Source organism: Rhododendron vialii, chromosome 10a (genome assembly GCF_030253575.1).
Source record: "Rhododendron vialii isolate Sample 1 chromosome 10a, ASM3025357v1".
Lineage (NCBI taxonomy): Eukaryota > Viridiplantae > Streptophyta > Magnoliopsida > Ericales > Ericaceae > Rhododendron > Rhododendron vialii.
The window spans coordinates 31227369-31346603 of record NC_080566.1 but is presented as its reverse complement, the minus strand read 5'-3'; the positions used below and the strand labels follow the sequence as shown (position 1 = coordinate 31346603).

Here is a 119235-nt window from a genome sequence, read left to right as displayed (position 1 = left end):
CTCACCCTCCAATTAAGAAGGTAAACGTTATCCTCTTTTTCTATTGGGTTGGTGTTGTGAAGGAAATTGCACAGCATCATGCTATGCACCTCCGAGTCGTCGGATCGTGCATCCAACGGCTCGGATCTCATCTCGGCAATGAACGATTCTCGGCAACCAACGATTGAGAATCGTTCATTGCCGAGATGAGATCTGAGCTGTCGAATGCACGATCCGACGGCTCGGAGGTACACGGTATGGTGATGCGCACAACATTGCACAGCACCATCCCCCAATTCGTTGAAATTGTATGATTCCACCACAAAATGATATCATGCTCACCAAAAAGCGTATCGCAGGATACATCATTTTTGTGGTGGAATTCATACCATTTTAATCAATAGAAATAAGAGTAATACCAATAGAAATAAAGATAATATTTATCCTCTTTTATAAAAATTAAACAAAATTGCACTCGGAGCAAGGCCATGTTATACTCGACGTGTGTTGTGATTGATAAATATTGCAGGATCCATGAGTCATGACTCTCTTTTATTGTTGATAGAGATAGATAAGGGGACAAAATGACATAGACAAGGTGACAAAATGACGAGTTGTGTTCTCATTGATGTGAAGCATCGCTTCAAGAGAACTACTAGTCTATAGTTAAATTTGGGATGACCTTCCTTCGTTTTTTCGAGATATCCTTTCAAGTTCCAAAAATCATCTGTGGAATATTCACGAATGTTGAAAAAATTCTTACAAATATCGAATTGAGCTAATTTTTATAAAAATTCATAAAAAAAATATTTTAGGAATAACTCGCGTTTTGAATCATTTTTTTCGGGACCCAAAATCAGCCCTACAAAATCACTAATAAATCGTTAAGGACTTTTTCAGAATTCCTAGGGTCCTTACAAATGTTGAAAAAATTCTTGTGAATATCGAATTGAGCTAACTTTTTACAAAAAGCCATAAAAAATATTTTAATAATAACCTTCGGTTTCATGCGGTGATTGTACTCCGTAGCATTTTTTGTAGTAGATTTTATAATCCCACCTAAATTAGCACAGTTCTATGCTTATATGGATTAAATATCTATTACACATTGACCATGCATAGGGACTATTCTGTAAAGCATCTCCATTACTTGGTAAACCTATTGTCACGGTCATGGTCATTTTTTTATGTCACATTTTAAAAGGAGGTATGTTTTTGGAAAAAAAGGAACCTTACCACATTAGTGTGGATACTTTTGATTTCAGTGATTTTTAATTATCGGATGCCGGAAAACGACTGGTCTTTTTAAAATAACATTGATCTGATGACGCAGTATATATAGTTAAATGCATGCAAAATGACATTGTAAGATGTTAACGTACTTCAAAAATAATATTGATCGATAATGCAGTATAGTACTCAAATGCATGCAAAATGATATTATAATACGTCAAGTTTCAAAAAATACATATTAAAACATGCAGTATAGTCAAATACATGCAAAATGATATTGTAACACACAAATTTCAAACTAATGTTGATTGATGATGCAGTATAGTCAAATACATGCAAAATGATATTATAACACGTTAAATTTCAAAAAATAAAATAATAATCCATGATGCAGTATAGTCAAATACATGCAAAAATGATACTGGAACACGCCAAATTTCTAATCACATGATGAATGATATAGTTGCATGTGGATGCCGCGGGTGATCGGATTCTCATTTTTGTTGTTCTCGTCATAAAATTAAGGAAAATTTATAGAAATGGTCCTTCTAATTTCATTCGAGTCTCATTTTCGTCATCCAAGTATCAATTGCAACTCTTTTGACCTCCAAGTTTGGTTTTCGTACCAAGTTGGTCCAATTGATAATATTTGTCAGCCAAACTGGAAGAAAAAAATCAAATTGAGGGTAGACGTTATCAATTGGACCAACTTGGTACGAACTGCAATGTACAAACTGCGATCAATCTAATTTTTTCCGTCAAATTTGTCTGATAGAAGTTATTAATTGGACCGATTTAGTACGAAAACCAAACTTGAAGGTTAACAGAGTTGCAATTGATACTTGGAGGACGAAAATGAGATTCCGATGAAACTAGGAGGACCATTTCTATAAATTTCCCTAAAATTAACACTTGTGTTTTTTTTTTTTTTAATTTCCAAACACAAAATTACAACAACATACAATTTGTTGACAGCTTTTGAATTGTTTGGCTTACACAATTATACTACTCTCTATTTTTATTTTTTATTTTTTTTTTTTTTGGGGGGGGGGGGGGGGGGGCGGCTAAGTCACAATTATAGCAGGGGAAATGACGGCTCAATGTGTTTTTTGATAATTAATTTCTACTAAGGACATTTTCAGCATTAATACAAAATAGGCCGCATGTTTGTCTCATTGATTGAAACATATTTTCCCCATTTAAAATGCGGTTACTTGTTCTCTCTCCTCCTCCTCCTTCTTCTTGAATGTAAAATCTTAGAATCACACCTAGAGGTTGCCCCAGTGGTAAGAGCGAATGACTGACTTTGGGAGAACTCCCCTTCGTCAGTGGTTCGATTCCCCACCAGGTGCGTACCCTGATAGTAAGTGGGAGTCCGTGACTAATGTGGCCGCTCTAATTCCCCCCGAGGTTTGGGTTGCGCAGTCGGGTTCAATTGTGGCTCGGCCGTAGGGCTATTCCTCTATTATTAAAAAAAAAAAAACTTAGGAAACTTAATAATATGTTACTGGAAACTGATTTTCGCGCTCCACTTTTTACTGATGGCGCTCTAATTTTAACTTGAAGTTATTAATAATATCATGAACAAAATAGAGCACCATCAGTAAAAAGTGGAGTGCAAATGTCAATTTCCCATGTTACTTTATAATACCGAACAAAAGTGCATTGACTTAATTTTTCACTAGTCTTTCAAATTTTATGTTCTTTATGATCGAAGAACAAAAGTGTTCTTTAGCCAGAGTTCAAGTAATGGACCACAAGGCGCGAGCGCGAGCCCGAGTGCGTGCGGGGCAGGACCGGCCAAGACAATGACGGGCTTAAAGCGGCAATTTACCGTAGGCCTTTTCACATCAGTTAAATATCTATTTTGAAATACTTATTTTACTAGCGTTTTTCAGACGCAAAAAATTGAAAATGAGTAGATCTTTTTCAGATGCTACCAAAAATGTGTTCTTTTAAGAGAGAGGGACGGAGGAGGCTCCCATCCAGTTTTCACAACAATGATCGGAACCGTTTAATTTTTTGAGCTCATCGAGAATATCAATCACGTCGAAAATCAAGTTGATCGAATAACATTTGATATAATTTCGAAATGCATTAATCATGATTTTAAAAACTTGTGCAACACAGGCTTGTAACCTATTTGACACAATTATTCGAAGCTTTATGCATTTCGAAATCGTATCAAACGGTATCCGATCAACTTGATTTTTGACGTGGCCGATGTTCCCGACAAGATTTAAAAAATGAACGATTTCGATCATTATTATGAGCCTGAAAAAGGCCCTTAAATAGCCCAAACATGACGGAAAACTGGATCATGGGAACTGGATGAGAGGCTCTTCCCGAAAGAGAGTTCCTAAGCAATGAATTAGAAAAACCATTGCAGCACATGTACGTTGGCTTTTGTGACTCGTCTCCTTCAATTTGTGCTCCTTATTTGGGGCCTACCTTATTAATTGTAGAATTCTAAGGCTACAAATTATTGTTTCGGAATTGATTTTCATACTTTATTTTTAATTATATATATTCTTTTTTTGTCCTTATTTATGTGAATTACTTTTTTACCCTTTCAAAAGTTCATTTTTTCACACATTAAGGGGCAATAGAGTAAATTCACATCAAATAAAGACAAAAAATGAAGTGTATATAGTAAAAAAGGGAGTGTAGAAATCAATTCCCTTCCACACACACACATATACATATATATATAGTCCCCTTCAGGTAAACACGTCCTCATTTTAAATAAAATGCGGACGTCCCATTTTCTCATCTTTCTCGATCAAATTTCGATAATCCGAGCCGCTCAATGTATTCAGAACGTGAAAATTTGGGATCTTCTCAAATCTACGGCCTAAACCAATGCTTCATTGGCCTAATGGACGAGCCGGCCCTGGTGTTGTGCTAATTAATTAGATGGGTCCTGTCATGAAATTATGAGGGTAATCAAACGGTTCATTTTGTTCAATGCATTGAATTTGTCGTTCCTAACAAACTGCAATTGATCAAACACGTTTTTTTTCGAATTTCGTAGTTGGCGATCGATATTCTATCTTATCTTGGCCTGGATAACAAACTCGACGAGCCAAACAAAATGAACAGCTTTTGGATCACACTTATAGACTTTTGAAGAGCAAAGCACATGACATGGGCATAACTGGTGGCACAACAGGACCCCAGCTCCTCCTGATGTAATATACTCCAATTGATATTGAGATAATTAATTCACCATGACATTCTTGGTACCATAATACAATTCTTCCCGCGGCACAAAATGAATTGTACTTTTTTTTTTCAATATCAAATTCATTTTGGATATTGAATATAGCAAAGAAGAGTTGGGAATATTCGCATAAAGAATTTGCTTCGTGGGGTGTTAGGTGGTTGCGGAAAACATTGTTGGAGAATTTGTTTTTCGTAGTTTGGCACCTTGTGAACTACGTTGGGTGGCTAACTGGCTATAGAAATGAATTCATAATTGAATTGCTTGGTATTATGTGTCTCACTTTTTCACACCATTGATATTTGTCCTAATAAATCTCCCAGAGAAAACTAATCTCTCAAATTCAATATAACGCATAAAAGTAGTAATTGACAGCAGTGGCGGACCCAGAATTTTGACATAGCGGGGGCATCAATTTTTTTTGTAACCGTAATATACGAGTTACAATTAAGTACATTTACTCTAAAATAATTTTAGCATTCATGATAAATTAACAATTTTAAAGTATATATGTATTTTAATAATTAGCTACTCAGGCAAATTTGTGCACCTTGACTAAATGCATTAATACAACATTATCACATGTTCATCATCTATTTTTCTATTACTAACTATACTATTACAGTTTTGGGGCAAAAAGTATACAAATGCAATATGGGGGTAGACTCAAACCCATGAATAATATAAAAAACAAGATATGCACTACTATTTTCAGCATATGGGGAAAAAAAAACACACACACACATTACCTTTTTCTATTGGCTTTTGGGAAAAAAACACACACACACTTTCCTTTTGGAAAAAGGCAAAAAATACCTGCAGGAGAGCATGGGGGAAGTTTTGAATCCACCACTTCTTTTTTTTAAAGGAGAGAACTCTACTAGTGCACCAACCAACAAGTACTTACATACATTCAACATAAATAATATATATATATATATATATATACACACACAAAACCGCAAATATATATATATATATATATATATATATATATATATATATATATAAAGGGCGTGGGGGCACGTGACTCCACGTGCCTTATGGTGGGTCCGCCCCTGATTGACAGTGACTCAGTGAGAGTATACAAATGACAACACTAAATCACACTTTTTTTAAATAAGAAGAAATTCGGGGATAGAGGATTTGAAACCTCACTACGGTGGAAGTGATGGTGGTGGCCAATAGTGGTGGTGGTGATATCTAGCGCTATAAATGAGCTGAGCAGCTCAAGAGTTCTGCTCGGTTCGGCTCAGTAAAGATTCGGTTCGGCTCGGTTCGAAGGGTAAACAAGCCAAGTTCGAGCTCGATTTTGCAGCTCGTTTGATAAACGAGCCGAGCTTGAACCTAGCAGGGCTCGGGTCGAACAAGTTCGTTTTGGTTCGAAATATATAGGTTCGGCTCGGCTCGGGTCGAACATGCCAACATATAGGTTCGCGAACAGGTTCGTCTTGGCTCAAAATATATAGGTTTGGCTCGGCTCGGCTCGAACATGCCAATATTTGGTTTGACTCGACTCATTTAGCCAATTTTTAAATATTAAAGCCGAAAAGTTGACGAATTCGAGCTCGAATTCGAGCCGAGCCGGCTCGTTTATTCAAAACCAAATACTAACGAGCCGAACTCGAGTTTTGTACATGCTTGTCGAGCCGAGCTCGAGCCAGACAAATTCTAATCGAGCCGAGCTCGAATATGCCAATATTCGGTTTGGCTCAACTCATTTACACCCCTAGTGATATCTATAGTAGCAGTGGTGGTGGTAGAGTAGTGGAGAAGGTGGTGATGGTAGAGTGGTGGTGGTAGCAAGGCTGGCTCATAAGTTTTGGAGGCCGGAAGCGAATCTTTTGAATAAGGCATTCATATATTTTCCATAAAAAAATGGTCTACAGAGAGTCTCACTAAAAAAAAAACTATTACAAAAGATTTACCATTACAAAATAGAAGCATATAATTATCCCAAAAAAATGCAACTATTATAATACCTCAAAATCTATCATTTGAAAATTAGTCTTCTCGCATTTGTTGCTGCAAACGTACTAATTAAGTCTCCATAGTTAAGCTACTTCACCAATGACTCACTCAAGCGTGAAGCAAAGTTTTTTTTTTTTTCTTTCTTTTTTGGACCGGCTCATGCATTCTTTTGTCCCTTGAATTGACGTTTCTTTTTCTTTTCTTTTGTTTCGATTGTCGCAGTGATTCTAATGAGGAATTCCACTGTTTGGGCCTATTTGTGGCTCATAAATTTTAATTGAGCTTATTTTGTGTAAAGTAGGTTTAGTGAAAAAAAAAATTTGGACCATATATACATACATATATATATAGGGATCCTAGAACTTTGAGGCCCTCATTTTAAACATATTTTGGGGGCCCGAAGCCCGTGCTTCTCCCGCATATGCCATTAGCCGGCTCTGGGTGGTGGTGACGACAATGATAGTGGCGGCGGTGTGGAGGAGGAGAAAAGGCTTGAATGCAAATACTCATTAACTTTTTAGCCTCCATTTTAAGAGACACTTTTAAGCAATTTAAACCTGGGAAAGGATATCCACACAAATTGAAAATCTGTACAAGCAATTACAGATTCGATTTGGACTCATTTCGGGTTCTAAGAAAATCTTCTGAACCGCTCATTTTGTTTAAAATATTATTTCTAGGGTCCATGTAAAAAATCAATTCAATTAAATATCAATAAGGGCGTTTATGATACATCCAATTTTGTTTTAAAATTCAAGCTTGAATTCTGTGACAAAGTTGGATGTTTCATAAACACTCTTACCGTTATTCTATTGAGCTGATTTTTTATAGGGACCCCAAACATAATATTTTAAACAAAATGAACAGCTCGGATCATTTTCTTAGGACTCAAAATGGGCCCAAATCGAATCTGTATTTGAAGGTACAGATTTTCATTCTGTGTGAATAGCAAAGCTCTATAAACCTATAGGCTAAGTTTGGTTAAAGGATTTTTGGATTTTTTTTCGTTTTGTCCTTATTCAAAAAAATAAGAAATTCTTATTTCAAATAATTACTTATTTTAGTTAGTAGAATACATGCACCCTAAAAAGTTACGTATGTTTTTTTTTTTGTATCTATTTAAACTTTGTGCGCATTTGTTGATTTTGCGTCAATTATTTGTTGATTGCTGGTTCGTCTCAAATATATGAATCTAAAAAATTAAAAATTATGATCAAAACCTTATAAAAGTTTAGTAAAGACAAAAAAAAGTTCAAAAAGCATCCAAAAGACAGACTTTAAGGACTGTATTTGTTTTTATTTAATAAAAATTTAATTTGATTTATTTTTTTATTTTCCTTATTTATCTTATCGAATCAATAACTCATACTCCTACAAAGCTGACAAAAAGTAAGAAAATAATTAAAAACTGAGAATAATTCTCAAAGATTATTTGTTTCTCGCATATGTTTCTAGCAATGAATAAGTTATTGAAAAATGTCAAGTTGTTTTGGTAGATGGGTTTATGTGTAGAGTTACTGTAGGAAAAAAAGATTTTGATAACAAGTTTTGTGTTAGTAAAAACGAAATGTTAAAATACTCAAATTTTTTTATTAATGAAAATGAGATGATAAAATTCATTAAGTTTTTACTGTTTTTTTTAATAAAAACACAAAGAAAAAAAGAAGAAGAAGAAGCTAATCCCATCTCGAAAGGGGTCACAATCAAGCATGCTTCTAGAGGTACAGTATTGTCAAGGCTGCACGGTGTCTTTTCACTCGGACCGCTATGATCGGCTGAAATCTATGGGGTCAAGCTTCTAGTGGAGAGAAATTTTTGGGTGACCAATGGATATCACGTTACTTTATTCGTCAGCGATCACAGTCGTTTATATGTATTTTGGACGATTCAGATTTATTTTCTCTCTTTCTTTCGGTCCTTCACCCGACCACTCTCTCCTCTTTCTCTCTTCCTAAAATTTGAACCGTCCAAAATATATTTGAACGGCTAGAATCTCCGATAGATACCTCATGTGTGGTATCTGTCCGCACCCAAAAACTTATCCTTTTAGTGGGTCAACCATTATAGGCCTGGAGTCAAATAGGGTTTGCCATGTGCCACAATCAAGGCATGTGTTATCTATCTTTTGAGGATTTTACGGTTCAAAAAGAAAAGTCTTTTGAGGATTTTTTTAAATCTTGATAGATACCCTTCTTTTCGGATCGGATAAAGATATATAGCTCGGTTAGGATATACTAGGTGGATAAACCTTTTTCAACAAATAGTTTGGACAATATTTTGAGAAAATGAAGGTTCAGGACGTGTTTTGATAATTAATACTCGCAAAGTACATGCTGAGAACATTTGTTAATGCTGAAAATGTCTTTGGCGGGTATTAATTATCAAAACATGTCATTGACTGTCATTTTCTCCAATATTTTTGTTCGGTTTCGATTTTGAGTGAGATTTTTGAGAGTAATAAGTGGAGAGGGATAGATAGAGAAAACTAATTAAAGACCGTACCTAAGAGTTTTGAGACTTCAAAATGAACAAGGCCAGACCTGTACATTTTGGGCATGTTTAGTTTTGGGGGATTAATAATAAGGGGAGATTGAAATTGGTAATGAAGTAAAATTAATTATGAAAAAGGAGATGGATTTTTTCTCTATTTTTTTTTCCCAAAGGATTACAGTGCGAGATTGTTAACAAATAAAATATGTTTATTTTTCGAGGAGGATTGGATTAAGGGGTATTTCGGATTCTAAAAATATATATATTTTAAAAAAGAAGGTAATTTGAAGTTAAAAAAATTATGTGTTTACGCAAATAATTTTTCTACCAATATAGATCTTGTTTGATAGATCTCATTGAATTCTTTTATACGGTACAAGTTTATTTTCATTATATTTGAGTTTGAAAATTGAAAAAAAGAATTTTTAAAATAGGAAGGCTTCCTAGAATACCCCCTAAGATCAATGGTTTTCATTCTTACCCTTATATGGAAACACCTTTGGATGAAAGAGAAGGTGAGAGAACAAGGGTATTTTTGTCAATCTACAGATGAGATAGAGAATTGGGATTAACAATTCCACATCTACCATGAAATGGCCAATTTTGCAATGGGCAATCTCCCGTTTTGGAGGATTAACAATCCCATGGTACTAAATTAATAGTTCAAGACTATTTTGTGAAACCAAAGAAAGTGATTTTCAATTCTACCCTTATAAAAAAAAATGCTTCAATTCGTCGAGATAAAAAATGCTTGCTGTGAGGGTTGTGCACAGTACCGTGCTATATATCATTCGAGTCGTCCGTTCGGCAATCTAACGGTCAAAATCTCATATCTACCGTGTAACATCCGAACCGTTTATTGCCGAGATGATATTTGGGCAGTTAGATTGCCGAATGAACGGCTCGGATGGTGCACAGTATGGTACTTTGCACCACCACCATCCCCCGTTTCGAGTACATGGGGGTGGTCCCTGAATTTTACTTATCATGTAACCAAAGTACGAAAAGAAAACAACTGATCATTGAATGAATCACTGAATTTTTTCGCCATATTGATGGTAGAGTCTGTGCATATGGTGGATTGGTTCAACCCAAAGAGACCTCCATAAAAACACTGACATGAGACATGATCGAAATGTTCATAGTCCAATTTAGGTACCACCTTCCGACAAAGATTCCTCTGTTTGTTCATATATAAAACTAGAATGATCTCTCTTTGTCAATGCATAGTTTTACTGAATTCTCAGTAGTCGTAGGCCACACATATACTATATATATGTCACTCGTACAATTAGTCGGGGACAGTGGCGGAGCCAGGATTTTGACCTCGGGAGGCCGGCTTAATAGACATATATTTTTTATCTGAACGTATACTTATTAGTAGTATATAGCATAAGGTTTTTGTTTTCCAATACATTAAATTTGTACATTGAAATAATTCTAACTTAATGCAGTTAAAGAATATTTAAATCGTTTTATATTTTTCTTTAGGTTACTTAAACTGTCACGTGTTTATTTTTTATTTATGAAAGAAATTAAAAAAATGATAACGTAAAATAACCAGTTTTTTTTTTTATCAAATCAAACCACAATTATTAAGATTATAAGTGGCAACATACAAATAATTATCAATAATATTCAAAATCTGGCAGATACAAAAATTTAAAATTCAGACACTCGGTAAGCCCGAGGGGCGCAGTCGATCCCTCGGGCCCCAGCATAGCTCTAGCCTCCACCCCTGGTCGTGGAGACTTAAAAAAAGTGCGATACGAACATGAAGATATTTTCGACACCACATGACAGTACTCAAGAGCACCCGATATTTTTTCTTAAATTTCACCTACTTTGTGTGTGTGGGATCCACTGATGCATGGGAGTGTGTTTGTGTATTTTTATGCGCAAAGTTTGTGTGGTTATAGAATGATACGTACGTAGTTTAGAAGTTATCTACATCCAAGTCATCGATTCTTATTTCAGTGTGAATAGTATATATGGATTCTAGTGAATTCGAAAAGAATATCAGGACAAACATACACGTACAGCAAGCGTGCAGATGGATTTTGGGCTTGTCTTGGGTTCTAAAAAAGCAATCGAATCTGCTCATTTTGTTTAAAATGTTTAATTTAGGGTCCTCACAAAAGGTGAGCTCAATCGGATATCGGTAAGAGCGCTTACGAAACATCCAATTTGACTTTAAAATCCAGGCTAAAAATGATCGCTCAACCTTCTTCCCAAATGCCGACTACGAGAGAGTTAGACCAAGAAAGAAAATTTGAAGAGTTTTTTGACACTTGAAGTTCTCGATGAACTCTCCAGAAAGGGAACTGCCAAGAAGAAGCCTGGTCCAACCAACTTAGGTGTTTACACTAGTGATCTTAACATGGGGTGAAGTGGCCGGCCACAAGAATTGCTGGTAAGATGAATCGAAACTGAGACCTTAGGAATGGGCAAATTCCCAAGTCTCAGGCCAAGACCACTTGGCTATTCCCTTGGTTTCTCTAGTATATGTTAGGGAAAATGACGGCCAAAGACGTGTTTTGATAATTAATACCCGCTAAGGACATTTTCAGCATTAGCAAATGTTCTTAGCTTGTCCTTGGCAGGTATTAATTATCAAAACACGTCCTGGGCCGTCATTTTCCCTATGTGTTACATGTTGTTGCTAGCAATAAAAGAGAAAAGTTAAACGTAAAACTAGACTTTGTCTCGGGCTTTATTTGTTTGTTAGAATGATTTAAGGCTTGATTAATGATCTTGTGGTTTTTAAATAGAAGTCTTTGAAAAAAATTTTTATCTTCCGACCCGTTCATTTATTTTGTTGCTATTTTTTTCATTATTTTAGTGAAAACCAAATTATTTAGTTACAAATAAGTACCTCATCGACTACCTCTGGTGTAAAATCATTTTTTTTTCGCCCCTGCTGACCAGCCTCCCCAACTTCAATGACAATGTTTTTCAACTGTGGCTATACGAATGATTTGATCTCCAAATTTACTTTTGGATCTTTACACTTTTATTTTGGAGTCCAAATTTCTAAAAAATATGATGGATCCCTCCAAAATTCTTCTTAGTTAGTTCTGACCCGCCTGTAGCAACGCTTTAGTTTAGTTAAAGCACTAGAGCTCCAAAACACAAAATTAACTTCTGACCCTAATGATAGGCTAAAATCACCCACTAGAGATGCCCTAACATTGGAATTGGCTTCACTAAACTTGAGCCTAACCGTAGAGTGCAACTGTCGATTGTGAACTCTCCCTGGGAATGAAGTTGGTATTTTTCTTATACTCCCCTGCACATGGGCAGATTCGATTCCTGTAAGTACCCATTTCTCTTTTCAAGTCCCCTAGAATAGAGTAGATTAGAATTAACGAACGACAAAAAAATAAAGAAAGAATTCCTTTCCCTTCTCCTTAGATTACAGTAGAATAGAAGATGTATCATCAAAAAAAAAAAACTCTCCCCAGCCACCGCTCAACAAAATCCGAGTTATATTCATTTACTTGACTTGTCGAGAAGATCACCTAGTTCGAAATTTGGCTTATCGATTATCGGTACTTACACAATTAGATCACATTTTTTTCTCTTGAAACAATCGGATCGACCATCTACATCTCCATGACAAATGTCATCAATCGCGCATATACAGATTGATGCATTCACAGTGTGGCTCCATCATACTTTTACAACATTGACGCCATAAAATTTCAAGCAATAGGTATTTTCTGGCAAATTTTTCCGGCCAGGCACGTCGTATTTTTGTTCGGACTATTCATTGAGAGCGTAGGAAGAGAATTTTGAATATTCCTGAGCTTTATATTATGGGAGAGAGACATAGAATTAGGGTTGAAACGCAGCTATATATGGGGCATCTTCCAAGGGTTGAAGACAATCTTATGCAACGATCACTTGAGCAATCTGGAGATTTTTTAATCCCTCTCCGAAGCAGTACCGAATTTCATCAAGTCCGACCACGCTAGGGACCGCCGACCAAGGCTCCAACCTCTCGTTACCTTCCTTGCTCCCATCAAATAAGATTCGCTAGATCTGCTAGCTTGCCGTGGATATTGCTTTTGTCGGGGGCTCCGACCTATATATCTTAGTTATTATTTCTTTCCGTTGTACTCTCTCCGTCTCAAATTGTTTATTCGGTTCGCAAAACGATAACTTAAAAATAATACAATTTAAAAAAAAATTCAAATTTTTTTTCACAAATTAATAGAACTCATTGATATCTAGTAAGTCGTTAAAAAACTTTTGAATTTTTTTTGTAAAAATCGTATTATTTTTAAGACTCCGTTTTACAGATCGGATAAACATTTTGGGACGAAGGGAGTATCGAAAAGAAAACTTTTAGGCTCTGTTTGAAACTGAGGAAAAAGAAAGGAAAAGAAAGGAAAATTAAAAAAATTTCCCTTATATTGTTTGGTTGAAAGAGAAAGAGAGAAGAAAATAAAGATTTCAAGTTCAGTAAATAGTAAATTTTACCTCATATTTTCCTTCTTCCTTATTTTCTTTTCCTTTCTTTTCATTTCTATAAATTCCAAATAGAGCCTTAGAAATAGCTTTATAAGATCAACATACATATGATTTGTCACAAAATAGTCTTTTAGTTATGATCCGATTATAAAAGTATCACTGATCACATATTTCTACCGAGAATGTAATTAGTAATTTACTGTCCTTTCTCATACCAATATTTTCTCGAGCGCGACTTTACTTGGATGTGGCTGGGAACTCAATGGGCTTGTTCGTTTGGGGACTCAAAACCCCTGAGCACGGTCCTCAATAAAAATTTTCTTAACTATCTCTCTCCACTCATTACTTTTAAAAACTTCCCTCAAAATCCAAACTGAATAGGATCAATATGACCCCACACCCTATTTTTAGTGTAGAACATATTCCCACATCCCATTTGACATTCTTATCACATCTGGGCAAGACGGCATGAGAAACATTAATTAGTTGCTGGATTGAGAGGCACAAATCATTATCTATGAACAAAACCAAACCAAGTGTTAAGTCCCAATCAATTAGGGTCGACTACATGAATTCGTGTTTTCTATTATGCTTTGTCGAGGGTATGTGTTTCATAACACTACCCCGTAAGCCTAGATCCTTGCGCACTACTGCTTCTATGGTCAATTTCGATCAACCTCTTCCCTTAGTGCTTTCATCTACCATAACTACATCACTCCTCCTAAGTACAGTGTTGACAAGTTTACGGTAGACATGACCAAACCATTATCTATATATACCTATCATTAGAGCGAAAACGCGCTTTTCCATCGTCGTTCGCAGAATCCAAAATCAACTCCAACACGTTTTTCCATCAGCGTCAAGTGAGACCCGCCACATTTAGTTAGCATATATATATTCAACTATATGCCTCATTTCCTCATTAAATGAAGTAGATTAATTATGTGAGTTCCGCATCAACAAATTTTAAAAATTTAAAGTTTAAATGAGTATAACCATGCTGGGACCAACTGCATTTGCTTAACATATAAAATTTAACCTTTTTTTATTAGCAAAAAGATATTATTATATATATAAAGGGTACATCGAGGAAGGGAAAAAAAAAGGAGATGATCGGGCAAATTAAACACAAGCAAACATGACAGGCGGCCAGCCATGAAGCATGTGGAAGCCCAGACCAAACAATCCAAACAAGATGTTGAAAGAAAAGGAAACAAGAAAGAAACAAGAGAAAAGGAAACAGAATCACAAAGGATACATTAGACCACCACAAGAGATACTCCATACGAGAGGCTTCACTCAAAGCTAGCAAGACAGGGAGAGCCGAAGTAACATCAATCCATCGAAAGGCCTGGCGGAGATGCTAGTATGCCCAGGCCAGGACAAAGCAAGAAGGTCCACAACTATTATTTTTTTGATAATCGATATGATCAGGCCAGCTTGCGCGCACCTTGATCGATTAATTCCGGGATCCTGAAGCTTGAAGGTAATGACCGGACATAACTCCCAGTGACCCTCAGGTTTGAAATGTTTGGCCTCCGTGGGAATGAAACCTGTGCCACCATGGAGGAGCACTTATTGCTTTCTCACAATTACTTGGCCAAACCATTTAAGTCCATAGCAATTAATTTGTTGTAGCAGGCAGCATGAAAGAAAGAACCAACAATATTGATATAAAGTGCTTAATATTGTTATAACTATTCAAACTTTTTTTTAATCCGCAAATGATGAAAATTTTATTAAAACCGGGGAGAGGGAAGAGGGGATCCAACAAAAAGTTGGAATACACCGCTAACGGGCAAAGGCCCAAACTTTGTTGGACGATCGAGCAATAATACTGTTATGTGTGGACGATAAATCCTGCATAATTAATGATCGATATTAGATCCCGGGAATATCATTTGATGGTCACTGTAAAGAAACCAATGGAAGCAGCTAATTAATATTGATATTAATGAAGGTGATTGGATACATGGTAAATAATGACTTCGGAGTTGTGGAATCCAACGTTAAAATATAGATGTGAAAGTGAAATTTGTATGTAAAAGTATTACTACAAGCGACCAAGAGTATTAGTAAGGGAAATTAAAATTGTGTAACACTTATAACATTTGTTAATTTTCTGAGCAGTAAAAGTTTGATAAAAAAAAATGATGAAAGCCATCGATACTCATTGAGGTAATTGAGCTTGTTAATTAATCGACAAAAAGAGGGTAGTAAATTCTTTAACAAAATCATATATGCAATATTACCATCGAAATAATGTTCTTTAACAATATGCTGTGACGTATGGGTATCGAGCACGTGCAGAGCACGTGCCCCGCGCTAGTTATTTTTGAAATTCAAAAGTTGCTAATAGAAGATTTGCACCTATGCAAAAGAAGAAAAAAAAACAAGAGAGCTAAACACATTGAGTATTTCTTCTTCTTCTTTTTTTGGGTAATGAGAAAACGAGAAGAACATATCTCAATGCGGATTAAGTATTTATCTTGACGAAAGTTAACATTTATGATCAAAAGTTAAAAAAATACTACTAAAGACAGAAATTAATTAATTAAAAGAAAAGGAAACTGCAGTTTTGTATTCCTATTTTTGTCATTTTTAAATTTGTTAAAACTTCTGTTCATAATTTTATATTTTTCTAATTCATTTCGTGGGGACAAATGCTTAAATCTAAATATTCTGACCCAAAAAACAAAAATATTCCCTAACTGTGAAAACAAATCATTATCTCAAGGATAATTGATTTAGTCCAAAAACATTTTAATTCTTTCAAATCCAGTGTATTTGCTTAGTGACAGATAGAAAAAGGACTCACTACATGCAACAAAATCTTTCCATGTATGTCGTTCTTAGGCATCCACAATGGTATAATCAAAATAGGATAATCAAAAATTGACACATCAGCTTTTGATTATTCATTTAAGAAGTTGTTAAGCTTAACAATGTTAAAGTTCACAATGGTCACTTCTAGTCCATAACCAAAATAAGAAGTCCACTACAATTTCACACAATCTATCTCTCCCCCTCTGTTTCTCGTCATTCACTTCCCTCCATTATGTTTTTTTTTGGACAAAAATATATCGAACATATGGTGTTCTTCCTAGTGTTATTTATCAAAACAACACAAACTTTTTTTTCCTTCCTATTCTTGTAGCCTATATCACAAATCCACCACTCTCTTAATCTTTCAAAAAAAATCATATGTGTTCTTGAAATTGGAAAATAATGCAAGGTTCTTCCTTTTTTTTTTTTTTTTTGCAAGATTCTTCATTTACTAAACTATAAGGGGAGGAACAAAAAAGAATAACTTCTTTTTAGTTGAAAAATTTATTTATTTTGCTAAAAAGTAATTATTTCTCAAAATACTTGGGTAAAAGTAAAAAAAAAATATTTTTCCGATTTCTCTCGTCGAGATGAATCAATAACCCATAAAAGTTTGGCACAAAATTAACAAATGCGAAAAAAAATCAAATAAAGACAATTTTCATATTTAAATTAAGTTCATAAGAATGCAACCTAAAATAGAAACGGGAAAGAAGAGTGAAATACCGTAATTCGGCAACGATGGGTTAAATTGTAGATTATCGAGAAATATGAGCTTCACTTTTGGAAGAAAAGAAAGAGAAACAGTTTGTTGTTGAAGTGAAAAAGATATAGAGCAGGTGAAGAAGAGAAGAAGAAAATACAAGTTGAAATACGCGTGTATATAAATTTTGGAGCCAATTAACTTATATGGTGTGGAGTTCACAAATTTTGATTATTGAAAAAGGTTGCTAGTTTTGGTTATCCAAAGCCTAAAATTTGATTATTTCTAAGGATGTTGTTAAGTTTGATTATACCATTGTGAGACATTTTTTGCACCAATATTGTTAACTTTAACAACAATTGACTTTTGATTATACCACTGTGGATGGCCTTACCGTACCATTTCTCGATTTGATTTCAGAGACAAAAATAATTACGTACTTAAAATAACTAAAATAAGTACTTATATTTATTGAATTAAAGGTGATATTGTTGAAAAATGTATGCATTATAATTTGTGAAAATTTATATGCATCTCTATTAATTATTTTGATGATTAATTCAATGATATTTTTATTCGGCAAATACAAAATTATCGAAAAGTCGATTCCCGAATTAAATATTTTCGTGACCTTGAAATATAGCATAAAGTCTCTTGGATTCATGATTTATATTTACAAAGACGTTATTGAGCTCAATACATGCTTTAACGGTTTATTTAGATGAAATTGTGAGCCACAGGTTGACGAACTGAACAGAAAGCTGTGACAACCGGACGACCACCCGGATGACCACTCTATCAAACGGCTAGTTTCCAACGGCTAGTTTCAAACGGCTAGTTTCCAACGGCTAGTTTCCAACGGCTAGTTTCAAACGGCTAGTTCCAACGGCTAGTTTCCAACGGCTAGGAAGCATATGGATGGCTATATAAGGCATCAAGAACTCATTAATGAGTATATACACACACACAAGCTACAACATTCCATATTATTGCAAGAGCAAATTCTCAAAAGATCAAAGCCAAAAATTCTCATTGTTCTTCCACTTTCATATTATTCTTGAGAGAAAATTTGTACAAGTCGTGAGCGATAATTTTCATACCTTCTTCACATACTTGTATTTCCTAAGTGAGTGTTTGAGTCAAACACTTGAAAGCTTAGAAGACCAAATTCGGGTTGGAATTTGGGTGTTATTGTTTTTGAGAAGTTTTCGGAGAAAATTCTTGCGGTTGTGCTAGCTCCTCGGGAAAGCTAGAGGCATTCGGTTCTTGTAAGCACCCGCAAGACTTACAAGTTGTAATCTTTTAAAGATTAGTCTAACCTTCAAGTAATTGCTTGAGGAGAAGTGGAGTAGGGCCGGACCGTGGACAAATCCGGACCGAACCACTATAAACGGGTTCTATCTCTCTATCTCTCTATTTTGATTGCATACTTATTGTTTGCATATATTGTTAGAGATAAATTTTTATTGGTAATTATTACTAGCAATCCTATTCACCCCCCCTCTAGGTTGCATAATTTGGGTAACAATTGGTATCAGAGCCTCGGCTCTTGTTTGTAGATTTAACCATCTAAGAGTTAAGATCCATGGCAACCACTAGTAATGTTTCTTGTATCGAAGGTCAATCGTCCAATAGACCTCCCTTGTTCACCGGAGAAAATTACTCTCATTGGAAAAATAGAATGATGATCTTTATTCAATCCACGGATTATGATCTATGGAAAATTATCAAAAATGGTCCCATTATTCCTACTAAGAAAGTTGGAGAAGAGACTATGCCTAAACCAGATTATGAGTGGAGTCATTTGGAAAAGGCTTCAATAGAAAAGAACTATAGAGCTATGAACCTTCTTTTTTGTGCTATTACTCCCAATGAATATGATTGTGTTTCCGCATGTGAATCAGCTAAAGAAATATGGGATAAGTTAGAAATGTCACATGAAGGAGATAGTCAAGTTAAGGAGTCCAAAATTGATATTCTTGTGCATAGCTATGAGCTCTTCAAAATGAAACCGGATGAATCTATATCTCAAATGTTTGCTAGATTTGCTAGTATTACTAACGGTTTAAAAGCTCTTGGAAAGATTTACAGTCAATCCGAAATGACAAGGAAGGTGCTCCGTTCCATGCCAACCAATTGGGACACTACCACCTCCATCATCCTACAATCCAAAGATTTCTCAACATACACGATGGACAAGCTCATGGGATCTCTCATGACGGAGGAAATGCATCACAACCTCAAGGGTGAAAAAGAGAAGAAAGTTAAGGATCTTGCCTTCAGAAGTACAACAAGCAAATCAAAAAGCAAGGAGGATTCAAGCAACGAAAGTGAGGATGATGAAATGGCGCTCATCACAAAAACGTTCAAGAAACTCCTCAAAAATAGAGCATCTCACAAAGGCAGAGGATTTTCAAGAAAAGATGGAGGCAAAGAAGAAAATAGTAAAAAGGATCCAATCATTTGCTACGAGTGCAAGAAGCCCGGCCACATCAAAAGTGAATGTCCATATGCAAAAAAATATTCAAAGAAGGACAAAAAGAGAGCTATGATGGCCGCATGGGACAATAGTGACGATAGTAGCTCCGATGAGGACGATGAGCAACAAGAGGTCGCTAACTTGTGTTTCATGGCCATCGAAGAAAACGAGGTAGATCTCGACTCATCCTATTCCTTTGATGAATTGTTTATTGCCTATAAAGAGTTGAAAGTAGAATTTGAAAAAGTTGTTTCTAAAAACAAATTTCTTAAAAAGGTTGCTAAAGATCTCTCACTAGAAATGGATGATTTAATTGAAGAGAAAGATATTTTGGAGGAAGAAAATGAAAGTTTAAGAACCTCTTTGGCAAAAGAAAAAGAGTATTTGAAGGATACTTCCAAAAACGAATCTTTAGAAAAACAAATTGACGATTTAACTAATTCTCTTTCAAAACTCACTAATGGAAAAGAAAGTTTAGACATTCTTCTTGGAAAACAAATGGTTTCTTTTCACAAGGCCGGAATTGGTTATAATCCCACTCAACACAAAAATCTTTTTGGAAAAGATGTTCCTCCTTCTAACCATTCTAAATTGACATGTCATTATTGTGGTAAAATTGGTCATATTTCTCCTACTTGTCCTATGAAAGGATACTCATCTTCTAATGCAAAAAAGGTCTGGGTTCCTAAGAACCGTATCAATGCTAACCTTCAAGGACCCAAGATGATTTGGGTACCAAAAGTCAAGAAATGATGTGCTACTGTAGGTATGCTTCAAAAGTTCTCTCAAGGAAGGAAGTTGGTACCTTGATAGTGGATGTTCAAGACACATGACCGGTGACAAGAAGGCTTTCAATTCTCTTTCGCCTAAAGATGGTGGACATGTCACATTTGGAGACAACAACAAAGGCAAAATCATAGGAATCGGTGATATAGGTAATTCTCCTATTATTGAAGATGTTTTACTTGTTAGTGGTTTAAAACACAATCTTCTTAGCATAAGTCAATTATGTGATAGAGGAAATCGTGTTATCTTTGAAAAATCCAAATGTATCATTGAAAATGTCAAAAGCAACAAGACACTCTTCGTTGGACAAAGACTTGAAAATGTATATGTTTTTAATCTCAATGATTTAAGTAATTGTGATATAAAATGTTTTTCCGCTTTGAGTGAAAATAGTTGGCTTTGGCATAGGCGCCTAGGACATGCAAGTATGGATGCTATTTCAAAACTCTCTAGAAAAAATTTGGTAAAAGGTCTTCCTAAAATCAAATTTGAAAAAGATAGACTTTGTGGTCCTTGCCAACAAGGAAAACAAACCAAGGCTTCTTTTAAGTCCAAAAATGTTGTTTCAACTACTAGACCTTTGCAATTACTTCATATGGATTTGTTTGGACCAACTCGCTCTCCAAGTCTTTGTGGAAACTATTATTGTCTTGTTGTTGTTGATGATTTCTCTAGATATACATGGGTGATGTTCCTAGCTCATAAGAATGAGGCTTATCCTAATTTCACTAAACTTTGTAGAAGAGTTCAAAATGAAAAAGGAGTTGTTATTTCTAACATTCGTACGGATCATGGAAAAGAACTTGACAATTCTTTATATGAAAAGTTTTGTGATGAACATGGTATTGGTCATAACTTTTCTGTACCTCGTACTCCTCAACAAAATGGAGTAGTTGAGAGAAAGAATCGTACTTTGGAAGAAATGGCCCGCACTATGCTTTGTGAAAACTCTTTGCCAAAATATTTTTGGGCGGAAGCCGTTAATACCTCATGCTATATTTTGAATCGAGTTTTAATTAGGCCTATCCTCAAGAAAACTCCTTATGAGCTTTGGAATGGTAGAATACCCAACATTAATTACTTTCATGCCTTCGGTTGTAAATGTTATGTATTAAACAATGGAAAAGATAACTTGGGTAAATTTGATTCAAAATCGGATGAAGGCATCTTTATTGGTTACTCTCTTACTAGCAAAGCATATAGAATTTATAATAAGCGCACTAATCTTGTTGAAGAATCTATTCACGTTTCCTTTGATGAATCTAATCCTTGTGCTACTAAGGATGTTGTTGATAATGATGACTTAGAGATTACACATAAGATTCATGACTTGAAAATTCAAGAAAAAGTTGATGGTGATACTCAAGTAGAAAGCTCTCAAATCAAAGAAGATGAAGTTATTAATCAACCTCAAGATGCCATGGGAGACAACCAAGATCTTTCCAAGGATTGGAGATTCGTGCAAAACCATCCAAAGGACTTGATTCTTGGAGAAGTTTCGAAAGGGGTAACCACTCGCTCGTCTCATAGAAATTTTTGTGAAAATCAAGCTTTTGTTTCTCAAATTGAGCCTAAAAACTTTCCGGAAGCTCAAGATGATGAAAATTGGATTTTGGCCATGCAAGATGAGTTAAATCAATTTGAAAGGAATAAAGTTTGGGCATTAGTACCTAAGCCTCTTGATCACACTATTATAGGTACTAAATGGGTTTTTCGTAACAAGCTAGATGAATCCGGAAATATTGTTAGGAATAAAGCTAGACTTGTTGCTCAAGGTTATAATCAAGAAGAAGGTATTGATTTTGAAGAAACTTTTGCACCGGTAGCTAGATTAGAGGCTATTCGCATATTGCTTGCCTTTGCATCTTTCAAAAATTTCAAGCTTTATCAAATGGATGTGAAAAGTGCATTTTTGAATGGGTTCATAAATGAGGAAGTTTATGTCAAACAACCTCCCGGCTTTGAAGATCATGTATACCCCGATCATGTTTTTAAACTCTCAAAAGCTTTATATGGTTTGAAGCAAGCACCACGTGCATGGTATGATAGACTTAGTTCATTCTTGCTTGACAATGGCTTTACTCGTGGAAAAATTGATACTACTCTTTTCATTAAAGCCAAAGGTAAAGATATGCTCATTATTCAAATATATGTTGATGATATTGTCTTTGGTGCCACTAATGATAATATGTGCAAAGAGTTTGCTAAGTGTATGCAAGGTGAATTTGAAATGAGTATGATGGGGGAGCTTAACTTCTTCCTCGGACTTCAAATCAAGCAAACTAATGAGGGGATCATAATCAACCAAGCCAAGTATGCGAAAGAACTTATTAAGAAGTTTGGCATGGAAGGATCAAAGCCAACGAGCACACCAATGAGCACATCAACTAAGCTAGACAAAGATGAGAATGGTAAGGCCGTCAATGAAAAGATGTATCGAGGTATGATCGGCTCATTACTTTATCTCACTGCAAGTAGACCGGATATAATGTTTAGTGTTTGCATGTGTGCTAGATTTCAATCATGTCCTAAAGAATCGCATTTAAAAGCTATTAAACGTATCTTTAAATATGTTGGCGGTTCTCATGACTTAGGATTGTTTTATCCACGTGGAGTTGCATTTGATTTAATTGGTTATTCGGATGCGGATTTTGGAGGTTTCAAAGTTGATCGTAAAAGTACAAGTGGGACTTGCCAATTTCTAGGGCACTCTCTAGTGTCTTGGCATAGCAAGAAACAAAATTCCGTAGCTCTATCTACCGCCGAGGCGGAATATGTAGCGGCCGGAAGTTGTTGTGCCCAAATATTGTGGATCAAACAACAAATGGAGGATTTCAATTTGCAATATGATCATATTCCTATTAAATGTGATAATACTAGTGCAATTAGCTTAACCAAGAATCCAATTCAACATTCTCGAACAAAACATATTGAGATTAGACATCATTTTATAAGAGATCATGTTCAAAAAGGGGATATTGAACTTAACTTTATTAGTACCGACAAGCAATTGGCGGACATTTTCACAAAACCCCTTGGTGAAGAACAATTTTGTTTCATTCGACGAGAACTCGGCATGTCTAATCATTTATGAAAAAGTTGTGTTCTTGATGTCAAAAGTTTTTTTTTTTGGATTCAATGTTGAGTTGATTGAATTCGTAAATATCATACTTGATGGAGAGTACAAATGATCTTGATAAAGAAATCACCCTCCAAACATTTTATCATATGTTTCATTTTCCTGTGTTTGGTATGAAGAAAATCAGTTTTATGGTCTTTAATGTTACTCCTCTTAAACGATTTCTGGACTTAACCTGCATTTGTCAGTGTAGAGACCCGTATTTTATTTCCATAATTCTTTATGTTTTATTAAGGCATGAGTTGTGATATAAAATGGAGAATGAGTTCGGATGTCGAATGTGCTAGAATTTAGAAGTTCGGGATGCAAGTGTAATATGCATGGGTGTATAAGTGAAGGTGTGTGTAGGGGATAATTCTCCCCCACATATATTTCTTTTCTTTTCCGGGCAGACACACACACGTTTCTCTCTCTCTACTCCCTCGACCGACTCTCTCTCTTTCTCACCTCTCCTCCAAACTTCTCTCTTCGATTTCATCGCCTTAGAATGAGATTTCGGAAAAATCCCAAGTACTAAAGTTGTTCTACGCGACGAGATCTTCCTATTGATCGAAGAAGAATCATGATCGGAGCACTTTGAGGTTTCCTCCATGTTCGGGCTTGCTTCTAACCCTCGAGGTAGGGATCTCCTACCTTCTTTACATGTTTAAGTGTTGGTTAGATGTACAAGAATCAAGTTTGATCATTTATTTTGAGTCTTGAACAAATCTGTTATATGCTGATAATTTCGTGGGTTTTGGAAATCTGTCTTTTGGGAGCCCTCTGCTAGAAATCACTGGCATTTGTCATGATTAAGACCTCAAGGGGCGGGTCAGGGTCGTGACAGTCAGTCGGATGTCCAAGCGGATGTCCAACCGGACAACCGTGAGGTTGAGACTTATTCAAGCTTTTGCGTTGCTAACTCTGATTTATTAAGTCTGTTACACTTAGTTTGTATGAACTTCATGGCTTAGTGCTTAAATTGTCTCTTATATACTTCGCCGATATGAATTTCTTGTCTCTAAGCTTGCAGGGATAATCATTCTCGGTAATACCCCTCGCATTCTTTAAAAAGCTCTCTTTTAGGGGGAGCATGTATTAAGGGGACACAACAATAAACACCCGAACACAATTTTCTTCCCCTATTCTTGTTCTTTTCGGCGCCACCCCTATTCTTGTCCTATTCGGCGCCGCATCCCCTATTATCTCTCTTTCGGCGCAGCAATTCAATCAATTCGGCGCACCATTTCAATCAATTCGGCGCACCATTTCAAACAATTCGGCGCAGCATTTCAAACAATTCGGCAATCTCATACTCTATAAATTCAACAACACAATCTCTATCTCCTCATCTATCTATCTCTCCTTCTCTCTCGGCCTAAATCTCTCCAAATCTCTATCCTTCCAAATCGAGCAATGGCAAACATACCGCAAGGGTTACCGTTTGAGTTTTACGAAAGAGATGCCGAACGAGCAGAGTTCAGGTTGTTTATCCAAACCATTTGGATGCAACTCTTTATCTTCATTCTGCTGTGTGCGTTACTTACCATGAGAATACCACCATGGTTCGGATGGAATGTAAATGTGGATACTCTGTGGTATTGGATTGGCATTATAGCTGCCGTTGTAGCAGCCATTATTCGAGAATACGAAAATCAAGGACGCCAAGCTCTCAATGTACGAAGATAGAGTGCTACAGGGCAAGAGCGGCATGGTGCTGGAACCATGGCCCTATTGTTTTTCTCTTTTTAGTTTTTTTTTTATGATGTCACAGGGGGAGAAAAAGCCAAGTTTTAATTGATCTATCTTGCCATTTTGGGCAAATTTAAAAAATTGCTTGCTATGATCTGATGATTATTGCTATTACTCGTTGATCGTAGATAACTGCTTTGGTGCATGTATTAAGGGGGAGATTGGCATAACTCCTACTTGAATAAAAACTATCATTTTGTGTCATCATCAAAAAGGGGGAGATTGTTGAAAAATGTATGCATTATAATTTGTGAAAATTTATATGCATCTCTATTAATTATTTTGATGATTAATTCAATGATATTTTTATTCGGCAAATACAAAATTATCGAAAAGTCGATTCCCGAATTAAATATTTTCGTGACCTTGAAATATAGCATAAAGTCTCTTGGATTCATGATTTATATTTACAAAGACTTTATTGAGCTCAATACATGCTTTAACGGTTTATTTAGATGAAATTGTGAGCCACAGGTTGACGAACTGAACAGAAAGCTGTGACAACCGGACGACCACCCGGATGACCACTCTATCAAACGGCTAGTTTCCAACGGCTAGTTTCAAACGGCTAGTTTCCAACGGCTAGTTTCCAACGGCTAGTTTCCAACGGCTAGTTTCAAACGGCTAGTTCCAACGGCTAGTTTCCAACGGCTAGGAAGCATATGGATGGCTATATAAGGCATCAAGAACTCATTAATGAGTATATACACACACACAAGCTACAACATTCCATATTATTGCAAGAGCAAATTCTCAAAAGATCAAAGCCAAAAATTCTCATTGTTCTTCCACTTTCATATTATTCTTGAGAGAAAATTTGTACAAGTCGTGAGCGATAATTTTCATACCTTCTTCACATACTTGTATTTCCTAAGTGAGTGTTTGAGTCAAACACTTGAAAGCTTAGAAGACCAAATTCGGGTTGGAATTTGGGTGTTATTGTTTTTGAGAAGTTTTCGGAGAAAATTCTTGCGGTTGTGCTAGCTCCTCGGGAAAGCTAGAGGCATTCGGTTCTTGTAAGCACCCGCAAGACTTACAAGTTGTAATCTTTTAAAGATTAGTCTAACCTTCAAGTAATTGCTTGAGGAGAAGTGGAGTAGGGCCGGACCGTGGACAAATCCGGACCGAACCACTATAAACGGGTTCTATCTCTCTATCTCTCTATTTTGATTGCATACTTATTGTTTGCATATATTGTTAGAGATAAATTTTTATTGGTAATTATTACTAGCAATCCTATTCACCCCCCCTCTAGGTTGCATAATTTGGGTAACAGATATATATATATATATATATATATATATATATATATATATATTGCGATAGAATGACATGTCTCGTAAAGCGAAAAATAAGTATTTAAAAAATAAGAATCTTACCAAAACAAGGCCAAACTATATACGCATTCGTTAGCGTATTTAAAAAATAAAAACCTTACCAAAACGAAGCCAAACTATATACGCATTTGTTAGCGTATTTAAAAAATAAAAACCTTACCAAAACGAGGCCAAACTATACACGCATTCGTTAGCGTATTTTATACCGAGGTTAGGTGGTTGAAGTATAAATACTAAAAAAAATATTTTCAAACCCACCTAACTGGGAGCTGAACCAAAAGCAATTCTTTTTTTTTTTTAATTGGTTAAAACAATTGTAGAAAGAATCTTCATTTTAAATTGTTAATAATACAACTGTGGTAGTCCTATATCTCAAACGGACAGGGAGTGTGTGCTGTGCAGCTTCGTGTTGCACAGCGTGCTGCACGGCCTCTGGGGAGACTTTTTCGGCATCAATCCGACGATCGGAGACGTTCACCGCGTAGAGCTCGTCGAGTTCTACATGTGCACCTAAAATCAGCTCGATCAAATATCGTTAAAGGCCTCATCGGAACATATATAACTTGAAAAAAAATGAATCCTAATGGATACAAAACACTGGATCAAAACCACTAAATCTATTTTTTTCAAGTTATATATGTTCGGATGAGGCCTTTAAAGATATTTTATCGAGCTGATTTTTGATGCTCACGTAGAACCCGACGAGCTCTACGCGGTGAACGTCTCCGATCGTCGGACCGATGCCGAAAAAGCCTCGCCAGAGGCCGTGCAGCACGCTGTGCAGCACGAAGCTGCACAGCACACACCCCCTGTCCATCTCAAACATACTAATGTGATTAGTATAGTCTTTAGCTGAGGAAGGTTGAAGAATCTTGAAGAATTCAAAATGTTTTCTATCCACCTAACGGCGATCGAGCTACATGAATATATAAAATAGTCCTTCTTAATTAATTGGTTTAAACAATTAATTGACAAGAAAATGTTCCTTTTTAGTTGGTTAAAAAATAATAAGGTTGGCCTTAGAAGAGCCTTCTAGTTTAATTACACTATTGCTACGGACTTGAAAAAGAAACCTAAACTAAAATATCTACGAGAGCCACCTTGTTGCCAGCCACTTGTGCATAGATCGTCACCCATCGGCTCTAATACCACAAGTTGGGAGTCTGATTTGCCCGAGGTCTTTCCATGTTGGGGTAGGCTCAATTCCTTAATTAGGGAGCATCCACACCACACCACATCACATGGACCCAAGTTGGGTAGATCGTTATCCGTCGGCTCTGATACCACAAGTTGAGAGCTTGATTCACGTGAGGTCTTCCCGTGTGTGCGTAGGCTGAATTCGTTAATTAGGGAGTATCCACACCACATCTCAATATACATTGAATGATCTAAGTTGGGAGTTTAATTCGCCTGAGGTCTTCCCGAGTACGGGTAGGCTCAATTCGTAAATTAGGAAGTATCTACATCATATCGCATAGACCTAATATACATTATAGGCTCAATTCGTTAATTATGACCCGCCTTGTGAGTAGTAAGTCATACAATTGTATATTAAGGTCCAATTTTTTTCTTATTTATTCGATGTGAGACTCAATCTTTCACTCATATTCCAGCAATATGGAATTCGAAAAGGTAAATTAAACAGCTCACAAAATCACACGTGCCTTATGGTGGGTCCGCCCCTAATTGACAGCGACTCAGTGAGAGTATACAGACGACAACACTAAATCACACTTTTTTTAAATAAGAAGAAATTCAGGGATAGAGGATTTGAAACCTCACTACGGTGGGAGTGATGGTGGTGGCCAATAGTGGTGGTGGTGATATCTAACGCTGTAAATGAGCTGAGCAGCTCGCGAGTTCTGCTCGGTTCGGCTCGGTAAGGATTCGGTTCGGCTCGGTTCGAAGGGTAAACAAGCTAAGCTCGAGCTCGATTTTGCAGCTCGTTTGATAAATGAGCCGACCTTGAACCTAGCAGGGCTCGGGTCGAACAAGTTCGTTTTGGCTCGAAATATATAGGTTCGGCTTGGCTCGGGTCGAACATGCCAATATATAGGTTCGCGAACAAGTTCGTCTTGGCTCGAAATATACAGGCTCGGCTCAGCTCGGCTCGAACATGCCAATATTTGGTTCGACTCGGCTCATTTAGCCAATTTTTCAATATTAAGGCCGAAAAGTTGACGAATTCGAGCCGAGCCGGCTCGTTTATTCAAAACCGAATACTAATGAGCCGAACTCAAGTTTTGTACATGCTTGTCGAGCCGAGCTCGAGCCAGACAAATTCTGATTGAGCCGAGCTCGAATATGCCAATATTTGGTTCGGCTCAACTCGTTTACACCCCTAATGATATCTATAGTAGCAGTGGTGGTGGTAGAGTAGTGGAGAAGGTGGTGATGGTAGAGTGGTGGTGGTAGCAAGGCCGGCTCATAAGTTTTGGAGGCCGGAAGCGAATCTTTTGAATAAGGCCTCCATATATTTTTCATACAAAAGTGGTCTACAAAGAGTCTCACTAAAAAAAAAATCATTATAAAAGATTTACCATTACAAAATAGAAGCATATAATTATCCCAAAAAAATGCAACTATTACAATACCTCAAAATCTATCATTTGAAAATTAGTCTTATCGCATTTGTTGCTGCAAACGTACTAATTAAATCTCCATAGTTAAGCTCCTTCACCAATGACTCACTCAAGCGTGAAGCAAAGTTTCTTTTTTTCTTTCTTTTTTGGATCGGCTCGTGCATTCTTTTGTCCCATGAATTGACATTTCTTTTTCTTTTCTTTTGTTTCGATTGTCGCAGTGATTCTAATGAGGAATTCCACCGTTTGGGCCTATTTGCGGCTTCTAAATTTTAATTGAGCTTATTTTGTGTAAAGAAGGTTTAGTGAAAAAAAAAATTGGACCATATATACATACATATATATAGGAATCCTAGAACTTTGAGGCCCTCATTTTAAACATTTTTGGGGGCCCGAAGCCCGTGCTTCTCCTGCCTATGCCATTAGCCGGCTCTGGGTGGTGGTGACGACAATGATAGTGGCGGCAGTGTGGAGGAGGAGAAAAGGCTTGAATGCAAATACTCGTTAACTTTTTAACCTACATTTTAAGAGACATTTTTAAGCAATTTAAACCTGGGAAAGGATATCCACACAAATTGAAAATCTGTACAAGCAATTACAGGTTCGATTTGGACTCATTTCGGGTTGTAAGAAAATCTTTCGAACGAATTATTTTTTTAAAAATATTATTTCTAGGGTCCATGTAAAAAATCAATTCAATTGAATATCAATAAGGACGTTTATGATACATCCAATTTTGTTTTAAATTCAGGCTTGAATTTTGTGACAAAGTTGGATGTTTCATAAACACTCTTACCGTTATTCTATTAAGCTGATTTTTTTTATAGGGATCCCAAACATAATATTTTAAACAAAATGAGCAGCTCGGATCATTTTCTTAGGACCCAAAATGGGCCCAAATCGAATCTGTATTTGAAGGTACAGATTTTCATTCTGTGTGAATAGCAAAGCTCTATAAACCTATAGGCTAAGTTTGGCTAAAGGATTTTTGGATTTTTTTTCATTTTGTCCTTATTTCAAATAATTACTTATTTTAGTTAGTAGAACACATGCACCCTAAAAAGTTACGTATGGTTTTTTTTTTTTTTTTTGTATCTATTTAAACTTTGTGCGCGTTTGTTGATTTTGCGTCAATTATTTGTCGATTGCTTGTTTGTCTCAAGTATATGAATCTAAAAAATTAAAAATTATGATCAAAACCTTATAAAAGTTTAATAAAGACAAAAAAAAGTTCAAAAAGCATCCAAAAGACAGACTTTAAGGGCTGTATTTGTTTTTATTTAATAAAAATTTAATTTGATTTATTTTTTTATTTTTCTTATTTATCTTATCGAATCAATAACTCATACTCCTACAAAGCTGATAAAAAGTAAGAAAATAATTAAAAACTGAGAATAATTCTCAAAGATTATTTGTTTCTGGCAGTGAAAAATTGTAGATTTTTATTTGTGGCTGAGAAGTTGTTAAATGTTTTTAGTAATGAATAAGTTATTGAGAAATGTCAAGTTATTTTGGTAGATGGGTTTATGAGTAGAGTTACGGTAGGAAAAAAAGATTTTGATAACAAGTTTTTTGTTAGTAAAAACGAAATGTTAAAATACTCAAATTTTTTTATTAATAAAAACGAGATGATAAAATTCGTTAAGTTTTTACTGTTTTTTGTTAACGAAAACACAAAGAAAAAAAAAAAAAAGGGTAAATTTTACAAATGGTCCCTCTAATTTGCATGAATTCTTATTTTCGTCCCTCTAGTATCAATTGTGTTAATTTTAGTCCTATAATTTACATTCTGTCTCAATTTCGTCCCTCTCGCTTACGGCGTTAATGAAACAAACGGAATTGGAGGACAAAATTGTCATTTCTACTCATAGAGGGACTAAATTGAGATTTTATGCAAACTAGAGGGACTATTTCTACAATTTTATTTTTTACTTTTGTTTTTGCGAATAAATTCAAAATACATCATATGTAATACATTTCTCATTTCATTTTCTATTGAATAGTCAAAATATGTTGAAAATTTTAAAGTTTTTATTATATATATCACAAAAAATATAAGAAAATTCGAAAAGCAACCCTTATGTTAAATGTCTTGGTATTGTATTTTTTTCAATTGAATTTTCAATCTCGTTATTTTCTTTGTCAAATGATTAAAAAGAAAAAGTTGTTTAGTAGTATTTAGAAATCTTGTAATTGTATTTAATTTAGCAATAAAACACTATTGAATATTAAGAGGTCAAATACATTAAAACATGGGTATAAGTGTATTTATTTTGGGACTTAAAACTCATAAGATCACTCATATAACAAATAAACAAGTATTTTGAACATTTTTTTTATCGGGTGAAAAAAATAAGGAGATTATAAGAACATGATACAAAGACATTAGCTGAGGGGTTGATTTGTGCATTTTCTAATATTTTGTAATGTGTAATGAAATATAAATATAAATTTTTTCAGTATAGTTTGATTACCTTATAAAAAATTATTCAGTTATCAAATACATTACTTAAGGTCTTTTTTATTTTATTTGCAAAAAACGAAAGTAAAATGTAAAATTTTAGAAATAGTCCCTCTGATTTACATAAAATCTCAATTTAGTCCCTCTATGAAAGAAAATGACAATTTTGCCCTTCAATTCCGTTTGTTTCATTGACGACATCAAGGAGAGGGACGAAATTGAGACGAAATGAAAACTATAGGGTTAAAACTGATACAATTAATATTAGAGGGACGAAAATGAGAACTCATGCAAACTAGAGAGACCATTTGTAAAATTTGCCCAAAAAAAAAAGAAGCTAATCCCATCTCGAAAGGGGTCACAATCAAGCATGCTTCTAGAGGTACAGTATTGTCAAGGCTGCACGGTGTCTTTTCACTCGGACCGCTATGATCGGCTGATATCACGTGACTCTATTCGTCAGCGATCACAATCGTTTATATGTATTTTGGACGATTCAGATTTATTTTCTCTCTTTCTTTCGGCCCTTTACCCAACCACTCTCTTCTCTTTCTTTCTTCCTAAAATTTGGACCGTCCAAAATATATTTGAACGGCTAGAATCTGCGATAGATACCTCATGTGTGGTATCTGTCCGCACCCAAAAACTTATCCTTTTAGTGGGTCAACCATTATAGGCCTGGAGTCAAATAGGGTTTGCCATGTGCCACAATCAAGGCACGTGTTATCTATCTTTTGAGGATTTTACGGTTCAAAAAGAAAAATCTTTTGAGGATTTTTTAAAATCTAGATAGATACCCTTCTTTTCGGATCGGATAAAGATATATCGCTCGGTTAGGATATACTTGGTGGATAATATTTTGAGAAAATGAAGGTTCAGGACGGGTGTTTTGATAATTAATACTCGCCAAAGACATGCTGAGAACATTTGTTAATGTTGAAAATATTCTTGGCGGGTATTAATTATCAAAACATGTCATTGACTGTCATTTTCTCCAATATTTTTGTTCGATTTTGATTTTGAGTGAGATTTTTGATAGTAATAAGTGGAGAGGGATAGATAGAGAAAACTAATTGAAGACCGTACCTAAGAGTTTTGAGACTTCAAAACGAACAAGGCCAGACCTGTACATTTTGGGCATGTTTAGTTTTGGGGGATTAATAATAAGGGGAGATTGAAATTGGTAATGAAGTAAAATTAATTATGAAAAAGGAGATGGATTTTTTCTCTATTTTTTTTCCCCAAAGGATTACAATGCGAGATTGTTAACAAATAAAATATGTTTATTTTTCGAGGAGGATTGGATTAAGGGGGTATTTCGGATTCTAAAAAAAAATATTTTTTAAAAAGAAGGTAATTTCAAGTTAAAAAATTACATGTTTACGCAAATAATTTTTCTACCAATATAGATCTTGTTTGATAGATCTTATTGAGTTCTTTTATACGATTTATTTTCATTATACTTGAGTTTGAAAATTGAAAAAAAGAATTTTTAAAATAGGAAGGCTTCCTAGAATACCCCCTAAGATCAATGGTTTTCATTCTTACCCTTATATGGAAACACCTTTGGATGAAAGAGAAGGTGAGAGAACAAGGGTATTTTTGTCAATCTACAGATGAGATAGAGAATTGGGATTAACAATTCCACATCTACCATGAAATGGCCAATTTTGCAATGGGCAATCTCCCATTTTGGAGGATTAACAATTCCATGGTACTAAATTAATAGTTCAAGACTATTTTGTGAAACCAAAGAAAGTGATTTTCAATTCTACCCTTATAAAAAAAAATGCTTCGATTCGTCGAGATAAAAAATGCTTGCTGTGAGGGTTGTGCACAGTACCGTGCTATATATCATTCGAGTCGTCCGTTCGGCAATCTAACGGTCCAAATCTCATATCTATCGTGTAGCATCCGAACCGTTTTTTGCCGAGATGATATTTGGGCAGTTGATTGCCGAATGAACGGCTCGGATGGTGCATAGTATGGTACTTTGCACCACCACCATCCCCCGTTTCGAGTACATGGGGGTGGTCCCTGCATTTTACTTATCATGTAACCAAAGTACGAAAAGAAAACAACTGATCATTGAATGAATCACTGAATTTTTTCGCCATATTGATGGTAGAGTCTGTGCATATGGTGGATTGGTTCAACCCAAAGAGACCTCCATAAAAACACTGACATGAGACATGATCGAAATGTTCATAGTCCAATTTAGGTACCACCTTCCGACAAAGATTCCTCTGTTTGTTCATATATAAAACTAGAATGATCTCTCTTTGTCAATGCATAGTTTTACTGAATTCTCAGTAGTCGTAGGCCACACATATACTATATATATGTCACTCGTACAATTAGTCGGGGACAGTGGCGGAGCCAGGATTTTGACCTCGGGAGGCCGGCTTAATAGACATATATTTTTTATCTGAACGTATACTTATTAGTAGTATATAGCATAAGGTTTTTGTTTTCCAATACATTAAATTTGTACATTGAAATAATTCTAACTTAATGCAGTTAAAGAATATTTAAATCGTTTTATATTTTTCTTTAGGTTACTTAAACTGTCACGTGTTTATTTTTTATTTATGAAAGAAATTAAAAAAATGATAACGTAAAATAACCAGTTTTTTTTTTATCAAATCAAACCACAATTATTAAGATTATAAGTGGCAACATACAAATAATTATCAATAATATTCAAAATCTGGCAGATACAAAAATTTAAAATTTAAAATTTAGACGCTCGGGAAGCCCGAGGGGCGCGGTCGATCCCCCGGGCCCCAACATAGCTCCAGCCTCCACCCCTGGTCGTGGAGACTTAAAAAAAGTGCGATACGAACATGAAGATATTTTCGACACCACATGACGGTACTCAAGAGCACCCGATACTTTTTCTTAAATTTCACCTACTTTGTGTGTGTGGGATCCACTGATGCATGGGAGTGTGTTTGTGTAATTTTTATGCGCAAAGTTTGTGTGGTTATAGAATGATACGTAGTTTAGAAGTTATCTACATCCAAGTCATCGATTCTTATTTCAGTGTGAATAGTATATATGGATTCTAGTGAATTCGAAAAGAAAATCAGGACAAACATACACGTACAGCAGGCGTGCAGATGGATTTTGGGCTTGTCTTGGATTCTAAAAAAGCAATCGAATCTGCTCATTTTGTTTAAAATGTTTAATTTAGGGTCCTCACAAAAGGTGAGCTCAATCGGATATCGGTAAGAGCGCTTACGAAATATCCAATTTGACTTTAAAATCTAGGCTAAAAATGATCGCTCAACCTTCTTCCCAAATGCCGACTACGAGAGAGTTAGACCAAGAAAGAAAATTTGAAGAGTTTTTTGACACTTGAAGTTCTCGATGAACTCTCTAGAAAGGGAACTACCAAGAAGAAGCCTGGTCCAACCAACTTAGGTGTTTACACTAGTGATCTTAACATGGGGTGAAGTGGCCGGCCAGAAGAATTGCTGGTAAGATGAATCGAAACTGAGACCTGAGGAATGGGCAAATTTCCAAGTCTTAGGCCAAGACCACTTGACTATTCCCTTGGTTTCTCTAGTATATGTTAGGGAAAATGACGGCCAAAGACGTGTTTTGATAATTAATACCCGCTAAAGACATTTTCAGCATTAGCAAATGTTCTTAGCTTGTCCTTGGCAAGTATTAATTATCAAAACACGTCCTGGGCCGTCATTTTCCCTATGTGTTACATGTTGTTGCTAGCAATAAAAGAGAAAAGTTAAACGTAAAACTAGACTTTGTCTCAGGCTTTATTTGTTTGTTAGAATGATTTAAGGCTTGATTAACGATCTTGTGGTTTTTAAATAAAAGTCTTTGAAATTTTTTATCTTCCGAACCGTTCATTTATTTTGTTGCTATTTTTTTCATTATTTTAGTGAAAACCAAATTATTTAGTTATAGATAAGTACCTCATCGACTACCTCTGGTGTAAAATCATTTTTTTTTTTCGGAACCAAGGGTGGCACACCCCCATACTCCTTCGCCCCTGCTGACCAGCCTCCCCAACTTCAATGACAATGTTTTTCAACTGTGGCTATACGAATGATTTGATCTCCAAATTTGGCTTATCGATTATCGGTACTTACACAATTAGATCACATTTTTTTCTCTTGAAACAATCGGCCGATTTGCTGATCGACCATCTACGTCTCCATGACAAATGTCATCAATCGCGCATATACAGATTGATGCATTCACAGTGTGGCTCCATCATACTTTTACAACATTGACGCCATAAAATTTCAAGCACTAGGTATTTTCTGGCAAATTTTTCCGGCCAGGCACGTCGTATTTTTGTTCGGACTATTCATTGAGAGCGTAGGAAGAGAATTTTGAATATTCCTGAGCTTTATATTATGGGAGAGAGACATAGAATTAGGGTTGAAACGCAGCTATATATGGGGCATCTTCCAAGGGTTGAAGACAATCTTATGCAACGATCACTTGAGCAATCTGGAGATTTTTTAATCCCTCTCCGAAGCAGTACCGAATTTCATCAAGTCCGACCACGCTAGGGACCGCCGACCAAGACTCCAACCTCTCGTTACCTTCCTTGCTCCCATCAAATAAGATTCGCTAGATCTGCTAGCTTGCCGTGGATATTGCTTTTGTCGGGGGCTCCGACCTATATATCTTAGTTATTATTTCTTTCCGTTGTACTCTCTCCGTCTCAAATTGTTTATTCGGTTCGCAAAACGATAACTTAAAAATAATACAATTTAAAAAAAAATTTAAATTTTTTTTCACAAATTAATAGAACTCATTGATATCTAGTAAGTCGTTAAAAAACTTTTGAATTTTTTTTGTAAAAATCGTATTATTTTTAAGACTCCGTTTTACAGACTGGATAAACATTTTGGGACGAAGGGAGTATCGAAAAGAAAACTTTTAGGCTCTGTTTGAAACTGAGGAAAAAGAAAGGAAAAGAAAGGAAAATTAAAAAAATTTCCCTTATATTGTTTGGTTGAAAGAGAAAGAGAGAAGAAAATAAAGATTTCAAGTTCAGTAAATAATAAATTTTACCTCATATGTTCCTCTCATTTTCCTTCTTTCTTATTTTCTTTTCCTTTCTAAAAATTCCAAATAGAGCCTTAGAAATAGCTTCAACATACATATGATATTTGTCACAAAATAGTCTTTTAGTTATGATCCGATTATAAAAGTATCACTGATCACATATTTCTACCGAGAATGTAATTAGTAATTTACTGTCCTTTCTCATGCCAATATTTTCTCGAGCGCGACTTTACTTGGATGTGGCTGGGAACTCAATGGGCTTGTTCGTTTGGGGACTCAAAACCCCTGAGCACGGTCCTCAATAAAAATCTTCCTAACATCTTTCTCCACTCATTACTCTTAAAAACTTCCTTCAAAATCCAAACTGAATAGGATCAATATGTCCCCACACCCTATTTTTAGTGTAGAAAACATATTCCCACATCCCATTTGACATTCTTATCACATCGGGGCAAGACGGCATGAGAAACATTAATTAGTTGCTGGATTGAGAGGCACAAATCATTATCTATGAACAAAACCAAACCAATTGTTAAGTCCCAATCAATTAGGGTCGACTACATGAATTCGTGTTTTCTATTACGCTTTGTCGAGGGTATGTGTTTCATAATACTACCCAGTAAGCCTAGATCCTTGCGCACTACTGCTTCTATGGTCAATTTCGGTCAACCTCTTCCCTTAGTGCTTTCATCTACCATAACTACATCACTCCTCCTAAGTACTGTGTTGACAAGTTTACGGTAGACATGACCAAGCCATTATCTATATATACCAATCATTAAAGCGAAAACACGTTTTTCCATCGTCGTTTGCAGAATCCAAAATCAACTCCAACACGTTTTTCCATCACCGTCAAGTGAGACCCACCACATTTAGTTAGCATATATATATTCAACTATATGCCTCATTTCCTCATTAAATGAAGTAGATTAATTATGTGAGTTCCGCATCAACAAATTTTTAAAAATTTAAAGTTTAAATGAGTATAACCATGCTGGGACCAACTGCATTTGCTTAACATATAAAATTTAACCTTTTTTTATTAGCGAAAAGATATTATTATATATATAAAGGGTACATCGAGGAAGGAAAAAAAAAAAAAAAAAAAGCTGATCGAGCAAATTAAACACAAGCAAACATGACAGGCGGCCAGCCATGAAGCATGTGGAAGCCCAGACCAAACAATCCAAACAAGATGTTGAAAGAAAAGGAAACAAGAAAGAAACAAGAGAAAAGGAAACAGAATCACAAAGGATACATTAGACCACCACAAGAGATACTCCATACGAGAGGCTTCACTCAAAGCTAGCAAGACAGGGAGAGCCGAAGTAACATCAATCCATCGAAAGGCCTGGCGGAGACGCTAGTATGCCCAGGCCGGGACAAAGCAAGAAGGTCCACAACTATTATTTTTTTGATAATCGATATGATCAGGCCAGCTTGCGCGCACCTTGATCGATTAATTCCGGGATCCTGAAGCCTGAAGGTAATGACCGGACATAACTTCCAGTGACCCTCAGGTTTGAAATGTTTGGCCTCCGTTGGAATAAAACCTGTGACATCATGAAGGAGCACTTATTGCTTTCTCACAACCACTTGGCCAAACCCTTTAAGTCCATAGCAATTAATTTGTTGCAGCAGGCAGCATGAAAGAAAGAACCAACAATATTGATATAAAGTGCTTAATATTGTTATAACTATTCAAACTTTTTTTTAATCGGCAAAAGATGAAAATTTTATTAAAACCGGGGAGAGGGAAGAGGGGATCCAACAAAAAGTTGGAATACACCGCTAACGGGCAAAGGCCCAAACTTTGTCGGACGATCGAGCAATAATACTGATATGTGTGGACGTTAAATCCTGCATAATGATCGATATTAGATCCCGGGAATATCATTTGATGGTCACTGTAAAGAAACCAATGGAAGCAGCTAATTAATATTGATATTAATGAAGGTGATTGGATACATGGTAAATAATGACTTCGGAGTTGTGGAATCCAACGTTAAAATATAGATGTGAAAGTGAAATTTGTGTGTAAAAGTATTACTACAAGCGACCAACAGTATTAGTAAGGGAAATTAAAATTGTGCAACACTTATAACATTTGTTAATTTTCTGAGCAGTAAAAGTTTGATAAAAAAAATTGATGAAAGCCATCGATACTCATTGAGGAAATTGAGCTAATTAATCGACAAAATGAGGGTAGTAAATTCTTTAACAAAATCATATATGCAATATTACCATTGAAATAATGTTCTTTAACAATATGCTGTGACGTACGGGTATCGAGCACGTGCAAAGCACGTGCCCCGCGCTAGTTATTTTTGAAATTCAAAAGTTGCTAATAGAAGATTTGCACCTATGCAAAAGAAGAAAAAAACACAAGAGAGCTAAACACATCGAGTATTTCTTCTTCTTCTTTTTTTGGGTAATGAGAAAACGAGAAGAACATATCTCAATGCAGATTAAGTATTTATCTTGACGAAAGTTGACATTTATGATCAAAAGTTAAAAAACAGAAATGATACAGGTACCGACGATTGGGGAGGGATTTCATACCGACTGGCCGCGCCGGGCCCTCTCCGGCCACCGGACGGCCGATCCGAGCCGTCCAAAAATTCTATAAAAAAAAACCCAGGGGTCCTACGCGGGAATCAACGGCATCCAAGATGTGTAGGGTGCTTGATCCGAGCACCCCTTTTTCGTGTATATATGTATACACGTGTATATACACAAAAAGGGGTGCTCGGATCAAGCACCCTACACACCTCGGATGCCGTTGATTCTCACATTTGGCCCCTCGGTTTTTTTTTATAGAATTTTTGGACGGCTCGGATCGGCCGTCCGGTGGCCGGAGACTGCCCGGCGCGGCCGGTCGGTACGAAATCCCTCCCGGCCGGTCGGTACTTATAACACAACTAGTTAAAAAAATACTACTAAAGACAGAAATTAATTTATTAAAAGAAAAGGAAACTGTTTTGTATTCCTATTTTTGTCATTTTTAAATTTGTTAAAACTTCTGTTCATAATTTTATATTTTTCTAATTCATTTCGTGGGGACAAATGCTTAAATCTAAATATTCTGACCCAAAAAACAAAAATACTCCCTAACTGTGAAAACAAATCATTATCTCAAGGATAATTGATTTAGTCCAAAAACATTTTAATTCTTTCAAATCCAGTGTATTTGCTTAGTGACAGATAGAAAAAGGACTCACTACATGCAACAAAATCTTTCCATGTATGTCGTTCTTACCGTACCATTTCTCGATTTGATTTCAGAGACAAAAAATAATTACGTACTTAAAATAACTAAAATAAGTACTTATATTTATTGAATTAAAGGTGATATATATATATATATATATATATATATATATATATATATTGCGATAGAATGACATGTCTCGTAAAGTGAAAAATAAGTATTTAAAAAAATAAGAATCTTACCAAAACGAGGCCAAACTATATACGCATTCGTTAGCGTATTTAAAAAATAAAAACCTTATCAAAACGAGGCCAAACTATATACGCATTCGTTAGCGTATTTTATACCGAGGTTAGGTGGTTGAAGTATAAATACTAAGAAAAATATTTTCAAACCCACCTAACTGGGTGCTGAACCAAAACCAATTCCCTTTTTTTTAATTGGTTAAAACAATTGTAGAAAAAATCTTCATTTTAAATTGTTAATAATACAACTGTGGTAGTCCTATATCTCAAACATACTAATGTGATTAGTATAGTCTTTAGCTGAGGAAGGTTGAAGAATCTTGAAGAATTCAAAATGTTTTCTATCCACCTAACGGCGATCGAGCTACATGAATATATAAAATAGTCCTTCTTAATTAATTGGTTTAAACAATTAATTGACAAGAAAATGTTCCTTTTTAGTTGGTTAAAAAATAATAAGGTTGGCCTTAGAAGAGCCTTCTAGTTTAACTACACTATTGCTACGGACTTGAAAAAGAAACCTAAACTAAAATACTCTACGAGAGCCACCTTGTTGCCAGCCACTTGTGCATAGATCGTCGCCCATCGGCTCTAATACCAAAAGTTGGGAGTCTGATTCGCCCGAGGTCTTTCCATGTGTGGGTAGGCTCAATTCGTTAATTAGGGAGTATCCACACCACATCACATGGACCCAAGTTGGGTAGATCGTCAGCCGTCGGTTCTGATACTACAAGTTGGGAGCCTGATTCACATGAGGTCTTCCCGTGTGTGCGTAGGCTGAATTCGTTAATTAGGGAGTATCCACACCACATCTCAATATACATTGAATGATCTAAGTTGGGAGTTTGATTCGCCTGAGGTCTTCCCGAGTACGGGTAGGCTCAATTCGTAAATTAGGAAGTATCTACATCACATCGCATAGACCTAATATACATTATAGGCTCAATTCGTTAATTATGACCCGCCTTGTGAGTAACAAGCCATACAATTGTATATTAAGATCCAAATTTTTTCCTATTTATTCGATGTGAGACTTAATATATCTTTCACTCATATTCCAAGCAAAATGGAATCCGAAAAGGTAAATTAAACAGGTCACAAATAGCTCTTGGAATTCATGTCCGTTCGGTGTCTCGAAGGAAGTAAAAGAGGATTTGTTTGCTTTCTCTGTGCAGAAAGTATAGGGTCACCGCTTGGAATGCGGTGACTGGTCCACCGCACGCCTTTTGGGGCCCATTCTGGATCCCAAAAAAATACAGAAAATATTCATAAATTTTAAAATAATATTTCATGGGACCTTGTAAAAAATCAGCTCCAACGAATATCGGTAGGTATGTTTTTCGGAATTCGTAGGAACGAAACTGTTTAGTTTTGAAGTTTTGTCTCTATAAATTCAAAAAACATATCTACCGCTATCCGTTGAAACTGATTTTTTACAGGGTCCCATAAAATATTATTTTAAAATTTATGAATATTTTTCTGTATTTTTTTGAAGGCCGAAATGGGCCCCAATAGATGTGCGGTAGATGGTCACCGCGAATTGCAGACGGTGACTGTAGTCCCGCTCTTCTCTATATTGTAGTGAGAGAGAATACACCAAAAGAAGCCAATCCATTTTGTCTTGATGGTCGAGCTTGTTGCAAGGGAATCTGGAGACAGACACGGTCAAAACAAAGAGAACATGCATTAATCCAACCAAGGCCTACAGGATACAAAAGAGATTGCATTAGTATTATTCAGTAGTGCCGCTACGTAACGTGCCAGATCATTCCCGTATCACACATGCTTGTGGGGTTTATACATTTAGTCGTGAACCCAACGAGATTATGTAGTGTTGGAGTGTCCTGGAGAACTACGTGGCCATGCTCGATCGCACTGAATAATCGTACGTCTCTCTCTCTCTCTCTCTCTCTCTCTCTCTTAATCATTCAGTAGTGCCGCAGCAATGCCACATAGTGTGCCAGATCATTCCCGCATCACACATGTGTGTGGGGTTCATATATTTAGTATGTGAACCCTATGAGAATATGTGGTGTTGGAGTGTCCAAGGAGAACTACATGGTCATATGCTCACACTGAATAATTAGACGTCTCTCTCTCTCGCGCATAATTATTCAGTAGTGCCTGCCACATAGCGTGCCAGATCATTCCCACATCACACATGTGTGTGGGGTTCATATATTTAGTCGTGAACTCCACAAGAATGTGGTAATGGGGTGTCCTAGAGCGCCATGTGACCGTGCTCCGGGAGCAGTGAATAGTCAGACGTATCTCTCTCCCTCTTTTTGCAGTACCAGGCCAGGCCACTACTAGTAGCTACTAGCTAGCTAGTGCTCAATGCTCGATCAGATATAGTGGAGTAGTTGTCTCAGCATATCCTTGTAAAATCTTCCAATATAGGAGTAGTAGATCAGTTTTGCATAAAACAAGTACTCCTAGCGCGCTACTACAAAATATGAAATTATTGAGTCTCTCTTTTCTTCTCTTTTTGGCCTTCTTCTACTTGACGCTACATGTGGTGGATGGAAAAAAAGTTGATGCCAATGGAATGCTGGTCGGTTCTGATACTTCTGTAAATGTGGTGACTCTCTCTCTCTCTCTCTCTCTCTCTCTCTCTCTCTCTCTCTCTCTCTCTCTCTCTCTCTCTCTCTCTCTCTTTGTGTTCAGGAATGGTAGCAAGAAATTAACTTATTTAGAATAGAGTTCCATTAAAACCTGTTTATGCTAAGTATATGTATGGAGTAAGTCAAGGTGTTTTCAGCACGAGTAAATCACAAAACTTCTGGATCATTTTCAAATAAATTTTCTTTTTTAGAAAAAGGACTTTAAATTGCTCATGAACTCCCTTCGCTTTCGCATGAAATTTTTTCTTTTTGTTTTGAGAAACTGAAACATATATATGTTTAGATAAGCGACAAAAGGTCCGAACAAAATCAAGAAAAAGAGTTTACGTTTTGAATGCATATATAAAATCTTCTATATCTATGCATATATGTCCAACTTGTATCAAAAGATACTACACAATGTCACAAACCTCAAACCAACTTGACAACCTAATATTAATTTAGAGTTTTTCCTAATATATATGTTCCGGTCCAATTAATTTGTTCATAATTAGATCTCATGTCATTAGAACGGTAAAATTTGTATAGAGAGTAGGTTGTGCAACCGAATGTCAAACCGATGGTACTGATCGATGCCAAGACATGAAACATTGTCAAATGAAATTGTCGATTATGAGGTTGCATATTTATTTTTCGCAAGTTGGAAACGATAGCATTAGTACATGAAATCAGTTTCATTTACTTATTAGTTAAGGTATTTTTGTAGGAAATAGATGTTCATTAGTGTACATGTACATCCACAATGTCAACCAACCCCTTTCCTTTGGCCTAATTTTACGGGTAATTTTAAAACTGTCTTTTTAGTTATTTCCTCTTAATCTTTATTGAATTTGAGTGAATTTCTTTGGATTAATTGTTTGTCTTGACGAATGAAATTTACAAATTATAAAACTAATTATGACCAAAAGTATAGCAACAAAAAAAAAACTAAAAACAAAAAAAAAAATCCAAAAATTGCTAATACCCACTGTCTTTAAGAATAATGAATTTAGTCAAAACCAAACTAAATTAATTTAAGTTTGCAAATGACGCCACCCACCTTAGTTCATGGAGTTGCCACTAATTCAGATACATCAAAAGATACTCTAGAACAAAAATCTCCTATATATAGATGTGCTCGCGCGTGCTCGCGCACACACACTTCATATATATTGTTAGGTTTGTGCTTTTTACTTTTTGTCTATTAGCCAAGAAAATCTCATATATATGATCAGTGCAAAGAAGGCAGCAGCAGAGACTAGTTCTTTTGAGACTGAAGACTATATATATCTACACTGATCAGTCCATCCCTTAATTAATTAACTAGATTATAACTTCCACATATATTTTTTGTCTTCCAATTTTTGAATTTTAGCTCTTAATTAACTTGGATCAATCAATCAACCACTAATTTCATACACTTTTGTTTGTAAATGTTAATGGATCCAATATTAGAATTATAACTAGTCAAGTGCTCCTAGCTAGTATTATGGTCTAAACCCTAGGCTACTGCAGCTTCTACTTCTCGAATCCTTTGATTTGGAGTTCGACTCTCATCCGCCTACTGTCAATTTCTATTTAATTTGAATTAGTCTATGTGGGTTTTTTGCCAGATTTAGCTGCCCCTAGTACCCCCATCCCATTAATGAAATCTAGGACTGGTCTCCAAGTTTGTTCTCCGGGTTAGTTGGTCCATTACGTTGGATTTTATCTATAGAAAAGGTAATTATGATTCACATGGAGTAGTGAATGAGTATTTTCTTCTTTTCTTTTATTGGTGTAAAATATTGAGGCATTTGTACAATGGCCCTTAAACACATGTATTTAAGTTCTAATTTTCTAAAAAAATAAATTTCACACTCCGATGTATGCAAATTGAAAACATCTGTTGTTGACCTTGTGGTTTAAAACTCCGATATTTGTTGATCTATCTTGTGGTTTAAAACTCCACATCTGTCTTTTATTTTGGGATTACACACTTTTTCACAAACAAAGAACACTTAAATAAATCCTCATAAATAGAGAAAATGAAAGCAACACTAATGTGAAAATCAAAATTTATCATCAAACAGGGCACAGTTTCTAAAGACTAGCAATTTCATGATTGCATCTCCAGAAACTCAATATTTTAGTTAATTGCTTGACTCCCCCGTCGGGGTCTAACTTAGTCGGTCACTCTTGTACACTCCTAATAGGAAAGTCAAGGGGTCGAATCTTATTGAAGGCAATAATCGATAATTTCTCTCCTTAAATGGGCTCTTTCTTTATTTCTTCGTTTCTTCTCCATGATGGGCTTATTTCTTGTGTCGGTTGAGTTTTTGGACCTTGTTATCTCATGGACTTCCACAAAATTGATGTAGTGTCCCGTACACAATGTAAATGATCTCTCGTATCGATTAAGAAAATAGACTTACCATATGGACACTCTAATAAGACACAAGATGATATCTCTAAATTGAGATGATATTTATAAATAAATAAAAAAAACTCTAAATTGAGATTAAAAAAATTGGGTATTAGGTAACCATTCTTTTTCCAGCATACTTCTTGGTGGTTGTCCATGTACGGCAATCGGCACGGTGAGATTAAAATACTGCAATGGCATTTTGTCATCTTATTTGGGTTCAGCTGGCTGTGGATCTAGGTTATCTGTCCGTCCTTGTATCATCTCAAACCCACAAGGCTCATTTGTTGATAAGCCTATAAATGGAGGAAGAATATATCTCCTCCTTTTTTTGATAACTCTGGTGTTCGGGATAGTTTACGCACATGCACGTCGACTAATTTTGAAGATTAATTCTACGGCCCACTTGTAAGGATGCCAATTAAAGTCTGATCAAAACTATACATGAATTGGCTCTAAAAGAGTTCATAGCACTTGAGAGGTTGCGAATCTGAGACTTGAGGGGGGAAAAAAGGGGGTGCAACGAGAGGACTTCCCGATGGGTCACCCATCCTAGCTAGTACTACTCTTGCCCAAACACATTTAACTACATCAATTCTCATGAAATTCGGTGTATTAATGCTGATATGATCACACTCAAATAGTTGCGGCATTAATAATACCACACCCTCCGTGTTACTGTTGGTTTTAGCCCGACCCTAGCCTCTTTATTGAGCGGGCTAGCCCAGCCCGGTAAAGAGTTGGATTGAACTCGGGCTCGTTCACAAGCTTGGCTTTCAAGCCCGCCTGTTTACCGGGTCCATCAACCTGCAGTCTAGCCTGCCGATGCTCAACCTTTAGGTCCATTCCTTACTCACTGTCATGTTAAAATTCGAATTTTCCAAGGCAAAAGAATACTGAAGCGATTTGGAAAGGTAATTGATTTTCAAACTATCTTTTCCACATCATTTTATCATCACTCATGTGAGTTTGCAATAATGCCCTTTCATGTATAAGAAATAAACAAGTAAAAGGACATGAAAAAAAAAAAAAGACACAAAAACATGCTAGTGTGCTACTAATATTAAAAGAATGCTTATTCACGTTTGCGAGCGCACTTTTGGACGCAGATGTGTAGGCACGTTTTGTGACTTAGGGTCCGCCTCCGTCTAGGCTCTAGAGAAGCATAAAAGTTATTTTTTCTTGGCATCTACAACTTGTTCACATGTGAACATAAGAACATTTGTTTAAGCACATTACTAGCTAGCTAGGTTCCTCTTTTCATACTACCAAGTAAAGATGCAAAATGTGACCTTCCATAAAATTGCTTGGCTTTGGAGAAGGAGTTCTTTTATTTGTTAGAACATGTGCTTTCCAAGCTACAGCTCTCACCTGTTTCAACACTATGGGTTAGCCAACAAGGCTTATAGGGACTCCCCACAACCAAGATTCTGTTCCGTCGCTTAATGATAAACACAAGCAAACAAATTTTCAAATTGCACAACAGCAGCATTAAAGGGTTATGGGACAGATGAGGATCGGGGGTGGCCGATCCGGTCGTCCATTTTGGCAATGAATGGCTCAGATTTTAATCTGAACAATGGACGGTTCGGATTAAATCCGAGCCGTCGACATCAAAATGGACGACTGGATTGACCGCCCTACAACCCCTACAGTGTGGGCTACATTGCAGGATTTCCCATTACTGGGAGGGATGCCCTAGTTTACACTACAGCAAAAATTACTTCCCATAGCAGGCAACGAACGCAATGGAAAGTAATAGATATTGTTCAAAAAAACGCTAACTTAGCCCATGTTGTTAGGACTTTTGATAGCGTTCTTTGCCCCGCTATGGATGATTCACTATAAAACCCTTATTTGTTGTAGTAAATTACTTCACATTATATATGGAACTTTTATATATATTTAACCAACATGTACCATGCATACAATACTTTTCCTGTCCTCAATTGCTGGTCTTTTCTTTCACTTTTGCTATGCCCAAAAAATTCACAAAAGCAATCACACCATGAATAGGGATGGACCTAAAGATTGGCAATATCCTTATATGGAAGGAACCCTTAGAGCATCTGCAATGGCATAATCAAAGCCAAAAGGTCATGCGGGTTTGAGCAAATGATGAACATTGTTCCTGATGCTTATTCCTCTTTGTATTTGGCAAATGATTTACATTGTCTGGGAGTGTTTGCGTCGCAACTCTCTTTATCCCAACTCTATTTTTCCAGACTAGATATTCGAAAGTCACACACAGATCAACCACACTTTCCTGCCAAGAAAAATGTTTGTTTCCCCAAATGTAAGATCGTAACCACAGAAGCTTAAACAATTTCCCTGATCAAATTTCTTAGTTCACTTTTTTCTGGCCAGAGAAGGTGTAATTATCAATTTGTTTTGAAATCTTTTAGCTGCTGAGCTTAATTTTGCTAAATCACATTTCGAAATCAAAATGAACAAAATGAGAGATGAAGCACATCAGCACTGTGTGATAATTGGAAAAGTTCAATATATACCATATAGTATTCTGTTGGCATAAATACTTACACAGTTACATGTAGCCCACAAATTACCTGTAAGCGTAGCAATTTTCCTATAGGAAAAAACCCCCCGAAGAAATGATGATGTAAACGGCATCGGTCTTCAATTGATTCCATCATATTCAACTTCCTTGAGATGCTGTACAGATGCATGAAGGGTCGGAAGTTTTACTCTCGGTGGCTCACCAGCTTCATTAGATCGTTCGGGACAAAAAACAATGTACCTTGTTCCGCTAGAGCCAATTTCTAAACAATAAAGGAGCTGTCCAGCGGCATAACCACCAAGAAGTTGGTATGATTTTTCTGACTGATCTAGCGCATGACAATAGTCATCTGTGCCTGCAACCAAAACCATGATGTGAATTAATTACATTAATCAAACAACCCTTGAGATGTAAAACCGGAAAAACTACGAAGCAGCAACGGCCTTGTAGTTCAGGTGGGCATCCAGCCAAGGTATGGCAGGGTACAAAGCAATGTTTTTAGTCTATTGGTTAGCATTTGAGATGAATGATCTAGAAAATAAATCAAGAATTATACATGAAATTTGAAACAGAACAAAAGAAGGAACGAAAACAACGATGCACATTCGCAAGACACAAAGCCAAAGGACTCCATCTTCTCGGTTTCCTCCCTTGTTTTCGGGCAGTGAATGCAATACCTGTAAAGTAAAATGCCTTCGAAAAGGTTGGAAATAAAGATTATCCTTTTCATTCTCCGTTTACAGGCTTACAGCTTCACATTTTTAGACTGCCATGTTTTCTTCAATCAGTTTTCATGTGTGCTAAGAGAATGGGAGGATAGTAAAAATAAGTAAACTAGTAAACAAAACACAAAAGAAAAGGAAGGTTTCATGAGTAAACATTTTAAGTTGAACAGAGGCTTGGCCACTCCCTACATCCACCAGGAATACCCAAGTTCTGCTGTTCTGGCATTTGTTTAGAAAGAACAACCTCGCCCCTAGTTATCCAGCAAACATAACTCGTGGAAAGTTTCTGGTGATACCATCATATGTAAAACATTTTGTTCATAGCATTCTATTAGAGCCCTTATGAGTCAGAGAACCCGTTAAAAAGGCAAAAGAGTTAAAATTTTCAAAATCCTCTTAGTTCGTCTGAATCATAAGAAACTTCAATGATCAATGTCATGAATTTGTTTCCTTTCAGTTCTCTCTTTCATTATTAGTTTAATTCGTCTAGTAGATGAACTGTAGTGATAGGTGGTACTTGTTTCATATACAAGCCAGACAAGGTAGGGCCATGAACGGAAGTCATTTGTAATTTCTGAAAATGAATACTAAAACTAAGATACAATCATACGTAAAAATTAACCTATCAAAATCTACATCACTTCCTAAATAATGACAACAGGCACACAGCTTCAAAACCAAACCATACATACAACATAGCTTTGTGTATAAAGTTCGTACAACATGCCAATGTTGCAATTCAAAACCAAGTCATTATGCTTTCATATCCACCTCTCCATCAGCAAATGCCCTCTATGTTATCATTCTGTGCACATTTCAAAAAGTTGGTATTGCACTGCTCCTTTCCTATGACCAAGTGAATCAGTTTGATTAATTACTTAATTTTTTTTTTATCAGCAATAAAATTTATTAAGGAAAGACAAAGGGTACATCAAGTTGGGGGAGAGGGAAAGCAAATAACACCCGATGGGACAAAGCCCAAAAATACCCAGGGGCCAAGCGCGAAACATCTGAAAAAGCAAAGCCCATACAAAGTACGGGCCAAGCCCAACCCATGAACCCTAAAACCTAACCCTAAATCTCTGCCAAACAACTCAGTCACCGCCTCCCCCCAACAACCGCCAACCTCCTTGACCAACAAGCGAACCGCCAAACCTCCGCCGCCATGACGAGAAGTTTAAGAAAACCCCACAAGAGGCCGGACCCCAAAAATGACTGCCGAGGAACCGCCGATTTGGACCCCACAAACGGCCTGAGGAAACTAACATCTGAGATTCCAAGACGCAGCCGCTTGCCACCGTTGTCATCCACCAAACCGCACCATCGCCGCCTCAAGTCACCACATGAACTGCAGCATCCGGAGACACCGCCACACCACCGCCTACTGCAAAGGCCTCCACCTTGCCGTTAAGCCATAACCGATTATACCCCAGAGATATAACTGCGGACCACACCTTACCGTTAAGCCAACCGGTAACACCCAAGAGTGGAAACCGGCAGCCGACCAGCGTAACAGATAGGAGGTGGAGCCGGATAATAGAGATTGGCAATAGAGAAGACAACAGCGATAGAAAAACGCTAGTATTCTAAAACAAGGAATTAATCGCTGGCGGGGCCTATCTGATTAGGTCTGACTAACGATTAATCGCCGATTACTAATTAATATGCACCAATTAATCGCTCGAAGGTGACCGACCACCCGACTAGCGTGCAACTTTTAGAACATTGAAAAATGCAGCAAAAATATTAATCGAAAAGGGGGAAAAAGAAAGGAGAAAAGGGAGAGGGGGGGAACGGAGGACACATCCGGTGGGGAGGAAAAACGCAAATGTTCTAAAACAATGAATTAATCGCTAGCGAGGCCTATCCGATTAGGCCTGACTAACGATTAATCGCCGATTATTAATTAATATGCACTGATTAATCGCCGATTAATCCAATTAATTGCTCGAAGGTAACCGACCGCCCAACTAGTGCCAAGCGACTTTTAGAACATTGAAAAACGTAGCAAAAATATTAGGGGAAAGGGGGAAGAAGAAAAGGAGGGAGGGGGAGAGAGAGCAGGGAAGGGAGGGGAAAACGAAGGAGACGCCCAGGGGGAGGAGGAGGAGGCGACGGGTTAGCCATTGACACACATAAAGCCCTAGTGTGTGTGTGTGTGTCTATATATATATCGGGACGGTTCCGGGGACCCTTAAAAAAACCTCTAAAAAAACCCTCCAAATCCTAATCTCATGGTTTCCGATCAAATTTTGATAATCTGAGCCGCTCAATGTGTTCAGAACGTGATTTTAAGGATGCTCACGAGAAATTGGCAAAAAAAATAACCGGGAATGGCTTGATTTGAGCAGTTTTTTATTTAACCGTTTAATAAAGTTCAATAAAAAACTGTTCAGATGAAACCTTTTCCAGTCATTTTTTTTGCTGATTTCTAACAAGTACCCTTAAAATCACGTTCTGATTACATTGAGCAGCTCGGATCATCAAATTTTGATCGGGAACTTGGGGGGAGGGGGGGTTTAGAGGCTTTTTTAAGGGTCCCCGGAACCGCCCCGATATACCCCGATATATAGCGGACCTCCTAGTTTCTCCCATTTTCTGATCGAATTTCGATGATCCGAGCAGCTCAATGTGTTCAGAACGTGATTTTAAGGGTACCCGCGAGAAATCGGCAAAAAAAATGACCGGAAAAGGCTTCATCCGAGCAATTTTTGTTTGAACCATTCGATAAAAAACAAACAAAAACTGCTTGGATGAAACCCTTCCCGGTCATTTTTTTTGCTGATTTCTTGCGGGTACCCTTAAAATCAAGTTCTGAATACATTGAGCGGCTCGGATCATCGAAATTCAATCGAAAAAGGGAGGTCCGCATTTTATTAAAATGAGGTGGTCCTTACGGGAGATGGACTGTATATATATATATATATATATATATATATATATATATATATATATATATATATATATATATATATATATATATATATATATATATATATATATATATGTGAGGGATCCCTCACTTTGTTAAAATGCTGGACTTTCATTTCCCGATCAAATTTTGAAAATCCGAACCGTTCAATGTGTGCAGAACGTGATTTTAAGGGTCCTCGCGAGAAATCAGCAAAAAAAATGACCGGGAAGGGCGTCATCCGAGCAGTTTTTTTTGAACCGTTCGATGAAAACTGCTCGGATGAAGCCCTTCCCGGTCATTTTTTTTGCTGATTTCTCACGGGGACCCTTAAAATCACGTTCTGATCACTTTGAGCGGCTCGGATCATCGAAATTCAATCGGGAAGGGGAGTCCCGCATTTTATTTTAAAATCACGTTCTGATCACTTTGAGCGGCTCGGATCATCGAAATTCAATCGGGAAGGGGTAAAATGCGGGACTCCCCTTCCCGATTCTCCCCTTCCCGATTGAATTTCGATGATCCGAGCCGCTCAAAGTGATCAGAACGTGATTTTAAGGGTCCCCGTGAGAAATCAGCAAAAAAAATGACCAGGAAGGGCTTCATCCGAGCAGTTTTCATCGAACGGTTCAAAAAAACCTGCTCGGATGACGCCCTTCCTGGTCATTTTTTTTGAGGATTTCTCGCAGGGACCCTTAAAGTCACGTTCTGATCACTTTGAGCGGCTCGGATCATCGAAATTCAATCGGGAAAGGGAGTCCCACATTTTATTGGGATCCCTCACCGGAACCTGTAGAGTTAGGTTCCGGTGAGGGATCCCTCATTTTATTAAAATGCAGGACTCCCCTTCCCGGTTGAATTTCGATGATCCGAGCCGCTCAAAGTGATCAGAACGTGATTTTAAGGGTCCCCGTGAGAAATCAGCAAAAAAAATGACCGGGAAGGGCTTCATCCGAGCAGCTTTCATCGAACGGTTCAAAAAAACCTGCTCGGATGACGCCCTTCCTGGTCATTTTTTTTGCTGATTTCTCACGGGGACCCTTAAAATTACATTCTACACACATCCAACGGTTCGGATTTTCAAAATTTGATCGGGAAATGAAAGTCTCTCATTTTAACAAAATGAAGGAACCCTCACTTGAAAATTATATACTCCGTATATATAGATTACGATGACGGGTTAGCCACTAACACACATAAAGCCCTTGCTTGCGGTATCAAAAACCCCAAATCCCAAATTTCTTCCCAATTCCCAATCCCCAAATTGCTTCCTCAAATGACGCAGACAACAAGGACTTGGAAGGCTACAGCAAGGAAGTTGGTGAAGAAAGTGGTGAAGGTGGTACTCGATCCAAGTTTCAAAGCTTGGAAATGCAGTCGTTGCGAAAACAAATTTCCAACTATCGAGCTCAATAGGATGTGCATGCACACATGAAGGTTAGGGTCCCTTTATTTATTTTATCCATTTAATATATATAGGCAGAAAACCTTACCTGTTGGACATCTAGAGAGATGGACATCTAGAGAGAAAGAAGAGGAGAATTTCTAGAGAGAGAGCAAAAAAATACTGATTACTTAAGTTACATGACTCAACCACTAGAAAATCTGTATTTTCTTTTCCAAAATGCTCTTCTTACGGACTGAGAGGACAACTTAGATATGTTCAACTCAACAAAGCCTATAGTCAACTGGTAAATTAACATAGAATAAACTAGTTCTGGTAATTCACTTCATTTACGGCATACTAGCCAACAAGAAACATCGTTTTCACTGATCAAAACCACCAAATCACTCCCTATCCTCCTAGTCTTGGAAGCACATTAACTTGAACTAACAATTGCAGATGTGATGCAATCGTACCTTGATTCTCTTGTCTGCCGTCGAATGGAGAGAACATCAACATTTACATAAAGAAGCCAAGAGGCCTTTGGCTCAAAGGCATTTGGGGGTGCACTTAAGTGCTAGGAGAATGGAGGTCACTGGTCAGGAGTTCAACTCCTCCTCCAAGGTGTTACTCAAACCATACTAACAATATTTACTTCCGCCGATAAATACATAAAGCATTGGTTCCCAATGTTTTGTTTTATTTTAGAAATGTCAGAATTCCATTTCTTCTCCATTACTAGTTCTAGTCTTCTTGATTAATCAACATTAGATACAATTCTTACAGTCAGGAACAAACCTCAACTTCTTTATTATGCACGTAATTCCATTCGTCTTTTCATTGAAGGAATCCAATAAATACAAGTTTTCTCGTCCATAAGCGCATCCAGGCATTTAGTTTCTCATGCTTATCCATGAGTAAGTCAGTCCTAGTGCTCAAATATATTCTCCATCATGAAGAAACCCAACTTCTTTATTATGCATGTAACTCCTTTTCTTTGAAGAAATGCCAGAAATAGAATTTTTCTCCCCCTAACTACATCCAAGCATTTAGTTTCTCATGCTTAGCCATGAGTAAGTCAACACATTCTCCATTCTAATTTATGGATACGAATTCTCTCCGTCTGCACATTTTAACCTTTGTGCAACTCTTGTGAGTTAACGGGATGCAGAAAATGGTATGGTTTCAACTCATTGTGCTATTATGCTTGTGTGTATTTAACGGGACTGCTTTTAGATTTTTATCTTTATAATGACTCAATACGAAAAATTAACACCACATGATTGTTACAAGTGCTCATGCTCCTAATCTCAAATTAATTCAAACGTACATATAGTGGATAACTGGATAGATTTCCAAGGTTAAAAAATCTGAGAGTAAACTCACAGGCAGCAAATTCTAACTGAGTTTGATAAATGAAATCCAGGACAGCTGAAATCTCTTGCTCAAATCGGAGAAAGGGTCCACCCTCGAAATTCATCTTTCGTAGCTTACACAGTCCCTCTCCCAACTCCATCATTGCTCCTTTATGGTTCTGCAATTGGAAAAGGAAAAAAGTTACAAAAATCCCCAAAAGAACTTAAGGCCCAAGGGTACCCGGGTTTCCAATAATGGATAGGGTTCTTAAAAGGACACAAGCACTAGAGCTCGACTCATGTTCGGATCATTCAAAAATATCATTTGAGACTCTGTCAAAAAGACTACAAGCCAAATTCAAACATATTTTTGAACTTCGTAAGCTTGAGTAACCCACTACTCTGGATGGATCAATTAACCACTACCGCCTATTAATTGGACTCTCTACTTGAATAACTCGTGTTTGGGAAAGCCCGTACTTGATTAATTCCAAGCAGGACCCCATTTAAAGTCGAGAAAAACCACATGGATTGGCCCCGTAAGAGTTGATAACAGTTTCAAACCTGAGAACTAGGAGGTAGTAAATCTCTAAGCACCGAACTTGACACCAACCCCCGGGTTTTATATCTCCACTCTATTACAAAAAAAAAAGAAGAAGAAGAAGAAGAAGCAAAGGGTTGAATGCTAGGCTAGTTTGAAATAAATCTAATTAGAGCAAGCCCACCCGTTGATGTCAAAATGACTTTGTCAACGTCTTTTTTTTTACATGCTATGGTGTCCAAAGCCCAAAAATAGCAATGTTGTTCTTTTGGTGCAATCTCAAATTCAGACCATTTGATTAAACCCATTTCATTCTTCAATGCAGATCAATCGGCTTAGACAATGCGAGAAAAATATAAAAGCCATCTTTGGTGCCAAATTTGATACACATTGTCATTTTTTGGCAGAAACGAATACTATTGGGTGACTCAGATGTTGTCCGAAATTTTTCCAAATCATGACTTCGGCATGTCCTAAAAGCTCATGGGTACTTGCTTAAGAATGCATAACCAACTAGATTCGTCTGCAGCCCCTAAACTTATTCTGGTTTTTTTTCGGACGGTCAGAGTGTCCGGGCTAGCTTACGTGCAACTCAACTAATCTCCTCTCCGGTCCGATCAAAGGCAGACCATCCACGCCGGCAATTTTAAATTCACAAGAAACAAGAAATTACTTTCTTGCAGCATATTGCAGCATTGCAGCATAACCCTGAATCGAACATTGGTCAATTGTGTAGGAAGTAAGAGTAATTCTAGCACCGCATCCAAACACACACCAAATGCTTGGGGCTCCTAAACTATTGATTAGACATGAAAAACAGAGCCCGAATAAATCAAGAAACTAAACCTTGTTGAAGAGGTGATGAAAGCCCACGGCGCACTGCAGAACACCGTGAATGAGAGTGCGTGCAGGGTCCTCGGCGTCATTCCATAGTGATTCGAGGACGTCATGGCACTTGTAATAATCCCCGCCGTTGAACAGCTCAACCGCTTCACTAAAACTTGCGCCACCGCTACCGCTACGGGCGACCTCGTGGTCGTCCTCTTCTTCGTTTGCGCTGTCATTTTCTCTGATGGAGAAAAATTCATTGAATGATGGACGGACGGAGTCGGAGGCAGCGGCCGTGATGGAAGAAGAAGAAGCAGAGAGAACTGGGCATATGCTGAAAGAGGAAGAAAGTAGAGTTGATGTTAGAGGAGGATTGGATAGGGAGGAGGAGAGAGAAGGAAGTTTGAGGTGAGAGAAGGAAAATATGGGAATCGCCATTCACCAGTAGTAATCCCCCAAATTGATTTTCCAAGTTTCATTGCTGACTTTCTGTTTTGTGTGATCGTGGTTGAGGTACAGTGGGTTTCACTTCCAATCCGCTCTCTATCGCACACTACAGGGAGTGGTTCGGAGTCCGAGCTGGAGCTGTCTGTTCGGCAAACAACGATTTTGGTTTTATCTCGGCTCTTGCATATTTGAGCTGTTTATTGTTAAAATGAGATCGAATATTAATTTTCAAGACGGATGGTTGTTGCCAAGATGCCACACTACACCCTCTAGGGCTTAGGATCCCCATGTCCATCCGGACATCCCCTCTAGTTTTGGAAATACGGTTTAAATCCTCCATTACTATCCAGCTTCAAGGCGTTGTGGGTCAATTTTGGATTCAAAATAATGATTGGAACCGTTCATATTTTAGATACAGTAAAGAAGTATGGTACCAGCAGAAATTAGCTTGGTCAAACACTAATGGCTATGTCAACAAATTATGGTTGTTGAAGATTAAAATGAATTGTCCAAAAATTCTTCATTCCTTTTGTGCTCTGCAAAAGTAATTTATTGAGATAGCTATTGGTGTCCAATCAAATTAATCATTCGTCGAACTTTATCTTTTGCTAGATCTAACCTATGAACGTTCTGATCATTATTATGGGACCGAGTTAGACCATAACCACCCAAAATTCAATAGTAATGGCGAATTGGGAACTAGACCAGAACTGGGTCCCTAGTTTGGTATCTATTGTGGGTACCGGATATATAGTGTTCGTTTTTTTGTCCCAAATCCTAATTTCAAAAGGAAATAAAAATTCTGATAAAAAAAATGGAAATAAAATTTTAAAACCGCACACAACCATATACATATACTCATTCACTTGAGCCTAGTGGGTCTCACACACACATTGCTGTGGTTGTGCGTTAGGAACACTCAATAATTACAATAGTTGGTAAGAGAATGTGCAACACTCATGGGCATGGGTGGGATTGTGCAGGTTTAGAATGTTTTTTTTGATCAATCTGTATTTGGCATGTTGAAATTTTTTTTAACTCGCCACGAATCCATCACCATCTTAAAACAAGTGGGTTGGTTGAGTTTTTTTAGCGGTTTCGACTCGTGGGTTAGGCGGGTAGAGCGAGTTGAATACAAACTTCACTATATATTTGAGCAAATAATGAAACTAGTACCATAACATAAGTAATAGCCAAGATAGACCACATAATAGTTCATACAAAAAAACCAATAGCATAAAACTAGTCCATACACAAACCATATGTGGGGTTAATCAAGTGTGGTAGAGTGCATCTTAACATGGATAGGATAGTACTGGAGTATTTTATTGGCGGCTGCTGTTAGTAGCACGACAAATTCTTATAATGGCAGGACAGTTTGTATGTATTGCCTATCATACCCTCAACAGTATACATGTGTATTCCCGCTGGAAATGACAGAGCAAAAGCAAAGCAAACAATAGAAGAGAGTCAGACGAGATATGGACTTTGGTTATTGCTACGAGTGGGAATAGGTAGCAGAGAGGGTGGGAAGATTTCGCAAACAAAGATATAGAGGAGAGAGAGAGAGGGGTAAAATGGTAAGATCACCTCAAGATGTCGTATTGTCGCATCGCTAACAAAATCTAGACGGGTTGGGCCGGGTTAAAGGGGGTTTGGAGAAATTTTACCCGCACCCAAACCGAATCTCTTGAAATTTTTGTTCTACACTCCCAACTCAACCCGCTCATGATTTTAACCCCATGATTTTTGGGTTGGGTCGGTGCTGGTTGGGCTTGACTGGCAGTTGGGCGGATTTTTCTGCAGCTCTACTCATAGGTAAAATTTGTTCAAAGTTGAATGCTTGGTTGTGCTTTTAGAAACTAGTGTTTGTCCGTGCCTACGGCACCACCCACCCCGGCCCGTACCTACGGTACTACTCACCCCGATTGGAATTGAAATACCCTTTGAATCATGATAGTGGCTCAAAACATTATTTCAATTTTTAGGTAGCTACAGATTGCTGGAAATTAACCTCTCTTTTTTTTTGAACGGCGAAGATTTATTTTTTATTTTTTATTGATATGAAGTAAGTGAATACACAAACAATGTAGTGAAGAAATTAGCAACTCACGAAATTATGCAGAACGCCATTAAAAAAGGGGGGAAAAACCCACAAAGTCTCTACACAACAGAAGAGAGCATTTAACCAACACATGGTGGGCAACATAAAATATCTCTTCAGATTTTGGAAGAGGTGTATACAAAATAAAAGAGCATTTTAATAAACACATGGTGGGCAACTAAAAATATCTCTCCCGATTTGATTTCTCCTGAGGGGTTTGACTGTCAAGGAGGAGTGGACAGTCTTAGTGCTCGGCAGTTTAAGGGGGGAACCCCTTCCCCGAAGACAGTCAACCAGTAGGGGAAGACAGTCAACCAGTAGGGGAAGAAAGGTCTCGTAGAAAGGAAGTAAGGAGAATTGTTTTCCTCCCTTCTTTGTTTTTACACACACACACAGAGACACAGACACAGACACAGACACACACACACAGAGAGAGAGAGAGAGAGAGAGAGAGAGAGAGAGAGAGAGAGAGAGAGAGAGAGAGAGAGAGAGAGAGAGAGAGAGAGAGAGAGAGAGAGAGAGAGAGAGCTGTGAAATTTGAATTCCGATTCTTTTTTCCTCTTAGACAACAGATGGCATTTAAGTAATATGATGGGCAAATGTAGATACTTTCATAAAATGTGAAAAAATGCATCTCAACCCTTGGGTCAAATAAATTTGAGCCGTTGCAACAACATTTTTTTCAACTTTAGTACCGCTTTTTAACATGGGAAATGATATTGACACTCCAAAAATTGATGCAAACACTCAAAAAACAAAAGAAAATGGCTTTGAAATTACATTGATTTTGGAGTGCCTGCACCAATTTTTGGAGTGCCAATATCATTTCCCTTTAATATTTCAACAATTTTTTTCTTACTATTCCAAAAAAAAAAAAATTTATTTTTTGAATACATCTAGACTAGACACATTTGAAAAGTAAAAATATATAGGGTATCAAAATTTATAAAAGTACTAGTGCTAACTCGTGCCTACAGCACTACGCATTCTGGTTGAAAGGGGATGACAGTTGTGTGATTTAGGTGAAAATCATGAGCACTTAATCGGAAAGTGGGAGGATACACTACGGTCTTTAGATCAAATGAATTTAAGTTATTTTAACAACTTGTCCCCCACATCCTTCTGTTTTATAATAGAGATGTTTACTACAAAAGAAAATTTTTAGGTAGCTTTGACTTTGCTTTTGACCATTTGACTTTTTGGATAACTTTTTTGGTATTTTTGGTAAGAGGTTTATATTTTTTTTTTACTTTTTAGATTGAGGTATATACAAGCTGTACACTTAAAAAGTAAAACAAAATTTGTAAATTTCCTTTTAAAAACTCACTAAATACAACAAAAGAATAATGAAATAGTCAACATTTTCGGGAATAAGTTTTGGAGAAGAGAACCAAAAAATACAACAGAACTTTTTTAGTTTAGTTCGATACTTTATAAAGATCCATGCCAACAAGCCTATCTATTTTAGCCAGCCTCTATGAAAATACTATTCCTTTCATTCTTACTATACAGCTTTAAAATTTGCAGTGATGAAGAGGAAAGAGAAATAGTTAATAGTTTATGATTAAAATAATTGTTCGCTAATGAATAGTAATGAACTTAATAGATCTGGCTAGGTACTGTAGCTTATGTTTAGTTTACCTATCCATTTGACTAGTCTGCTACAAGTTATTTTATATAAAATGGTGATAGCTAGTCTCTTCCACATGCTCTAAGCGAAGTGTGTGCCTCAACTAATGTGTAAAAGAGACGTGAAGTGACAAACTTTGTCAAGTTTGGTGGACAAAGTTTGTCGAGAGACTCTGGTGATCGGAAGTGATGACTTCTCCTCTTCTATCTGTATTTTCATTGATTTCTAGGAACTTGATCGTAGATTAAAAAAAAAAAAGGCTTTTTTTTATTATAAAGTTTATACTTTTGCCTGAATATCAATTGGGATTGTGTGAAAAAACAGTGTTCCTAGAGTTTTTGGAAGAGTTGTTTGATGTGATTTTAATTTGCACTTCAGTTGTTGATATGATTTTTGCAGTTCAAGATGAGAGAAAAGTTGATGTGTCCCAAATTGGATTTTGCCATTCATTCAAATTTGACCAAAAATTCGCAAAAGTCAATTTTACCTTAGAAAATAACATATCATTAGAGGGAACACAATTGGACATTGAAGCCAAAAAAGACATTTAGCTTGGTTTACAAGATAGTTGATGGTTTACAAGAAATGCCCAAAGATTAGATTTTTTCCATTAACTAATTTGTTTCCCATACTGGGGGCAGTTTTCATAACGAACCGTTCTATTTATATAATATAGTGAAGTTTGCGGAATCTACTTTGGGGCTCCTCATAAATAATTTGAATTGTTCAATAATTTTTAATTAGCCTATAAAATATTAGCTCAATTGAATACTTGTAAGTGCTTTAAACAAATTTTAAATTCTTGTTCAATTTTTTTAAATGAATTTTGAAGAAAGTAAGACAATTAAAGCAAGTACTTATAGTTATTCGCTCAAGCTGATTTTCGTCAGGCCGACCTAAGAAATTACTATTTTAAAATTATTGAGCAACTTAGAAACTTCAAAGTGGACTCCACAAAGTCATTTGTGCACACCCTATGCATTAGATCTATACCCATATGACACGATTGATTATTGAATTATTTTGAGAAATAATCGGATAAGATGAGAATATAGGGGACAGTGGGGCCCATGGGATAAAAGGTGAGATTATATGAATAGTGTAATCAATTGCGTTGTGTTTTTTTTTATAAAATAAAGAAGATTATATTACTGACAGCTCAGAGTCGTTAACCCGAAGAGAAGGGAGAAAAACAAAACAAAGACAAAATGTATAAGAGAAGATGTTTAGAACTAGTACTATGATCTTCTCCTCCCATGGCGATATAAGAGTGTGAAACTCTAGGGGGGGAAGCGTGTGAAACCCTAGGGGGGAAGGGAAGGGAGAGGAAAAATATTGGTCGTAGTATTGTGTTTGGTTAGGGTAGGAATGAAGATGATAGAGATTATTTTTGACCGTTGAATAAGGAGGGAGATAATCCAAGTCCAATTAAGGGAACTAACTAATACCACCCCCTCCCCCTGATATTAGTTAATTCCAGATTTACCAAACACGGGATTTAGAAATAATGGGAGACATGCAAGCCTTTGTATTTCTTTAAATCTTAATCCTATACTCTTTGTCCTGCAATCAAACAAGTCGTACATCCTAGAAGGAAAGGGGAGAACAGAGAGAATGAGAAAGAAAGAAGGGTGTTTGATAGTGTATGGGTGGGGAAGGGGAAGGGGAAGGGGGAGGGGGGCGGGGGAGGTTGTACCTAAAGGGGTCTTAGCTAACAAGACGAATTATCCCTGAAACCTTTTTCCTATTTTCGCAATGCAATAATTGATGAATCAGCTAAGTAATTTTTTCGTTTATCTATTTTTATTAACACGTATCAATTACTATTCAAATCAAATATAAACTAATCTTCTATTGTGCGTATTCTATCGTGCGTATGCTTTTTCCACCCTTCTTCATTGTATACCCATAAACTTATCCGCCCGCAAACGAACCAACGAACTAAAGTACCAAATAGAAAATCGGAATTTTGACATTCCGATATTGCAACATCATGATCCCCTAGTTCCGGCAAAAGCGGCGGTCCCCCCACCCAAGTGGTCCCATTTGAGGTGGCAAAAGATCATTATCAACGCCGTCCATCCAAATAATTACACCTTGGACCTTGACCGCATCCCCGTTGGCAACCGCGGGCCCCCACCTCTTCCCCCTTTGACTAAACGCCGTTCGAGAACCCTGCCCGGGCAGCGGGCACCTCCCTCGGGCACCTGCAACTCTGCACGCACATACACACCCCCACCCAGAGAGAGAGAGAGAGAGAGAGAGAGAGAATGTGGGTGCAGAGGAGAGAGAGAGAGAGACGCATGAAAAGTTGCTGAGCAGCTGATCTAGAAAGACTCTAGAAAGCAAAATCTAGAGAAAAAGTTCCAAATACGGCGGCGACTCGTACCGGCTAATCTAGATCCACCCATCAATGCGGTTTCAGTGAATGCAGCTCTCGCCGAAAACGGTGGAGATTCGAGCTGCATTGGCGTCGCGTGAGGGTTTTTTCCGCGAGGGGTGGATCGGGGGAGGCGACTGGGCGAAGTAGATGAGAGGTAGAGAGAGGAGAGTGCAGCAGACGTCATGGAGCGAGAGATCGCTGTTTATTCCCTTCTGTGGCTAGTCACGGTGTTTCATCCGTTGACGATGATCTCCGCTAATGTGGAAGGTGCGTGTCCTTATCTGCATTTTACATTCTTTCTTTGTAATATTGATTAGGAGTTTGCTCCATCCTTAGAGCTCTCAGGTTCGAAAGGTGGTATCAAGTCCTTTTGGGGCTGGTCCATATGGAGCAATTACTCGGGTTTTAGTTAGGCTTCCCGCAGGTGGGTGGTGGGATTGGCCCAACAATTAGTCCATGTGTGCGTAAGTTGACCTAGCGGATACACTATCAAAAAGAAAGAAAGACATGTAGTTCACTGTAGCTGTGGGTTTTTAATTGGAGTGGGATTGGTTGAAATGGCCGTGTATTAGTCGCTAAGATTGTGACTTTTTATCCGTTTTCTTTTTCTGAAGTTTATTGGTTTGGTCAATTTTGGAAATTAGGAGAATATTCCAGGGTTGGAAAATTTTATAAAAGGTAGATAGACCGATGGAATTTGGCAGTATTTCCTGTTTAAGCATTTCTTTTTCTTCTTTTTACCGGTAATAATGAATTTATTCGGAGAAAGCAGGTAGCCTGGCCAGGTGGCAGGTACGGAGGGTGAGTTTTCCATAACAAGCCGATCTATAGCTTATGGTCTTTGACTCTTTAGACAAGTTGTTTCCGCTATTTGGACTTTTTAGTTGATGTATGTCATGACAATGTCCTGTCTCGAAAAGATCAGCTTCTGTAGGCAACTTAGAAGTGTGTGATTCTATCAATGGGTTCTCTGATCTCATTGGATGCCCTTGTTGTTTCGTAGCTTTACATCATAGATTGGACATGGGATTTGTATAGACATGGTTTATACCCTGTTTTGATATCATGCTGTGTGTGAGAAACGCAGTGCAGATATTTTACTTGTCAAAAGGTTGGAACACACACACATACGATATCATAGTGACAGCGTTAAACCATCTGTACTCTGTTGTCATTTCATAGTCCCATCAGTGGGTGCAAAGATTTGCAAAAAACATTTTGCCATAGTTAATTTAAGATCTCCATCCTTTATTCCTCAGCTTAATGTTCGAGTGGGTATTTTACTTTTCTCCTTAAGTTGCTTTCTGTATGGTGACCTATGCAGCTGATACGCCTACAGCGATAACTGAGGGTTACTTTTGAGTTTTGACTCTTGGACATGATATTCATCCTACACTCCCCTAAACCTGGTTGATATAGATGGAAGTAATGCATGGAAAAAAATCAGTCTAATACACTCCCCTAAACCTGGTTGCTTTCTTGTTACAGTTTGTTATTAGGCATATCAAAGTCCCTTTTCTCTTTCCTTGCCCTTGACGTGTTGGTAGCCCCATTTATTTTGTTGTTTTCATGGTTCATGTTACTTTTGTTTCTGTTGTCCATAAGTTTCTGAGATGTCAAATGAAGTCACAGGGATTCCCAGTTTGTCTTAAGTATCAAATTGCTTTATCTTTTTCTAAGCCAATTCTTGAATTGATGTCGTCAATGTCCCTTCCAGAATCTGATGCTCTTGCTTGCCTATGTGAACAGGTGATGCTTTGCACAGCCTCCGCACAAATTTAGAAGATCCTAACAATGTTCTGCAGAGTTGGGACCCTACACTTGTGAACCCTTGCACGTGGTTTCACGTTACATGTAACAATGATAATAGTGTTATAAGAGTGTAAGTTGCATTGTTTGTTGATGACATCGATGTACATGAACAGTGAACACTTTTGGACATCTACAAAGAATGTAATATCTCAATTGACGTGGTATTTATGGTGGTTGTTTCTCACTTCTGCAGTGATCTTGGAAATGCAGCATTGTCTGGTCAATTGGTCCCTCAGCTTGGCGAGCTCACAAATTTACAGTACCTGTGAGTCTTTTATAGAAACATGAGTATTGTTGCATTTGGCGGCTTTTGCATCTTCATTCCCAAAAGCTTCACTCTCTAGTCTTTTCAATGATCTATGATGTGTCCTTTAGATTTTTCTGTTTGTAGTTTGACACTGTTTTCCCATTCATGTGTAAAAACATTTCCTTTATCGTTATCTTCATACCTTTAAGATGATGAACTTCTCACATGAAGGCTTATATGCAAAGATTCCATTCTTTTCCTAACAAGGCATGAAATTGGGACAAAATTTACTTATCAAATGGAATAAATGCCCCACAAAAATTAAGATGGATGTCTCCCTTGTGTGGCTTTTCCTGGGGTAGGTGGAGTCAGTAACTCTACCCATCAAACTTTTGTGCGTCAGTCAACTCTTTTTTGCATCTGTTTCCTTGCCATTTATAGATATTTCTTTCAATTTGTCGTCGCGGTAGTAGCGTGCTTTCCATGTTAATCTGGCATATTTACATGTTTATATTACAAGGTAGGGCATGCAGTCTCGTCGGTCAAGTAGTGGTGGAAAAAATGGTTGAACCTTTATTTCTGTTTAGAAAACATTTTGTTATGCCCAATGTTCTAAAAGTCGCTCGGCGTTCGTCGCTCGGTCGACCACCTTCGAGCTTCGAGACCTATTAATCGCCGATTAATCGGCTTGTAGCAATTAGTCGGGTTTTTATTTATTTATATATAAATACTCCCCAATGACAACTCTCATAAAAAATTGAACATTCATCTATCAATCCAACAACATCAATTGTTTTTCAAATATGACATAGAAATCTCTCCTTTACAGAAAACTGTTAACATGATTATAACACCAACTGGTACTAGGTATGGGCCGTTCATTTTTTAGTCACTTACCAATTATAATAACTTTATTTATATATACCAAACAATACTACACTTCGTGTTAAGATTTAATAAAAAATATTACTACACTTTGTTTCCAGAATCACTAACGTGTCAATATGGGTATGGGCTTTTTAAAAAAAAACACTAATGTTCGAGGTCGGTGGAGACGTGGAGTGAGAGGAGATCTCGAATTTGAGAGAGAGAGAGGTGATAGGCGGCTCGGAAATCTCGTGTTTTACACAGAGATATGACAGGTGACTCCGAGATCGATCAATCGATGACTGGGTGTTGAACAAGCCCTAAATACTGTGATTCAAAACCCTTAAACTGGTATGAGTATATAACAGTTACACCCCTTAATTTTCCAAAATTATAGATTTTACCCTTATTAATCGCCGATAGCCGACTAATCGCCCATTAACCGATTAATCGACTTATCGCCGCTAGACGCCGACTGACTAATCGCCGGTTAATCGCCGACTAACTCCGATTAACCTCCTGACCTACTAATTCAACCTTCGAGGCATTAATCTAATCGGTTAGGCCAAATTTCTGATTAATCGGCGATTAATCGGCGATTAAATCCTTCTTTTAGAACACTGGTTATGCCTGCTCAATGTGCATCATGCAAGGCACCTAAATGTTGATACAAACTCATTGATTTACTGTTTTTTCACAGGGAGCTTTATAGTAACAATCTAAGTGGACCAATTCCTAGTGCTATTGGGAATTTGACAAACTTAGTGAGCTTGGACCTGTACTTGAACAGTTTTTCTGGTCCCATCCCAGATACATTGGGCCAATTGACGAAATTACGATTCCTGTATGTATACGCACCCTCACCTCTCTTCTTTGATTCTTCACCTAAGTTTCATTGTTGTTCGTTGCATTCCCTTTGATAACTCGCAGATCTTTTGCAGCAGCAATGATAATTTTATTAAAGCTGTGCAGCGTCATAAAATAAGACCCCATAGACGAATGCCTTGCATTACATACTTACAAAGCTTCACAACTTTGAATCACGTACTCCTTAAAATGGAGAGTTGTGAGGGAAGTGCATGTGTTGGCTACTATTTTTGTTGTTGATAAAATGACATATTGGCAGTCAAATATGGAGTTTATCTGTTGATCCGCCTTTCTAGGAAACAGCACCTTGTTTTTTAAACTTTTTATTACATGTTTTCTTTTTGATAGGTTGGATCATATAAGGATCATAAAATCCCACTGAGAGATGGGTACTGTTTGAACCCTACCATATGGACATTCCATATTTTTGTTGCATAAGTAGAGGGCTTTACCCAAGAAAATGAAGTTGTGTGCTTGTGCTATCTTTGCCCCAATCAATCTTCCGATATCAATTTTAAACTTGACATTATCTTCTCTTGATATGTCTTCGTAAGGATAGCCGGCTTAACAACAACAGCCTCTCCGGTCCTATTCCTTTGTCTTTGACTAATATCACAGCGCTGCAAGTCCTGTAAGTACCTCTATGAACTTGTTCCCCGTTCTTGTTGAGTTTTCTCTTTTTCGTATGTTATTGCCGTTTCCTCCCATAAGGAAATTTGGATATTGGGACTTGACAGTAGCTTCCTACACTGTGGATTGCAGTGACTTATCAAATAATGGCTTATCAGGACCTGTTCCAGACAATGGCTCATTCTCATTATTCACTCCCATCAGGTTCTTGTCAGGGAATGTTGTTAACTGAAGTGTTCTTGTTTGATTAATATGAAAATCTAATTTAATTTGGTTTATCTTATGCAGTTTTGCTAATAACTTGAATCTATGTGGACCGGTTACTGAAAAACCCTGCCCTGGATCTCCGCCTTTTTCCCCTCCTCCTCCGTTTGTTCCACCATCAACAACCGCTTCTCCAAGTAATGTCTGACATTGTTTCCTCATGGAAAAAGTGAACTTCTCTATGCTACTATTATATTCTGACAGCATTATGTTAAACACAAAGATCTGCAATTGAAGATATTAGTTTGCTATCATCAACCTAAAATTTGTAGAGCTGGTGGAGCTTTTCCTAGTTGTTATCAATGCAGCATTATTTACTCTACTAGCTTTATTTGAAGTACCTAAATGTAGCAGCAATTACAAGTATGAGGTTCAATATTTGGTCTAGAAAGAGCTATGAATTAAGTTATTGTTTCTTTTAAAGTAAACCAATTTCTAGCATCATGCTTATCATGCGGTAAAAATACACATTGGTGGAAAGTTAGATAGTTTTGAACTGGTACTGCAGCAGTTTCTAATTGCAAGTTTAGTGTAGAAGTTCAGTTTTCTTGATCTGCAAAAGAGGTTTAAGCTGTGAAAGTGTTGATTAATGTTATTTCAGGTGGAAATGGTGCCACTGGAGCAATTGCTGGAGGTGTAGCTGCTGGTGCTGCCTTACTTTTTGCCGCGCCGGCACTTGGGTTTGCATGGTGGCGCCGAAGGAAACCACGAGAACTTTTCTATGACGTACCTGGTTTGTGCTATTAACTTAAAATATTTACTGTAATGGAATGTCAAATTTGCTTTAAGCTTGTATGTGTTTCCTCAGCTGAAGAGGATCCAGAAGTTCACTTGGGACAGCTCAAAAGGTTTTCACTGCGAGAATTGCAAGTTGCAACAGATAGTTTTAGCAACAAAAACATTCTCGGAAGGGGTGGATTTGGTAAGGTGTACAAGGGCCGCCTTGCTGATGGTTCGTTGGTGGCTGTTAAAAGACTTAAAGAAGAACGGACGCCTGGAGGGGAATTGCAATTTCAGACAGAAGTGGAAATGATAAGCATGGCTGTGCATCGAAATCTTTTGAGACTACGTGGTTTTTGCATGACACCGACTGAGCGGCTACTTGTTTATCCATACATGGCTAATGGAAGTGTTGCATCATGTTTGAGAGGTACTGTTTATTCCTTTCACCTTGCTGTTGGGCTAAGATCGATATAAGCCTTTTCTTATGAATTCATGATAACCAGGAACCTAAGACATATGTGCAGAACATTGTGAATATAGTCACAGTTGCAAATGATTTCCTTGCTTTCCAAAGTATCAAATAGTTATTTCTTTTTGCAGAGAAGTTTACTCTCCTGAAAGTGGTATTATATGCCTCATCTTACTTGTCGAACCAATTGGGGCTTTTATTGATTACTATTCCTTTATGGTGTCATTTCACTCCACTGTTTTAGTTCAGCTAATTCTATTTGAGGCAAGCATGTTGACCTCCAAACGTGTACTTTGTTAGGTCAATGCAATTGAAAATGTATGGGTGACATTTTTTGGTTAATTTTATTGTAGAACGTCCGCCATCAGAACTGCCACTTGATTGGCCAACAAGGAAGAGAATTGCACTGGGATCCGCAAGAGGGCTTTCTTATTTGCATGATCACTGTGACCCAAAGATCATTCATCGTGACGTGAAAGCAGCAAATATCTTGTTGGATGAGGAATTTGAGGCTGTTGTTGGTGACTTTGGGTTGGCTAAACTTATGGATTATAAAGATACCCATGTCACAACTGCAGTACGCGGCACAATTGGGCATATAGCTCCAGAATATCTCTCTACGGGAAAGTCGTCAGAGAAGACTGATGTCTTTGGTTACGGGATTATGCTTTTAGAGCTAATAACTGGACAGAGGGCATTTGATCTTGCTCGGCTTGCAAATGATGACGATGTTATGCTGCTAGATTGGGTATGCTTCCTCATTCTCCCATATTGTTCATTTTTTTATCATTTTATGTTACTATTTGTTAACTCTATCTTCTCCAAGGTAACTTAAAGCTAAACTATCTGTTCTTTGTTCAAGTCTCTTTCTTCCTCGAAGGTGGGATCTTTTGTTTTTCAATTTATCTTGGAGAATAGGTCACCAATATGTCTGTCAAATTTGATTATTGCGGAAGTGAGCGGCGGGAAAAGTACCTGAGGTTGCCCCTCCGGGAATATGGTGGGTGCTATGACAGTGCTTGAGGTTGTAGAGAGAAAGGAAGGCAGACTAGGCAGTGAAGAATGGTCGACCATAGAGTATATGCTTTATGTGTATTGGTGTTGTCTATCTATGTGTTTTGGCGGTGTATCAACCATCCTTCTATGGAGGCCAGAAAGATGGAGAGGTAGCTAGTCGGGTGTCAGGGGTGGTTGCAATAAGCATGGTTGTGGTTGTAATGAGCAAGGTTCTGAATGCCGTACCGGCTTGAGTACCGTTTTTTACTGGTACGTATCGGTACTAGATAAATACTGGGTACCGTTTCGGATTTACCACTACTATTATTAGATATAGTTATAAATCAATAATTTTTTTTCCATACCATTTAATTCATACGAAAATCTAAAAAATTACACTCATGATATTATCTTTATATGTGAAATTATCATTCTAATAACTACCAAAAGTTTACTTTTTTTTTGAAGGGAAATAAAGCCCACAAAAAATACTCTTCTCAGAAAAAAAAGAAAAGGAAAAAAGTGGATCCATCTTCTTGCAGGGGGAACCATAGGGCAAACATGTGATACTAAAAGAAAAGAGGGGGTAATTTGATCGTTTAGGGCCTCATCATATAAACCTCTCAACTTCTCTACCCTAGCAGGCGTAACTATCATTCTTCTTCTTCATTTCTTTGCTGCCTCTCTCTCTCTCTCTCTATCAAGTAGAACATGTATAGCCATTAGTCACCTCTCTCTCTCTCTCTTTTCAATCTGAACCGACGAACAAGTAGTGCAATTCGCTGGAATCGCCAAACGAAAACCCAGCCGCAGTCAATCAGTGCAAAAACGGTACTAGGCGAATTCGCAGGTATCTCCATCTCACCCGAGATGAGCCGGTATCTCCGGTACTTGCCGGTAAGCAGCGGTATTGGAGCCGGGATGATATTAGACGTGCAGAGTACTGGTTTCACGTAGATCCGGTACGTACCGGCTGGTATGGAATGGGATTCACAACCTTGGTAATGAGGATAGCTGTGGTAATGATGAAGGTGGTTGTGGCACGTCTGATGGTAATGGTTGATGTCCTTCTCTCTCTATTGCAGGTCAAGGCAAAGCTCACCTCTTGGAGGTGAGCCTTGACAATCCCTTTGCTCTAGCCTCCAAGCTACATGCCTCCTTAGGTACCGCCAGGCTTATTAGAGCCTTATTGAGTGTGCGGAGAATGGGAGATGCTTGGAGCGTGTCATCAAGCCTCGTAGTGCTTTGTTTTGGAGGTTCCATGGAGGAGTCCCTATATGGAAGTCCATGAAGCCTTGTTCTTGCATGGGAGGAGTCTTGATTACGGAGGAGCTCGCTTGGCTTACCCGCAGGGTATGAGGTCCTCCGGTAAGTGCCACATGGCTATGTTCTTCCGGATACCCACAATTAGTAATGCTAAATGTACTGAGTACCCTAACAAGAACCAAAAAAGGGAGAAATAGGACTAACTGAAATGTGCAAAAAGCAATTGTATTACTTAGAAAGACCTCATATGGACCAATACAAGAATGGTTTCAAGGGTCTTCGCTAATGAGCTGATTTTCTAAGAACATACCACGTCTCATTAAAAGCTTAAGCATCTGTAAAGGGGTAATTATTGTTTCATAGTCTCAACACACTCATCGACTTGTGGCAAACTTTCCTCCATAAGCTGGCCAAGCACATGTGAGAGTTGATTAGTGTATAGTAATCTAGTAGCACGGACACTTGTCGAAGGTCATGTACCGGTGTTAGAGACTTGTTGGACACTGACACTCTCCAAACACGTGTCAAAAAATCTGAAGTTTCCTATTTTGTTCGATACTTTTCGTTTGGACACCCAGGGACACTCAAAAAATGCTCTGGACACTCACCGGGCACTTGCAAAATAAGTCGGGGGTGTTAATTGAAATAGCAGACTATAATTAAAACCAAGGAGGGTCTTTTTTGTGTGTGACAAATGATGTTTTATTGACTACAAAGACTCCTAAGTGATTAAACGCTTTTTGTTGAAATCAAGGTTGTGAATCGTTCCGTACAGGCCGGTACGTACCGGATCTACGTGAAACCGGTATCCGTACATCTAATACTGTCTTGGCTCCAATACCGCTGCTTGCTGGCAAGTACCGAAGATACCGGCTAATCTCGGGCGAGATGGAGGTACCGGCGAATTTGTCCGGTACCCTTTTTGCATCGATTGACTGCAACTGGGTTTTCGTCTGGTGATTCCGGCGAATTGCACTGCTTCTCCGTCCGTTCAGATTGAAACCACAGAGAGAGAGAGAGAGAGAGAGAGAGAGAGAGAGAGAGAGAGAGAGAGAGGCTGCGTTTGCTAGGGTAGAGGAGTTGAGAGGTTTATATGAAAGAGGCCCTAAAAGACCAAATTACCCCCTCTTTTCTTTTAGTATCTCACGTTTGCCCTACGGTTCCCTATGAAAGATGGGTCCACTCATTGTTTATTCTTTTTTCTGAGGAGAGTATTTTTTATAAAAAAAAAATGAACTTTTGGTAGTTATTAGAATGATAATTTCACATATAAAGATAATATCATGAGTGTAATTTTTTAGATTTTCGTATGAATTAGATGGTATGGGAAAAAATTATTGATTTATATCTATATCTAATAATAGTAGCGGTAAATATGAAACGGGTATTTGTCCGGTACCGGTATGTACCGTACCAGTAAGAAAACCAGTACTCAAGCCGGTACAGTATTCAAAACCTTTGTTGACATACTTTTGTGAGTTATTGAATGATAAGTAGGATTTAAGGTATACATGGTGTTACATATTCACAATTCGAGCTTTCTATTTGTACTTTTTATTCATGTAATAGTATAAGAATATTATTTAAAATGTGTGCCTAATGTGTCGTCCAATTTTTAAAAACTTGCGTGTCGGAGACTTGGAGTGTTGGTGTCTTGTCGTGGGTCTAAGTGGGTGCTACACAGATAATAATAATCTATTAGGCAGTGAGTTAGTGGGGTCACATTGGAACCACTATATGCTGTGGTGCCATTTAATATTTTTGAGCGCCTTCTAATCTAAATTTTAAGTGGGTAGAGAGAGGCGAAAATGCACTTCGTACAGGGAACAATTTTACGAAATATGAATAATTTCTCTTCCTAGGCAAGCTCCAGAAATGCTCCTTAGCTCATAGGAGGGTTTGTTTTTCTTTCAGTTGATGAGATATAATCTAGTCCAGAATCTGAACAAATTGGGAAAATAATTTATTTTACACAAGGTTTCCAGTTCATGACTGAATTTGGCTGGGAACTCTCAGTTTGCTAGATTTCTGGATCTAGTATGATCATTATTCATTAATGGTATAGCCTTTTGTATTCATGTAATAGCATTACACGACCTTAAAAGAATTGCATCTCCTGCTCGTACTTTACGTCTTGTGCAGAGGAAATCAGTTAAGAGAAGAGAAGACAATTTCTTAAAATTTTCTTGGTTCTTGAAAGAAGTAATAGAAGAAAAATAGCCGATTGACTAGGAGAGTACATTTATCCGTCTGAGTTACAGCTCCAAAAAGACTAATACCTCAATAAGGATGTGAAATAGAAAGTTTTGGATATAATTTCTGTGCTCTAGCCAAATGTGAGATATTAATAGAATGTCAAGAGCTTTCTATTGCCGAGCTAAAAAAAAAAAAGCTTTCCATTTTTTGCTCCCCTTCATTTCTCTCTAATCCTCTATAACCAAGCAATCGACTTCTCTTTGTATTTTAAGAAGTTGTGGGGTCCCTGATGTGTGCCTTGCAGCCCTTACCTTTATTTATTTATTTATTTATCAGAGAGGTGTGTCTTGCTGGTTAACAGTCTTTTTAGTCCATAGCCATTATGTTTATGTGGATTCCTCTATTTCCAAATTGTGGGGGCTTAGTATGCTGGAGAGAGGGCCGTGGATACAACAAATGTTTTAAAAACCGAACTGGGGAGCGAACTGGAAAAGGGACCGGGTGGATGGGTCACTTGTCATTCAACTGTTGTTGAACCGGAATCGAACCGTGATGGCATCAGTCATCAAATATAGTATATGCAACTTTCTAAAATGAGCGTTTAAAAAAATATATGCATAAAGAAGTTTATGTAAAATTATCCTTAATCGTTTGAAGTGAAAGAACTGGAGTTGGGCTAAAACTGAATTTTGCACTTGGTTTCATAGTATCTTCAAAACTTTGCTCGGGAGAAGTAGTAACCATTCAGCTGTTGAATAGCTTGATACGCATTGTTGAGCCCATTTTCTTAACTTCTTAAGTTTCTAGAAAATTTATAACTTAACAGCAGCATCCAACAGATCTGCAAAGGGCGCAGACTCAATGTAAAAATTGACTGCTCCTCTTAAAATGCTGGAATCCCGTTAGTAAATAATTTTTGGTGGCAACAACGTTAGCTGGAATGTGGTTTTTTTTCTTCTGCATAGATAGAATGAAGCAGATACTGGGATACGTAATGCATTCTACTGATTTTTTCTGATACGCAAGCAAACTCGATGTAAAAATTGACTGCTCCTCTTAAAAATGCTGGAATCCCGTTAGTAAATAATTTTTGGTGGCAACAACGTTAACTGGAATGTGGCTTTTTTCTGCATAGGTAGAATGGAAATGTTTTATGGCAGATACTGGGATACATAATGCATTCCTATTTTGATTTTTTCTGATATGCGAGCAACAATTGAAAAATGCACATTCCAAGTGTACTATCACATGTAAGCTGAGCTATTGATATGTTGTCCATCTTATAAGACTTCCTCTTGCCAAACCTCCACTTCTCTCACTCATAATTCATCAAATTTGATTTGTTTCCCTGAAAGATAGAGATTAATGATTACACACCCAAAAAATGATAGGGATTTATGGGAATAAACTTTGGCATCACTAAACTCGGTGTTTTGGAATGAAAGTTCATCACATTTTGTAGTATGCATTGCGTAAAACATTTCCCATGCTATTATTATTTTCAATCATTTAGTTATTTAATTCGCTTTGTTTTGTTCCTATGCTTGGTTGCTTGGTTCTCTTACAAATTATAAACCTTCATTTTTTTTCCCTCTTGGTCCATTACTGAGCACATTTCTTGTTATACAATTTTCCTCAGGTTAAAGGCCTCTTGAAAGAGAAGAAGTTGGAGATGCTTGTAGATCCAGATCTGCAAACCAATTACGTTGATGCTGAAGTTGAGCAGCTGATCCAAGTAGCATTGCTCTGCACACAAGGCTCCCCAATGGACCGGCCTAAGATGTCTGATGTCGTCAGAATGCTTGAAGGTGATGGCTTGGCTGAAAGATGGGAAGAGTGGCAGAAGGTGGAAGTCATTCGCGAGGAGGTCGAACTGGGCCCACATCGGACTTCCGAATGGATTGTCGACTCCACCGACAATCTCCAGGCTTTCGAATTGTCTGGTCCAAGATGACCCATATGGTAAGTACAGAAGTAAAAGTAATCAAGTTTTTCCCGGTTGTTTCTCCGGCTGTGTATTCAATAGCATTCATCAGAATTTGTGCATACGAATCTTTGTGGGCCCAATCGAACACATTTCATATCTATTCTGTATTGTTAAAAAAGTTTGTGATGTTGGCTGTTTTTAGTCTTTCCGGGCGCTATTTCAATAGAAGGTTTTGGGAGAGGAAACCTATCAATGTATCTCATGTTTATCTTTCTGTAGGTGTTTTCTTGTAGTAATAGGACTTGACTCCTGTAGTTGTTCGACAACGCATTTTGAAAGGGCTTTACTTCCACTTCACCCGTTATCATTCTTGGACACTTTTGTCATGGACTTTGATGTTTTAGGCTTGTTACATTTTCTAATGTGCTTCTTAATTGAGGCCTTTGAATTTCCTCTCCATTAACTATTGAGTTTCTCATTGAAGGGTGGAGCGACACTAGACCAAGTGGGGCTCTCAAATTTCTCTACCTAGCAGTTGGATCTTTTGCTCAGTTTTTGGGAATTCTGACCCCATAACTATGACAGAATTGACCTAACAACGAAGTACTCTTCTTCTTCTTCTTATTATTATTTTTATTTTATTTTACCGGCCAAACGGAAATTTATGAAGTACTCTTATTGCCTGTGGGGCGGTTGGTCAAAACCATTAGCACATTATCCAAAATCAAAAAAAGTAAGTACAGTAAATGGTGGTGGTGGTGATGGGTCCACCCTCTTCCTCCTCCTCTTCCACTCTCCCCCTCTGTGTGTGTATGTGTTTCAAGTAGGCTCGTTTTTTTATTTTTGCTGCCTTTAAAAAAAAAAGAAAAGGAAAGAGGTGGGGTCCTTCGCCACGTCGAAGAGTGGTGAAACAGAAAGGTGAGTGTAGACTTATTGTTTGATCCGACGAGGCGCTACAAGAAGGGTGATTCAAAATAAAAAACTCTTCCCAAGCATTTCCCAGGCAAGTCCTTGGTATTTGCAAACAAGCAATGAGCATTCTGTCTACTTTGCCATTTGCATTCCTTTCCGATGCCTTGGATCAATCTCCCTTGGTTAAATGGAGTAATAGTGTTTTCACAATTAATTAGGTGGGCACGGTTATAGAGTCAGCATCAGACTTCTACACAGGTAGACTTACTTGAGAAATTTTTGGGTGCGGCACCATGCGGTGCCTGAGCAGCGTATCAGGGCCGTCCATTTCAATTTTAGACGGCTCGGATTTGGAGAGAGAAAAAGGAGAAAGAAAGAGGAGTGAGAGGAGAAAGAATACTTTAATTTGGGTCGTCGAACACACTTTTAAACGGCTCGAATGGTCTGCTCGAACAACACGTGGGCACGGCCACGTGGTACCCTCCCGGCACCCAAAAATTTCTCTGACTTACAAAGAAGGAGAGGTAAGCTACCCTTGCCGATGAGCTACTTTCTGATCAAACCCTTGGGCAGTACAGGTGAGGCAGAATAACGGACATTTTCGCTTTTTCGTTCACTTTCATGCTGGTACTGGATGGCGTGTCCGGTATTAGAAAGGAAATGAAGAAATGCATGATGCGGATAAAAAAAAGAAAAGAAAAAGAAATGCTTGATTAAGACCCCATTCCGCTAGAAACTTTTTCTTTTAGTACTTTTTTGTCTCTATTCAAATTTTTTCCGCATTTATTCGTTTTGCGCCAAATTTTTGATTTTTTTATTCATTTTGTGCCAAATTTTTGATTTTTTTATTCGTTTTGCGCCAAATTTTTGATTTTTTTTTATTCATTTCAATCAGACAAATCGGAAAAATAAAATTTTTCTTTTACCCAAATATAAAAGTGGTTATTTTCCAAAATATTTGGGTAAAAGTAGAAAAAATTTATTTTTCCGATTCGTGAAGAGACGACTCAAAAAGTTAAGAAAATTTAGCGTAAAACTAACAAACGAGAAAAAAATTCAAATAAGGACAAAAATACAAAAAGTCCTAAAAGTACTTTGCTTAATTAGTGGAATGGGTCTAAACTTCAAATGTACATCTGTGCGGAAATTGGAAACTGCGACTGAAAGTTTCTTAGAACGAGACATGCTTGATCATGGAGAGGCTATGTATAATTATTAATGACTAAAAACGCCTCCTAGAAGTTTTGTCACCCCTTCTGTTTGTTTTAGACGGGGTGTAACGGAAGGGGTTTAATTGATGAACTTATTAATATATAAGGTGTTTATTAGATATTTTGTTAAGGTTAGGTGCTATTATGAAATTTTCTCTCCTAATGTTTCACGCCGACTTTACTTCACCGCGATGGCGATCAACGGTGAGTGAGTGACTCTCTCTCTCTCTCTCTCTCCATTCTGCAACATCCACAGGGTGAGAGGCGATTTACAACCAGTCACCACCGTTAACAAACGTGAACAACCACAATTCTCTCTCTCTCTCTCTCTCTCTCTCTCTCTCAGATTTCAGTTTTGTCTCTTTCCCTCTCCCTCTCAGAGCAAGTTTAGCAGAGGAGATAAAATGACAATTTTAGCTATTTTACTGAAGAAGAACAGAAAAAAAAAGAGATTGCAGCAGAGGAGATAAAATAGCTTTCAAGCACTGATTCGGTATAATACTTAATCACTGTTCACTAGGAATCCTATTTTTTATTATTTAACTCTCTCTCATATTAGAATAATAGAATAAAGAAAAAATTAAAGAAGATTATATTTTTTAATAGAGAATATGTTAAATAAAAAGTATTGGTGTAGTGTTGAAAGAAATATGAGTAGGTAAAATGAAAAATATGTACTGTTCATGAGTTTTTTTTGCAAATAACTGGTAAACTTGCTCTCAGATTACGATTTAACTCTAGGGCTTGACCCAAAATGACAAACCGGCCAAACCGATTGAAACCGGACCGGCAGTTCCGGTTGCATATCCCCCAAACCGAATATCCATTTGGTCCAAAAAAATCCAAAAACCTAACTGAACCGGACCGGTATCACCCTGCAGCTAGTGAAAATTAGTTTCCTAAAGACCATCTCCATCTCTTACTCTAATTTGAACTCAAACACAAATTTGATTAAAAATCATCCAAAACACCACTCCACTCCACAATAGCATTGTTTCTTTTTCTTGTCACGCTCCAACATCGAAACCCGAAACCCTGACCGGTGAGTTCTCCCTCTCTCTCCAGGGCTTCGAATGGCTGAAGCAGCTGAAAGGAAGCCAGTTTTGTGGGAACCAAAGCTCCCTCTGCTCCCGTCTGTGACAAAAAATGGATCCGTTAAATCTCAACCTTTGCCCGAAAGTGTTGCGGTATATAGGCCTACTACAGAGCTTGTTGATGGCATGTTCCTTCCTCCTAACAACGCTAAGAAGTTGAACAAACTAATGACGAAGCAAGTCAAAGATACAGCTGGAAAGAATTGGTAATTCCTTGCTTATCGAGATCATCCCAAACTCTGCTATTGACCTTCTCCTTCCTTCCTTTTAATTATTGGTTTGTGTTATTTTTCATAATTTAGGTTTGACATGCCTGCCCCAACTATCACCCCGGAGTTAAAGAAAGATATGCAGCTACTAAAGGTGCACTCTCATTGTTTATGTTGTGGGCTAATCATGTTGTTTTTGCTTCTACAAACTATCTGACTGCACCAACACCCTCACTCTTACGGTTTTTGCTTGTTTTCGGGTTATATGATATCAATTTACTGCAATTCTACAATGATAATCAAATGGGAATCCATTTAGGCCATTAGGAATCATCACGCTATTGTATTGATTTCAGCTGCACCTGCTAGGTCATCGCTTACTCCAATATCATAAGTAGAAATCAAGATTCCATTGCAGGAAAATCCAATCTTTACCTGCTTTAGCATCTTGCGATTAGACCCTGCCTAAGCCGAAGTTAGCATGCACTCTACTCTGGAACATGGCACGTTTTTGTTCCATGGCATGGTAGTCAAATTCAATTTTTGATTTTTCCCCCTTGTAACAGTTATCCTTTATCAGTCAAGAAGAGTCTTAGAGAATCACTATTTCCCACGGAAGGAATTCTTGCACCGCCACAACCAACCTCTGGCCACAGTACACCACTACGCGCCACAATCCACGAATTTTCTCTCTCATGCGCTCTACCGCTCTCTATAAATGTGTCTTTTCTATGTACATATTTTACACACACACGACACATATACGTATGAACATATATATGGGCTGCTGATTACATTCTATTATGGTTATTGTAACTTAAAATTGATGCTTATGATCTTGAATGAGGAGCTATAATGTATCTTGATTGGTAGATTTTGGCTTTCCATGCCTTTGTTTAAATAAATTATGAGGACTACTTTTTATTCCGTATTTGATAAACCTGTGGGCCCTCTATGCATTAGGGTTGTTGATTAAGATTTCTTCTTAATGATTATTAGGAACATGTGCAAAAAAAATGAACGAGTGCCTCGGGCAAGACGCTCGATTCAAAGTTGCCACTTGGGTTTGAAGGTTTGCCACCCGAGGAGCCGAATTTTAAACGCAACTCTGTGTTTTTAATTTGAAAAAGGCTTGTTACCAGTCCGTTGTCACCATAATTCTTTAGTTTGGGAGCCAGTTTACAGAAGGGGAAGGTTTTTAAGGCACCCATCTCGTCCAATCTGGAAATCGGTCTTTACTTGAGCATTTGCAAAAGATGACTGTGATTCCAATTCATTAATCAAGTTTTAGCCATTTAGGGGGCGGGGGAACAGTTTAAAGGGGATTAAGACTATAACGCGTTTGCAGGCGATGATAGACAACATGCTTTATTTAGAATAGTAAATAGAATAAGAGCAAGTTCTGTTGAATAAAACAGATTCGAGGGCACTGTCTTGGAATGACGTGCTCAGGAAGGAACCCACATGCATTGATCCAACCACACAGATCACTGCATGCAGTTCAAACCTGCGCGCGCCAATCCCATACTAGCGCACTCAAATGTGCTCTATCCCACAACTTCTTGCTTGTATCCCTCTGGGCTCTGGAATAGCCAGGACAAACCACGCAGTTTAATGACAGTTTAATATACAAATATTGACAAGGAACTAGACTAAACAACAAATAAAACAGTAAATACACCCAATAAATAGTGTGGGGACAAATGGTGGGCAAAAGCCAAGTTACCCATGCAAGGCCACTCACTAGATAGTACTAAACCAGCACGCGTAATTACGCAACCAATGTGCACCGGTTCTAGCCAGCTTTCCAGTGTTTGACTGTTTGGTTTTGCATGACCTAGGTTTTGGGACATGTCCAGAAAAACCCCAAGGGTATTCCAATGATACAGAAATGGAAAAGAAACTGATTTTTGCGCTCCATTTTTTACTGATGGCACTCCAATTTTAACGTGAAGTTACTAGTAACTTCATGAACTAAGTGGAGCGCCATCAGAAAAAAGTGGAGCACAAATATCAATTTCCAAATGGACAATTTCCAAATGGAAACTAATTAACAGGCTAGTACTTGAATACAAAAGCAGTAAACTGGTTGTTAGACATGCTTAGTGTGATAAATGGACAAAAATAGAACATAGAACAGGGTTCCTATCCCCACGCAAGATTAGCATGCGCAACCACATAGTGGCACGCGCGAGCTAAGGATCTACGCGTGCATGTCCCCTGTGACATGGTTTTTGAAACCTTGTCAGCCTTAGGGCCGGTATTGATTACCAGCCTTGGCCATGCTAGCCCCCCCTCAGGGATCAGAACATAATGGACGAAGGTGTTTATACCTTGATTTTAGGTTTGAAAAGTGGTTGAACTTGAGATTTGAGGGTTGATTGGTGTTGCTTGAAGAGTGGTTGAGTGTTGGTAAGTGAGGAACTGGTGGTGTGTTGTTTGATCTCTTTGTGTGGCAGCTTGCCCCCAAAGTCTCCCTCTCATTGGATGAGAAGGGAAAGGTGATAGGTGGGATGTAGACACCCCCTGTTCAGATACTGCTTTTTAGACGAAATAGAAGGTTCTACTGTGCTATTGACCCCTGATCATGGCAACTGCACGTTGTATAAAGGTGATTTGACACAACTTTGACCAGCGCGTCAGTTGTGGACCTGCATGCGCGAGTCAATGTGCCACTTGCCTTGGTCAAGGGTCCAACATGATCGATGACTGACACGTGGCACCATACTCGCGCGCGCCAAGTGTGAACCAGCACATGATAGTAGGGTTCTGGGAGATCCTATTGGGTACCAAACGCTCAAAGATTAACAACTCGACATTCCTGGGGTGTTCTCGACCCGTTTCATCATAGGGGAATCAAAAACCAAAACCAGAAAAGAAAGAGTAAAGCAAAGCAATTCGGAAGTCCAGATTGGGGTGTCTATTCACTGTTTATAGGATATAATGGAATGAAATAGGATAACATTCAGGAAGAGTCCATCTTCGACTAGAGAAGATCTAAACCAATGGGCAAAAACGCATTTGTAGCTCAACTTACATGGGAAGCATGCATAAGATTTTGTCTTTATAATAAGGGATGAAAGTTTAACCCAGAAACCCAACCGACCGAACTGAACTGATCATTTTTTAACAAATCCCGTCGGTTTTATCAGGGTTTTCAATTCGGTTCGGTTTAAATGTTTCTAAAAATCTGAAGTTTGGTTCAGTTTCGGTGTCAACAAAAAATTAACTGAGGAATTAAGGAACTAGTTAATACTTGATACATGTCACCCCTTAATCCTAGCCATCCATCTCATCCCCCACTTTGCAGATTATAGTTCTACTAGTGTAGAAAACAACGCTAGCATCTGACAGTTGTTTGTTCCCGCTTCCCATATGCCGCACTTCCTAGCAGAACCTATCAAACCCTTGACAACTCAACGCCATGGCTGCTTACAGTGCAATTCAACTCTGAGCTAGCCATTGTCCTCTACGTAGAAAACCATATCGCAAATGCAGAAAATAGGCATCCTCTCACTCTTCCACTCTGCAATTTTGGTCGAAATCCTTTAAACTTCCCACCGAGCCGTACTGTGTACCCCTTTCGTCGGTCGGCTTTGGTTGAGAAACTCTATGAACCAACTGGTTAGGTTTGGCGGCGAAAATGGTCAAAAACAGACTGAATTGACACATGGTCAATGTGGATTGATGGGAGCTTAAAAAGAAGGTAGAAATGCACTGCATGTTTCATTAACCATCTCATTCTTTGTAAAAGAGCTCTTGACTAAGATAGAACATTTTACATGATTTGTAGTGTAGTCTACCCAATTAATTCTGCTCGGCATATAAAGCAAGCCACATTTTAGGTAACAACGGGCTGTAACACATGTAGGCCAACATAATACTAAATAGTTCGCTGCATTCTTAGAAGTCTTTTGTAAGCCATGTTTAAATGAACCTTTCTTGCTCACAAGGTGAACTATTGCAGGTATAGTGTGTCATTTGCCTGTGATAGCTAGTCCCTGTTGTAATTGACACTACTCCCCACTGCTGAAATTCTCAGTAATCATCTTTGGACCGATTCATGTTCTAAAGCAACTTGAGTAGGTTTCATAATTTCCCAAGTCATTTTTCCCTTTTTAGTTGTTAATACATGATAAGTAAACTACCTGTATAAGCATAATTTGACTGGATTTGATCAAGGTTACATTTCTACTGGGTATATCGATTTGGATTGTTCCTGACTTTGCCTTCTGAACATGGTCATGTTACCATTTGTTTCAGTTGGATTGACGGTTTACATTGGTTTTAGTTGAGGAGTATATTTGATCCTAAGAGGCACTACAAGAAGGGTGATTCAAAATTAAAAACTCTTCCAAGTATTTCCAGGCAAGTCCTTGGTATTGCATATGAGCAATGAGCATCTGTCTACTTCGCCATTTGTATTCCTTTCCAATGCCTTAGATTAATCTCACTTGATTAAGTGTTGCAAATTGTAATATTTGTCGTTTTCATAATTAATTAGGTGGGCACGGTCAAAGAGACAGCATCAAATTTCTACATAGGTAGACTTACAAAGGAGGAGAGGAAAGCTACCCTTGCTGATGAGCTACTTTCTGATCAAACCCTTGGACAGTACAGGTGAGGCAGCATAATGGACATTTCTTTTTTTCCTTGTATTTTCATGCTGGTACTAGATGGCATGTCCAGTGTGTTAGAAAGGCAACGAAGAAATGCATGATTAAATGTACATCTGTACCGAGACTGGAACCTGTGACTGAGTTTCTTTGGACGGCATGCTTGATAATGGAGAGGCTATGTATAATTAATGACTAAAAACACCTCCTATAAGTTTTGGCTGATTAGGCTTTTTTTCCCAATGAGCTAATTAATTAACACAAGGCAAAACCAAAGCAAACAACAAGGGAATGGCTGATTAGGCTTTACTTCGCTAGCGAGTAATTTCTTTTGAAGACCCTCTAGTTTGTTTGCGGTTCTGCTTATTTCTCATCTTGTTGATCCGCCTTTTGCAGAAAGCGCAAGGTTCGAGAGATTAATGAACAAAACCGTCTTGCTGGAGTTGACAAATGGAAGATAAGAGGTAAGCAGTCCTGGAAACGAGCTAAGCAAAGAAGACACTGATGGTTTCAGTAGGTATCCCACGGAAGGTTATTCCCCAACTAAGAAGTTCAAGTTTTGTGCTGGCTGAGATGGATGGAAGATCTTAGCAGTTTTGGTGTTGCGCTTTAGTGAAATGAGAGACAGATCAACCTTGAATGTTTATAATCTTCTTGGACTTAAATTATTCGAAACATTTCATGAATTATAGTACTTTGCTACATAAATCTTGGCCGTTTATGTTCTAATTCTAGTTACTATATATGGAACAATGATGGGTCTTGACTGTTTATGATAAAGATTCTTGTCATTAATGATGAAACTTTCACTTCCAGAGTAAGGATCGCCATACTTCATGCAGAACATGGAATCCCACGCTCCATTTGCGTGTAATGTGGGACTTTCTGCATCTCAATCCACATTGTACTCCTTGTTCCAAGGACTCAGGAACTAGTGCAGGACATGGTTTGTTTTTAGTACCCCAACAAGTGTATTCCAAGAACAGGTTCATGAACTCTTCCTGCAACAGTTCCAGAAAATCAAACGCCTAGGTAGAAACCAATGGGGGTCATGGAAGCAGGAGGATGAGAGCAACTCTTGTGTCAAAACATGCCTTTATGTGTTTTTTGAACAAAACGAAGAGAGAGAAAAATGCTAGCAAAAGAAAAACTGCAACATTCGAAAAGAGTAATGGAAGCTCGCGTGTTCCCTTCCACATGGGGATGTGAAAACGTTCCTGGGCTTTCCGGCTCCCTGCTTCTAACTTAGATCTTATAAAGGTTGGGTAGATTACGGGTTTTTAAAAATTCTTTCAAAAATTAGCTGCTATTTCAGTTGTTGAAGACTGATTGCTGCAACAATAGAATAGTGCATGGAACACAAGACGATGGCGACGAGGAAACTGGACATATTAATAGACAATTTAGAATTGACAATTGCTTCTTTAACAATGAACGAAAAATCACCTTCTTTGTTCTAACTGTTTACACAAGTTGATTGTGATACTTGATTCAAGTTTGAAGTTTTTGTATCCACAACCTTTGTTCAGGGCAGGGGTTCTTGCCAAGATTTCTAAAATTGCTGCGCCGATTATCATTTTGAATCCAACTACAATCATTCGAGGCCTGACTAGTAGTATCAACTATCTAGATTTCAGATTTATGTTACGTCGCAAACCATCTTTTCGTAAGCAACCGGAGCAATGAGGACACAGAGCACAAATACTCGACACTTGATTTGAACGTTTGAGAATAATAAAACAGGTACCGATGAATCTATTAGCCTATTACATGGACTTGTGAACTTCACCCTTTGGGTGTCCGATACCAAACATCGTTTTCCAATCATTCAGATACGCGTACAGCAACACAGCACAATAACCAACTTACCATATCCTTCCATAGAGATGACCGCCATCTTAATTCAACTACTACTTCCGTCAAAATATAATATTAATTAAATGACCGTCATAGGAGGATTTTTTTTTTAATTTCCGTCATAATTTTTTGTCCACCTATTTTTTCATCCACATAATCTTCTTCCTCCACGTAATTTTTTCGTCCACTTAATCTCCTTCACCTAATCTTCCTCCACCTAACTTTCCTCCAACCACCAACCATTCTCACAAATAATTCTATAAATAAACTGTTACAATCTTCCAACTACCACATAACCATTACACTATTCTCTTCAAACTCTCATCATGAACAACTTAGCCCAAAGAATATTGCAAGGAGAATTCGACAGATCTTCCTTTGATGACTGCAATGGCACAACTAATTATATATGGCTAGGCAGTACCGAAAAATACAAAGAAGACGGAACCAACAAACAGGCCATATTGGTTTGTGTAGCTGTTTTAAGTCTTTCCGGGTGCTATTTCAATAGAAGGTTTTGGGATGGGAAACCTATCAATGTACCTCCATGTTTATCTTTCTGTAGGTGTTTTCTTGTAGTAATAGGTCTTGACTCCTGTATTTGTTCCACTTCACTGTTTATCGTTCTTGGACACTTTTTGTGATGGACTTTGATGTTTTAGGCTTGTTACATTTTATGATATGCTACAATTTAGTCCTATAAATTAATTTCCTTTCCATTAACATCTTCGTACATGAGTTTCAAGACACTAGACCAAGTGGGGCTCTCAAATTTCTCTACCAAACAGTTGAATCTTTTGCTCAGTTTTTGTGAATTTTGACCCCATAACTATATATGGTAGAAGAATTGACCTAAACACGATTGAAGTACCCTTGTTGCCAGTGGGGTGGTGGGGTTGGGATTTTTGGTGTATTTCTAAAACCTTGTGTTTGTCTCTTGTCCTACATTAGCTAGGTTTTGTCTTTTTCTATCTTAAATGACAATGCACATTAGTGGGCTTTTGAATGCGGCTAGACTTAGGGCTGCAAACGAACCGAGCCGCTCGCGAGCGGCTCGTGACTCGGCTTGCTAACGGCTCGTTCGAGCTCAGTTCATCAAGCAAATGAACGAGCTCGAGCCAACATTTTCAGCTCGTTTCATAAACGAGCCGAGCTCGAGCCACTTGATGCTCGGCTCGTTGAGCTCGCGAGCTGCCATATACAGTACATACATATACCAAACGAGCCATTTGAGCCGAGCTTGACCTTACATATACATATACCAATACCCATACATGTACCGAACGAGCCATTCGAGCCGAGCCGAGCCGAGCTCGAGCTTTTGAATATATGTTCGAGCCGAGTTCGAGCCCACATATTTCAGCTCGATTCGAGCTCGAGCTGAGGAAAACTAAGGTGAGCCGAGCTCGAGCAAGGCAAAACTCGGCTCGACTCGGCTCGTTTGCAGCCCTAGCTAGACTTAAGAAGAATGGGCTAAGGCCCAAGGAATTTCTGAAAAATGGCTTTGGAAGCCAATTAACCGGGTACGCATCACAGGTTAATCGCCCGCAAGAGGGGTGCAAATCCAGGATTAGTTGAACCTATGTTTTTTTAGGTTGTATCCTGGGAACGGTTACTGATAATTGAGATAATCCGTTTTTATTTTACAGCAGTTATTCTAACAGTGGTAGCTCAACGACAAGCACATTGTACTAAAATGTAAAAAAATAGGTGGTGAATTGAGATGCATAAGATTTGAAATCACCACCGGTGATTTCAAATCTTATGCATCTCATCCTCACCCTGCTAGGACAGAGGAGAGGGGTAGGATGGGAATTGCCTTGGCCAAAATCAAAGAAGTAAAAAATAGGTGGTGATTTCAAATCTTATGCATCTCATCCTCACCCCGCTAGGATAGAGGAGAGGGGTAGGATGGGAATTGCCTTGGCCAAAATCAAAGAAGTACCTTACCAAATACCAAGGTTACGAATCTCGAACCGTACCGATATTGTCCAAATTTGGTACTTTACACCTCTAATTTCGCTCTGCCTCAAATAAATACTGGCTGGTACCGGCGATACCGGACAGTACTAGACTATTTTTAAATTTATTTTATGCTTCCACTACCAGACAATACAGGCCGGTACTGGTAAATACATGACAAATACCAGACTACTTTTTATTTTTTTAATAAATGTGTATATTATACTAATAAATAAAATTTTTTATGTATGAAAAAAATACTAATAGCGATAAATTCGAAACGACCTGGGTATTTCACCGGTGCCGTACCAGTTGTTTACCAATTTTTCCCTCAATCGAAATCGACTGAGATTTCGGAAAACAATGCCAACAACAAAAATAAGGGCGAATGCGGCTATGTCTCCACAAAACGGATCCGTGGTTCCACGCCGTATTTCAGGACTTCATCTGAAGAGAAATGGCAGTCGAGTCAAATATGAGATTAAGAACGAAATTGAAGACAAATGGAAAAGACTTCCATTAATCTTCAACGATTGATCTATCGCCGTGAGCGACACATTGAAGATTCTAAGTTAAGCTTAGAATATGAAATTCTACTCCTACTCCTAGTTATAACCCGAATGGGTTAGTAGTGCAAAAAATTAAGACAAATAAAGATAAACTTTGATTTGTTGGAGAGGAATTACAATGAAGTCTTAAAAGACTATTTATAGAAAACGACAAACGTAGGAAATAACTTCCTAACTTCTCCACTAGTCTTCATTCAATCTTTTGCTTCCACTTGTCAAAATAACTTCCCACTTCCCTTCAAATGTGTAGGAGCATGACAAGTGTCCTTTTAACTTCCACATATGTAGGAGCAAGCCAAGTGTCCTGCATGCAAATTACAATAATAAAAAAAATACTAATTCTAGTTGTAACATTAATACGAATACTTAATAATAATAAAATAGGAAGCATTCTCATAATTGCCACCTTTCGGTCGATCATCGACAGGAGGTGAAATATGGTGTAAACACCAGTAGAAAAATTGGTACTCTAGCCGATACGGTATTCATAACCTTGACTCTTAAAATTTCAGTCTTGTCTCCATTTACTCCTATGGTTTTGTTGACCATCGTCAATAAGCGTGGATAGTACACGCATAAGGTTAAAAGATAAAGGGGTTGTTCGGTTTGGATTTTGAGGAAGATTTTTAAGTGTAATGAGTGAAGATAGATAAATAAAGAAAATTTATTGGGGACACAATTGAAAATTTTCCACTAGCAAGCGTATGTGTAATATTATGACTAGCAAATAAGGAAATATTCTTATATGCTTGAGGCCTGGTAAAGTACATGAAAAGGATCCATGAAAAAAAATTGGACCATCCAGTTTTTTTTTTTTTAAAGTGAATTGAGTGAGGTTGTGATGACCGATAGCCAAGTTGGGTTGGGCTCCGGTAGAGAGTCTTGGTAGACGTATGGATGGGTGGTCACAGGTCCCCATTGCTTTGTTAATGCAAAATTCAGTGTTATATATTATAGTAGATCATGACCCTATTTTAAACAGTCTTTTAAAGCCGTGAGAGCCGGGCATCAAAGCTTATTGAAATTTCACAGTTAAGCGTGCTCATCCTGTAATAATGTTGGAATGGGCAGCCTACATGGAAGTCCGTGGAGCTTAAACGGCCAAAGCAGACAATATTGTACGAGGTATGAACGGGTCGTTAGAGAATTAGCCCCGTGAAACTAAGCAAAGACGGGTTTTGTTCACTTTGGATTTTCAGAACCACCCCTCTTTCTTATCACGGTTTCTAATAAATAAATTCTCTCCGCTTATGGAAATTAATGGTTTGTGATATTGTCTGCTGGAAAAAATTTGCAGTATAATATGACACTAGAGAAAGGTAGGCTAGGTAGCTCACCTAGCATATATCATCTGATACACTGCAATTATTTTCTATGAATATAGTATTCATCACCGAAATGGTGATATAATTAATGTAGAATATTCATTGACCTTTTGAACATATTTTTATTAGTAACAAAATATATAGGTACTATATATCATCACTAGCACAATACATATGCTAGCTTGTGCACATTTTTGACCAAATTTTTCTCCAACCTAAAGAACGAACAAATTAATAGTGGTAATAGAATACTAATCTTGAAAAAATAAACAAAGAAATTAAATTGTCACCACTCACTAGCATATATATATAATTATGAACTACTATTATGAATTGGATTGTGCAAGCATGCTCATATGAGGATTATTTTAAAAATTTGAATCCTAATTGTAGTCGTCACTATCATGCACGAATGCCATACGAGGAAACCCTTTTAAAAAAAAAAAAAGTAGTGTTAGTGGTCGCTTACCTATCATTTTCTTTTTGTGAGTTTTAGAAATTTATTCTTTGGATTTACTAGTAGCTAGGGAGGTGATTGAACCAACTTATGTACATGTTGACAATAATTTTCGTTCTACTCTTGTCAAAAGAAAATCATCCATGCCGCTTCTACGAATTTACAGGTTTGTAGTTTATTAAAAAGCATAAAATGAGGGGGCCAGAAAGACTCACGAGTTTGAACCATACTTGGCTTTGATAGTCTCCCCTTTGAGCTAGCTTCCCAAGTCTTTGTTGTCGAAATCCAACCTGATCATGGCCCTCTTGGCTTATTGGCTGTGGTTCGGACCCGATGGGATGCTCGGGTGAGGGGTGGAGCCTGACCCATTGCTTACCCTGTTCAACCAGACAATCTTTCAAGTGGGGCTGTAAACGAACCGAATCGAGCCTAACCCTGTTAAGTTCGGCTCGGGTTCGTTAAGGTATGAGTTCGGCTCGGGTTCGGCTCGAGTTCGATTCGAGCCTAAACAACTCGGCTCGAGTTCGGCTCGGATTCGGCTCGGGTTCGATTCGAACTTGAACATCTTGGCTCAAGTTTGGCTCGTTAAACTCAAATGAATCGAGCCGAGCCGAATCTACGCTCGAATTGAGCTCGTTAAGACTCAGGTTTGATTCAGCTCAACTCATTAAACTCAAGCGAACCCAAACTCTCTCATTGATAGTATAGAATTTGGGAGAAAAATAAGTATTGAATTATATATACAACCTTAAAATTTTTTACATTTACAAATAGACCCCTATTGAATTATTAATTAAATTTTAAGTATAGGTTCGCGAACCTAACCGAGCCGAATACCGTTAGGCTCAGGTTCGGTTCATTTACGAAATGAGCCTAGAATTGAGGTTCAGGTTCAGTTCGTTTAGCAGAAGAATCGAACTCGAACGAGCTCTTACCGAACCGAGCCTCGAACAGTTCGCGAATGGCTCAGTTCATTTACAGCCCTACTTCCAAGTCACGTAGTTTGGTGGTCGGGGCTCGGGCATCACGACGCTCGGACAAAGTGTCCATTCCTTTGTGGTTCAGGCACTGTGCTTCGGACACTTCGAAGGTGCCAGATCGTGCATGTGCACCTAACCGCGCACCTTGCTTGATCGATACGTCCTGACTGACGTCAACCAAATGGTTACACCACTAGCCAATTAATGTGATGACAACTCACGCAACGTGAATGGTTCCAATGTTATCTTGGACGCCACTTGTGACGTCGAAGGCCGAGAGCGGTTAATTACCGTGTGTGCAAGGCACGCCCCAGCTTTTTTTGAAAAAGGCAAATTTTATAAAGGGACCAAGCCCAAAAAACCAAGGAGATAGCCTTGGGACAGAAATTACAAGACTCTTGCCAAAACTATGGCCACCAGAAAACCTAACTGCTCACAACAAAAGAAAACAACAAAAACACCAAACCCTTCTAATTGTCTACTCCGAATGGCATCCCCCAGGCCTGACAAACAGCAGCATCAAAATCAGAATGTATGGACAGCTTCATAGATACCAAGCAGGCTCTGATCTCTTCCTCAATTCTATTAACTAGGGTGTAGGAATCTACTCCAACTTGTCTGAATATTCGAGAATTTCTCTCCCGCCAAAGGAAGTACACTGAGACTGCTAAACACAACTAGTAAATAATAGTTGAAACTGACTTGGAACAATGTTGTGATCCCCACTGGACTTTAGCCAACAGACTCAAGCTATCCACATGCCTACAACACTTGGACCTGATACTAGTCCAGACCAAGGTAGCATATTGACATTCAAAAAATAAGTGGCTATGAGATTCCTGACCTCCATAACAGAGGACACAGTCCTTAGCATTAGTTACCCCCACTCCATCAGTTTGTCTTTAGTGGATAGCCTACCCAGAAGGGCCACCCACAAAATGAAAGACCAGCGAGGAACATACTTTTTATGCCATACCATATGAGCCCAATCCACAGTAGGGGCTCTATTTCGAAGGGTCATCTAGGCAGATTTTGCTGAATAACAACCATTTGGAGTCAAAGTCCAAACAACCTCATCCTCTTTGGAAATATCAGGTAAGAGCCCACCTTAAGTGTTTGCAATAATCTCACGGATGGCTACATTTCTAAGCCTTGGCCATCTCCATCCTCCCTGGTAAATAATAGAACTCACTTTGTCATTGAGAGATCTACCCAGATTGAAGCTCACTCTATCACCGAACTTCTGAAACAAAGGGCCCAAATTATGCCATTGGTCAAGCCAAAGAAAAGTAGAGAGACCATTACCAATTTTGGATTTAATAAACCGATGCCCTATATGTCTAAGACTGAAAAGTTTCCTTACAATCCATGAAGCGTCTGAGGGCAATAGAACGCCCCAACTTGGAGAGCAAGTCGCAGGAGTCTATATATAAGGTAAAGTGATAAACTCTAAAGAGGTACATTCTGCTTGGCTCTCAAACCCTAGTCCTGTACTTTTTCTCTCTTGAGCACATACTCACTAGACCGTCGGAGTGCCTTTTCGGTTGAACTCCGACCGGTTTGACATTAACGGTGTGCTAAGGCAGACAAGGCTTGGTCGCGCGAGAAATTAACCAGAGGACCGACAAGGAACTCTTACCGATCACCAACCCCCACATAAATAGCATGTATCTTCCCCTCCCTTTTCTTTTGGGTAAGTATTATTCCCATATTTTCTTTAATCGAAAATGGGAAAAAAGAAAGTCGATTTTTACGACCGTATCAATTTTCCAAGGCCTGCCTTAGAATTTATTCTTGTCTTAGGAGATGGGTTTCTTTTGCATGCATGTTTTCCTTTTACCAGACATTTTTTTTAGCTATTCAAACAGCATATTTTTTTATGCAAATCAGAATGTCTACTCAGCCAAGATCAACCAACAACGTACTATATTGTTAAACTTATTTGATTCTATATTTGACCAGCTGGGTCCTTCCACCTATATATGTATATGTCAAACCCTAGTTCATGTCCGGTCAATTGCCGAGATGAGCGGTTGAATTGACCGCTCTGCACCGCTCCCATTCCGGTAACAACAAAGAAAAAAAGAGAATAAAGGGTAGAATACGTGCTGCTACCAGCTTTATTTTTTCTTCTCATTGGTAGGAATTAAAAGGTTAAGATTGACCAAGAATCCTGCACTGCACCCACATCAACAATAGTATATTGGAACCATCGTACGACGTCTAACTCTTGATCCTTGCCTTGTCCATTCTTAATTGGTGCATCTATTTGATTTCTCATCGCGGAATTACTCCAATGCAGTAGCAGCTTAATTAAAACACAATTATGTTTAAGCACTTTAATTTGTACACACTTGCATGCACACTCTCATAGAGTGCGACCCACAAAACACATTTAGGGCAGGGTAGTTTTCGCTATTTTTTTTTTGTTGCGAATTAATTGTAACAGTCAAATTGTTTCCGCTAAATATTTTGTTGATGTATACAAAGAGAATGACCGATCTGGAACTCCGTGAAAAGTTGGGCTTTTACCATTTAGTAAGTTTAGCTTGGTGGAATCCACCCCTCAGATCGGACACACACACACCATATATATGTGTGAACAAAGTGGTTGTTTTCAAGGCAATCGACAAGTCAAGTAAGAGCCAGATTGTCTGAGCTATTAAAACTATACATGAATCAGATGCAATAAATTCCCTTTGTGACAATCTTCTCGTTATCACACTTCATTAATTTCTATGAGTGAGAGTGAATTATTGATGAGTCCGACATCGGAACATAACGATTTTTCTTGTATTTTTATTTTTAATTTGTTGTGCTGGGGTAATTTTGTTCTTGTTTGATATATATTGGATGATCTCCCCTTCGAAAAAACCTCTCCTCATTATCAGAAATCCGAAAGAAAAAAACTTGACCCAACAATATATATACACACACACTTTCTACACAAGTCACTAGTTTACATCACCATGTGAGTGCTCTCCAGTCTCCACTAATTTTTTTCCTTTGACTCCCAAATAGTACTCTCTCTTTTAGTCCCTCAAGATGCCCCACTTCCCACACCATTCTTTCAATGGTTCACATTTTTTTTTTTTTTGATCAACTTCAATGGTTCACATTAACAAGTGATATTTTCCTCTTCTTTTTCTGTCTCTATCGAAACGCCTTTCCACTCGTTTTTTCCCCTACCATTTCTTTTCTCCCCCTTCAATTACCTTAAAAACCCAAAATCTTCCCTCACTAGTTTCCTCAAACAGCTCCTCCAATATTTCCTCTGCAGTTTCCACCATTTTCTCTTGCTTCTTTTTTCCCTCTTCACTTAGCTTAAAACCCCAAACTCCTCACTTCCTTTCCAATTTGTTTTCCCCTCCCTCCCTTCCTTCACTTCAACTTCTTTTCCCCCATGACAGGAAAGAGAATCCAAACAAGCCCCATTGGGAGCCCATCATCCTCCACCAGAGACCAAGAAAGTTTCCTCCCCATCGCCAACGTGAGCCGGATCATGAAAAGGTCTCTCCCCTCGAATGCAAAAGTATCAAAAGAAGCCAAGGAAACCGTCCAAGAATGTGTCTCCGAGTTCATAAGCTTCATAACAGGCGAAGCATCCGACAAGTGCCAGAGAGAAAAGAGGAAAACCATCAATGGGGATGATCTCTTGTGGGCCATGACAACTCTAGGTTTTGAGAACTATGTTGGTCCCTTGAAGGTTTATCTCAACAAGTATAGAGAGATTGAGGGGGAGAAGAACACTATGGCTATAGTACAAGAAGACAAGTCATTTCCAAATACTATTGCTATGAATGAGGTTAATTACAACGGTACCGAATCTATGTCGAATAGGCAAGATTTTCAGAGTTTCCATGAGTATTATGAGCTCGAGGCTGCAAGAAGAAATAGAGAGGATTTGGTGAGTGGTGGTTTTGATATGAGGAAGATCCATGAACTTGGAGATCGATGGAAGTGCTAAAAGGGTTGTGGCTACTCATCTTCCTCATGGGGTGGGGTGGTAGACTTTTGAAGATTTATAAGATCACTAATGACAAGTTTTCACTATGTTGGTTTTTTGAATTTTCTTTAGCATTTATTGTTATATAAACTTCTATAAATATGATTGTAATTTCAAATATCTAAATGGATGAACTACTTTGGAGCAGACACCATCATGCATGCATGTTTTGTTTCTAATAGTATTTTTTCCCTTACGTAAATCTGTGCACAAGGTGATCTTGATCCAAACACGAGGAATCTTTGGATGCCGAGCGGGTACTTACCACGCGGTGGTACCCGTCGGCGGTCATAACTGTCCAAACGTCTTTTTCTCTTTTTAAAATCCAGACCGTCCAAAACACGTTTGGACAGCTGGGATCACCGACGGGATACCCCGTGTGTGGTACCCGCCCGGCACCCAAAAATTCCTCAACAAACACACACTAATTTGTATTGATGGCTAATTTGTGTCTAAGACCATATATTGAGTTTTCAATTCATTCAGCATATTATGCACTTTTGGGGCAGCGCAGACTTATATCTGCATGAAAGATCTATCCCAAAAATTATATTGTGATTTAACATGCTGTGGAGAAAACATAAAAGTAAACTAGTACTGCACCTTTGGCCTTTGGAGAAATGGATATATAGCCTTATAGCAACCAACCCATTGGAGATGGTCTTCAGTTGTATGGCGATATTTGTTCGACTTTGATTAATGAGAAAGATATATATACACACACAAAACTTCTTATAAGGGCGTCCTTACGGTAAGGACGTCCCTTTCCCGACCAATTTGCAATGATCCGAGCCGTTCAATGTGTTCAGAACGGCGAAAATAAATCTCATGTGATAATTAAGTAATTTCATTGGATTAGTAGTGAAATAAAAGGACATTGCTATGGCTTTCCCCCATTGATGGTTTTCTCATAGTATGAAATATATATAGTCGCATCGATTAGTAACAAAAGGATCAGTGATACATTGCTTTGTAAACATGCATGTTCTTCTCTAAACTAACTGAACCGAAGCCTAAGTTTCTACGGATTTCTAGATAAATTATTTTCCTCATATATATTAACTAAAATACTATTTATCTGAATCGTTTATATTTTATAGCTCACCGAAGAAATTAAACATGCAAGAAACATGTCAATCTTTTTTTTTTTTTGGTAACAGAGGAACAACCCTACAGCCGTCTAAGCAATACGATTTTAAAACACATTTATATATGTTGAACAAACTCGCACATTGAAGAAGAACCCATTTAGCTCAAAATTGAATTATGAATATATGTCAACTATATACTATGTAATATTATTTGATGAACATGATATGAGAAATAATTTTTCAGAAATGATATTGGTACCGACGGGGTCGGTACCGAAATCGTAGGGACGGCCGCGCCGGGCCGTCTCCGGCCACCGGACGGCCGATCCGAGCCATCCAAAAATTCTATAAAAAAAAAAAACGAGGGGGCCCCACGCGGGAATCAACGGCATCCGATGTGTGTAAGGTGCTTGATCCGAGCACCCTTTTTTCGTGTATATATGTATATTCGGATCGGCCGTCCAAAAATTCTATAAAAAAAAAAACGAGGGGGCCCACGCGAATATACATATATACACGAAAAAAGGGTGCTCGGATCAAGCACCTTACACACCTCGGATGCCGTTGATTCCCGCGTGGGCCCCCTCGTTTTTTTTTATGGAATTTTTGGACGGCTCGAATCGGCCGTCCGGTGGCCGGAGACGGCCCGGCGCGGCCGTCCCTACGATTTCGGTCACTACTCATAATTTTTGCGTTCTACTTTCTTGAAAATATTTCTTTGTGCTATGAAATTAGTTTCGTGTTTAATTTTAATCAACGAAAAGCAATTTTAAAATGCATCTTAAAAAAAGTATTATGCAAATCGTTATCATTGTGCAATGTAAAAATGTTGTGTTACTAATAGATTTTTTTACGGGTATTGATTTTCACACTCCATTTTTTTTATAACCACACTCCTCCTTTTGTTTTTTAATTACGTAAAAATACAAAATTGCCCTTTTTTTTGTCATTCATTAAACGTAATCTACTCTTTCCTAGGAGACTTGGAACGAGAATGGGTGCTTACAAGAATTGATCACTGCCCATGTGCATGTGAATATAAAAGATGCATCAATCGCACTCCACTCTACTTGCCAATATTGCCGTTAAATGTGCTAAAAAGTGAGATCCGATTAATATTTTAAATTCTCATGAATAAAGATAAAAGAGAAAGTGCGGTTATAAAAAAGTAGTGCAAAAATTACTCTATTTTTTTTTAAGAGAATTGATTTTCATACTTTTTGTTTTTATTTTTTAGCAACAAAAAAAAAAGCATTTTTAATACTAAAAATACAAAAAAAAAAAAATGAGTGTGAAAATCAATTCTATTTTCCTAACTAAAAATGAAGTACTCCGTATAATCAATGCGTAGCGTAGCATCAAAGCGGGAAAAGAAAAAGCGGGATGTGGAAGGCCCCACAGCACACCCCTTGGAACTCCTCGTCCCTGTTTCGACAGGACTCACGTATCTTTCTCAGATATCATACTCTCTCTCTCTCTCTCTCTCTCTCTCTCTCTCTCCCATCCTCCAATGGACGCCCCTCCACCTTCCCTCGACCCCCTCCACTGCCCCACCCACAAACCGCTCCCACCCGCCGCCGATTCCACCCAAACCACCTCCATCCCGCCACCGTCGAAACCCACCTCCACCAAAAACAAAACCATAGCCAAAAAACTCAAAAACAAGAAAAAGCTCTCTGTAGACGGATCCGAGGCGCCGTCGTCCTCAACGTCGTCGTATTGTTCCTCCTCCACCTCCCATCCGGTGCAGAGAGGTGTTCGGTTACGAAACCCTAGAGTCTTCATCGGCTCGGCTCGGCAGAAGGAGGGCGATGTCGAGGCGTTGGCTCTCCCTCTGGGAATGTCCATTGCCGCCGTTGTCGCTCAGGCAAGATCTATTTTGCTGCTTCTGTTTATGTCATTATAACTATTTGTGTTGTATGAATTTATGTATGCACGTTTATGTGTAACTGATCGGGATTTCTCTGCCCTGTGTTTGTTTTCATTGGTAAAGTTCGCACTTTTCCCGATAAAAATCAGCTTTTGGTGTGTAAAGTAAGGTTTTTTTCGCCTCAATTTTGGCTCGTGTAATGTTTGTGGTTGATATTTAGGGTTCGTTTCTGCGATATTATTGGACCACAGGTTAATGATAATAGTTAAGTTGGTTCCATTAAATTGTATTTTAGTTTATATATATGAGAAAAATGACCTGCCTAGGTATCCGTGAAAACATGAGTTTTAGTCCATTTAGTTTATTAGAAACGCCACCTTAATATTCTGTTTCATGGAAGATTCCTAATTAGACATCCCAAACTTGTTTTATTGACGTTTAGTTTCCCAAATTTTGTTTTCTGTAATATTCTGTTGGAAAAGATCCTGTTTTTAAAAAAAGGTACTTGGAAGATGTTCTTCGTATTCAGGAAATGGGCCTGCTGAAACAAATAATAGGAGTAGTAAGATATGAGCAATACTGGGTTTTTTTCCGTGTCCAAAATAGTTTGTGAAAGTGTTCTGCAAAGTTTTTTGGATAACTCAGTTGTCCGGGCCAGCTTACGGGCATCTCGACTAATCCTAGGGGACCAATCCCACCACCCACTTGCGGAGGTCCAATAAGAGGTTTTGAACCTGAGATCGTAAGAGGGTTAGGTTGTAGTAGTCTTTATTGTACAGCTGTATTTTGAACGTTAGACTTTTGGGGCTTCCAAATTATTTCATCGAGTATAAAAGTAAGTCTATTAAGGTGGTGAGTAGTTGGATTTTCGGGAAGTTCTGAAGAGGGTATGGTATTATCGTCGTTATGCAAATAGAAAGAATGATTAGAACGACGAGTACGTTTGAAGAAATAAGGCTATGTTACTTTCATCACTCCCTCCGTATTCCAGTTTATGGTACTAGAACTTTGGGAATATTGCATTTGACCTTTTGTCCTTGGCAAATTTCAACATCAATTCGTACCATTGTCTTTGAAGTTTGAATAAGAGAAAGATAAAAGCAGTTCCCATGGCATATGATGGTAATGAGCTTAATGGAGAAAATTTTGGATTTTGGAAACCATATAACTACATTCCTATGACCACCTTCCAAGGCTAACATCTACATTTGAGATTTACCCAAATATAGCCGGGTGGGTACTCCGGCTTTTATTTGATGCAGAACAGCAGAAGTAGAGATTTTGGATTGCCTTTCACTTGTGAATTCCCATTTCTTAACTGTGATTTCTCTGCTTATATAATGAAATGGAAATTAATTTACTTCATTGAGCACCTTTTGATCGTTGGTTTCCATCTATGTGTTACCGAGGGTATGCTTTTATATTAAGAATAAAAGAATGGTATATATTCCTCTTGATAACATGAATCTGTGCAATGGATGGTGCGTTGATCGGAAAACTAATCTATTGATGTATACTGTGGACCATGGAGATTCAAGGTCTTTGGAATTACAGTCAAATTGTATAATAGCAGTTGACTTTGTTTACCTGTAATTTGTACTTGATTTTAAAAAGCTTCCAGTGACAAAAAAGAAAAAAGAAAAAAAGCTAAGGCAATTCTTTGCGATTCGTATCTAGTATATATGAATCAAGTTCGTAATTTTGAGTTATTTCTGCCATGGTAGTACAAATAGTCGAGGTTATACAATATAGATTAAGAGAGGATTACTGTCTTTTCAGCTCTCATGTTTTGGAAGCAAATTGTCTAGAACCATGTAGGAGAAGCAATAAATAGGAGAAGTGAAATTGAGTGTTTTATTTGATTCGAAACACTTGTAACAAAGCCAAAGTAGATTGAACAAGAATGTGGGATTAAAGTGAAAACCTTGTAATGGGCTTGAACGTGCTCTAGCTTTCCTATTTACATGAGTAACTCTTGCTCATGTAAATTTTAACTAGGTCAAGATGGACGCAACAGGGGAAAAAATTCATATCCTACAAGCCTGCTTAGGGTTAGTACAAGAGCTCAAAGGAGTTTATACCTCTATGTGATGGAAGCGATACTTGCACTACCACACCTCAATCATCATATTAGAAAGAATTGGCCAACGATGGTAATGATTATAGACTCAAGGATATATACTCGGAACATGTCTTAACACGCTTAACCTTAAGTTCCCAAGGAAGAAAAACATTCCATGCGGTATCTACCCAACCTTTGGTTACTTAGTCTTGTGTTCTAACTTCTACTCCTATCGTATTGGAGTGGCGGCACTGGCCCATGATGTATGTTTATTTTGAAATCAGTTCTTCACCTTTATAATTAGATTTTGGCTACACAATATGTTTGTTTTTTGTATTCTGCCTAACCAGAAACAAGTATTGTTGGTAATGCAGACCTTTTTGTGTAGGATCTTGATCCTGTTCAATCGATGTTTAATATTACATTTACTAACTTTCTTTACTAACATGGCTGTGGCAAATGTTGATCACAGGTCTTGGAAAGGAAGAATACTACGGGGGGAGCAATTGCAGTTGATCATCTTTCTGAGGTACTTCTCTTTGCTACACCTACTCTGTTGTGGAGTCTTTATCCTCACACAAATGGTTCCGTGCAGTGATGGACAAAGGTTCTCCCTTCAATGTGTTATATCTTGGCATGGCACACCAATTTTCACAAATTGCAGCGAGTGCTGAAATTATCTTGTATACGTATTGTTTTGCGGATCAGGTGTTTCTCACTTGGGTTCTCGAAACACTTGGGCTATGTTTGGATGCCCAAAATCCTGGGTAGGAACGGGAATTGGTTGCCAAGAATCAAATTCCTAGCAAATCAATACCTGAAGTAATTCTATTACGATGGTTGAATTTATTTAGTGGTCTTATCTAGGACACATTGCTTTTGGAAAGTTATTAGATTGAATATTTTCTTTTTTAAAGTATTATGCCAGGAATCTAGGATTACCATGCGGCAGGGGACGGATGAGATTCCCACGTAGTTTGTGATACATGGTACAGTATGTCATTAAGAATCACATTCCTAATCCAGTCTATTCCAAACGCAGCAATCTTGTGGATATGGTATTACATTTCCATTCCTTGATTTCTTCCGTCCAAACTGGGCCTTCGTGCATTGCAAGGCAAAACCCACCAATGATGGTGGGGTCGCAAATTTCCTTTTATTTACGTTGCACAATTTTGTCAGCTTTAGAAAAACATTTGTTGAGCGTTGAAATTTAATTTTTGCAGATCTGCACTTTGGCTGTCAGAGAATCTTTAGCCAATGTAAGCCAGACCTTAAATGCTGACTCGTCTGTTGACTGGTTGTCAATTTAAGGTTCATTTTACAGTTAACCTTACCAAACAACAAATCGAATGTGCTAAACTCACATTTTGTGTAATTATTGTTTGCTTCCTTTTGTAATGAGTGAACAGGTCTTCGGTGACAAGTTTGATTCGTTTGTGAAGAACTTTGAGAAGTCCTTCCGGAGCACCTTGATGACTCTTAGATTAATTAATGAGTCTTCTCAAAGTGGCAGAGAACACCAAAGACATTTAAACAGAGAAAGCAATTATTTTTCAGATCTGACTGCTCAAGTATCTCGCAACGACGAACATTGTCTTACATGCACTTCTGGTGTAAGATCTTGTCAGCCAGAAACAGTTGGGCCCACTATCAGTTCCGAGGAGCATTTTGGCATTCTAGGAGAGACAGAGCAAAATACAAGATCAGGTTTACTAAACCGGGAGCTGGCTTTGAATGGTGGAGAAATTAACCAACAGTTGGCTTGTGTTTCAAGTTCCCAGTCTATGTTTAGTACTTTTGAGAGATCTGTGATTGAACGAACTCGTTCTAACGACCTCAAGACGTTTGAGATTGGTCTCATCATGAAAAAATTGCAGATGAAAGAGAAACAGCTCAATCTCCACTCTGATTTAAATTTCTTGGAGAGGTGTAAATTATCTATGGGTATAAAAAGGGCGTCCTTCAAAGCCGAGAAATTCAAAACTGAATTAGAAGAAACAAGACATGCTGAGCTGCTTAAAAAGTGCACAGACTGTCTTGTTGCTGGCTTGCTCATCATGTTGGCATCAATTGGATATGGAACGTATGTTTATTCACACAGCAGGATAACTGAAGCTACTGCATCCTGTATGCCTTCCGAGGTAAGGACTATATCCTTGTTCTGGCTTTCATTGATCGAATGGCTCATTATATGCCTAACACTATTGACTTTACTATCTACAAGAAAATATGGCATCTCCATTTTCTTAGTGAAGTTACGGCACCATATTGTTCTCAATTAGTTATTTGGACATTGCCATCAGCAAATCCCAATAATAAGTAATAACTATCAAAGTGGAGTTGTCTCTGTGGTAAACCTGTGGATCATAAACTACCTGCTGCTTTTGAACCTTAGTTGCAGGATCCTCCTATTGGATACATGCATTTACTGGACACAATCTGATAATCTCTGATATTTATTCTTGTTAAGATATCAAAATATCCTACTATTATTTATTTTGTCTTTACTTCCGAAATACACATGCCCTCCGATAGACACTCCTAACCTTGGGATGGTACATATGTTTTTACACGGCCGCCTCCGCTTTGTGCTACCAAGTTTTGAACGCAACCAGAATAAAAAATGCTTATTCTATGAAAGTCCTGGGGATTTGCAAGGGCATGTGTGGAAGGGAAGGAACAGTAAACACACCGTTGATTCTAAAGGGGGCGTTAGACTTTCTTTGTTTCAGAAATCCTGGATCCCAATATTGCCTCGATAGGAAAAATGGAGATATGTTTTTTGGAAATTGTGGCAAAATACCATACTTTTTGATTTAATAATTCACCTGTTTTCCAATGTCCAAAATCTTGGCGATATTGCCAATCTGGGAAAAATAAAATGAATCAAATACATAAGATAACAGCTCTTTACTTTTCTAATTTCAAGTTCTTTGTAATCAAAAGGTTTTAAGAGAAAAGTACTACTTTTGGCATAGGTTGGAGGAGGGTCTCGAGGTAGTTGCCAAAGATGGGTGCCTAATTGAGAGTCTTAAGTCTGGCTTTTTCCTTTTTCCTCTTTTATGCATTTAGGTGCTTAGATTAGTCCTTCTTGTTATTGTTCCGTTTCAGGAATCCAATTCATGGTGGGTCCCAAAGCACGTGTCATCATTCAATTCAGGGCTCAAGTTCGTATCGTGTTATCTTCAAGTTTTGAGCCGTGTAATATTCGGCTTGTTCATGATCTTGGCAATCGCTTATTTACTTCTCCTACGGTCGTCCGTTTCAAGTCAAACAATGCCAGTCACATTCATCCTCATGCTAGGAGTCGCCTGTGGTTTTGCCGGCAAGCTTTGCATAGATACATTGGGAGGGAGTGGATACCACTGGCTCTTGTATTGGGAAGTACTATGCCTTTTGCATTTCTTTTCAAGTGTTCGTACCTCAGATTTGTTTCACGTCCTCTATGGGCCCATTAGTTTGTCTCACGGGGGAGCAATGGAGAAGACAATGTTTCCGTACTGGATTAGGCGATTTTTTTTCTACGCCTTTGTGCTTCTGCTTCTGCCAATGATATGTGGACTAGTACCTTTTGCCAGCCCTGCTGAGTGGAAAGATCACTTATCATTAAAGGTGATGGATTTGTTGCAACCTACAAGCGAATGGGACTGAAGCTTGGTGGTCTGGCAAAAAGAGCCTATTCCATTTTGACTGTCAAGTAAGTTATTTTCTCTTGTAACACTACCTTGTGATTCAGACTAAGATTCTCATACGTTATTATGCTTGGCGAAGAGATGTCGAGTGAACTCAAATGGTTGTGCTTCTCTTACGTACTGGAGTATCAGTTTAAGAAACGTTGATAGTGTCTGACTTGTACTAAATCAAGTTTTTGTTTCTGCCGATGCTAGGTGAACGGTTACCTTTTGCCAGCCCTGCTGAATGGAAAGATTACTCTGCGTCAGGGGCGACAGTTTCTTGCAAACTATGAGTGATTGGAACTGAAGCTTCTTGTTGTGATAAAAAAAAGCCCAATCAAGTAAATTATTTTCTCTTTGTATTGTTATTCTGTATTTTAGACTCAACGCGCATTATACTAGGTGAAGACAAGCGTATTGATCTGACTCGAATTATTGTGCTTGGTTTTTTTCAGAGGTTATTTATTGTACTTCCACATTTGGAGTGTAAATTGGGTTTTCTCGTTCAGGGGAAAAAAATGATGTTAGGGTAAGTTGTACTGGGTTAGTGATCTAACATTAAGTTGAGAATTTGTTTGTAATATATAAGCAGAACTCTTTGCTTGATTTATATAGCTCTCTGAGCACCAGTTATTGAACGACTTGGAGATTGTTTCGGGAGAATTTGATTTGATTTGATTTGATTATTTTCTACTGGTCTCCTTTGAGTCACTTTTATCTTTGCTTTGTAGAGCTAGTGGAGTAAGTAACGAGTCCTAGAAATGACGGTTTTTGTGCTACCGAGCCGTTTAGGTGTTCACCATATGAACTTGCAGCAGGCAGTTTGGGCTTCGGATCCTCTGACCTAGTGCTCGGACACGTGTCCCTCCTACCCGAAACCAAAAGGTTATACCACACCCAATCGCTTCTCTACCGTAAATGCACCATTCGTTCAGGCAAATAGTCACCTACCTGATCGCTACCCCCATCTCGCTCGGCTCGAACAAGCCCCAAGTAGAAGTAACGAAAGACTAATTCACGAAATTGGAAACCCGATGGAACAGCCCCTTGTTTGCTTCTCCAGCATTTGCGAATGAAGTGCTAAAAGTTTGAGAGAGAGAGAGAGAGAGATGTCGTCTGTTGAGCATTGGGACAGAGAGCTGGGACGGAGAGCTTGGACATGGGATCCGAAGTCTGGCAGTTTGTGCCCTAAGCATTAACCTAACCCTACCCAATTCCTCACTACTTTTCATATTCTAAAATCTAAATAAAAAGTCCGATGAACTTGCAAGCAGATGAGGGTAGTTGGGTACTCCTAAGTGGAGAATTCAATTCTTAATCACCATGAATCTAGGCCTGTCAATGGACCGGATCCGATCCGAAAAATCCGATCCGGATTCGGATCCAAATCCGATAACATCGATCCGATAATCCGAATCCGGTAATTCAATACGGATCCGGATCGGATCGGATTAAATCCGTTATCAATCCGAATCCGAACTTTATTTTTTTTTAAAATTTTAATTTTTTTTTTAAAAATAGTAAAAAATTTATTTTGAAAAAAAAAATGTTTAAGAAGTTGTATTTTTATTTTTATTTTCTATTTTTAATTTTTTAAATTATTTTTGGGAAAATATTTTTTTTTTGAAAAAAAAAAATTGTATTTTTTTGATTTTTTTGATTTTTTTTTTGCTAAAATTTTTGAAGTAAAAAAAGTTTCCGGATCGGATTCGGATTTTCGGATTCGGATCCGGATTACCATTATCGGATTTGAGTCTTATCGGATTGTGTCTTATCGGATCCGGATCGGATCCGGCCCATTGACGGCCTACATGAACCCCTCAGTTTGGGTTGCATTAGTCCATAGAGACAGAGACCACCTAACCTACCGAGTTTGCTCCGACAGTATGATTTGGATGATTTCCAGTACTACTCAGATTAGTACCAGCTGTTGCTCTACTGTTTGAAGTGGTGTGTGTGTGTGAAGTGAAATAAAGGAAAAGTAAAGTCTGAGTTGCTTTACTTTTAGTCATCTAATTTTGCTGTAATTATATAATGGTGTTTATCCGTTGCCTGTAAAAGAACTCTCAGAGAATCTATGTAAATATGTCCATGTAATAACGTAGCCTTTTAACAATGTAGACAGGCGTAGGCCCATGAATGTTTGTATGCTTGCTAGGAAGGTTCCCAGGCCAGACTTCTCCTTTCTCTTTAAAAGGAGAAGGCCAACAACAATGTAATCTCAGACTTTAAGCAATAATATTTTCCGGTGTGTGTTGTGATCCTCTCCCTTCTTCGTGATTGTACTCACTTAGTGAATGCTACCTTATCCTGAATTGCACCGAAGCACGAGGATTTCATCAAAACATGCCCCTGTTCACCATATTTATAGAAACTACAGGTAGTGCAACCTATAACTGGGATTCCCATCTACTGAAGCCAAGGAATCCCAACAGTAGTTTCCTTTGATTGTAACGGATGGCGTAAGGAGCACCTGAACAACCTTTTAATTGCTACTCCAAAGAAGTTACGTTTACGAGGGAAAATATCATTCATATCAAGTACTCTCCTGTTTTATCCCGATTGCAGTGGGTTCATCTGCTTAAAAGTTTAGGCTCAGTTTGGATAACAGGAATCTTGAGGATGAATGAGAATGTGACACTATACTTCCATAATTCCGACGTTTAGAAAGAACGGGATGGGAATATGACCACACTCTCAAGATTCCCATGTTTGGGAGAGACAAGAATAGGATTGTGATTCTAAAATTTGCATTGGGGCTAACAATTAGTAGAAATGATCAAGCAGTACTCCCCATGATTTCTGTAGCGCCCCGAAAATTGGGTACGTTAAGAATTCAATTTCCATTTTGTTAGAAGAAAAATGTCAACTTCATTAATAATTAAAATTTCAAATCTCCAAATTCGAATGGTAATAAAATTTAACTAACTTATTACAATTGAAATTTATCCAAATAAGATATTGTCTAAAAACTTGTAACTTCACAAAAGTATAACTTTAATTAAAACACAGAGCCATCTAGTGACATTCTACAGGTAGAGCCATGGCTCCAACAATCCATCTCCATCTTGTTCTGTCACCTCATATTTTGCAGGTGGCTCATTGTATCCTTCGTTACCTTCAATACCTGGCATAAAATGTCAGGGCCACAAAAAGAAACACCATGAGCGATAAACACTCAATAGGGCACCCGAAGCCACCCCTTTACTAAAATTTACTCATGCATCAAGTAAGAACATTTTATAACAGATAAGTGCGAAGAACAATAATCTAAGCAATAACATCGCAATTAGATAATTTCATTTCTTTAAGATCCAACACATTAGATTTCCCCATTTCAATCTCAATTCTTAGGGTTCACAACCCACAATTTAATTAGTAATCTCAAGTCATTCCACCACGTTATCCGGCATCGGTTCCCATCCACAAATAGACAATCCGTTAGGCCAACCATGCCTCTAGGAATATTTGTGATAATTAGCTCAAGACCCATACCGGATAACCCAATTCAAACCATCTCACTATCCGGCATCGGTTCCTATCCACGAATAAACAATCCTTTAGGCTAGCGAAACCTCTGGGAATATTTGCGATAATTGACTCAAGATCCATACCGGATAGGAACGTAACGTCCCAACCCATACAATCACAAATTGTATCCACTATCTTAATTAACAAGTCAACATAACAGTCTCGACAATATGGGATTCATGCATCATGTGGGTACCAATTTCATGTAAGTCAACAGTTTATCAAGTAGGAAACAATAATAAGTGATCAATTCTCACGGAAGCTAAAAGTGACTTATCAATTTTAGCCCGCTAAAAATAGCAGATTAACTCTATAAAATCACGAAATTCGACAGGGATATAGATAATCAAATTTGAAACAAAATTTCTGTTTTATGCAAAGTCTAGTTATCACCTTAATCGGGGTCAAAAACGGGTTTGAAGTAAAAACATAATCTGTCCCAAATCTGCACAGTTTAGTCAACTTCGAATAATTGTACTCCTATTAAATTCTCCCAACCTCTGTTTGAGACAATTTATGTATGAAAGTCCCTTAGAATTAAATTATCTACAACTTCCATGTTTTACTAAGAATCCAAATCCATCATCTCGCGGGGTAAAAGTGGGCCCAAAGCAGCGTGGCTAATCTGTCTCGAGACAGCACTGAGATTGAACTTCCAAAAATCATAACTAATTCTCCCAAACTGTGATTCAGATAAATTTTATATCGAAACTGATTAATTTTTTGAGATCTACAACTTTCGTGTTATAAGTTTTTCCTGAATCCAACTCAAAATGTCCGAAATTTATCAAACAGAATAGCGTGCAAGTTGACTTTTTTCACGATGTTTCGAACTCTCACATGCAAACGGTTCATTACCCATTCACATGCAAACGATGGGGAGAATATCTGAATTTGTAGGGAGTGGAGAGAGATAAATGGGAGTAGTTAGTTTCAAAATAATAGGATAGTTTAAATAATTTTATCTATTTTTTTCCACCAATAGTTAAATTAACCCTATTAATCTTATTAACGAAAAATCAGGATTTACAATTTCGATCCAGAGTATGCTAATATCACTTATGTTGTAAATAATTATCAGGAACGAAAGAATCTTTTCCCTTTTTGAAGTCTCCCCTTTTCTGAGAAATAATATATCCAACCAGGAATCATATTACCAGATTGAATGGAAATCTGATTCCTCTCTTACCCCATGAGAATCTTAGATTCCTGGCTCAATTAATTAAAAAAGAAGAAGAAGGAAATATTGACTTTTGATAAATTTTCAAAATAATTGATTTCTGCATAAGATTACTAAATTAATCCAAACACTGAAATGAAAATTATTTCAAGTATTAATTCCTAATAATCATATTCTTATTCACATTCAATAAAAATTACGTTCCTATTCCTACTGAAGATTCCGGTCATCCAAATTGAGCCTAGATTGTGAGGATTCGCCCCATTTCGTTTGGTAATAAGGAAACATGAGCTCAAATCTCTTTTTTACTCGCGTATAATGAGACTTGCGTTCATCAATTTTAGGTTATAGATTTTCTTGACACTACGCCCCCAACTCAATTCCGTTTTAAAGCAAACACGTTTGAATCCACTGCGTGCATGTGCGGTACTAGGGACGCAAGTTACAGACACGACACGTTAACACAGCTCGAATCCAACACGCATGTAGAGGGTGCGCATGCATGGGTTGGGCTGGGCTGGGTACACTCTGTGAGTAGTATAGTATTTGTCTTTGCCCAAACACTGCCAGTGCTGATTTGTTTGATACCGGGCTGGGCTAAACATGAGTAAATATCAAGCCCGGGTTCATGTTTGGGCTGAAGGCTATTTGTCCAGCCCTGGTTTGAACATATACACACAAAAATTCTAAGTGTTGTACGTAGTCTCACTTTGTTCAAAACTTCAGATGACAAATCGTTAATCGATAATTTATTAATTTTTTTTGCTTACTTAAGGGCTTGTTCCACTTAGTTTTTAGGGTTTTGTTTTTTGTCTTTATTCAAAAAATAAAATAAAATCTCATTTGATAGTTTTGAGTCAAATTTTTTTTTATGTGTAAATTATTGGTTTGTCTCGACGAGAATAATCAAAAAGTAAACAATTATGACTTTTACCCTAATATTTTATGAAAAGAGTATCTAAGATAGAGTCCAAAGAGCTGGGCAAAAAGCTGGAGCTCAACTTTTTGGAATTTATCTTAGATGTTTCCCATATTATTTTTGGGTTAGAGTCATAGTTTTTTACCTTTTCAATTACTCGCATTGATATAAACCAATAATCAACAAAAATTTGACACAAAACTAACAAATGCGATTTTTTTTTGAATAAAGACAAAAGCCCAAAAATCCCAAATAAAAAAACTATGTGAAACAACCCTAAGAAAGTAGATGAACATTATTACACACATTGGGTGAGACCTACATCCAACATACAGAGAAACCTAATTGAAACATTTGTCTTGGTTCAAACTTTTTCCTAGAGATTTTAGACCAAGAATTGAATGCTTTCGTCAATTACTAATCGATTCAATGGATCTTTTTTTCAAGGGAATAGTTAGAGCCCAAGCCCTATAATATGGAAAACAAATCATCTCCTGTTGAATGGACAAGATCGTGTTTGTGTGCTTTTTCCGGAGTCACTTTAATAATCGGAACTATTCATTTTTTAGAGCCCGTTAAGAATAACAACCATACCAAAACCTATGTTGAACCTCTAGAATAATTTCGAAAACACAATTATATTGAGATAAGTGAGTGAAATAAGATTTGATAAAAAGTTGCAAGCGAACCTGAGAAAGACCCAGAAATGGGCTGGGCAAATGAGCTTGACTTGGCTGGCCAGCCCATTTCTTAGTAACAAGGACTTGTTGTCACTTGTCATCACCATGAGCTGAGCAGATCATCTCTCCCTCTCAGCCAACCACTCTCTCTCCTCTCTTTTCCTTTTTAAAATCCTAGCCGTCCAAAGCACATTTGGATGTCTCGGATGTGCGTTCGGATACCACATGGACTATACCCTATTTGCACCCAAAAACTTCTCAAGACAAAGAAACCTGCTTGAAGTGAATCTTGTTACTTCTCTCTGTTCTAAAAGTAACACTAATGGGAATGGGAGTCATGGGACCAAACCAAAAGCCATATTTGGCAATGCTCCATTGGAATTGCGCAATGAGATTGAGCACCTTGGGTGACTTCCATTTGCAGAAGCGTCAAATACAGTAGCAGAATCTCTTGGTGCGCAGCCAAAAGTAAACTCTTTTTTTGTGGTACCAACCTTAAGAAGAACCCTATGAAGCTAAAGCTAGTGTTTAAAGGTTTGATTTGATGGGTCCTCTTTCAATGGAACACAAAATTCCACGAGAAGGGTTAGAGCATTTCCAGAAGAAGTAACAAACACCAAATTTGTAGTTTCTTTTATTTATTTATTTATTTATTTATAGATTTTAGGTGTTCTACCCGAGGTAGCAAACACCAATCTAGTTTAACCCAATTTTCAAATCCTCATTCTCTCTCTCTACAAGCTTGTTTGTTACCTCCCATAAACTTCAAAGACCATAGGAGTATTCTTTTTCTTTTTTTTTTAATGTTGGGTTTGCATTTACTTTTTGCTGAAACAAAATGTTACCTTTATTTTTTAACCGAAAGTGAAATAGTAGAAAATGTTAGTACCATATTTTTTTTAAAAGTGAAAGTGAAACAAGACAAGATGTTATTGTTTGAAATAAAAAACTAGTAATTATTAGTATTTATTTTAATCCTTTTACACTTTTGCCTATAAAAACTACTCCTTGTCCTTGAGTTTTTTCACTATCAATTTTTTTGAAAATTTTTCACTCTCTTAAATCTATTTAATCTCAACATGAGTCACTTTGCATCTATATTTTAACGTTGGATCCCACAAATTCGGTTTTATTATTCAGTGTATTCAATTTCCTACATTATTAATCTTTTTGATTGTTTCCTTCGGTTTCTTTATAGTGACCACCAATTTATACTTGGATCCAACATTATTATGCACGATGTAATATTCTACACTAATAAATTACGAGTCTCACAAAGCTTAAATTATATGCTAAGTGGGTCTCAGTACTGTTATACTAATTTAAATTTTAAATTTATTAATGTGGGTCTCACATAGTTTGCCTCATTTAGTGAGGAAGAGGCATCAATCTTGTGAGTCCCACGAAGCTTGAATCATGGTAATCGAATATCCACTAGCAGATGGCAGAGCTAGAATTTAAGTTTCGGAGTGATACTTTAACGAGAGTTCAATGCTATTGTTGTTTATTTGGAGCGAAATTATGAAGAGAAAGGTTTAAGTTACAAAGTAAGGTTTTGTCTTGGACTTTACTTTGTTAAAATAAAGATAAAGGCTTGATTCAACTCTCCTATGGTCTTTCAGTGAAAGTCATTGAGATATTTTTTATAATCTGAACCATTCATCTATTAAATTATTATCATTTCATTAGTTGTATGAAAAATCAATTTGTTTGAATATCTGGAAGTACCTAATCGACCATTAGAGTAAAATAAAACTTCTTTTGAAATTGGGACTAGCCCGTGCCATGCCCACCCCCCTCACCCGCAACTAGCTCCGCCCCTGCGGTTATTGTATACTATGCTTTCAGAATAAAGTTATGTTGATAAATAACAATGGATTCTTTATATATGTATAAATGCATATGAACATTTTGATATCCGATTAACATGATATTTGACATGATCAACGTTCTTGATGAGTTCTAAAACACAAACTGTTTCTATCATCAAATTAGACAGTCATGGTTTTTTAAGACTGTAACCTTGAAGAAAGGATCGTATGCTCAATGAGCTAGCCAAGTGATTAATGCCTTTTTTGGATTCAAACTTGATTGTCATTTCTCACAATGCTGCAATACATATGATTGTCACTTGTCATTCCTCCCCTTTGGCCTAACTTTTAAAAGAAGTTTTTGGCACAATTTTGTTGTCTAATAAAAAACAATCAACTATAAATAGTATTTTCGCTCAATCAATTGTCTAATAAAAACAATCAATTATAATTTCGGTAAGAATGATCTTTTAAACCATATAATAAAAAAAAAGATAAGATGGTTCTAACTGGGCAAAAAGACCTCAAAGTGGTGCTCGGGTGATATTGTTCTAATTTGCACATTGGAGAAATAGGTTCTGTCTGTGAATGTGTGATTGAAATATTCTCTTTTAGTGTGTAAGTCCTAAAAAAAAGATTAAAAACTGTTGTAACGATGTTATTGTATTTTTAAGAAAGTATATTTAAAGAAGATAAAAAAAAAAGTAAATTTAAAAACTTATCAATGAAAAAAATAAAGTAAATTTAAAAAATAAAGGTAAAATAGAGGAAATTGAATAGTATAAGTATTTTTATTACCGAAAAGTAAATAGAGTACAATAGTGGTGGAGAGGTTAGTTGCGCGTGAGATGAAAGAGGAGGTCTCAATTTCGAGATCTGGAGGCGCCATATTGTAGCAAAGGAATCAGGTAAGGCAAATGCACTTTAGAACTAGAAATGTAATTTTTCCACTTTGGCGAAAACCTCTAATTTTTTCGTAATGACATTTGACGCCACAATGCAATTATTATTGGCGACTAAATATTTAGTCTGCAAAAGTTAAATTTACTGACTAAGATAAAAACCACGACTAAGTTTTTTAGTTGCCCATTTAGCCGCTAAAACCATACATTAGCCGACTAAACCTTATTTAGCCGGCAATTACATTTGCCGACTCTCATTCCCCGACTAATTTGCCGACCAAATTATTTAGTCGGGAAAACCTTTTGGCGACTAAAAAGTGGACATTGGGCAACTAAAACGTTAGTCTGGAATAGTGTAATTTGCTGTAGTGTCTTTTAATTTTTACTTAGATTTGGATCAAATTTTTATGCTATATCGTGTTTTTTGATGAGAGAAATTGTAAGTATTGGCGAAAATTACATTCTGTCTAAAAAGTCAAGTCTTTTTTGAGTTTTTTTCCGTCTTATACAAATTTTTTCAACTATAGTCTATATTTTTCTTGTTCCTCTCATTGCAACAAACAATGTGATATAAAAATTTAATTCAAATTTAATAAAAATAAAGATAAAATAATAAAAAATACTGTGTCAAAAAATCCTTAAAAAAACGAGGCCGAACTTGTCATCCCTTTTAAATTTTAATATGAGGTTGAACTTCCCTCTGGAAAACCAAATATGATGGTGAAAGTTGAAACGTGATTCACGTGACAATCAATTAAATGGGCCCAAGTTTCCTATAACCAAAAAAAAAGAAAAAGAAAACGTTTTTCATATTGTCAACATAGTTGTATTATTCAGGGACGGACCCAAAGGGGTCACACGGGGGTAAAGGGGTCACACGGGGGCACGTACCCTCACTCGAATGCATGTTTCCACTCGAAATTAAAATATAATTTTTAATATTTTTGTATAAATTAGCATAATTATAAAAATGTGCTAATATATAAATGTAGCATCCCATATTTTTTTTAAATAGTAATTTTACTTGAGTTGGGTAATTAGACAATATAGGGAAAAATATATATAAAATAAAATAAGGCATTCGCGGCCTGTTTGGCAGCCTCCTTAGCACCCCGCATAACTCAATCCCGAATTAGGCCCCACTCTATCTCCAGGCTTTGGGAGAGGAAAAAACTTCCTCCATTCTCCCAGATTTGGGCGACGGCAGGACTACTACTCCCCCTCCTCCCGGATTTGTAATGACAGGGGGTACCCCATCGTTGGATATGCGGGGTGATATGGGGAAGGTGAATGACTGTCTTGCCCTTGAAATCTCTCTTCCATTCAAAGAGGAGGAGGTCCCAGTGACGAAAACGGAGAGGCCGCTTGATCTGATCAGAGTTGCGCACCTATTTCTCCCAGTGGATGCCGCCCCACGAGGCAAAGAAGTACCAGCTATCGGAGTCGATGAAGCTCTCTGTGTGTGGATTGATGTGATGATCGGTGGTGGTGATGGTGGCAGTGGCGGTGGTGTTGGTGGTTGGATGAATTAAGTTCTTGGGTTTTGGATATGGAGGTGACAGAGCGGCGAAGAAAAGGAAAAAATTATTCCATCAGTATGGTGGTTGACCGGTGGTCTGGGTTAAAAAAGGAAAAAATTGATTTTTGCTTTTTTTAAAAGAATTTTTTTTCGAAAATAACAGTATTTTTCCTAATAGAAATAATACTATGGTTTAAACATTTATCTCATTTTATCCCACAATTAATAATATATGTGTATTTATATGTAAGCTTTTTTGTCTACCACATAACTAGGGGCGATTAAGTCATTTGACATTTTATCCCATCATATTCACCTTTCAAATCCTCCTCCTTAAAAAATCACTCAAACACTGGATTACTAATCTACCCTTCTTAGGAGGTGGGTCCATCCACCCTCATTATATATCCACCTTTAAATTCACCCTCCTTCTATATCCACCCAAAATCAAATCCTCCATCCAAACGGGCCGTTGGTGCCTTGTGCAATGTCAATGTGTAGAGCATAAGGTGTTGTGGTGTGCTTGTGACTTGTAGAATTGATGGAGGAAGTGGAGCAACTTGGTGGATGTAGACTTAATGACTAAGCATCACCTAGGCAGGGCCGGCCCAATGGGAAGGCCTAAAAGGCTGCCGTCTTGGGCCTCTACATTTTAAGCCAAAAATGGGACACCCTTTTCAAGATAAGTATATATATTTTATGTGTGCAATTATAATACAAATACATTTGGTGGTTCAATGGTAAAGTGTTTGCTCTTTCTGTAACGCCCCGATATTTTAAACGAATATCGACAGCATAAATTATTATTTTTCGAAAAAGATTTCTTTAGTCAGCCAAATAAACACGGAAGTATCAACATAGGGATTTCTTTATTTCAACTCAAATTGAAAATACAAAACTTTTATTCAAAGGTAAACATTGGTCTGACAAGCATTGAGCCGACTTCTCATGGAAGATACTGACTCAAAAAAAAAATTTATTTAACCTTAATAAAATCTGGCAATTTATTGAAATAACTTCAGAGCGACGCTAGTCTTGATACAGATCCCAAGCATACTCGGTCTCCGCCCCTAGTATTCTTCCTGTGTCAAACTGCTCCACCATTGAATCCTGCATACTCTGGCAAATTGATCGCCGAAGCAACCGATTTACCAGGATACAAACGTATCCGTGAGTGATAATTCACTCAGTAGAATAATCCTAACCCTACCAACCCCTTACTTTACAGCTAAGCAGCTTTATCACAATTCATATGAAAATTTCATAATAGAACGACAAGCATTAAATAAATAAATCCATTAGCAAGCCTTTAATTTAATTTCTTTTGAATCTCACATTTCATAATCATACCTGCATCATAGTATCCATAACTTTTTCAAACTCAAAATTCCGTTGAACATATTTCAAACGTTCTGCTACCTTCAATATCACGGGGTATTAGTAGACTATCCACACAATTCTTGGTCCATCAGGCTGCCCTCAAGATCGAGGTCCTGTCAGGCTACCCCTGAGGTCCTGCTTGGCCACCCTCACAATTCTAAGTCCATCAAGCTGCCCTCAAGGTCCTGCTAGGCTATCCTCAATACCTGAGGTCCTGTCAGGCTACCCCTAAGGTCCTGCTTGGCCACCCTAGCTACACCGGGTCTTTCAGGCTACCCTCAAGGTCCTGCCAGGCTACCCTCAATACCTGAGGTCCTGCTAGGCTACCCCTAAGGTCCTGCTAAGCCCACAACTTTCCTCTATTTTTCCTTTTTCATTAACCATAACAACGTCTACATAATTTCTCATTAAAATCCACCACGCGAACCCAAGTTCGATCCAACAAATACAACAATCATGAATCCATAATAACGTAATCAATAAACATGATACGTTTCTACATGAAAGCCAACATAACAATTGATATTGTGCAAATAAGTAAAACACATAGCGTTTTATGATTGGGCCGATGCCCTTACGTTATCAAAATGTGAGAGTAATTATTTAAACACGTAAATTATCAATTTTGTAATTTTAACAACACTAATCATGACTTCTTCTTCTTTTTTGTTACACCGGTTATAGCTAAAGAAAGTGAATCATGGGCCGAAATATAACTCTTAAAACGCTAGGGGGACGTTGAATGGAATTTTAGTAAAGTTAATCTATTAGTTGGGCCACAATAACACACTAATGTAATTAGAAGGGTTTAAGTGTGATTTTACCAAAAGGAATCAAAACCCACTACGTATTACTACTGTTCACGGCAAAAAAAAAAAGAGGATCCCGAATTCTGTTCGTGCGTTGTCGGGATTAATTCTTCCTACATTGATATGTTAAACACCAATACGTAAACACTAAATATACTTAGGAGAGAGTAGGAGAAGGATTATAATACTTTTAATCCGGACAAGGCGATTCGGTGGAGTCCGGTGGGTTTTCGTTTGGTGGCGAAAGATTGATATTCTAGCAGCAACTTAGGGCTGGAATAACTTGACCAAACATCTGCCGTTTTGGATGATTCTTGTGTCTCTCGCGAAGATCTTGAAACGCTCTACGACTTTCATGAAGAAGTCTAAGCCCGAAAACCACTCTAAGTAGTAGAAAAATGAAAGTTTAGAAGGATCGCTAAATCTGCCTGGAAATCAAAATCCGAGAATTTTACCTAATTTTGAATGGCGATAACTCTATCAATTCTTGACCGTTTGGGCGATTCTTGGGTCGAAATCGAAGCTCTCGACGCCCTCTACAACTTTCTTGAAGAAACTTAGGCCTAAAAACGACAGCAACTAGGAGGAAACAAACCGTGAATAGAGGGATGTGATATGGACGAAAATCGAAAGGGTGTGATCCCTCTTTTCTTGTTTTTTTTTTGTTTTTGCAGAGGACTAGGAGTGTTGTATTGTGAGAGAGGAGAGAGGTATTTATAGAGGAGAAGTATAGAGGTGGTGGAATTCGGGAGGAAAGAGAGATATAATTTCAATAGAATTCTAATTTGCGTTTAGATACGAAGGATAATGGATGAATGTATATCTCTAAAGTATAATATGTTTCGAATATGATTTTTTTTTTAGTAATATCAAATATACACATAATAATGTAATTTAATTAATAAATCTAACTAATTATTGAATTAGTTTTAACATTTCAAATTTGTATAAAAAAAAAATAGGGCAAAAATTCGGGTCGTTACAACCTATCCCCCTTAAATCAATTTCGTCCTTGAAATTATGGCGTTTGCTCCATTACGCTCGAGTAGTTGACATCAGTTGCATTCTGATTGATTGGAAAGAGACTTTGTAGCTATCCTAACAGCTTGTAGTTTCATGTCGGACACCGAGTCGCCATTGATGTTGAATCCGTCTATCCCCCTTAAATTTAGGACACGTTATGTCTGAAGAGTAAGCTGTCACTATCTTTCGATAGCGTTCTATGACAGCATAGTGAGCAAGTAGTCAGTTCATTCCTAAGTTAATATTTGCAATTGACCCTTTCTTTGACTTGAAGGTCACAGGTCAAACATAGATTGGGGACTTCTATTACGCAAACTTGTCATATAAGACTTACAGAGATCCTGCCCCTAATGCTGAGGTTCCATTCATAGTTCCTAAGGGTTCTGTTTCTAGTCCCAGTGATTTAACACATGAGCAGACATAAAAGAGTGCGATACTCCAAATTGTATAATGCTTAAATATATGCGTTGAACAATTATAAGATTACCTCGGATCGCCATAGGATCATATTCTTCGTAATCTCCTTGAAGTGCGAAGATCCTGCCTCCAGATGATTGATTTGGCTTTGCCAAACCATTTCTTTTCTCAAAATGTTGATTTTGGAGAGGTGGTTGCAGTTGCTGATTCCATCCAGTTCGTGACTGATTCTGACCTCCTTGTTGATTTTCAAAATCGATTGATTTTGCTTGTGCCTGTTGTCCCCAATTTCTGAAACTTCCAAATTCATTCAGTTGAGGACAGGCAAACTTGAAATGGCCTTCTTGATTGCAGTGGTAGCATCTGCCTCCCTGGTCATGATTCTTGCCTTTGACTTGATTTGAGCTCTTCCAATGTTGGTTGGTTTGTTGTGGGAGTTGGTTGTTTTGAGTGTAGGGTTTAGGTGTGACGAGCCCCTTATCGTTGTTGCGGATCGGTCCCCCTGCTGCAGGTATTGCTTTCTTCTGCTCACGCCTTATCTTAAAATCTAAACTTTCTCTTTCCATCTTAAGCGCACATTGCACCACCTGTGAATAGATGGGGAGTGTCTGCGCTACTACTGCTCGGCGTGTGTCATTGAGTCCCCATTCAAACTTTCTCGCTTTGTCATCGTCTGTTGGTATGATAGTTGTGGCGTGACGAGACAGCTCCTCGAATCGCGTAGCATACTGAGAGACTGTCATTTCACCCTGTTCAAGGTTCATGAACTCTTAAACCATTGCCTGTTTGATTGGGGCAGGAAAGTACTTGTCGAGAAAGATTTCTTCAAACCTCTCCCAAGTCATTGTCTCTGTAGCATGTGTACTCTTCATTAGCTTCCACCAATGTTGCGCTTCTCCTTGCATTTGGTAGGTGGCTAGCGCAATGCGATTGTCATATCCGCGGATGTCTAGAACTTCATGGATCTTCTTGATTTCTTCCAACCAGGATTCTGCAGTAGCAGGGTTCGGTTTGCCTCGAAAGTGCGGTGGGCGACGTTTACAAAATTCGTTCAACGCCTGACTCCTAGTCAAAGGGCCTCGTGGTACACATGTGGCCTGTTGTTGATGTTGAGGATTGGTGGTGGCGGCGGTAATAAATGTTTGCATGAGTTGAAACAGGTCTTGTACTCCAATTTGTCCGTTCGGCTGTGGGCCTCCAATTTGTACGTCGTTTGGTCCGTTATTCTGGTTGTTGTTTTCGTGTGAACAGTTTCTCGTCTCTTCCATCTAAAGTTTATAAATTTGAGTTAGGGGTGTCGACAAGCCGTGTTGGCGATCGCTAGTAGTACCTGAATGGTTTTGTTGATTTCAGGAGTATATTGTATGAGGGTTAACGATGGCATGACCTAAGGACTCGCGCAAGCATTCTTGTTGACGTTGGCAACGTTGTCATTGGCATCAAGGCTACACATATTGTCCTTGCTGCTGAGGTCGACTAAATGACGGTAGAGAATGACGTTGTTGACCCTTTTGTACCAATCTTATAACGACTACCCCCACGAGGTTAGGTTTAGGGTTTCAAGGGTTTCTAATTATCATGTTAACAAATCAATTTCGAGACAAAGATTTTGAAGTTATAAGAATAAGTAATATTACTATTATGCATACATATTTTTAACCATTCATAATAATGAAATATCACCATTTTTCTCCCTTTTTTTTTTTTGGAATATTAAATAAATAATAGCAAACAAGTCACATATCAATACAGGGAACGTCATATAGACCGGACACATACCATTTACAATTAGCCTAGCTGCTAGTCAAACAAGTAAAGCCTATGTTTTCTCACGGTACTCTCCCGAAATCTAGGTCAGGAGACAACTTGAATTGTACTTATAGTTTAGACTTAAAATAGGTAACAACTTCAATTAGTAACTCAAGTTTACATTCTTGGAAGTGATCTACCCCATCTACCCAAGGCCGAGAGTTGAACCTAGGCTCTGATACCATTTGTAACGCCCCGATATTTTAAACGAATATCGGCAACATAAATTATTATTTTTCGAAAAAGATTTCTTTAGTCAACCAAATAAACACGGAAGTATCAACATAGGGATTTCTTTATTTCAACTCAAATTGAAAATACAAAACTTTTATTCAAAGGTAAACATTGTTCTGACAAGCATTGAGCCGACTTCTCATGGACGATACTGACTCAAAAAAAAAATATTTAACCTTAATAAAATCTGGCAATTTATTGAAATAACTTCAGAGCGACGCTAGTCTTGATACAGATCCCAAGCATACTCGGTCTCCGCCCCTAGTATTCTTCCTGTGTCAAACTGCTCCACCATTGAATCCTGCATACTCTGGCAAATTGATCGCCGAAGCAACCGATTTACCAGGATACAAACGTATCCGTGAGTGATAATTCACTCAGTAGAATAATCCTAACCCTACCAACCCCTTACTTTACAGCTAAGCAGCTTTATCACAATTCATATGAAAATTTCATAATAGAACGACAAGCATTAAATAAATAAATCCATTAGCAAGCCTTTAATTTAATTTCTTTTGAATCTCACATTTCATAATCATACCTGCACCATAGTATCCATAACTTTTTCAAACTCAAAATTCCGTTGAACATATTTTAAACGTTCTGCTACCTTCAATATCACGGGGTATTAGTAGACTATCCACACAATTCTTGGTCCATCAGGCTGCCCTCAAGGTCCTGCTAGTCTACCCTTAATACATGAGGTCTTGTCAGGCTATCCTTGAGGTCCTGTGCTTCGTTCGCTCCGATATAAGAGATAACGCCCCAAACATAGGGCCTAATACGTCAGTTGAAACATGATAATCCGGAAATCCGGGATCGTACCCAAGGGAATAATTAATACGGCTTTGCTGGATTTGTAGATGCAAGCAAGGGCTTTCGGCTTTTAGACAGCCAACTTGGTTTTACGTGCGTAGTGGAAATTAAAAGGGGCTAAATTGAAAAGCTAATAAACTAAGATAAAAGACAGGTTAGGTCTACAAATTACTAACACCCACGACTCAAGTTAAAACTGCATTTCTCACCCAAATACGCAATTCAAAATACACAATTAAGGTTCCCGAATCAGAAAATAGAATGGTTCGATCACCAAGTTAGCTCTAGA

The 119235-nt window shown here is 37.8% G+C and overlaps 4 protein-coding genes and 1 pseudogene across 6 annotated transcripts; 4 read left to right on the top strand and 1 right to left on the bottom strand.

Moving 5' to 3' along the window:
• Nucleotides 1-47407: 47407 nt before the first annotated feature.
• Nucleotides 47408-55710, bottom strand: LOC131304360 (uncharacterized). Its single transcript, XM_058331584.1, has 4 exons — nt 55209-55710; nt 53853-54000; nt 47687-47801; nt 47408-47601 (listed from the first exon to the last, which is right to left on the bottom strand). Exons 1-4 carry the CDS (start codon nt 55626-55628, stop codon nt 47466-47468), a joined length of 819 nt encoding a protein of 272 aa, XP_058187567.1. The 5' UTR covers nt 55629-55710; the 3' UTR covers nt 47408-47465.
• Nucleotides 55711-61336: 5626 nt separating this feature from the next.
• Nucleotides 61337-74382, top strand: LOC131304093 (somatic embryogenesis receptor kinase 2-like; annotated as a pseudogene).
• Nucleotides 74383-77138: 2756 nt separating this feature from the next.
• On the top strand, nt 77139-82840 carry LOC131304094 (rRNA-processing protein fcf2-like). Of its 2 annotated transcripts, XM_058331197.1 has the most exons (4): nt 77139-77441; nt 77538-77598; nt 81736-82064; nt 82457-82840. In XM_058331197.1, exons 1-3 carry the CDS (start codon nt 77215-77217, stop codon nt 81841-81843), a joined length of 396 nt encoding a protein of 131 aa, XP_058187180.1. In that variant the 5' UTR covers nt 77139-77214; the 3' UTR covers nt 81844-82064; nt 82457-82840. The 2 variants fall into 2 exon arrangements, with proteins under 2 accessions (XP_058187180.1, XP_058187181.1); XM_058331198.1 differs by lacking the exons at nt 81736-82064; nt 82457-82840 and adding an exon at nt 78011-78429.
• A 9503-nt stretch (nt 82841-92343) lies between these two features.
• LOC131304073 (nuclear transcription factor Y subunit B-3-like) lies at nt 92344-93363 on the top strand. Its single transcript, XM_058331175.1, has one exon. It carries the CDS (start codon nt 92614-92616, stop codon nt 93175-93177), a length of 564 nt encoding a protein of 187 aa, XP_058187158.1. The 5' UTR covers nt 92344-92613; the 3' UTR covers nt 93178-93363.
• Nucleotides 93364-95754: 2391 nt separating this feature from the next.
• Nucleotides 95755-102554, top strand: LOC131304072 (protein CPR-5). Of its 2 annotated transcripts, XM_058331172.1 has the most exons (6): nt 95755-96174; nt 98712-98768; nt 99466-99501; nt 99652-100383; nt 101354-101939; nt 102130-102554. In XM_058331172.1, exons 1-5 carry the CDS (start codon nt 95818-95820, stop codon nt 101891-101893), a joined length of 1722 nt encoding a protein of 573 aa, XP_058187155.1. In that variant the 5' UTR covers nt 95755-95817; the 3' UTR covers nt 101894-101939; nt 102130-102554. The 2 variants fall into 2 exon arrangements, with proteins under 2 accessions (XP_058187155.1, XP_058187156.1); XM_058331173.1 differs by lacking the exons at nt 95755-96174; nt 98712-98768 and adding an exon at nt 99131-99297.
• Nucleotides 102555-119235: the final 16681 nt, after the last annotated feature.

Bases quoted from the DNA above. Each gene is read 5' to 3' on its own strand.
- LOC131304073 (XM_058331175.1), top strand. From the start codon at position 92,614: ATGACAGGAAAGAGAATCCAAACAAGCCCCATTGGGAGCCCATCATCC.
- LOC131304360 (XM_058331584.1), bottom strand. From the start codon at position 55,628: ATGGCGATTCCCATATTTTCCTTCTCTCACCTCAAACTTCCTTCTCTC. The intron at 47,802-53,852 runs GTGAGTTTACTC...TTTTGGTTGCAG, and splicing joins TCAGTTAGAATTTGCTGCCT to GCACAGATGACTATTGTCAT. The intron at 47,602-47,686 runs GTACATTGTTTT...GCATCTGTACAG, and splicing joins ATTGGCTCTAGCGGAACAAG to CATCTCAAGGAAGTTGAATA.
- LOC131304072 (XM_058331172.1), top strand. From the start codon at position 95,818: ATGGACGCCCCTCCACCTTCCCTCGACCCCCTCCACTGCCCCACCCAC. The intron at 98,769-99,465 runs GTACTTCTCTTT...TAATTTTTGCAG, and splicing joins CAGTTGATCATCTTTCTGAG to ATCTGCACTTTGGCTGTCAG. The intron at 100,384-101,353 runs GTAAGGACTATA...GTTCCGTTTCAG, and splicing joins CATCCTGTATGCCTTCCGAG to GAATCCAATTCATGGTGGGT.
- LOC131304094 (XM_058331197.1), top strand. From the start codon at position 77,215: ATGGCTGAAGCAGCTGAAAGGAAGCCAGTTTTGTGGGAACCAAAGCTC. The intron at 77,442-77,537 runs GTAATTCCTTGC...TTCATAATTTAG, and splicing joins GATACAGCTGGAAAGAATTG to GTTTGACATGCCTGCCCCAA. The intron at 77,599-81,735 runs GTGCACTCTCAT...CATTGGTTTTAG, and splicing joins AAGATATGCAGCTACTAAAG to TTGAGGAGTATATTTGATCC.